General features: G+C 55.3%; 4 protein-coding genes and 1 long non-coding RNA gene across 10 annotated transcripts; 4 read left to right on the forward strand and 1 right to left on the reverse strand.

The window, feature by feature from the left end:
- Positions 1-9,866: 9,866 nt before the first annotated feature.
- On the forward strand, positions 9,867-25,592 carry LOC306813207 (uncharacterized protein; the record flags this gene model as incomplete). The annotated part of the gene is made up of 6 exons (XM_079328415.1): positions 9,867-10,013; positions 10,564-10,789; positions 10,887-11,032; positions 11,473-11,574; positions 11,683-11,832; positions 25,518-25,592. Exons 1-6 carry the CDS (start codon positions 9,933-9,935, stop codon positions 25,590-25,592), a joined length of 780 nt encoding a protein of 259 aa, XP_079184541.1. The 5' UTR covers positions 9,867-9,932.
- A 961-nt stretch (positions 25,593-26,553) lies between these two features.
- LINGO3 (leucine rich repeat and Ig domain containing 3) lies at positions 26,554-54,577 on the forward strand. Of its 5 annotated transcripts, none has more exons than XM_079328568.1 (4): positions 28,854-29,362; positions 35,682-35,750; positions 39,223-39,326; positions 51,283-54,577. In XM_079328568.1, exon 4 carries the CDS (start codon positions 51,316-51,318, stop codon positions 53,128-53,130), a length of 1,815 nt encoding a protein of 604 aa, XP_079184694.1. In that variant the 5' UTR covers positions 28,854-29,362; positions 35,682-35,750; positions 39,223-39,326; positions 51,283-51,315; the 3' UTR covers positions 53,131-54,577. The 5 variants fall into 5 exon arrangements, with proteins under 5 accessions (XP_079184695.1, XP_079184694.1, XP_079184697.1 ...); XM_079328571.1 differs by lacking the exon at positions 35,682-35,750 and adding an exon at positions 44,269-44,382; XM_079328569.1 differs by lacking the exons at positions 28,854-29,362; positions 35,682-35,750 and adding an exon at positions 26,554-28,008.
- Positions 54,578-59,591: 5,014 nt separating this feature from the next.
- PEAK3 (PEAK family member 3) lies at positions 59,592-64,025 on the forward strand. 2 transcript variants are annotated; one of them, XM_079328564.1, is made up of 4 exons: positions 59,592-59,806; positions 60,354-60,481; positions 60,936-61,585; positions 62,030-64,025. In XM_079328564.1, exons 1-4 carry the CDS (start codon positions 59,700-59,702, stop codon positions 63,029-63,031), a joined length of 1,887 nt encoding a protein of 628 aa, XP_079184690.1. In that variant the 5' UTR covers positions 59,592-59,699; the 3' UTR covers positions 63,032-64,025. The 2 variants fall into 2 exon arrangements, with proteins under 2 accessions (XP_079184690.1, XP_079184691.1); XM_079328565.1 differs by lacking the exon at positions 60,354-60,481 and having other exon boundaries at positions 59,708-59,806.
- Positions 64,026-66,064: 2,039 nt separating this feature from the next.
- On the reverse strand, positions 66,065-69,733 carry OAZ1 (ornithine decarboxylase antizyme 1). The gene is given in 6 exon segments (XM_079328309.1): positions 66,065-66,509; positions 66,609-66,694; positions 67,197-67,369; positions 67,486-67,572; positions 67,574-67,631; positions 69,546-69,733. Coding segments are annotated over 6 exon segments (651 nt in total). The 5' UTR covers positions 69,662-69,733; the 3' UTR covers positions 66,065-66,378.
- A 27,730-nt stretch (positions 69,734-97,463) lies between these two features.
- On the forward strand, positions 97,464-101,698 carry LOC306813309. Its single transcript, XR_013776964.1, has 4 exons — positions 97,464-97,563; positions 99,387-99,438; positions 100,956-101,089; positions 101,538-101,698. It is a non-coding gene; the product is annotated as an uncharacterized lncRNA (long non-coding RNA).
- Positions 101,699-104,677: the final 2,979 nt, after the last annotated feature.

Here is a 104,677-nt window from a genome sequence, read left to right on the forward strand (position 1 = left end):
AGAGGGACTGGGGACAAGGGATGGAGGGACAGGACACAGGGAATGGCTGCCAGTGGCCAGAGGGCAGGGCTGGATGGGATATTGGGCTGGAATTTCCCTTTGAGATGGAATTCTCAAAAAAGCTGTGCTGCCCCTGGTCCTGGCAGTGTCCCAGGTTGGACATTGGGCTTGGAGCAGCCTGGGACAGGTGTGAAATGTCCCTGCCATGCTCATCACCTCATGGGATGAGCTTTAAGGTCCCTTCCCACACAAAACCATTCTGGATTCCATTCCACACCTGCACACCCCTCCCAGGGCCTATCAAAACAGGATTAATGGTCCCTCAGCAGAGTGAGGAGCTCATGTGTGTAAACAATCTTATTCCCAGCCCACCCATCCATCCCTGGATGTTCCTGGCAGTGTACCAAAGTGGCAGCTCAGGAATCAGCAGTTCCACCTGGCTGCCCAGGGATCATGAGCTGTCAGCTCCCCTGCCCAGGGCTCCTGGGGACCATTACCCCTGGATTGTTCCCTGGTTATCAATCACACTGCTCCCGCTTGGGCACTCTGCCTGGAAGTAAACAGCAATAAACCCCCAGCACAGGCTCCAGGCTTACAGCACTGAAGGGGCAGGAGTGCCTGCACTGACTCCAGCAGGTTTGTGAACTATGAGGGCCAAATCCTTGAGATGCTGCATTGTCTGGCACAGGATCCAGCAGATAAATAAGCTGCTGTTTCATCTGCTGCCAGTGAATCGCTCCAAATTAAAATCAGCAAGATTAATTTCATTAATTGGGCAGATACAGGACCTACCTCTGGCCTGCCCAGCACAGCCCTTCTGAGATAAAAGGGTGTCCCAGTCTGAGGTTTCTCCTCTGGCCCCAAGATCACCCCACAGGGACATGAGGTGGTTCAAATCCTGGTTTTCCTCTGAGGCAGCCAGTGAGAGATTGCTGGAGATGGTTTTCCCTCTTTTTCCAGGGATTGTTTGTTGTTTCTTATCTCAGGGACTTTTTGCTTGGCCAGCAGGGTCTGCTCAGCCTGGCATCCATGGTGGAATCTGCCTGGTGAAGGCAGGGCTTATTTTATGTAGTCTAGATTACCTGCTACATGTTCACAACAATTTTCCAATACAATACAATCTTGTGAAATGCTCCAGCCCTGACCCCATCCAATCCAAGAGTGCCAACGTGTCACCCAACATGGATGACATGGAGAAGAAGGAGGAAAAGGTGTCCATCCCCCAAATTCTCCATCTTGGCCACATGTCCCTTATCATAAACATTCCAAAAAAACCTATTTATCTACGTTCTGAGGTCTAATTTACACTTTGCTAATTTTGGTAGCTTGTTTCCATTCTCTCTGGGTTGTAATTTCCCCAGGGGTTAGAATTCAGCACCTGTGACACCAGGGTCTCACTCAGGAGTCGTTGAGACCCTCGCCAGGTGGTTTTGAGACTTCCCAAGGAGGCCAGGGGTATGTCCTGGGCTCCCACAAAAGGGCTATGATACACCATAAAACAACCAAAGTATAAGCAAACTTGACTAAAGTCATTCTTCTTTCCACAAATCCAGCTATTGGCAGAGGCAGCTGCAACTCCTGCAGAGGAGGGGAGCAAGAGGAGCTCTGTGCCTCCCAGGAGTACAATCTCCTCAAAGAAGCATTGGCAGGCCCAGAACCCCCCCCTGTCTGGGCATGAGTCCACAGCAGTGTCCAGGGAGGATTCTGTCCCTCTGCTCTGCTGCCTTGGGACCCCCATTGCTGCCCCAGCCTGGGAACAGCAGCGGAGGGATGTGGAGCTGCTGCAGCCGTGCAGAAGAACCAGGAGATGCTGCAAGGGCTGGAGCCCCTCTTGCTCTGGGGACAGGGCTGGCAGAGCTGGGGGTGCTCACCTGAGAAGAGAAGGCTTCATGGAGAGCTCAGAGCCCCTGGCAGGGCCTGAAGGGGCTCCAGGAGAGCTGGAGAGGGACTGGGACAAGGGATGGAGGGACGGACACAGTGAATGGCTGCAGAGAAAGCCTTAGTTAGGTGGGACATTTGTGGTCCTGCAGAACTCTCTTCCTGCTGGGCAGCTCTGGGTGAGTTAAACCTTGTGTGCCTCAGTATTCCCTGGAGTTTTGGCTGTCTCTGCAGAGCTCCGGGGAGTCCAGGTAAAGCCCTCCTTGCCCTGCCCAGGAGCTGCATGGGTGAAGCCTTTTTGAGGCAGAAATTTTGATCTTCCCATGTAAAACCTGTTTGAGGGCAGGAAGCTCCCTCCCTGCCCCATCCCCTCTCTGACATCCCAAAAATCCCAAGCCCCTGGAGCTCCCTGGTCTCTCTCCAGGGGGATGCAGAGGGGAGCTGGGCACAGCAAAGTGCAGGAGGTGTCACTGAGGAGTGTTTTGGGTTATTTCATCTCCAGCAGCTCCAGATCTTCAGAACTTCACAAGGAATTGTTTTGATCAGGGACAGAACAGCTCACACCACCCCTCCTCTGTCCTCCTTTACCCACTAATGAAAACCATCTCTGAGCTAAATTAAATTCTCCTTCATAGCACACCCAGCCCTGATGGCAATTAAAGAAACCTAATGAATCTGTTCCTGTTTATTTTTCTGTTGTTTATTTATTTGTTTAAGGCAATTAACATGAAGCACCTACAAAAGTGAACCGTGTATCTTTTTTAATGACTCATGACTCCAAAATGGCTTTGGTCATTGCTGGGTCAGAAATCCTTGCAGCATTTTCACCTGGAAAATCCTCTCCTGGAGCCCTGGGAAGCTCTGTGGTGCTGCTGGAGCCAGTTCAGCATCCCAGAGTGGGAGATGATTCCCAGGAACAGCTTCACAACACCACAGGTGGCTGCTCAAGGACAGTGGGAAGGAGGAGGATGTGCATTAATTCATGTCAACTCCTCTTTTTCCTGTGTCCAACAAATCAATAAATTCTGGCTGGAAATAAAATCATTACTTGCCTCTTCTCATGATCCTGCTCAGCACAGAGCTGGAGATGCCAAAGGAGGGGGATGTGGATGGTTCCAGCTGGATTTATGGAATGGTTGGAGCTGTGTCAGGCCTTGGCATGGAGCTCAGGGAAAGGGTTCTTCCCCCCGAGGGTGCTGGCACTGCCCCAGGCTCCCCAGGGAATGGTCCCAAGGCTGCCAGAGCTGCAGGAGCCTTTGGACACTCTCAGGGGATGCTCAGGGGGGATTTTGGGGGGTCAGGGATGGATGGGGATGGTGAGACCCCACCTGCAGAGCTGCCCCAGCACAGCACAGCACAGGGAGGAGCTGGAAAGAGTCCAGAGGAGGCAGCAGAATGATCAGGGGGATGGAGCAGCTCTGCTGGGAGGAAAGAGAAGCTTTGGGTGACTTCATTGTGGCCTTCCAGGAGCTAATGGGACCCTGTGAGAAAGATGGAGAGAGACAATTTCCAAGGGCATTGAGGGACAGGAAAAGAGGGAATGGCTGCCCACTGTCAGAGAGTAAGTTTAGATTGGATATTAGGAAAAATTTCTTTCTTGTGAAGGTGGGGAGCCCTGGCACAGGGTGCCCAGAGCAGCTGTGGCTGCCCCTGGATCCCTGGCAGTGCCCAAGGCCAGGCTGGACATTGGGATTGGAGCAGCCTGGGACAGTGGAAAGTGTCCCATGGGATTATATTAAAGTCCCTCCCAGCCCAAACCAGTCTGGGATTCTGTAAAGAGCAACAGATGCTCATAGTGAGGTTTGAACAACCCCAGGGAGGGAGCACAGGCAGGATTTTTCCTGCCACAGTTGAGTCCCTTGGAGCATCTGCAATGAAAAGCACAGACCTGGCTGCACTCCCAGCTGGGGACAGAGGTCCTGCTGCTGAGCCAGGCAGGCTGGAGAAGGGCTTTGTGCCTGTAAGCATGGCTGAGCAGGGAGCAGCTGCTGCCCTGAGCCTGGCAGGGGCTCCCAGTGCTGTGCCCAGCAGGAATGCTGAGCTCTCCCCAGAGCCAGCACAGCCTGGCTGTCAGGTGTTTGCAGTGATGGAAAGAAGCAAACAAAGCTGTTCAGGGTACAAATGAGGATAAATCCAGGCACTTGTACCTGCTCACAAACAGCCTGCCAGCTCAGGAGCTGACATCCAACACCCTGGAGGAGCTGGTGGCCTTGAGCACCCAGGCACTGCTGAAGCTGCAGCCCTGGAGTGGTGCTGGAGGTGCTGGAGGGGAGTCAGGGGGGTCAGAGGGGTGGAAGACAAAATAAACAGGACCAGGGAGGTGCCCATTGAGAAACCAGGTGGGAAACTGCATCCCCAGCTCCCTGGGAATGAAGAACATCCCATTGTCCATCCCTGTGTGCTCCCTGCTGCCCAGGCTGGGACTCCAGCCTGGGTCAGAGCCAGAGCCTGACCTTTGCAGCCCCAATTAGCTGGGAGAGGAGCTGTGCAGCTAATGAGCCTGTGAAGGGATTTATCTCAGCCCCAGGCACCGACAGGGACTGTAAAATTCCTGGCACAGGCAGCAGCTCCATATCGATCCCAGGAAGGCTAAGTGCTCCCCAGCATAAAAATCACAGGGAAATGGGATTTCTCCATGAGGTTTCTTTGCTGTTGCTTGGGTACCTGTGAGAATGAGACCTCCTCATGCCCTGTGGGGCCAAGAGGCATCTGCAGCAGGGGACATTGGTGGCACTGGAGGCTGTTGGCAGCAAGAAATTGTCACCCCTTTGAGGGGGGTATGACCAGTGATAGCAGAAAAATGTTAGGGGGGCACTGGGCTGGCTTGAAGAGAGAAGGGATAGATCCTGATTACCACAGGTTGGGAATTCTGGAGAACAGGGAGGAGAGAACCTGAGGGATACACTGGAGCTCTGAGATCAAAGGGAAGAGCTGTGGATTTTTCCTGATAGAGTTTGCAGGAAGGAGGCACTGGGGAAACTGGGTATCTGCCCAGTTTAACTGGTTTTCTTGAAATAAACTGCTGCCAGAACATTCCAGAAGGGTCACAGGGAGGGAAGAGGGGTCTCAGTCTCACAGCTGGGACAGAGCTCAGCCAGAGGGGCTGGGGGGCTGCAGAGGATTTAGAGCCCTGTCCCCAACCCAGTCCCCCAAAATCAGGAGCTGGGAATTGGTTCCTCCTCTGGTTCCCCCTCCTTGCAGCTTGGTGCTGCTCAGAGCGTGGGATGAGGAGGGGATAATTAGCCCTGAGCTTTCCTCTACCTGCAGGAGGCTGGAAGGAAATTCTGAGTCAGACCAAAACAACATTTAGAAAACGTAGCAGGCACAGGCAGGATGATCAGTGGCTGGTAATGACAATTTATCTTGTCACATCTTGATACCTCCTGTTGTAACGTCCTCCCTGCCTGGTTTGCAGGGAAAGGGCTTCCTGTAAATCACAGGGGCACTGGGAGATATTGTCCTTCTCACTTCACAGGCTGGAGAGGTGCCTTGGGCTGGAACCTGGCAGGCAGAGGCAAAGTTCCACCACAGAGCACCTTTGCTGTGCTGCAGGAAATTTGTTCCCCTCCTCATTAGCCCCAGCTCCACTCCTGCCACAGAACAACTCCCACTGCCAGCAATTCCCACTGCAGCCATTTTAAACAATCCTATAAGCCATCATTCTCTCCAGGCTGATCATCCCCACGCTGGCACAGAGAAAATGAGTCTTGCACCATCCTGCAGGAATATAATATTTGTTCCCTTGGGAATTCCTGGAGATATCCTGGATGAGCAAAACCCTGCAACCCATCTGAGAAGCAAAGTGGATTTTTTCCTATTTTTAGACAAGATAAAGGACATTTTTAAAAGTTCCTGGGAGCTCAGGAAGGTCCCCAAGAAAGGAATAAACGCCAGGAGTGGCAGCTCCCCATGCCCAGGTTTAACTGGTAAATACAGCAGGTTCAGCCAGCTCTGTGGGAGTTGTTTCCATGTTTTCCCCGGGAGATGCTGAGCCAGTTGGACAGAGCCACTGCTGTGCAGCAGCTTGAGCATCAAAGGAGGGAGGAGGGAGGTTTACAGGAGCGTGGTTAATTCCCAGTGGCCTGTCAGCTCAGAGCACGCACATGTTCAGCTCTCACAGCTGAGTAACTGATAAGAGCTCTCTTATTAATTCCTGGTAACTCAATCTGCCCTCCCAGCCTGAGTGCTGAGCAGAGACGATGCCCTCAGGAGCTGCAGATCAATTTAAATTTCCAGAGCCTCGGTCCCTGACTCACTCCATAGTGCCAGTGCTCCTCAGAATAAACTGGCAGTGGATTTTCTGTCACATCCCTGATCCCAGCTCCCCTTCCAGCTGTCACACCCTGTGGGCTGGAGTCGTGGGCAGGGGGACATGTCTGACCAGCTCCCACCCCCTCCACCAGCACTGGGATGGATCCTGGGTGCTGGTTATTCCACACAGCCCATCTGGAGCAGAGCAGGGGCTCCAGGGCTCCTTGTGCTCACCCTGTTGCTCACAGGTGCTGAGAAACTGCAGGAAAAGCTCCCTTGGAAGTGCCAGCTCCACCTGAGAGTTGAACCAGACTGGAGGGATGGGGAAAACAAAGTCACTGACTGTGGCCCAGGTGACCCAGCCATGGAAAGAGTGGGAGGCAAGCCGGGTTAATGAGCTGCCTGTTTAATGACCCGCATGCAAATCCTGCTCGTGCAGGGGCCTCAGCCACTCCCTGCACCCTGGACTGGCTGCAGCCCTCCCAGCTGCACCTCTCAGGGATCTCCTGGAGAATCAGACCCCTGGAAGGGAAACTGGCAGCAGCCCAGCACTGCTGACCCAGGACACTGTGCTTCAGCAGCCCCCAAACTCTGCTGACCATGACCTCTTTAATTCTGGCCCTGCAGGTTCTGCTGCTCAATAAAAGCCAAAAAAAGCCATTTATGAAGGAACAGTCAATAAAGTGAGACTTGCTTATCACAGCTGGTTAGGAGTGGTTGGAAACTGCACCCTCTGGAATGGTGAGGGGTCACTAATTCAGGGCAGCTGCAGTGTCCTGGAGCAGAGATCCCTCCAGCAAGGCTGGGACAGGAACCCTGACACGTTCAAACACCCCAGGATATGGCCACAAAGCTGGAAATTGGATGTGGTCACTTTTTCCTCTTGGTCTGCTGCAGCTCCTGGGGCTCAGTGTCCCCTGCTCTGCACTCCAGCTGTGCCATCAAGAGTCTGTTCTCAGCTCAGGAGCTGCTGAGCCTGGGGGTAAAACAGGAGAGGGTGCTGGGGACACCAAAACACCCTGAGACACCTGAGTGCTGGCACAAGAAAGAAAAAGGAAAGGACAACAGCTGAGATGAAATGTTTGCACTTTTATTCAGGCTCTGAAGAATCACAAAGCCCCTCCCTGCTCCCCACACTGCTGTGTCCCTCCCGGCTGTGGTGCCACCAGCAATGTCAACCCCAGGAATGTGACAGCTCTCCGGCTGCTCAGCGTTCTGAGGCATTGACAGAAATGTCTCTTCCCCAGGTCTTTAGGGAGCCTCAGTTCCTCGGAGCTGCTTTGCAGGATCAGTGGAGAGTGAAACGCGGGTGGACAAGGTGCCTCCTGAGGATCCTCTGGAACAAATTCTTCCTGGCTGTCACTGCAGGGAGCTCCAGCCCAGAGCTGCCCCTCGGAAAATCCATGCCCAGGAGCCTCCTGTCCCTCCTCTCTGCCTCTTGGCTTTCCAGAGCCTCTGTCATTCGGATGTCTCTGGCACATCTGGGCAGGGGAATCCCTGCTGGGGTCTGGCTGCTTCCATCGCTGGCACCGGGACTTGGCTGCTCGTGGTCCCTCTGGCTTCCTCCCATGCCGGAGTCTCCCTCAGCAGCAGGAATCCCGAGATGCCCGCAGCATCCCGGCCCCTCCTGCCAGCTGGGACGTGTCCCGGGAGCCCGAGGGTGGCCTGAGCCCGAGTGAAAAAACGCCTCCTCCCTGGTGACCTGCGGGCTGCGCCCCAGGGTGACAAAGCCGTACGGGGTGGTGACCTTGGGGAGGTGCGGCAGGGACAGAGCTGCCCGGGCAGTGGGGTCTGGGTTGGAGCAGGGTGAGTTAAAAGAGGACGAGTTAAAAGAGGATGAGTTAGAGCCTTGCTCATCCTGCACCGCCGCGTCCCAGCTGCCACTCCACGCCGTCCCCTCCGTCTGTCCCACCCCCTTGCCTGAGCATCTCCGCTTCTTGTGGACGTCCAGGCACGGGATAATAAACTGCGGGATTCTGTCGGGGGTCACCACGTGGCAGAAGATGCCGCTGGAGCTGCTGCCCCGGCAGAGGGACATGGTGGCCTCGAGGGCTCGCTGGCCAGCGCTGGCCATTTATGCTCTGCGGCCACCCCCGGCTGGTGACGCGCGGTGACGACAGCGCCAGGTCGCTGCCAGGGTCCTGCCGGGGCTCGGGCAGGATGGAGGGGACAAGCGGGGACACGGCTGTGGCTGTCACCCACGAGGCAGCGAGAGGGGATGAGTCACCAGCCGTGGGCAGCGGGTGGAAGGGGCAGCCGGCAGCGGCAGAAAAACACTCGAGCTCTGTCTAGCAAAGCTCCCGTCGGGAAACGCTGCGACCCACGCGAGTCCCCGAGCCTCCTCCCACCCTGCCCGCTCCTTCCCCCTGTTGTAAATGAGAAACCAAGTCTCGATATTCAGCAAAATTTAGATTGGTTTATTTTATCTATGAGAGGAATGTTGCATGTCTCTTTACAAACAAGCTGTAGATCTGATGGTAGATAAGGTTAGTAGTGAGAGATAAAGAAACAATGGGAGGGATTACACTGATTGATGAATGGGAAAAGAGATTTGCCTTTACAAACAAACTGCAGGTTTGCTGGTAAATGAAACCGGGTATCGGAAGATGAAAGAAGCAACCGGGGGAAACTATGAATTCTATAAGAATTAAAAATTAAAAGGAAGGGTTGTACATTAGAGGGAAATCTCAGGTGTTCCGGGAAGTCTGTGCCTCTCAATGGGGGAAGAGGGAGGGAAATTGGGATAAAAGGGAGGCTGCGTCCTCCAAAAAATTGAGAGATCCCAGGGGAATGCGCCATGGCCTCTCCCTTTATTCGAATAAAGCAAAGTCTCCTTTTTGCACATAAACCTCTGGTGTTTGTGGATTAATTTTCCTGACATACAGACAGAGCAACGCAGCGCTGGGGAAAATGTGAGAGGTCACCACCCACTCCACACTTCCACCGAACCTGGTTTGCAGCTCCCTTTTTATAGGATGGTTTTCCTTGTAGCAATCAATAATTGTTATTGTTTTGTTGTAGTAATTCTGCAAGGTAAGCAGTGGTGGTTAAAGAAACTTCCAAACTTCTGTGGAACAGCTCTAAGGACATGTAACCATCTGGTCTTGGTGGATAAAAAACAGAAGTGGGAATTCTGATCTTTAGCAGACAGTTTGCAATTGATCTCACAAAGGCAGGAAATCTGATTCTGCAAAAAACCTTTCAAACCATGGAAAACTCTTTTTTTTTTTTTTTTTTTTTTTTTTTTTTTTTTTTTTTCTTTTACAAACTGGTATACACAATATTGATAACAGGGGGATTGAAACAAAGTGGGATCGAGTTTCTCCCATCCCTGGGGGACTCAACAGGGCAGGATCTGGCACCTCATCACCTTCAGCTCTTTGCACCCGCACAGAGCAAGGGGAGAGATCTCAAATCAGAGTCCTGGCAAGCTCCAGGAGGAGGAGACCTCAAACTGGGAGAAAATGACCCCTTAACTGAGAGCCCTTAATGAGTGCTGATAGCTGTGATGATAACAGTGCTAATAACAGTGCTGATAACGATGCTGATAGCCCTTAGCTGAGGGCCCTGGGCTGCCCCAATCAGCAGAGCCAGCAGCTCATCAGGGTAATGAGGAGCAGATGGGGCAGGTCCTATAAGTACCCCAAGGGTCCCAGAGAGGTCTAAGCCAGGTTTGTGTCCAGTCTGGGCTCCATGGAGCAGTGGCTAAAGCAGGTCTGGGCACTGCACAAGAGGTGGCTTCTGCTGGGGGCACTCCCAGAGCTGGCCTGGAGGCTCTGACATTTCTCTTTCTCTCTTTCCAGATGAGACCTCTCACCAGCAGTGATTCCTTCCCCAGAAGGTTCCTGAACCAGATTCTTCAGCTCAGCTTGGTCAAGTACCCGGTGAGTGATGCTGAGGCTGGAGGGAGGGTGGCTGAAGCCTCAACACCAGCAGTTGCTGGGGTTTTCTGTCAGAAAGTCTATGGTTTTTCAGTCTTTTCACATTATTAGACATTAGGAAGAATTTTCTCCCCATGAGGGTGGGCAGGCCCTGGATTCCTGGCAGTGTCCAAGGCCAGGCTGAAAGGGGCTTGGAGCAGTTTGGGATAGTGGGAGGTGTCCCTGCTCATGGTGAGGTGGGCAATATATGGTTCTTAAGATCCCTTCCAACACAAACAGTTCACTTTTTCCTCTTCTTTCCTGTCTATCCCAACTCTTTCTCCTTGGCCTTTCCTTCCTCCCCTTCAGCTGTTGCTGGCTGCAGCATCCCCATTTCTCTCCCTCTCTGGGCCAGTAGAAATGGGAGGGTTTTGAGCATGAACAGCCCAGCAGGTTTTGGCTGAAGTTGGTCATATTTCAGCTCCACCCTGGGACAGAGCAGAGTTTAAGGCATCCCCTGAAGACTTTGAACACCTGGAAATTCTCCCATGTGCTGATTGCCTTCTGTTTGCAGCTGAAGCTCCTTGAGAAAGCATCTGTCTGGATTGGGCTGGTGCTGCCTGTCAGCAGCATCAGGAGCAGGCTGTGCCCTCCATCCCAGTCCCCCAGCAGACCCGGGCTCCTGGCCAGGAAGCGCCGGGGGAAACTCCTGCGCCTCCTGCTCTCCGTGACCCCCACCAGCCTCCAGAGCCTCCTGGGCTACCTCCCCATGGACTGGCCCCAGGGCAACGTGCCCAAGGGTAAGAGCTCTTGGAGGAGAGCACAGCATGGAATTCCTGTAGGGAGCCGGGAAAGTGCTGTGTTTGTTCTGGGGGTGGTGACTGTGAATCCCTGCAGAGATCCGGGAGGCTCCCATCAACCCAGACAGCAAAGGCAGCAAGAGGAAGAGGGATGATGTGGCTCTGGAGAAGCAGGAGTCCTGGTTTGTGGTGCTGGAGAGGGACTGGCCAGAGGATGATGACTCGGAAGACCCCACATATGAGGTGAGGTGTTGTGTCTGCTGAGCAATTCCAGAATGGTTTGTGGGTTTGGGATGCTCGAGGAGCCTGCAGAGGTTTCCTTTCCTATCCCCTGTTTGAGGGTGTCCAAGGAGCACTTGACCATTACCCCAGCACTGTCTGAGAGCTGGGGGTGCCCCACTCATGCTTGGGGGTTCCCTTTGGTATCACCTGTTAATGGGCCATTGTTTAAAACTGGGTGTGACAGTGATCTTTATCTCCTGGCACACATTATCTGCTAATGGGCCACCTTTAAACCAGCTGGGGCAATCATCTTTATCCTCCCTCCAGGAGATATCTCCTGTTAATGGCAATTCAGTCCCAGTGGCTGTGTCTCTGCCACCCTTGGCTGTTGGGACAGGACTGCTGTCTCCTTCCCCACACTGTCCCTTCCTCAGAGCCTCCCTTTGCCTCTTTCCCCCCAGCCCTCAGAGGTGGAGACAGACAGTGAGGAGTACCAGTCCCACAATGACACTGAGCTGGAGGAGCAGGGTGAGGTCACTGTGCTGGAGCCCTCAGATGTCCAGGTGAGTGTTCCTTCTTCATTCCTGGGGACAGCACCAATTCTGGCCTGGGAGGGTTTCCCTCAGCTCCTGTGCTGCTCTGACTGTGTCCCTGTGCCACACCACCCCCAGGGCTCTGTGCTGCCCCCAGAGCCTGCAGCAGAGGATCCAGATGTGGCCAGCAGTGGGGAAGAGGCTCCAGATGTGGCCAGTGATGATGCCCAGAAGCCCCAAGCTGATGGGAGCAGTGAGGATATCAGCAAGTTTACATCCCAGCATGGGGTAAGGATAATCCCACCCTCTGAGTCTGGAGCAGGGGAGGTGACACAAGTCCCCTGATGTCCCCGGGCTCGTCCCAGAGCTCTGCTGCCAAGGGAAGGGTTGGAGGGGCTCCAGTCCTTGTGCAGGGACACAGCCTCAGCCCCAGGTGTTGGGTGTGCCCAGCCTCCAGTGTGTGCCAGCTTGTGGCACCTCTGACCCAGGGCTGCTGCCAGAGGCCCTTTGTGACTCCCTGGCCCAAATTTTTTGCAGTAGAAAATAGGGTTTGCAGGAAATTCTTCACCACAAGTAACTTCCTTGGGGTCTCTCACTGCTCTGGTCCCAAAGCACTGCTGGATGTCCCCTTAACTCAGCTGCTGCTCTGAGTGGCTTGCAGGGAAGTGGAGGGTGAGGAGGGAACTGGGGGATTGGTTTGTGCCAGTGTCAGTGAGGACAGGCAATACTATGGGGAAAAAATCTCTTTTTTTTCCAGGAAAACCCAGAACCTGACCCTTGGAGTCTTCTGGGGATGTAAAGTGCCTGACTGCCTGGGACAGCCCTGTCCCTGAGGATGATGTCCAGTTAAATGCTGTGTTTGTCCTGTTTGTTTAATTTTTTTTTCTAAAGTTTATAATAAAATCACCCTATTTTTTCATGTCAACTGGGCTCTATTGGCTGTCAGTCAGTACCTGGAGCTGGCATTGCAGGAGCATCTTTCACTCAAATCCCTCCTGGGGAGGAGTTCCTCAGGGTGCCTGGGACAGGGATGGCTCTGGAAATGCTGGACTGGGATGGCTGGGGGAGAGCTGGAGGTGCAGAGTGAGCACTGGGGCTTTCCATGGGGCAGTCCCTGAGCTTGGACAGCCAGGCTGCTCTCTGGATAGCCCTGGGCTGCCTGGTGCCTCCAGGGAATCCCCTTCTGGCATCCCCAAAAACTCTGGAATAATCTAAGGAGTTTAATACAGAGGCATTGTTTTTCAGTGAATACTTTGTTTTCAGTTTATTTTTGTGCTTTATTGGGAATTGTGAACAGAACCTTCTCTCTCTACGTGGATCTTGGGAAGGATCCTCTGAGGAAACAGGGGGGTTTTTTGGGTCTGGAAAAGCAGGTTGGGATCAGGAAATGCCTGAATGTGACCCAGAGCTCTGGAGAGATCTGAGGTTGCCCAGTGCTGGAGCTGTTGCCTGGATCGAGTCCCAAAATCTGAGGCTGCAAAGGGCAGCAACTCCTCCAAACGTTGGATCCTTGCTCAGGGTGTGCCTGGAGGTTGTGTCTGACACCAAAGTCTTTGTGTGGGAATCCCCTGGGACTGACAGAGCTCCCAGTGCTGAAATGAACCCTGGCACTCTCCAGAGGGGTGTGGGGCTGAGCCCCACAGTTTGCTTTAATCAGGGTGGGTCAGCCCAGTTTAGGAATGGCTGTGATTGTGTCTCCCCCATGGCAAAAATCTCTGCAGGATAAAGAATGAACCCTCAGGGGCCAGAGGAGCTGAGCTGCCCCAAGGTTGTGCTTGTGGGCTGAAGGAAGGAGTTGGAGTTCAAAATCCCAGGGAGTTTAAAGGCAGGTAAGGGGCACAGAGGGGTCCTGGCTCCCAGACCCTGCTGGGATCAGGGGTCTTAATGTTGGGTTTACTAAGAGTTGTCCTGCCTGTCAAAGCAGCCCTGCTGTGGCTTTTCCTGCTGGGTTACACTGATGCTTCCAAGGCCTTCTCTGACCAGTGAACCACTTAAAGGTGGAAATTCTGGAGTTTTAAACCTGTAGCTGGGTCAGGACACCTCTTCTGGAGCTCCAGCCCTCAGACTCTTCCCTGGCCCTCTAAAATTGTCTTTACAGCTCTGGCCAGAGCACTGGCTGCTCATTCCTCAGCTCCAGCAGGGCATGGCTTGCACCAGGCAGGGCTCTTTTCCTCTCAGGTTGGTTATTTGTGCACCATTAGCAGTCCTGAGTCATGAAGCTCAAGCATTCATAAAACTGCAGTGTCTTGTACCTGGTGTTATCTGCAGCCACAATAGCTCTGCTTTCATTACTGCTGAATAACAGCAAGTTTTTTTTTTTTTTTTTTTTTTTTTGTTAAAGATTGATAAAGAGCTGATCCTGCAGCTCCTGGATATTATTCTGGGCTCAGCATTAATCCAGGTGCTCCTTGTTTGTGTTCAAGAGCTCTCCCCTTCTTTGCTGCAGAAATTAATAAAACATCCTTCACAAAGCTGGGCAAGGGCTCTCTCTCTGGAATCTGGGCTGGCTTTCCCTCTTGCTCCTGAGCTTTAGGAGTCCTGGGTGTGGGGATGAAGGTCAGGCTTGCCTCTTTGCCTGGGGGGGAGGCTGCAGAGTGATGATGTTAAATGGGGTGAGGAAGGAAACAGCCCTAAATCTGCCTCTGAGCTCACCTGAAAATTAATTCTGGGCATACCCAAAGCTCCTCAAGCCCTGATTTAGGAAGAAGAGACCTCCTCAGCTGAGCATGGAGGAAGTAAAGGGCCTGAGGAAGCAGCTGCAGAGCTGTTTGATCCCAAGGTCATGCCGAAATCTGGTACATCCCAGAAATGCAGGTTTGGGGCCATTCATTGGGACTGCAGCCATGGGATGGGGTCTGGGTAATGCCTTGGAGACTTTTGGTCCCTCTCTAAGTCTGAAGCAGGGATGGAGAGTCTGTCCAGCCCAATCCATGAAGTCCCTCTGAGCATCCCTTCCCTCCCTCTTCTTCATGGCCTGTGGGGTTTTCTGCCTGTTTTTCTCTGCAGTGTGAGGAGATGGGGCACAGAGGCACAGGGTGACTGCAGCCCCCTTGGTTTGGTGTTGGAGGGATGCCAGGAGCAGCCTGATGGAGCAGGTTACTGAATTCTGGTGGATGGGGATTCACTGAGCCCTCCTTGGCATCTTCATTTCTAGGAAAAGGCTGTAAGATGTGCCCAGCTGAACCTGCACAGCCCTGGAGGTCATCCAAACCCAAATGTTGTGTAATTTCCCCCTCACCCTTCCCCTCAGTCCCTGATGAGGAGCAGATTCCCTCCTTCCGCCTCTGCACCTACTGGAAATCTCCAGGCCTTGTGACTTGGCTTGAGAGACAGATGTCTGCTAAGAAAGGCAGGAGCCTTCATTTGAAATGGAGAATGTAAACCCCCTCCCTCCAAATTATAATAATTTTTAAATTAAGAATCTCTCAGGCCAACAAATGGGATTAGGAATAACAATTCTTTACTAGGAAAATTAAAATACAAATGCAGTATTACAAAGAACAATCCCAAACCCTGCCAGAGTCAGAATCCAAGCTGACACCCATCAGTCAGGCAGGGTGGTGGCAGCAGTGCCATTCAATGGTGGCTGCATCCTCCTGCAGGGGCAGATGTGGTTCAGCTGGAGCAGTGCTCCTGGAGAAGGTGCAGTTTTCCTCTGAATGTCCAGGGATGATGTGGAAAGCTCTGGCTTTCCTCTGGAATCCAGTGGAAAGATGGATAACTTGCTGTTCAAAATCTCAGTTTTTATCTAGGGAGGAAATGTTTGGCTCCTCCCCTGGCTGGAGCATGTCCCAGTGGGATGATGTAATTTTATCAGTCATGCACTGGGACTCAATGGCCATTAACAGGAGATATCTCCTGGAGGGAGGATGGGCTGTGGAAAGCTGAAGATGATTGCCCAGCTGGTTTAACGATGGCCCATTAGCAGCTAATGTGTGCCAGGAGATAAAGATCACTGCCACACCCAGTTTTAAACAATGGCCCATTAACGGGTGATACCTCCTGGATGAAGGGTGGGTCATGGAAAAGGTAAAGATAATTCCCCAGCTGGTTTAAAGTTGGCCCATTAGCAGATATGTGCCAGGAGATCAGGGTCACTGCCTGACCCAGCTCCAACAGATGGGGACAGAACACAGACTTTAGTTACATTGTGATTCCAACCTAAGACACTTCCCCTCAGTCCCAGCTGAGGAGCAGATTCCCTCCCTCCACCTCTGCATCTCCTGGAAATTTCCAGGGCCTGTTTTGTTTTGTCCCCCCAGGCACCGTTTTTTTTGTTTTTTGTTTTTTTCCAGGTCCTGTTTCCCTGCCCCTCCTGCAGCCCAGAGCTGTTGGGATGGTGTAACTTTGCAGGGTGTGGGTGCTGCCTTGAGCTCTGCACCCTCCCATCTCCAGTTCCTGCTGGGTGGCTCTGAGGGTGACACCAGCCAGCCCCATGTCCTCAGCAAGGGCCAGCACACAGTGAGGCTGTGTGGAAGGATGGGAAGGAGGGGAATGGGGAGAGGGAGGGAATTTGAGGGTTAATGCTGTTTTTGGGGTGAGGAGATGAGTGTGGAGCCTGAGGGATGAGCAAAGGTGACCCTGACAGTCATGGAGGACATGAGGACAAGCAGCCTGCAAAGGGCTCAGACCTGAGCACAGGGAGCTGTGTGGGAATCAAACGGCTTAATTGAGGTGAAAATGATCATAATTAGCTGAACAAATCCAATTAGGAGCCAGGGGTGGGTTACCTTGGGGCTGGCAGGGAGGGCTGGGGGGTGACAGGGCTGGGACAGGGGGTGGCAGGGGGGTCTCCTGGGGCTCCTGAGCATCTTCTCCTCCTTAGGCTGCTGGCTCTGTGCCTGGACAAAGCCTAGTTAGGCTGGAGAGATGGGCTAGGCAGGCTGTGCTCAGCCAGGGGCAGCAGCAATCACTGCTGCTGTCCAGGCTGGTAATTGAGAGGGGCAGGAGCCCCATTCCAACTCTGCCCCAGGGCTGGAAGCAGCATTTTGCTCTTTCCTGTGAGGAGCAGAGGACAAACTGCTCCAGTCTGTCCTTTAAGGTGACTGCTGGGGGAGGCAGGGGGTGGATATGCTCAGCTGCAGCCCCAGCATGCTGGAAATAGTGAGGTTAAATATTAACTGTGAGATCTAATGTTAGAGCAGGAATTTCTTTCCTAGCAAAAAGGGATTTAAAGTGTTTATTTGCAGCAAGATCATCTTTATGGGTCATGAATTTAGTTACAAATTTTTCCCATTTTGGGAAAATGTGAAACAGCAATACTTTTTGCTGGGTTTCTCTTTGCTGTTCAGCCTCCTGCCCCTCCAGGAGTTATTCCTGGAGGAATTAATGCTCAAATTCACCATTCCAGCAGTGAGGGGCAGGTACCGAGCAGCCCCTGAGCCCAGCCTGTTCCAGCCCCACCTTCTGTGCCCAGTGTGCTCCCAGTAAAACCAGTACAGCCCCCAGCAGGAGGAGCAGGGAGGTGCTTCTGCCATTCCTCAAAAAGCTTTGGGAGCTCTCATTTGGGGTCTGTGTGTGTCCTGCTCAGCCCCTGGTGCTGATCCAGCCCCTCCCTGTGCTGTCACCTGTGTGAGGTTCCTGCCTGCAGCTGGTGACAGCTCTCAGTGATAATCCCAGCTTTATCTTCCCTCCTGCCAGCAGCAGGAATGAGGGAGGCTGTGATGTGTCCCAGGGGAGCCCAGAACCAGCCCCAGCCCGTGGGGAGCTCCAGCTGCCCCAAACTCAGCAGATTTTACAGCTGCAGGGATGGGGGCAAACATCTGTCCCCACATCTGTTCATCTGTGACAGGGATTCAGGGTGAGGTGCCCAGACCTGGGGATGACTTTGTGCCTCTCTGGGGACACAGCAGAGGGTGGGCAGGGACAGGGCAGGTGCTGGCTCTGCTCCCCTCAGGGTGTGCAGGAGGGACCAGCCCCGTGTCTCAAATCGCCCTTTGGGGTTTGTAAATTCCAGGGAGGGATTTGCATCAGGCCTGACCCTGCTCCCTGTGGATTATCTGGGAGCCCACAGATGCCTTGGAGAGCTGAGCAGTGTTTTATCCCTGAGGAGGGCTCCAGCCAGGTGTGTGACTGGGAGCAGGAGGTGGCAGCAGTGACAGGGCACTCTGGCCATCATCTCTAGACATGGAACCATCCCCTCAGAGATGCACAATTCCCAGCCCAGATATTTTTGTCCAGTGAGTGCTGTGAATGTTGATGCTTTCCAAAGCCCATATTTGTGCTGCTGCCCTTGTTGGTGTCTCCAAGCTGTTGGTCACAGTTGGGTGGTGGGGAGGAACTGGTGCTGCAGCAGATGCCGTGGCTGGGCTGGCTCATTGTGTCACTCTGTGGTAAAAAGGGATGGAAAAATGAAGGAAAAGTGGCATCCAGCAGTGAGACCCCCCCTGCAAATAATCCTGTGGGAGCTGAGCTGTGCCTGTCCCCCAGTGTCTTTCCAGCTCAAGCCCAGTGGAAGCTCTTGGAAGCTCAGCTGGCAAGGGCAGCATTCATATGCACATGCATGAGGTGTGACTCACCCCACAAAGCAGAGCCATCTTCAGCTCTAATTATCCTCAGCCCTGCACTCCCCAAAACTTGATGGTTTTGTTCATATTTCATTTAAAGATGCTGCAAGATATTGACTTAGAAAAAATGGGAGGTGACAGGGGAGCCTGGGAGCTGTGGATGGTTCCCATGCCCACCCCACAGAGGGAAGGAGGGGTGAGGTCAGTGCCAGTGAGTGGAGCTGGTGCCAATGTGTGACCTCCTGGTACCTGTGCCCTTCAGGTGGGGGCTGCAGAGGAGCCCCCAGGGGTCAGGGATGGGCCAGTCTGGAGAAAAGTTATTTACAGGAGTGTGTAGTGACAGAGAATGGTTTTAAACTGAAAGGGAGGAAGTTTAGGTGGGATATTGGGAAGGAATGGGGTGGGGAGGCCCTGGCAGTGTCCAAGGCCAGGCTGGACAGAGCTTGGAGCAGCCTGGGACAGTGGAAAGTGTCCCTGCCCATGACAAGAGGTGGAACAAGATGGTCTGAAAAGTCCCTTCCCACCCAAACCATTCCATGACTGCACTGAGTTTCTTGGCCCTGGATCTGCCTGCAGGGGAAGAGACACCTGTGGCTGGTTCAGGGCACCAAAAGGGTGGGAGTGTAGATTGTCACCTGTCCCCTCCTTGCTGTGACACCCCAGGGACCTCCCTGAGAGCTGTGGATGCTTCTCTGCCCACAGCAGGTGGCTCCTGCTGTGTCCCCACATGCCAGCCCCGGGAGGGGACACCTAGCAGTGTGCAGAGGCTACAGGTCACTGCCCTGTCCCCAAGGGACCCTGGCTGGCTCAGCATCACCCCCTCGATGCCATTGCTGCTTCCAGGGGCTCCCAAGCACCTCCTCATTCATCACCAGCAAAGAGCAGCTCCTCCCACCTGGTTTCAGGTTTTAATGCAGCAGAGTGTGATCTGACACCAACCCCAGCCCTCCCACGCTCCGGGGGAGGAGGGGGCTCCTCTCCTGCTGCTGAGTTCTGTCCTTGGCTGGGTCTCACTTGGGGAGCAAAGGCCAGCAGCTCTGCACAAAGGACTGAAACAACCCCATTCCTAATGCTGATCAGTCATGGAAGTAGGAAGGGACCCTCAGGAATCATCAGTGCCCAGACCCTCCAAAATCCCACCCTGAGCATCCCTGAGAGCACTGCCCAAATGCAGCCTTGGGGCCAGGACCATTCCCTGTTCATGCCCAACACCCTCTGGGGGTGAGCTCCAGGAAGCCAAGGGCTGTCTCAGGGATGGGGATTTCATCCCAGGCTTGAAGAGCTGAGGTGCACAGGAGGGCTGGAGCAGCCCCCGTGCATTTCCCCCCCATGCAGGCAGCCCAGAGCAGATGTCCTCCCACCAGCCATGCATCATTCATGCAGGAGTGCTCCCTCTCTGATAAATCATGTTGGAGAGACAAGACACAATGGGGCTTTTAATTATAGAAACAATTAGCAAGGATTAATGACAGCAGCGGTGTGATGGTGTTGTTACTCCCAAAGTTTAATGAAGATTTAGCAGTTTTTGTCAGATGTGGGGAGCACTGAGATGTTCCTTGGCTGTTGGATGCCCCTCAGCACCCACCTCTCTTCCTCTCAGTGAGAGATTTGGGGGCTGCCAGTGGATGAAGGCTTGGGGAGGTTTATGGGAAGGGACAGGGCTGTGAGGGGATGTTCATGAGGGGAGCAGAGCCCAGACCTTGTGAGGGGGAGCAGGGACAGCTCAGCTCACTGTCACCAGCCCATATCAGTGTGGATGTGTCCCCCAGGCTCCTGTGATCTGAGCAGAGCTGCTGCTCCCCATAAACACCTTCAAGTGTTGCCCCTGATACAACTCCAGCACCAGCACTGCACCTTTCAGAGCCAAGGACAGATCCCCACTAACCATGGAATGGTTTGGGTTGGAAAGGACATTTGGATCATCCCATTCCAGCCCTGCCATGGCAGAGAACCTCCTGCTACCCCAGGGTGCTCCAAGCTCTGTCCAGCCTGGCCTTGGACACTTGCAGAGTCCAGGAGTAGACACAGCTTCTCTGGGAAACCTCTGCCTCCCCACCCCCAGCATACAAAATCCCCACGTGCTTCCCAGACTCAGAAAAAATCCCCAAAACCCCTTTTCTGCCTCCCAGCAGCTCCATGAGCTGATCTTGGGGCTGGGATCCAAGTTTAATCTGTTTAGAAGACACCACCAGGGCTGAGGGCTTGGGAAAACACAGAAATCAGCAGTAGCTTCCCTTTGCCTGCAGCCCTGGCTGCTCCCCACAGAGGAGGGACACAAACACAGAGTGACAGGAGGACAACTGGCACGTTGGGGTCACCAGGGTGGCCAGAGCTGTCAGCAGAGGTGAGGTGGCACATGCCACAGCAGCCTGGAGCCTCGAGCTGCCCTTCCTCCTCCCTCCTCTGTGGATGCTGGGGTGGGATGCTTGAGTGGAACTCTCAGTGGGATGCTTGGATAGTGCAGGGGAGGCTGGGGGCTGGCAGGGGCTGCTCCTGGGTGGGCTGTTGGGAGGGGAGAGCATTGGCCTGAGGGAGCTGAGTCTGTCTCTGCCCTGCTGAATCCCCCTGCCCAAGGCAGGACCCTCCGGGCCCCTGGGAACACACCAGACAGGCTGGACCACACTCAGTCCCTGACCAGTTCACCCAGCATAGCCTGGAAAACCCATTCCCAGTGTTCCTGCCTGCTGGGGGATGGCTGGTGGGGAAGGTTTCCCCCTCCAAGCTGTCTCCTGCTGGATAAATAATTCACAGAGTGAGGCAGGGCACAGTGACCTCCACCCCTCTCACATATCTGAGGACTCAGGAGCTGCTGCTGGAATGAGGAGCAGGGACAGGATGATGGGGATGGGGATGGTCACAAGGGAGCTGTGGACCCCTGGGCTCTGCTGCCCATCCTGCCAAGGCCATGGGGACAGGGAGATGCAGGAGGAGAGCATCTCTGGATCCCTGTGCCAGGTACAGGTCTTGTTTCCAAACAGTTTTTCCTTCCATGGAGGAGTGGGTGGATTTGTTGCCTGTAGAATGAGACACTAATAATGCTGGCTGGGTGCCAGGCCTGTTCTCACCTCCTGCACTGACAGCTCCCCAAAATCCTCCTGCCAGTCCCATTCCATGCCAGTCCCCTCACTCCAGAGCCCCCCTGGGGATGTGGGAACAGCCAGGAGTGCCCAGAGCCCAGCCCTGAGTGTGTCCTCCAGCCCCTGGGGCTGCAGAGGGACTGGAATTGCCTGGCAGCTGACAGCCTGAGCCAATTCCCACAGGATCAAGCTGGAGAAATTCCTTCATGCCCCAGAGCCATGTGCAGCCACATTCAGCATCAGGGCAGCCAGAGCACTCCAGAACCTGCTCCTGCTCCCTGCAGAGGAATGAGGGGTGTTTTTTTCTGGCAGGCAAAGCACATCCAGCACTGTGGAGCTTCAGAAGTGACTCTCAATATCTGGAAACAGCTGGATTCCCCAGGAGAGAAGCATCATCTTCATCCTGGTGTTGGCCAACACAGGGAGAGAAACCATGGAAAAGATCTGTGAGATCACTGAGTCCAACAATTAATGATGATCCAGCAAATCTGAAGCTGTTTCTTGTGAACACATTTCCTGTTTAAAACCTTTTCCCTAACATGGCAGCCTCCCCATTCGAGCTCTTGGAGGGGCAAGGAAATTAATAATGTGTTCAGCCAGGAAAAGTTTCCCAAGTCTTCCTGGTTACTGAAGGATTCGTCAGCGATCTTCCCTCCCAAATTAGACCTTGTAGACCCCCCCAGCTGATGAATCAGCTCTGCCATCACTGCATCCCAGCATAATTTGTCTTTCAACCTAACAGCTCCCATCCCACTCCAAGGACGTGGAGCAAGAGTAGGCAGCAAAAAAAAAAAAAAAAACAAAAAACAACCCAGGACCCCGTGTGCTGGACTGGGGAGAGCAAGAAAAGATGGGCACAGGGGGAGTTCCTTCCTTTGCTGTTTTAGTTTCTGGACATGATCCACGTGAGGACAGGGAAGAAGGAGAATTTTGGGGATTGGTACCTCCTTGGCTCAGCATAACCCTGAAGCAGAAAAGGGGTTGGGAAGGGCACATCCCCCAAAACAGAGGGCAGAGCAGAGGGGAGGGGAAACCTTGAGAGCCTCCAGCAAGCAAAGGGACAGTGTGTTGTCACCATTGTCACCTGCCAGACACACCTGGGCACAGATGGGAGGTCACTGAGCCCACACTGGGGGTGCTCACAGTTTGGTGCTGTGAGTCCCTTCCTTCCCAGCAAGGGGACAATCCTGGTGGTGATGGGGACGTGGCCCTGAGCCACTCACACCAAGTGACAGCTTTCTTCCTAAGACCACACCCTGAGGAGTGACCGGTGCTCAGACACTCTGCCAGCTGGGAGGGACCCCCCACGAGAGCTGGGAGGATGTCCCAGGCTGTGGCTGCAGTGAAATCCCTCCTGAGCCCAGCGAGACCTGAGTGAGAACCTGGCCAGGGCCATCCCACGGGCAGGGATTTTGGGGGATTTATTGCTGTGCAGATTCCCTGGGGACAAGAGAATTCCACAATGGCCCCATCCCAGAGCTGGGAGCTGATGAGGTCAAGCTGAGCAATGAAGGGGATCAGAACCTGCTCTGTCTGCGGGTCACGGTGACACGGGGACACGGTGACACGGTGACACGGGGACACGGGACATTTCCGTCTAGAAGGTGCAAATGCCGTGTTTGCCATCGGTGGCACCGCAGTGCCTGGAATTCTAATCGCCTGCAGAGCAGCTCTAATGGGTTGAGAAGGAGCTGCTGGAGGGATTCGATGGCAGATAAAGGCAGGAGGAGGGCGGGGGAGACGGGGGCGGCAGCGCGTTCGCTCCGCACGCTGCGGCTCGGGGATCGTGGGCTGCATCCATCAGGAGCGAGTTCCCTGCGGGGAGACACCCCCAGCTCCCCCAGGCTGGGATCCCACCGGGAACGGCAGCACATGGATCCCTGGGCTTGTTCGGGGATGGGGAGGCGGCCTGGGACCTGCTGAGACAGGAATAACCAGGCAAAAAAAAAAAAAAACAAAAAACACCGTTCCACTGGTTCTGAGACTGAGGGGAGATCCTCGGGGGCTGAGCTCTGCTCTGGGACAGGAACAGGAGCCCAGCAAGGGCTGGAGCTGTGTCAGGCCTTGGCATGGAGCTCAGGGAAAGGTTCTTCCCCCCGAGGGTGCTGGCACTGCCCAGGCTCCCCAGGGAATGGTCCCAAGGCTGCCAGAGCTGCAGGAGCGTTTGGACACTCTCAGAGATGCTCAGGGGGGGTTGTGCAGGGCCAGGGGCTGCACTGATGATCCATGAGGGTCCCTCCCAGCTCAGGATATTCTGGGATTTATTCCCCTCGCCCAGTGGGGCCAGCATTGCCCAGCTCATTTACCCATCCTGGCAGCTGTGTGGTTTCTGTTTGCCTTGCTAATCCAGGAAGGGGCTGCAGGTACAGGATACACTGACAGAGCAGCCACTGCCAGCCCCAGTTCCTCCTCCCCACTGTGATCCTTGGCTCCTCACCAGGGTTTTCCCTTTTTGTCTACTTATTATCACCTTATTTTTATCAGGGCTGGGGTTTGTTTGGCACAGTCATGGGGCCGTCCTGGTGTGGATGGGCAGGAAAACCACAGAATCACAGAATAAGACGAGCTGGAAGGGACCCTCAGGGATGATCAGCTTCACCTCAAGCCCTTCCTCATGTTCCTTGCCCTCCTTTGGACACTCTAATGGCTCAGTATCTTTCTTTTGTGGCAGTCAGTGCTCAGCTGTGGGCAGCCCTGGAGGGTGGTACTGTGACTGGCAGTGCCCAGCTCCATGACTATGGCCAGGGGAGGGATCTGGGTGCTGTGCAAAATCCCTGATCCCCAGAAAAGAAGGGATGGCCTTGCAAATGGGAGCAGCAGAAATGCAGACAGTGCTGGGAAAACAGAGATTATTTCCTTTATCCTTCTCTGAGGAGGGAAATGTTAGGCTGGGTTTGAGGCAGCTGAGCCTGCAAAGCTCCTGCTGAAGGCAGCTGGGGCTGGGTGGTTCTGTAAAATTGGGCTTTAAGAAAGGGAGGAAATCCTCCTTTGGTGGAGTTTGTCAGCTTGGGCTGACTCCAGTGCTAAAAGGGACACCTGGAGCCAGATGTGAGGGCTCACTTAGGGGTTGCTGTGGGAGGAAGGGCAGGTGAGGATCTCAGCACTGCTGCCACTTGAAGCTCAGGCAATGAGAGAGGGGAAAGGTCCCTGTCCCTCCTGCCTGCATGAAAAACCTTCACCTGATGGTGCTTCTGCTGGGCACAGCTCAGAACAGCAGGTTCCTGGCCAGAGAAACTTCCATTGTTATTACCAAATATTTATTAAAAGTAACTGGGCTTAGTCACGGGCTCAGGCTGTGTGTGCAGAGCCCACCAGGGCTCTGGCAGGGAACTGAGGTGGGACTGTCCCCCTTCAGGGGTTTGTGCTCAAAATGAACAGATCTAAAGTGCAGACACAGATATGGGGGTCAGGGCAGAGAGAGTTGGAGGAAATGGGAACAGGAGGGGGGAACCAGGGGCACTGGAGAGAGAACCAAGGACACTGGAGAGAGAGCCAGTGGCACTGGAGAGAGAACCAGGGGCACTGGAGAGGGGACCAGGGGCACTGGAGGGGGAACCAGGGGCACTGGAGAGAGCACCAAGGACACTGGAGAGCCAGGGGCACTGGAGGGGGAACCAGGGGCACTGGAGAGAGAACCAAGGACACTGGAGAGCCAGGGGCACTGGAGAGGGGACCAGGGGCACTGGAGGGGGAACCAGGGGCACTGGAGGGGGGACCAGGGGCACTGGAGGGGGGACCAGGGACATTGGAGGGGGGACCAGGGGCACTGGAGGGGGGACCAGGGACATTGGAGGGGGGACCAGGAACACTGGAGGGGGAACCAGGGGCACTGGAGGGGGAACCAGGAGCTTTGGAGAGGAGGGTTTGCAGGGGAACAACCCCAGCTCTGTGCACAGCAGGTCATAGATGTCACTCGTGGTGTGGCAGCCACTCTTCTCTGTGTCCCCCAAACCCCACAGTGGGACTGTGCTCCCTGCTTTCCATGCTGGAGTCCTGCCAGAGTGCACACCTGAGGTGAAGCTGCATTTTGAGCTGTGACCAGGCCAGAGTGAGGCCATGGGATCTCCTGGTCCCACTCTGGCAGGTCCCTGGGAGAGGGTGGATGGAGGGGACAGCACAGGGCAGTGTCCCTAGGGCACAGTGCCCTCCAGCTGTGCAGTGTCACCCTCCAGTGATGTTTGGGGCACTGCAAAGCCTCTGGCCAGCACAGAATAAACCCCCAGCTCAGCCCCAGGGGGTGAGTGCTGTCCCCATTCCCTGTGGGGTGGCTGGCTCTGCTCAGGGACATTTGGGGCTGGGAGATCTGGGCTGCCAAGCCAGGACTGGCTCTCTGACACCCCCAAGCACTAAAGTGGCTCCTGGTGGGCTCCCCAAAACCCAGATTCTGTAGGAGCAGGTGGAGTGGGAGCATCCAGCTGGCTCCTTCGAGGAGTCCATCGAGGTTCCCATTAAAGAAAATGAATGAGCACAGGGAGCCTGTCTCATCACATGGCTCCCACTGCTGCATCCTGAGAGGGGACAAAACCTCCCTGGCTGCCACAGGAGCTGGCACTGCTGGGATGCTGCATTTGGGCTGGCAGGGGACCAGCAGCAGGAGGGGCTGGCAGGGACCCTGCAGGCAGGGAGAGGCTCTGGATCCTGGGATCAGCAGGGAAAGATCCCTCACTTCACCACAGAGGACAAACTGAGGGCAAAAGGGACTTCACTTCTCACTTTGTTGGAATTATTTTTTCCCCTTGGCACGTTTCAGCCAAAAACTCTTTGGGATTTTGAGTGTGTGCCAGAGCAGCTGCGATTTTTTTATTTCTCTCACACTTTTTTTTTTTTTTTTCCCCCTAAATCATTTTGCTGAGTCTGTGTGAAAATGCCCCAGAAAACAGCAAAACTTGTCAAGACACTCCCAGCTCTGGCTTGCTTGGAACAGCATCTCCAAGGGCAGGGACCCTCCCTGGAGCCTTGGAGTCCTGTCACTTCTGTGTGTCCCCCAAACTGGGGACAGTTGGACTGGGTGGTCTTGAAGGTCTCTTCCCACCAGGATGATTCTGATTCTTTGACATTTGTGCTCCCAGTGGCCCCATTTCATCCCAATCCCACTCCTCAGCAAGATTTTGGAGGTTTTTGGTGGTTTATGGGTCCCCATCCTCATCTGTGGGGATGTTATTTTTGTGTAGGGCCAGGCTCTTGGGACAGAGGGGCCAGGTGGGGGTAAAACCCCCTAAGGAGGGGACCAGGTCTCATCTCAGCACCCCAAATGCCACAGCCTGGCCTCCTCCCCAGCCTGTCCCTGGCTCCTGGCCTAAGATCCCTTTGGATTTATGCTCATATTGAAGCCAATTTGAATTAATTAGAGCACTAGACCAAGGGCCCTGTGGGATTCTCCAATGTCCAGTGTCAGGCTGTGGCTTGGGGAAGCAGAACTGGTCACCTCAACCTGGTGCTTTTCCTCCACAGCTTTGTCCTGCTCCTTCCTCAAAGCCCAAAGTGATGCCAGAAGGGCATTGGAGTTAATGGGTGGGAGAGAGAGCCCAGAGGGGGAGCAGGGCTGAGCCAAAACCCACAGCACAGGCTTGAATCATAACCTGCCTGCTCCTGTGCTCTGCCTTGGTTTCCCCCAAAATAAAATAATGGCATGAAGGGGCACGGTAGGACAGAAATAATTTTATTTTCTGGTGAGATGCTTGGGGAGGTGACGAGAACAAAGCAGCCCCCTGCAAGCTGGGGCTCCCTCAGCTCCCCCAGTGCATCTGTCAGAAGTCTGCTCCCCAAAATCACCTCTAACCCTGGCCAGCAGGCAGGAGAGCATCTTCCATCAGGTAAAATCAGCTCAGCCCTTTACTCCCAGCAGTGGGGTGAGGTGCTGTGTGCAAGCAGCAGCAATTCCCCCCATCCCTGATTAAAACAGCACAGCCTGCGGGGCAGGGCGGGGGGGACGCTGTTTAATTGACTCTGTGCTTTTGATACAGCAGCTTAATGACTGTGTTCAAATTAGCCAGAATCACCTTCCCATCCTGGGGAATGGAAATGAGACGTGGATTGCTCCAGCACACCCTCCCCCCACACCGGCCTCTTCAAATCCATCCCCATCTAACCCAGCCTCAATTTTCATGCTTGGATTTTTCATTTTTTCCTAAGCAGATAAGTTGATGTTGTTGAAAACAGCAGTGAAATTCCTTCCCAGCTACATAAATCTCCTGGTTTTAAGGGCAGATCCAGGGCTGAGGCTGGAGATGAAGCTCGAATGGGAAAGCCCGAGCTGCGTGTGCCTGCAATGAAATGATAAATCCACATCCCGGAGCAAGCGAGCAGCAGGAGGCACCAGGAACCTCCAGCAGCAGAAGCGCCGGGCTGCAGCAAGGGATGGGAGTTGGGAGTGGAACCGACAGGGCTGGGAGAGCTGCCGGCGTTTCTTCTGACAAAACCCTGCACAAACGGAGCCAGTCCAGGCGAAATCACAGCGTTGGACCCACCCGGTGCTCAGTGCTGAGCCCCGCTCCTTCCCCCTGAGTTCTGCCCTCGGCTTCCTCAGCTGTGAAGTGAAGAAGATGCTGCCAAACCCTGCTTGACAAGCGCTGTCAGACGCAGCAAATGTCTCCGAATGGCTCAGGTGGTGCTTGGTCAGCTGGCACACAGCATATCAAGGGCACAGGACACTCTGCATCAGCTGCCCACAGCCCCTCAGGCCAGGCAGCAGCAAGGCTAAGAGCAGCCTGGACTGGCCAGTGATGAATAGAGAGGAGCAACAATTCCACCCTGCAAGTCAGAGCCAAGGAGGGAATTGGCCTCTGCCATCCTCAAAGCCCAGTTAACCAAACCAGCACAGCTCAGGAGGCTTCGGCAGCAGCAAAGAGGAGCAAGAGAACTCCAGGGAGGAATGGGCAATGGTGAGTGCTGGCCCCATGTGGGATGGGGGAGCTGCTGGGGGGCTCCAGGCCGTTTTCCCATGAGCCTGGCTTCTCCCTGGCACTGCTGCAAGGGACAGTGGAGCCCAGTGCAGGGGCACAAACGCAGGAGCCCTGCTTGGGCTGGGGGCTGAGCTCATTCCTGGGGTCACAGCTCTGTTTGTGCCCCGATTGCCCCAGTTTCCCACGGGATGAAGGGGAAATGGCTGTGTTCATCCACAATCACCTCCACCTTTAGTGCAGAGGACAGCCCAGGGTGAGGTGGTCCCCAGACCTGGGGCAGGCAGGGTGGCAGGTGGGCACCTGCAGGTGCTGGCACGGAGGGAGCCCAGGCAGGGCGGGTTGGGAGTACCCGGGTGCGAGGAGGGGGAGTGGGGGAGCCCAGACAGGGTGGTCTGGGGTGACATGGAGTGGGGAACCTCAAGGAGGGCACTCCGAGCCTCGGGCACCCCAGGCTGTCCCGGGGGACCCCTCCCCTTTGCTCACGGCTTCGCGGGGAGGAGACCCCCGTGCCCTTCCCTGCGTTTCTATGGGTCTGTGCCCGTTCCCCTCCCGGGGCCTTGCCCGTTCTCTGCCCAGGGCTGTCTCCGCTCTCTTCCCAGGTCTGTGCCCATTTCTCTCTGCCCAGGGCTGTCCCCGTTCTCCTCCCGGGTCTGTCCCCGCTCTCTTTCCAGTTCTGTGCCCATTCTCTGCCCAGGGCTGTTCCCGTTCTCTACCAGGGCCGTGCCCGCTCTCCTTCCAGGTCTGTGCCCGTTCTCTGCCCGGGGCCGTGCCCGCTCACCTCCCAGGTCTGTGCCCATTTCTCTCTGCCCAGGGCTGTCCCCGCTCTCCTCCCGGCTCTGTGCCCATTCTCCTCCCAGGTCTGTCCCCGTTCTCTGCCCAGGGCTGTGCCCGCTCTCTGCCCGAGTCTGTGCCCGTTCTCCTCCCGGGTCTGTGCCCGTTCTCCTCCCGGGTCTGTGCCCGTTCTCTGCCCAGGGCTGTGCCCGCTCTCTGCCCGAGTCTGTCCCCATTCTCCTCCCGGGTCTGTGCCCGTTCTCTGCCCAGGGCTGTGCCCGTTCTCCTCCCGGGTCTGTGCCCGTTCTCCTCCCGGGTCTGTGCCTGTTCTCCTCCCGGGGCCGCGCATCGCCCCCGGCCCCGTCCCTCCCCCGGCCGGGCGGGGGGCGCGGGGGGCGGCTCCGCGCTCGGCCCGCCGCTGCCGGAGAGGCGCTGCCGCCGCCGCGCCGCCCCCGGGGACGGGCCGGGGCCGGGCCGGGGTCCGTCCGGAGCCGCCGCCGCGCCGCCCCCGGGGCTGCGGCTCTGCCCGCGCCGCCGCCGCCGCAACACCGGCAGCCGAGCGGTGAGTGCGGGGTCCCGGGGCCGGGGAGGGTCGCGCCGGGCCGCACACGTGGCGCCGGGGGGCGGCCGCCGAGCCCCCGCCGCCCCTGGGGACTCGCAGCCTCCCTCCATCCCTCCCTCCATCCCTCCCTCCTTCGCCTCCTGCCCGGCTGTGCCCACCGCCCGCGGCCGCCAGGCCCCTCCGCAGTGCCCGGGGAGGGGGCTCGGCACGCCAGGGTCGCCCGGGGGTGCCCAACCCAGCCCAGCCCAGCCCAGCCCAGCCCTGCTCCGCTCATCCCGAGGGTCCGGTACCCGCAGCCCCTTTCCCCGGCACAACCGAGCGGCTCCGAGCATCGCCGGCAGTCGGGAAAGCTTTTTCCCATCTCCTCTCTTTCGTGTTTCCCCCCCGGGCGCTGCTGCAGGTCTTCACTCCTCGCCACCCCAGGGCCCTTCCTGCCTCTTCCCCGAGCATCCCGGGTTTTAGGCGGATTCTCCTGTCGAAAATTCCGAGGGTTGCTTTAGCCGCGGTTGTTAGCGGGTTGTGTTTCTCGGGGAAATGGAGCAGGCAGCAAGCACAGCATTCCTGGCTCCTACTGCCGTGCTGGAATAGCAGCCTTTGCCTCTTCCCACTCTCCCTCCAGAGTACTTTTGTGCCAGTTCCTTAATCCACTTGAGAAGTGGATTTGAGCTAAAACCTGACAAAAGGTGCTCCAATTCCCGCGGCGTTCGCACAGGCAGCAGTTGCAGAGGAGCAGCTGCTTTTTCTGTTCCTGCCCAGCCTTACCCTGAGATGAGGTTTTTGGGAAGGAGAAAAGAGCAACCAGGAAGGGAGAGGATGGCAGCAGAAGGCAAAGTGCCTGTGAAATAGATGGAGAGTGGAGCCGTGCCTGCAGCCTGGCAGCACCCAGAGCACAAACCCACCCTCGGGAGTGAGGAGTGCTGGGACCAGAGCGGCTGGAGCAGGGAGTGACCAGGGTTGGGGATCTTTGGCAACCTGGGGAACACCAGCCTGGCCTAGCAGAGCTCCTGGCTGCTGCTTGGATTTGTGGATTGTCTCTCACCCTGGCTGGGGATGTGAAGCCTGCAGGATGGAGAGCCCAAAACCCAGTGCCAAGCCCATTGACACAGTGGAAAAGCCTCATCCAGGCAGGGAAAGTTCCTACAAACCTCTCAATCAAAACAAGAGGCATTAAAACCAAAAAGCCCTCCAGGAGCAGAGCTGCCCAGCAGTAATATGGTCTTGTGTGGGTTGAAATTCAAAATGCAGGTGTTGAACCCTGCAATAACCCTTTGAGAAGTGCAGGGCCCTTGGGGTTGCTCAGCACCCCAAAGCTCCATCACCCCTTGCAGGATGGAGATGGGATAAAATCCCAGCACCTCGGGGCATGGCAGAGAATGTGGTGCACATCCTTTAAATGGGAGAATAATTGAAGGTGAGCTGGGGAGCTGCCAGTTGGGCAGCCTGGGGTTGATCTGGTTTAATTTTACACTGATGTTTTTATCACCAATGGTTCTGTAGCACTCATAGAGGGGAGGCAGTGGAGCTGCTGCCTCTTGCTGATGGAGGACTGCTGGAGCCAGCTGGGTTTTGGCCAGCTTGGAGAGGTGATTTTTGGTCCACCCAAGATTTCTCATGGTTTTCACACTGCAAAAACCCCACTGGGGTGTCTGCAGCCTTTCCCAAAATGCTTGGGTTGTGGGCTGATCTTGGAGGAGATGCTCTCCAATGCCCAACCTGCAAAACAGCTGGAGGAGCATCCCAAAATGAGCAGGAGGCAAAGCAGCTTCAGAAAGAGTTGGCTTCAAAACCAGTAGATTTTGCTTTGATCCTGTCCTGTTGGAGGAGGGAGCAGGAGGAACAGGGGCTGGGTTGTGTTTCTCCCTTCCAGGGCATCAATGCTGAGGGTGGGACGTGGCTGTGCTGGGCAGAGCTGGGACACACTCCAGGCACAGCTGGGTCCTGCCAGCCTCAGCCTTTCTGGGGAGATGCACTTCTGCTGATCTCCAGCTGAAGATAGCAGGGCCAGGGGCTTTTTTCATGTTTTGTAGTGTTTAGAGCTCAGGAATGTCTGCTTTTATTAGCTCTGCTAATTCTGCCTCACCAGAGGACTCATCCCTGGCTCCAAGGCCCAAACCTAATCCCTGCTCTTCCCTCCTGGGCCCAAATTAAACACTGGACATGCAGCCCAGCAGCACAGACAGACTCAGCACTGGCTGCACTTAGGTTTAGAGGTTTTCAGTCCATGTGTTTGGGATGGATTTTTCCCAGCTCCTGCCAGTCAGATCACTCCTGTTTCCATCCCAGCAGGGAGCAGGTGGCTCCTCTTGTCTCCTTGAGGAGCTGGAGCTGCCATAAGGCAGGAGGAGTTGGGCTGCTCCAGCAGCTCAGAGCTGTGTTCACATCCCTGGGATATGATGGAGGTGTTGGGAGCCCTGGGAATGAGGCTGGGGATGTGCAGCACGTGGCTGGGCTGTGCGTGGGCAGAAGGTGGGACACCTGCCACCAGCAACATCTCTCCACGTCCCCACAGCTCTGAGGGAAGGAGCTGGCAGCCAAGTGAGGCCATCCCTGGGCTTGTCCCCAGTGACACTGATTCGCTCCAAAATGCTGCTGTGTGCACCCTGTGCCTCAGTTTCCCTGGCTGTGGGGGTGGTGGGGCTGGCTGAGCAGGCAGGGGCAGCATCACAGAGCATCCTGCACCATGTCTCTGCTCCATGGGGCTGCAGGGAGGGTGGGAGATGCTGCCTGAACCCAAAGGCCCACGCTGTGAGTGCTGGAAAAGCCCCAAAACGAACAGGCGAGGGCAGAAATGTTCAGAGTGGAGATGTGAGAGGAGATGAAAAGCAATAAATCCCACAAGAACACTTGGAAATGCTGCTGGGAGCCACAGTGGCTGTGGAAGGGAAATGGATTGGGTTCTGGGCACCCTCAGCTGACTCTTCTGTTTGTGAATTTTTTGTAGGATTTGCCTTCAAAGACAAAGCAGCTGCTTCCACCAGCTTTGGCTCAGGGGTTGTGGGACCAGGGATGCAGGAGGGGGACAGGCTGGGCCAGAGCCTTGACAATGGAATGTGCTGGATTCTCCTTCAGATCCCATTGATCCCTGGTGTTTTGGGGCTGGAGCTGGAACCCCACAGGTGTCCCAGCTCTGTGGGGAGCTGAGGCTGGGCAGGATGGGGGTGGCAAAGTGGGGGAATGGCTCTAGTGGTGGGAGAGCAGAGCCATTCCCTGTTTCCCATGTAAAATGGGCAAGCTGGAGACAGCACCAAATTCACCCCAGAACAACCAAACAGCAGAGATCTGAATGGAGAATTTGAGCAAACAGGAACAGCTTTAGCAGGGATGGGTTAAAAGCCAAGCACAGAGGGTCTGGGCTGTGATCCCCAGGTGCCTTGGCATCCCCAGGGGCAGCCAGGGCTGGGATGCAGCAGAGGCAGGATCCATCTCTCTGAGCATCCCCTCCTCCTTCCTCTGCCTCATCCCAGCTCTTCCCTTGCTTCCCTGCTTTCCTCCCCCTGAATTTTTCATGCCACCACAAGCTGGGCTGCCTCTTGCAGCCCCATCCATCAGGAGGGTTTGGTTTTCAAAGCTGTCCCAGCTCTGCCCAGCTCAGATCTGGAGCATTGGAGCTCCTTGTTCAGCTCCCAATGTGCCAACCAAAATAGCAGCGGCCACAGAGTGGAGTGGAGAGGAACAAGTGTTACTGGGAATTAAAATGACAGATCTCAGCATCAAGGTCTCTGAGGGTTTGTGCTTTATTAAGCAACAGTGAGTTCATGGGAAAGGACTTTGACTCAGAGCATCAGTTGTGTCTACAAGAAAAGAGAAGCAGGGACTATATTTAGGCTCAGGCTGTGATGGGGAGACAGGGCCAGGCACTGAGGGAGGGGAGCTGGGCATCCTCAGCTCCTGGGGATGAGCCCTGGCCCTGCAGGGCAGACTGGGCAGCAGGAGGAGGGTACAGCTCAGCTTTGGCATTGTGGAGTCCTCAATGGTTTGGGTTGGGAGGACATTAAAACTCATCCAGTGCCACCCTCTGCCGTGGCAGGGACACCATCCAGCAGCCCAGGCTGCTCCAAGCTCTTCCAACCCAACTTTGGACACTTTCAGCTGCTCTGGGCACCCTGTGCCAGGGCCTGTCCACCCTGCCAGGGAAGGTGCTGCAGAGGAACAACCCCAGTGCTGTGGGGCAGGAGGGCTGGAGGGTTCCCCTGCCTGTCCTGCACCCTCGGCCTCACACCAGCCATGGCCAGGGGTGTGTGGTGTGGCTGGGAGAGCTGCTCTGAGCAGGATTCACCCTGGCTGGGGCTTGCAGAGCATCCACTGGGTTCAGAGAACAGGGACCACGACCCTGCTGTGTGGTCCTCACGTGGCTCCCTCTCCCTTAGATGTGGTTTCCTGCTGCTGGGGGTGATTTAACAGATCAATGTTTTCTCTTCTTGCCTCAGGGTCTGCCTCTTCCCACCGCCCCCTCCTATTAAAAATTCATTGTTTCTCCCAGATACCGTTGCTAGAGGGAGACAGGGAGAAATAAAGCAAGTTCTTGGAAAGGAGAAGAGAAAATATTCAGTGGGAAGGGAATTTAGGAAAATATTAAACCAAATTTCTCCCCTCTCTGCCTCTTGTTTCCCTGGGTGGGTTTGAGCCCAAATTCTGTCACAGCACAGGACACTGATGTTCTCAGCAAGCTCCCCCAAGGCCTTGACTGCTTTTCCTGCTCAGTTTGGCTGTTGTTTCAGTCCAGGAGGATGAGGGGGTTCATGTAGACTGAAACAGGAGGGTGTTGATGGCTGCTCTGTGGGATCAGCCCCCCTGTCTGTGACATGGAGCTGCTGGGCCAGGTCCAGGGGGGATGGAACATGGACTGACGGGGTTCAGGCAGGCTTGGGAAGGTTCTTTTCCATCCTCTGAAGCCTCCTGAGCATGGTCCTCACAGGTTTGCAGGGTAGGGGCTCTCCCTGAGCATCCAAACCCCCTCAGCCACATCTCCAGGGTGGAATACCTCACCTTAGGTGAGCAGGGTTTTTTCCCTCAGGAAGAGTGGAAGGAATAATTTCCAGCCCCTTCTCAGTGGTGCAGCCAGAGGAGCAAACCACGAGGGTGCTTGGTGCTTCTGGCCTCTTTTTGCAGAGGGTCACCTCAGCTGACCTTCCCTGTGCTCAGGACAGCTGGACACCAACCCTTCCACATTGGCACAAGGAGCTGCTTTGTGTTTTTCCATTTAAATCTCATTTGAAGGGAAGTCCATCTGGTTCCTGTTCTGCTGCCAGAGGATAAAGGGCTGTTCTGGGGTCAGTTTTCCACAGGGAGACCCCAGAGAGGTGGTGTGGCCCAGGCCCTGTGCCTGGTGCTGGGCTGGGGCAGGGCCCCTGTAATTGAACCCTAATTAGGGGTGGAAAAGGAGCAGAACCTGCAATTGCAAATGGAAGGTGGAGTGACATGAATGAGAGAGAAACTGTGACCTTTTTCCATAAGCAAGAATATTAACCAAGTGTGACTAATGGAAGGGGGGGATAATCCTGCCTCCTTATTCCTTATTCCTTACTCCTTATTCCTTATTCCTTATTCCTTATTCCTTATTCCTTATTCCTTATTCCTTATTCCTTATTCCTTTATATTGATGAGGAGTGGGAGCCTTGGGCTGCTCCCAGGGAAGTGCTGGGTGGTGCCAACATCCCTCCCAGCCATGCCCAGTGCTCTGGAAGTCATTCCAGGAGTTATAAGGGAGGTTGGACCCTCCACATTTCAGGAATTGGTTTCTCTTCTTACCTTCAGTGTCACTTTTACATCCAGCACCAGCCTTGTGACAGAGCAATTCCCATCAGGAGTGTCCCAGTGGGATTCAGCACTTCCTTCCCCTGCCTTGCTCAGCCTGCACCAACATCTGCAAACCTCTGGAAATCCAGGTCCAGGCTGTTGCTGTTGCATTGACAAATGGGGCTGGGATCTGTTGGGTCAGGCTCATCCAGAACCAGACAATGCTGTTGGGATTTTGGGGTTTTTTCCATGCCCTAAGGTTCTCCCTGGCTCAGGCTGTTGCTGCCCTGAGTTCATGCTGGGCAGAGCTGTCTCTGAACAGGGATCACTCCATGGCCTGGGGCTCTGTCCCTGCTGCCTCAGCCCTGTCTCCACCTCAGTGACTTTCCCAAGAAATAGATCTTCTTTCCTCTGTTTCATTTTTAACATCTCTGCCTCATTTCTCCCTTCATTTCTCTCCCTGGGATAATTTCTGACTGTGCCCCTAAATCTGGGAGATGCTGTGTCCCTGCTGTGCTGCTGTGGAGTTGAATTTTTCCTCCTTCCTTGAGCATTTTTCAAATGTTCCCATTTACTTTTGCAGAAAGAAACTCTTTGGGGCCCTGTCACTGAGAGAGGATTTCAAATGAGCAGCCTGTGATACCTCCCCGTGGTGATGTGTCATTTTTGTTGTTCATATTTCAATAACTAAAGGTCAGCTGCAAGCTCAGCTGGCTGGGAAATCTGACATTAATTACACTAATGAGCAAAAGTCTCTGGCTTAATGCTCCTGGATGGCGAGGCCGTGTGACAACGCCTGGATTTTGGGCACTATCAGAGTCCTGGAGTCCATGGAATGATAAAATCCCAAATATCCTGAGCTGGATCCCTCAGGGATTATCAGTGCAGCCCCTGGCCCTGCCCAGACCCCCAACAACCCCCCCTGAGCATCCCTGAGAGTGTCCAAAGGCTCCTGCAGCTCTGGCAGCCTTGGGACCATTCCCTGGGGAGCCTGGGCAGTGCCAGCACCCTCGGGGGGAAGAACCTTTCCCTGAGCTCCATGCCAAGGCCTGACACAGCTCCAGCCCTTGCTGGGCTCCTGTTCCTGTCCCAGAGCAGAGCTCAGCCCCTGCCCCTCTGCCTCCCCTGGGCAGGAGCTGCAGCCCCCGAGGAGTCTCCCCTCAGTCTCCTCTGCTCCAGCTGAACCAGCCCAGTGCCCTCAGCTGCTCCTCAGCCCTTCCCCAGCTCCCTGTCCCTCCTTTGGACACTCTCCAACAGCTTTGGCTCCTTCCGACCTTGTGGTGCCCAAGGTGCCCCAGCACTGGAGGTGGGGCTGCCCCAGTGCAGAGCAGGGTGGGACAATCCCTCCCTGGCCTGGTGCCCCCAGGACACGGTGGCCCTTTGGGCTGCCAGTGGTGACTCAGATCCAGCCTGGCACCCACCAGGACCCCCAGGTCCCTTTCTGCAGTGCTCTGAGATGAGCCAGATTTGCTGCCATGCATGGAGGAGTTGCTGTGCACATCCCAAGGAATGCTCCTGCCATAGAAGAGCTCAGCCTGGGCACCTTGGTCTGGTTCTCTGGAGGTCTCTGCTGATTTCCAGGGCATCTGGGTTCTGTTTGGCTTTGGTATCTGCTGCTGATTTTTTTTTTTTCAAGGGGATCCCATGTGCAGAACTGGAGCTCCTTGATGGAGAAGCAGATCTCGTGTGCAGGGAGAGAAGAATCTTCTGGCTCCTCCATTGAATAGTCAAGAAAAGAGTTCAGATCCAAGTTTTGAGTAAAACACAAAGCACAGGAGCAGAAGGTGACAATAGTGGCACAAACACACAAAGGGCCAGAGAGCTCTGCTGGTGTCACCATGTGGGACCAAAGGAGGCTTTAGCCACTTCACCCACGTGCTGGTGTGTCCCCTTTCACAAGGATTAAAATGTATTTGCAGACAAAACTCCCGGAGGTAACCTGAGACAGAGGTTGCTACGTGACCCAGGAGCTGCCAAAAGCAAATGCCAAGACATCAGCTGAGCCCCTGCTGCTTCCCAGGGCTGGGAATGGCTGGGCTCACCTGACAAGCCAAGCCCAGGTGGTCTCTGAGTTTAAATTCCATGTTCAGATGTTGGGGCAGGGCTGGGAGAGAAGCAGGGAGGGCAGCAGAGGCTGCTCAGTGCCAGGAGCTGAGCACCTTTGGGCTGGCTGCAGTGAATACATCACTGTCCAGCCTGCTGGAATTGGATTGAAATTTTACCTTCTCCAGCCCTGGAGCCTGGCCTTGGGGAGCAGCATCTGAGCTGTTGTGGTTGGGATTAACCCTTGGATGGTGCTGGCTCTGAGCATTGCCTGCAGCCTCCTCCATCCCTGCTGGAATATTTGAGTGTGTGAGTCCCACACATGGTGCTGCAGGTGAACCAAACCCACTGTGCTCCCAGTTATCAGGACTGGAGCAGCCCAAGGGATCCACAGCAGATCTGTGTGCATCATCCCCAGTCCCTCAAAGCACACACACTGCATCCCCTGGAGGCAAATTCCGTGTGGAATTGCACCAGCTGCAGCAGCTGGGGGTGCCACAGCAGGCCCAGGCCTTTCTGGGTGGTTTCTGCATCTCAGGGCTTGGTTTGGGTCATTCTTGCTGTTATTTCAGGTTCTGGATTGAAGTTGCTCCTCCAGCCCCCTGTGAGGAGATGGATCCTGCAGTGATCCTGAGCTTTTCCAGCCCTGAGCTGTCCCTGTTGTCCAAGCTCTGCCTTCTGGAGGGGCTGGTGCATCCCCTGGCTCCTGCAGGAACCTCTGGCGTGCCCAAGGCAGGGATTTCTGGGGGGTTTAGTGCTGTTCATTTATTGGGGAGCATCTCTGACTGAGTTGCCATATGGGATTTGCATCCTGCCATCCTGGATGGGGTGAAGGGCTCAGTGTATATCCCACTGACACTGGGACCTGCTGGCAGCTGGGAATGTGGGTTCCTGCCGTTCCAGGGCTAAGTGTGGGTCCCTCAGGCAGAGCAGGCAAGGGGAAGGTGTTCTGGAATGAGCTGGGATTTCCAGGCACTGGCTGAAGTCCTGCAGCCTCACAGCCCCCAGGGGCTGGGGGTGAGCAGGAGTGTGGGACCCTCAGCATTGTCCCTGCACGGCTGAGCCCCAACCTGCAGCTTTGACAAGAATCCCTCTGACTTCAGCTTTGGGTAGTGCTGCTTTCCTGGAGGAATTTTAGCTTTTGCAGAGTGCTGAGCACTGTCAGCTCCCCAGGAACCCCAAAAGTGAGGATTTACCCATCCACAGGCAGCATGTGGACACCAGTGGGGTTTGGAGAGCTCCATCCTGCCGGGGTTCCTGGCTCTGGGATGTGCCAGGGGTGTGATCCCTGTGCCCCAGGGCTGGCTGCTGCTGCAGAGCTGGCTCCTCTTCCCCACCAAATCCCTGCCGTGGAAAGCTCCTTTGCCCGAGGCTCCCCAAACCTCTCCCAGCAGGAATTAACCCTCCTGGTTGCTGCTGCTGCCCACCCAAACCTCACCTTCCAGACCTGAGTGAGGTCTGCAGCAGGCACAGAGCAGCTGCAACCTCTGCCCTGACCATTTGAGGGCTGTTAACCAGGATTTCCACACAAAAGGAGCTATTTAAATTCCCTCTTTCTTTGCAACAGGCAAATTAAGCTTGATCCAGAGAGTTCAAAGCAATTCAGTTAAACCACAGCAATTCATTTGTTCAGTATCAGTGCTGGGAGCATCTCCCGACCTCCCAAATCCCCCAAAATGCCCAGGGGGTGGACACAGGGCTGGGAGTCTGTCCAGTGGCACTTGTGCTTGCCTGTTTGGATGGACTCTCCACAGATCCGAGGTCTCTTGGGCTGTGGGTTGTGCACTGGGTTCATTCCCCTCCTGCAGTCCCTGCATGTGATTCCCAAAGGGATTCCTGGTGGGGAGAGGATCCTCCAGGCCACAAAGTGTGATATGATTTATATTTATATATATGTTTATGTAGATAAAACCAGGCAGGCTGTAATGGTCAGCTCACACATCTGGCTGGAGCAGCACTGAGGATGCTCCCCCTCTCTGGGAAGTGCCACATCCCTGGATTTGGAGGAGTTTATTTGGAATTTCTGCAGAGGGCACTGGGGGGAGCTGACTGACAGTGGTCTCCTTGTGCTTTCTGTGCAGAGGAGCCGAGGCTGGCTGTGCTGGACACGTCACCATTTGAACATTCCCAGGCTCCAATGCCTCAGCAGATCCCCATGTCGGGGCAGCCCTGGACCTGCAGAACGGTGAGAACCCCCTGGGCTCCAGTGCCACTGGGGCTGTGCACTGGGACACTCAAATTCCAGCTCTTTATACAGCATGGCCACCCCAGCTTGGTGGCATTAGCCCTCTCATTGTCCCCACCTCCTTGTGCAGATCTCCTGGAAGATCTCCAGCCTGTTGTCACCACCCCAGAATGAGCAAGAAGTCACTCTGGTGGGGCTGGGATGTGAAATTCTGGGGTGCTAAGCTCAGGTTCTTGCTCAGGGCTGGTGGCAGGCAGCAGTGGGACCCCAGCTGTGCCAGGATCCATGTGCAGTATCAGTTTAAGGTGCAGTGGTTTGGGATTTGGATGGATTTATTTCCTGGGATTTGGGAGTTCCTCACTGGGAGAGGAGCTCTGGAGGCTTTGCCCCTGCTCTGCTGTCCAGATGCAGAGATGTCCAGAGAACCCACAAGGCCCTACCATCCCATTTCCCTTCCACCATGGAGATTTCTGATTTTTTGGGATCCTCTTGGGGCTGCACATGGGAAAGGAGCTGCTCTGCTGCTGCCCCAGCCCCAGCTGATGCCCTGCAGCTGCAGAGCTGGGGACTGGAGCCAGCGTGTCTCGCTCCAAATGTCACCACTGCCATCCTCCAGCCCAGAGGAGTTTTTGGGATGGCACAGCTGGACCTCCCCAGGCTCTGCTGGGCCCCTCTGGAATGTGAGCAGTGAGGCCAGGAGGGATCTCAGCAGAGCTGGGGTGAGTCCCCCTGTCCCCTCCCTCTCTGGGATTATTTCAGGAGGTTGTTCCCACTCCTGCCTGGCGTGACAGGGATGGATTGGGATGTCAGCAGCCATTTCACCCCTGTAATGGCATTTTGCTCTTGCTGCTCCCATGATCATAATTGGGATGGCAATAAAATCTCCAATGAAGCAGCAGCTGTAGACAGGTCTTAAAAAATGTGCTCAGCCAGGGACTGATGCTGAGCAGAGCTGGGAGGGGGAGGGAAAGCTGTCACTCCATGCTCCTCCTGGCTGGAATTCCCACTCCAAGCAGGGTGGGGACTCCACCTCTGCCCTGTTTCCCCCTGCCCCTCGCAGAGCTGGGAGCTGGTTCCAGGGCTGAGCAGCCCTGCTGGGACTGGGCTGTTGTCCAGCCACAGCTGCCTGTCCCTGCTGGCCTCAGAACAGGCAGCTGTCCATCAGTCTGGCCTGTCAGTCTGCTGCTCTGCCCACATGTCCAGCAGTCCAGCTGATTACAGGCTGTGCAATGATGGATCTCCCTCCACGCTGCAGAGCCTGGCTGGCAGCAGCCAGGGCTCCAGGCTCTCTCTGAGAGGGGAGCTGGGCTTGGGGGCACCCTCTGCCATGGGTGAGCCCTCAGCAGCAGGGCCCTTGCTGAGGGTCAAGGCTGCAGAGAGCCATTGTTTTATCCAGCAGCTTGGAGGGATGGCTGGGACTGCCCTGACTGTGTCAGCACAGCTCAGGTGAGGGATTAGGAGGAGATTTTGCCATCAGAGGTCCAGCACTGGCAGGCAGTGACAGCGATCAGGGTGTGATTTATGTACCAGCCCCCTGAGGGGCTCAGGCCAGCGGCACTGAAGTGCTGAGCTTAATGAATGAGCTGATCTAACGAGGGCTGGGCCATGTGCTGGGAGGTGCTGGCACTGGAATCACTGGGAAACCAGCATCCAGCAGCAGGGCAGGGCTCTGCTGGGCAGACTGGGCAAACTGGGACCAGTGCTGGCACTGGAATCACTGTGAAATCACTGTACAGCAGCAGGGCAGGGCTCTGCTGGGCAAACTGGGAGCAGTTCTGGTACTGGAATCACTGGGGAATTGGCATCCAGCAGCAGGGCAGGGCTCTGCTGGGCAAACTGGGCAAACTGGGACCTGTGCTGGCACTGGAATCACTGTGAAATCACTGTACAGCAGCAGGGCAGGGCTCTGCTGGGCAAACTGGGAGCAGTTCTGGTACTGGAATCACTGGGGAATCGGCATCCAGCAGCAGGGCAGGGCTCTGCTGGGCAAACTGGGACCAGTGCTGGCACTGGAATCACTGGGAAATCACTGTACAGCAGGACAGGGCTCTGCTGGGCAGACTGGGCAGACTGGGACCTGTGCTGGCACTGGAATCACTGGGAAAACAGCATCCAGCAGCAGGGCAGGGCTGTGCTGGGCAGCCTGGGAGCAGTGCTGGCACTGGAATCCCCATCCAGCAGCAGGGCAGGGCTGTGCTGGGCAGACTGGGCAGCCTGGGAGCAGGGCTGGCTCTGGGGGTGGCTGCACGTCAGCGTCCCCAGCGCTCCGCACGCCCCCGGGCAGCTTCATCCATCAGCGCTCCGAAGGTGCCTCATTACAGCCTCTGCCTTCCTGTTCTCTTATTCATCATCTGCCCCAGCACCTCAGTTCTTACAGAGCTGGAGATGCCTGCCTTGGAGCCCTGGAGGCACAGGGACCCTTCCTGTGACCAGCTCAGAGCCCTGTGGGTGATGTGTCCCCCCAGCAGGAGGGGACACCCCCGGATTGTCCCCAGCATGGCCTGGGATGTCCTGCCTGGCCAGGCTCTGGCCATTCCCTGTGTCCCCTCCCATGTGGCTTCAGCCCTGCTGCCTGTGGTGCTCTGGCTTTGCTCCCAGGCTGTGTTTTGGTGCAGAAGGTGAGGGATGAGCTCAGCTGGGGGAGGCAGCTGCAGAGGAAGGAGCAAATTCCCCTCTCTCGTTTAATGCTCTGTGTTTGTGTCTCTGTGGGGGCAGGAGCCCTTGCCAGGAGCTTTTCTCCTGTGCCTGACTGTTACATCTGTGCTGCTGAGGTCTCGTGTTTTGTACATCCAGCAGCAGCAAATGTCACCTGGACCCTACAAGCAAGGTGCCAGGACAGTTCCAGGGGTTTGGGTTCCTTGTCCCCACTCCCAGGCTGGGGAGAAACCTGAGACCAGGCAAGCCTTGGCCACAGGTTGGTTTGGATGGGCACTTTTGGGCTTGGATGGGCACCTGGGCAAAGCTTTGGTGGGAGAGGACTAAGCTGGACACTGTGGCCAGCACCCAGTCCTGCTGGCAGACTGGGATGGGAAAACACCAGCAAGTCCCAATGCCGTGGGCTGTCACCCTGCATTTGCCTCCCAGCCCCTCCTCATCCTGCCCCTGATGTTGATGGGCTTCTGCAAATTCAAAGTTCTCACTTTAACCCTCCCAAATGGGGGCCCTGCTGCCCACCCAGGCACCACAGCCACTCTGAGCTCCAGGGCTCCTGGTGGCATCAGTGACAATGGGGTGGGCTGGGATGCAGCTGAGGAGGGAGAGTCAAGCTCAGCCTCTGCTCTCGTGTGCTCCAACAGGCTCTGAGGCTGCTGAGGTCCAGGTCAGGTTCACTCTCAGCCACCATTTCCCAGCAGCAGTTGAGATTCAGCTCTGACTGCTGGCTCAGTCAACCCACCTTGGGTGGAAACAAGAGCCCAGCACCCACCTGCCCTGCCCCCCTCCCCTACTTTTAGAAGAGTTATCCACTTTGGTAGAGAAATAAAGATGCTCATGGAATATTAAACACTCCCCAAAGCCCCTGTTGCTGATGAGTGGCTCCTGCTCCTCGTTGCCTGCTGCAGGCAGTGACCTTTCAGAAATGTTGTACATTGTGGTCTTCTCTAAATGTCTCCTCTCCTGGGAGCATCTCGTGGAGATAGAGATTCAGACATGATGTCTGTCAAGAAGAAAAGCAGATTGTGGCCAATCTGGGGCTGCCTGTGCAGTGTTGCCTGGGCCACGTGCTCAGGAATCATAAGGTTGTCTCTAAAAATAAGCAGTGGCTTCTTTGGGGTTGTCTCCTTGGTGCTGTGGCTCAGCAGGGAATCCTCAGATCTGGGGCTTTGCAAGGGCTGGGAGTTCCCAGGTGGGAGAGGGTGGAGAGTGCTGGGGCCACGGATGCTGAGGATGGGATGGATCTGGGGTGGGAAAACAGCTCCTGGTGCACACACCAGGGAGGTTTCAGCTCCTGCTGGAGACACCAGGGAGGTTTTGGCTCCTGGTGCACACACCAGGGAGGTTTTGGCTCCTTATGGAGACACCAGGGAGGTTTCAGCTCCTGCTGGAGACACCAGGGAGGTTTCAACTCCTGATGGAGACACCAGGGAGGTTTTTGGCTCCTGCTGGAGACACCAGGGAGGTTTCAGCTCCTGGTGCACACACCAGGGAGGTTTCAGCTCCTGCTGGAGACACCAGGGAGGTTTTGGCTCCTGGTGCAGACACCAGGGAGCTTTGCTGGGCAGGAAGGGCAGATCCTGCCTCCCTGGGAGCTGCTCCAGCACCCCAGGAGCTGGGGCTGCTATCAGGATTTGCTGGGTGAGAGGCAGCAGGTGCCACTCACCAAAATAAATCCCTCTGAGGGAGCTCTCTATGTCCCCAGCCAGCCCTGAAGTCACCTGGGGATGCTCAGTGGTGACCCAGCCACTGCCTGGCTCCTTTTATGCTCCCCTCCCCATCTCTGCCAGGAAAATCTGCTGATCCTGTTAAAACATAATGCCCCTAAAAAATTAAACCAAACAAGAGAACAACCTTATCAACACCTAAACTAAAAAACATAACATTAAATAAGTGTACCATATCCCCTACCATACACCATCTACAACCAAAATTTTAAAAAATACAATAAACTATTAAAAAACACCTTAAAGACATTAAATAGAAAAAATCTTTCAAAAATTAAAAATGACATCTAACAAAAGCTACCTAATTAAAACCCAAAACTCTACCAACCAAGCAGGCCCTACCCAATCTAAATCCTTACATATAATAAATAAAAACAAAATCCCAATCATACATAGCAAAAATTAACAAATTTTTAACAAAAAAAAATTAACAAAAAAAAAACAGTTTAAATCAATTCTGCCTCAAGTAGAAACAAACCCATTCATAAAATTATCTTCACTCAAAAGACAAATAAATAAATAATACTGTATATGGTTAAATGGTTCTCCCTTTGCTCCTCCAGCCCAGCCCTGACCCAGAAAAACATGCTGAGAGTGGCAGAGCCAGGAGAATTTGCTTCCCAGCCAGCCCCTGATGGGATTAGGAAGAACTCCTGGATAATTCTCCATTAGATCTGGTGATTGATTTCCTTCCTTCTTACCCCCAGCTCTGTCCTGCTCTCCCTGTTTCAGCTGAATTATTTATTCTCATGCTTGGTTTGCTAATTGCCTGATCACCAGAGCTGAGGCTTGGGCACATCCCTGGCCTCCTTTGACCCTCCAGCTTCTGCCTCTGTTTCTGTCTCAGCTCTGATTTAATCCCCTCCACACCCCAGCATAAGCCAGGATCTTTCTGCTGTTCTGTGCAGAGGGAGAAACCTGCTGGTGTCACCCAGGAGCCAGGGAAGGTGCAAGGGATGCTCCTGAAGCTCCTCCCCATCACCTCTATCCTCCCCATGCCCCCCTGTCTTTTTTGGGGTGTTTCCAAACTCAGTGTGGCTCCAACCCCACTGACTTTGCAGACTCAAGGCAAGGGATAAAATAAACCTGCAGGAGCCACAGGTTTGCTTTTGGAGGGTGGCCAGGTCACCTCTGGTCCCCATTTCAGTGCCCCTGGGAACTGTGCTCTGCTCTGAGATTGGATTGGATTCCCTGACTTCCCATTTGGTATCAAAATGTGCTCTGCCAGCTCTGAGCAATGCCAGGACATCCCCCTGGGGATCCCCAGGGGGACCTGGTGCCATGATCAGTGTGGGTGGTGGAACCAGTGGAGCTGAGCATGGAGCAGACCCCAGGGACCCTCATTTTTTGTCTTTTCAGCCTAAAATCACATGGGCTGAGGGGTGTTTTTGGGAGGTGTAGCTCAGGGGTTTCAGCAGGGAAGAAGGAGCAGATATCTGGACAGGCTTTGGCACAGGACTGCTCTCAGCTCTGGAGGAGCTCTGTCCTGGGGCAGCAGTTTTCCCTTCCCCATGGGCAGAGCTTGGAGCCAGAGCACTGTTGGCATCAGCACCCAGAGTGCTCCATCCTCTGCTCCTGCAGTTCAGGGAGCCTCGAGGCCATGGAGCTCCTTGATCCAGGAATTCCTGCTCCTGGGAATTGAGATCTCACCCAGGTCACAGCCCAGGACAGGGAAGCACACGCAGCCTGTCCTGATGGAGAGCCCAGCAGCAACCCTGGCAAGCTGTCAGTGAGCTGGGAAACACCCAGGGATGGCTGGACACCCCAGCCCAGCCCAGCCCAGCCCCGTGCCAGGCTGAGCAGGGTGAGTGTCTGTGAGGAGGCTGGCACAGCCCAGCAGGGTTGGCATTGCCTCCCCTGGCATGGAGCCAGGCTGGGGACACAGCCAGGCAGCGAGGATGGCGTGGGGACACTGGGCTGCCAGGAAGGGCTGGCAGAGCTTGGGGTGTTCCCAACTGCATTTGGCTGCTGGTGGTGCTGGTAGGAGCCCTCTCCTGCCTCGTGCCAAGTTTGGGATTGTCCCGGTTTGAAGGACAGGTGTCTGCCAATAAAGGCAGGAGCTTCTCTTTGAAATGGAGAATGTAAACCCCCTTCCTCCAAATTATTATAATTCTGAAATTAAGGGGCTCTCAGGCAAAGATATGGGAATTACGAATAACAGTTCTTTACTAGGAAAATTAAAATAGAAATACAGTATTACAAAGAACAATCCCAAACCCTGCCAGAGTCAGAATCCAAGCTGACACCTGTCAGTCAGTCAGGGTGGTGGCACAGTCCCATTCAATGGTGGCTGCATCCTCCTGCAGTGGCAGATGAGGTTCAGCTGGAGCAGTGCTCCTGGAGAAGGTGCAGTTTCCTCTGAAGGTCCAGGGATGATGTGGAAAGGTCTGGCTTTCCTCTGGAATCCAGTGGAAAGAAGGTGCCTTGGTGTCCAAAATCTCAGTTTTTCTCTGGGTAGGAAAGGCTTGGCTCCTCCCCCTGGGTGGAGCATCTCCCAGTGGGATGATGTAACTTTATCAGTCATACACTGGGATTAAATGGCCACGAACAGGAGATATCTCCTGGAGGGAGGATGGGCTCTGGAAAGATAAAGATGATTGCCCCAGCTGGTTTAAAGATGGCCCATTAGCAGATAATGTGTGCCAGGAGATAAAGATCACTGCCACACCCAGTTTTAAACAATGGCCCATTAACAGGAGATAATTCCCATAGAGATTAGACACCCAGTTTTTAACAATGGGCCATTAACAGGTGATACCTCCTGAATGAAGGGTGGGTCATGGGAAAGGTAAAGATGATTGCCCAGCTGGTTTAAAGCTGGCCCATTAGCAGATAATGTGTTCCAGGGAGATAAGGAATCACTGCCCCACCCAGCTCCAACAGATGGGGACAGAATCCACATTTCTGGCCACATGAACCCAACACAGGGATACACCAGCATGGGCACAAGGTTCTGGCACCTCCCTGACGCCCATGTGACAGATGCTGGGGTGGGGATTGTGCCCCAGGCTGCTCCAGCCAGCCCAGATAGACATTCCCAATAGGACAGAACCCCTGGCTGCTTCAAGGCAGAAATCAGCTGCAGATGCTCCAATGCAAGCAGGGCCTAGGCTTAGGCCATCATCTCTTTTGTGGTTTCATTCTGCTTGCAGCTCTCTCTTAGCCAGTGAGAGAAGGAAATCTGGGATTGCTGTGCAGAGATTCCCTAGGCAGCTTTATTTCTAGAAGGGGTCCGACAGCAAATCCAAATACACAGAATATCAAAGGGGTTTTGTAGGGTTGAGGTGGATAGAAAGTGACCAAGAGAGTTATAAGTTGAGAGCCATCCAATTACTTTAAGGTTTTAGGTAAAGAAGTGACCAATTACCTAGAAGAGATAAAGACCAATAAAAACTCTAAAAGATAACATGGGGGTCTACAGGGGGGTGAACATTTCTCTAGCATAACTCATCCTAAAAAAGGATTTCTTATCTTAGGGGAGAAAGTTCCAAGGGGGCCCTAAAAGGGTGTCTGAACCATCCACACTGGGGTTATCCCCCCTGTCCCTGTGTTCAGGGTGGGGGTCCCACCATCACTTTCTGCTCCATTTGCTCCCTCCCTGCTTTGGGGTCTCCATCCTCTCCTGCAGATCCCTGCATCCCTGGAAAGATGCAGCAGCATCCCCTGGTTGTCTCTGGCCCCTGCCATGGAGGGGCCTGGCCTGGAGCAGCAGCAACGGGTGCTGGAATGAGAAGAGCTCAGCAGGAGCATTTTCCATCCTGCATGTCAAGGGAAGGATAAAACAAGACCTTGCTCTGGCTGAGGTGTTTGTGCTCATGCTGTGTCTGAGCAGGGGAACCTGGAAATGACAACATGGGCTCGTTTTTCAGTCTTTATTCACAAAAAGGGAGAAATAATGGCAGCTGAGGAGCAGGTGCTCTTGGAGGAGCTGGCAGGGCAAAGCTTGTGCCAGGAGCTGTTTGAAGGGTGGAGAGGGAGCAAAATCCCATCTGCAGGAGTCAAGGAATCCCCGAATGCTTTGGGATGGAAAGGACCTTAGAGACCATCTGGTTCCACTCCTGCCATGGGCAGGGACCCCTTCCTCTGTCCCAGCCTGCTCCAAGCCCTGTCCAGCCTGGCCTGGGAAATTTCCAGGGATCCAGGGGCAGCCACAGCTTCTCTGGATAACCCCAGGCCAGGGTGGCTGGAGAGCTGCAGTTCTTCTGTGCTGCTGGTGGCTGGGACAAAACGAGCCCAGTGGTGACAAAACTTGATGGGGAGGTAGGGAATGAGGCAGGGAAGGCTCCAGGTGCTCACAAAACTGTCCAATTGTCCAACTTGTCCAAAATTGCTCTGCTGTTCTTCCCCCATCACAGCCCCTCAGCCTGGGGCTTTGCTGGCTTTGTCCCCAGCCCTGCGTGCAGCAAGCTTGTTATTTTTAAAAATAAATTAAATGAGGAGAAGAGCCTCTATCTAGGCCTTGCTCTGGATCTTAATTGCCCTGGCTCCCCAGGGGCCGGGCAGCACCACACAATCGCTGTAATGAGCTATTAATGATCAGCCCGGCTCTGCCTGCCTCTGCCCGGGCAGGGAGGGACCCAGGTGTCCCTGCAGGGGACAGGGGTCTGAGCAGCTTCTCTGCCTGTGTCCTGGGCCAGCAGAGCCCATAGGGGCAGAGCCAGCCTTGCTCCAGAGCTGGATCTGCCAGGATTTGCAGGGAATGGCTGATCCCCCTTGACCCCTCTGTGGGGTTTGTGGGGTCCGGGGGCACCCATGGGTGGGTGTGGGGCAGCAGGGCTGGTGATGCTCTGGCTGTGGAGAGGGAAGGTGAGCCCAGGGCTGCGGCTCCCGCTCTCCATCTGCCAGGGAAAACAACTCCAGCAGGGCTGGAGCTTTGCTTAGAGGATCAGGTGGCCAGAGTAGTAACCAAAAGTGGAGTTGGGTTACTCTGAGCTCATCCATAATGAACACGGGGCAGAGCCTCGGGCAGGGAGGGGAAGGGCTGGATCCCCCCAGGGCTGGCAGGGAGGGATGGTGGGCACAGGGACACGGCTCAGTGGGACACCATTAAAGGGACACCATTAGAGAGGCACCAGGGCACCTTTTTGTGGGGTAGAGACACTGAACAGGGCAATGAAGTGTCACAGTAAATGAGGAGGGTTTTGTCCTGTGGGTTTGCAGGTCGTGCTTGGGGCATGTTCCCATGCAGCCCCAGGGCAGAGCAAGAGTGGGGCTTCCAAAACTGGGGAGCCAAGGGCAGCTGACCCCACCTCACCCCAGAGCCAGCTCAGGTTCCTGGGGCCATCAGGCAGGCAGAGCCTTCACAAAGTGAAGCTCCAAGCAGCTCCAGTGCCCAGGTGGCATTTGGGGACCTCCAGTCCTTTGGTGCAAGGGGTGAAGCTGAGCAGTGGGGAGAAAGGGGCAGGGGCAGCAGTGGGGTCAGTGGTCCCACCCCCCTGTGCCCAGCTTAGCTGGTAGTCCTGTGGTTGTGTGAAATGGTGATGCTTCCCTCTTGGTTTGATTTGCTTGAAGAAAAAGGGAAATGTGGCAAAATTAAGATACACACATAAAAAAAAAAAAAAAAAAAAAAAAAAAAAAAAAAAAAAAAGGTGTCATAGACTCAGAATAGAATTGTTGAGGTTGGAAATCCCTCTAAGATCATTGAGTCCAACTGTTACCCCAGCACTGCCAAGGACACTGCTTGTCCCTCAGTGCCACATCCCCACATCTGTAAAAGATCACAGAATCCTGGGATACCCTGAGGGGAAGGGACCCACAGGGATCATCAGTGCAGCCCCTGTTCCTGCCCAGACCCCCCAACAATCCCACCCTGAGCATCCCTGAGAGTGTCCAAACACTCCTTGAAGATCATCTCTCATCCTTTTAAAATTGCGTTGAGCCGTGGGTTTAATCCCAGAGAGTTGCTCCCCTCAGGTAACAGGATCAGGGCAGGAAATTCTCCATGGGGGTTGCATCCTTCCCTGAGACACGAGCACTGAGAGTCAATAACCCCCCCAGCCCCCTGAGGTGCCACCAGCCCACGGGGACAGGAGGGAGGGTGACACCAGCCTTTGGTGTCCTTTGCCAGCACAGTGGGTGTGAGGAGCAGGAGATGCTGTCCCTGCTCCATCAGTGTCACCTCTCTGGGGGATCTGGGGTCCCCATCACTCTCCTTCTGACACCCCCTAAGCCAAGCAGCAGCCACCTCAAGATGGGCCTTTTTGGGACACTTTGGGCACTGAGGACGTGCAGTGGCAGCCACATCTCGATGGCTTTGAGCAGCCACGGATGTCACAACCCCCTCTTCCCTCACCCACATCCTGCTGGGCTCCCACAGACAGGTTTGTGGTCCCTGAGGGGCCCAGAGGGACAGAAGGGAGAGTGTGAGGGGCTCCCTGGAGCCACAGCTTGGGCTCCCTGGAATTCAGAAGGGCTGGAACCAGCACTCGGGGACAGCAGCCCCGTTTGTCCCAGTGGGAGCAGTGGGACAAAGCCCCCCATGCTGGAGGTGTCCCTGCCTACTCCCTCACCTCCACAGGGGTGCCTGGAGGGGCTGGCTCTGCTCTTGGTACCCCCAATATTCTCTTGCCAGGCTCAAAAACACCCCGCAGCTCCCCAGCCAAGCAGATCTGCCACTTAATTAGGTTAATGGCCGTGCTTCATTAGGGAAAGGCGCTGAGGAGTTTGCGTGGCGCTGGGAGCTGCGGCAGATTTGGGGCACGGGCGGGGACAGGGAGCGGGGAAAAGGGAAGCAAAGAAAAGGGAAAGCGGCGGCGAAGTGCTAATCCCTGGAAAGGAGGGCAGCGGGGGCTCCCTGCTAATCCCTCCTCGGCAAAGATTGTGCCGGGGCCGCCTTAATCTGCGCTCCGAGAGGCCGGGACGGGGATGGGGACAGGGACAGGGACGGGGACAGAGCGGGGACAGGACGGGGATGGAGATGGGACGAGGATGGGGACAGGGACAGGGACGGGGATGGAGATGGGGATGGAGATGGGACGGGGACGGGAACAGGGACGGGGACAGAGCGGGGACAGGATGGGGACGGGGACGGGGGGACCGGGCCCCACATGCAGCACCGAGCGTCCCCCCATCCTGCGGGACCCCTCCAACCCGGGGGCCTGTGGAGAGACCTCACACCAGGGGCAGAAGGCGTGGGGCATCCCACCCGTGTCACCAGAGGGAACGAGGCATCCCTCCCTTGTCACGAGTTGGCAACATCTCTGGCAGCATCTCTTTGCACCTGCCCTGCCCTTGTCTGTGTCCTGCATTATCCCAGGGTGCTCACGATCTCCTCCGCCCTGCCTGCACCATCAGGGGCGCAGGGAGGGCTGAGCCCGCAGGAGCGGAGGCTCAGGTGTGTGTCTGCAGCCCTGGCTCCTCTCACAAACCTCTCCCCCGCCTCCGTTTCCCTGTTCCGATGGAGAGTGAGGCTCGTTTATCCCAGCTTTGCACCGGGCAGGATGATGCCGGGGTGGCAGGGCAGGTGAAAGGGATCCAGAGGGTTTCCTGGAGGGACTGCAGCTCGGGGAGCGCTGTAGGTGCTCTGCGGAGCCGGGTCGGGCGTTGTCCCCGCTGACTCCGCTCTCTGTCCGTCACAGGCGCATGGCAGAGCGGCAGTGAGCCCCTAGACCATGCCCCACACCATGAGATGGTGGCTGCCGGCGCTGGCCCTGCCCGTGCTGCTGCTGTCCCCGCGGGCGGGCGCCTGCCCCGCGCGCTGCGAGTGCGCGCCGCAGCTGCGCTCCGTGCTGTGCCACCGCCGCCGCCTCACCGCCATCCCCGAGGGCATCCCCACCGAGACCCGCGTCCTGGAGCTCAACAAGAACCGCATCCGCTGCCTCAACCCCGGGGACCTGGCCCCGTACCCGCTGCTGGAGGAGCTGGATTTCAGCGAGAACATCATCTCCAATGTGGAGCCCGGCGCCTTCAGCAACCTGTTCAACCTGCAGACGCTGCGGCTGCGGGGGAACCAGCTCAAGCTCATCCCACCGGGGGTCTTCACCAAGCTGACCAACCTGACCCTGCTGGACATCAGCGAGAACAAGCTCGTCATCCTGCTGGACTACATGTTCCAGGATCTGCACAACCTGAAGAGCCTGGAGGTGGGTGACAACGACCTGGTGTACATCTCCCAGCGCGCCTTCTCGGGGCTGCTGGGCCTGGAGCAGCTGACCATCGAGAAGTGCAACCTGACCTCCATCTCGGCCGAGTCGCTGTCCTACCTCCAGAACCTGGAGGTGCTGCGGCTCCGGCACCTCAGCATCTCTGCCCTGGAGGACCAGAACTTCAAGAAGCTCTACAATCTCCTGCAGCTGGAGATCGACAACTGGCCGCTGCTGGAGGAGGTGTCCCCCACCAGCTTCCAGGGCCTGAACCTCACCTCGCTCTCCATCACCTACACCAACATCACAGCCGTGCCCGCCGCTGCCTTGAGGAACTTGGTGTACCTGCGGTACCTCAACCTGTCCTACAACCCCATTAGCACTGTGCTCAAGGGCTCCTTTAAAGACCTCATCCGGCTCCAGGAGCTCCACATCGTGGGTGCTCTCCTGGTGTCCGTGGAGCCGCAGGCTTTCTCTGGCCTGAGGCAGATCCGGCTGCTCAACCTCTCCAGCAACTTTCTGTCCACGCTGGAGGAGAGCACCTTCCACTCCGTCAACACGCTGGAGACGCTGCGGGTGGACAGGAACCCCCTGGCCTGCGACTGCCGGCTGCTCTGGATCCTGCAGCGGCGCAAGACACTCAACTTCGACGGGCAGCAGCCCATGTGCTCCTCACCACCCGAAATCCAGGGCAACGCCCTGCGCGACTTCCCGGACTCGGTGCTCTTCGAGTACTTCACCTGCCAGAAGCCCAAGATCCGCGATCGGAAGCTGCAGCACGTGACGGCGCGGGAGGGGCAATCCGTGTCCTTCCTGTGCCGCGCCGACGGCGAGCCCGACCCCTCCATCGCCTGGGTGTCGCCCCAGCACCGCATGATCACCACGCGCAGCAGCGGCCGCGCCACGGTGCTGCCCGGGGGCACCCTGGAGATCCGCTTCGCCCAGGTGCAGGACAGCGGCACCTACATCTGCATCGCCAGCAATGCCGGTGGCAATGACACCTACTTTGCCACGCTGACGGTCAAGGGGCGCCCGGCCGACGGCGCCCACCGCGCCAACCGGACTTTGTACCCCAGCGACTTCAACGACACCTTCCACAACGACACCCAGGTCTTCTTGAAGTTCACTTTGGATCTCAAGACCATCCTGGTCTCCACGGCCATGGGTTGCATCACCTTTCTGGGCGTGGTGTTGTTCTGCTTCCTCCTGCTCTTCGTCTGGAGCCGCGGCCGGGGGCAGCACAAGAACAATTTCTCTGTGGAATATTCCTTCCGCAAGGTGGATGGTCCCACCACCACCACCGGCCAAGGAGGGGCCAGGAAGTTCAACATGAAGATGATCTGAGCCTCTCCCAGAGGAGAATCGTTGTGTTGGGCACAGCCAGGGTGGGACAGGGCTGGGAGGGCTGTGAGAGCACCAGCCGTGTCCTGGAGCTGGCAGTGACCTCACTGTGCTGGGACATGGCTGAGACAGAGGTGTCACAGGCCAGCAGGGTCTGAACCGTGGGGACCTCAGGGTTGGGGAGGGATGACCCCAATGTCCCAACCCTGTGGAGACCCCTCAGGGCTCAGGGGCCGTCCCAGGGGCTCCTGATGTAGCGAGGTTTTTTGCTACCAACTATGCATTTCTTCAGCCAAAAGATCAGCAGTGTTTGGGCCTGGGAGAAAAATGCTTCCTGTTTTCCCCCCACCCTTTCACTTTTTTTGTAAGGGACTCTTCAGAAAACTTTCCTGGTAGTTGTTTGTGGTTCTTTTCTTGGTGAGGGTTTTGGTCCAATTTTTTTTTTTTAATGGATTTCCAAGAGAAATGTCTTCCGGGGCGATGTGGGACTGGGGAGGTTGTGCTGAACTGGGGGGATAAAGACAGACAAATACAAAGACAGACTCCCCCACCCCGGGCACGGATGTGCCTTGAGAGCTTCTCATCTGTGGATTTAAGATCCAGCATCTGCCAGTGTGGGTGCCCAGGGACACCTCTGCACAAGCAATAATAAACCTCCAGGGCCAGGCTCTGAGGAGGTGTCAGCAAGAAGAAAAAGGGGGAAAAAGGCAGAATGAGGCCAAGATCATTAAAATTAGGAATAGCAGCCCCAGGGCAATGCAAGCCTCTCCCCCCCTTCCCCTGTGTGCATCCACCCGAGGGGGGCTGAGATTCCTGCGGGTTCAAAAGGCACTTTGGGTTCATTTTCTTTGAGTTGCAAAGTCAAAATCTGCAGGAGAGCAGGACCTGGCTCATCCTGTGCAGGAGAGAAGAGGAGAGTAAAGCTGGGAGCAAGCAGTCCAGGAGAACGCCCTGGCTGACACCTCCATCCCAGATCCTGCACGCTCCAGGCCTGAGGACCATGGGTCAGTGGCCCTGGGGCTGCTCCCTGCTGCCATGGGGGTGGCTCCTGCCTTCCCATCCCACCCCTTCCCTGCCTCTGCCTCAGGGCGTGGATTTTTGTGTGTGGGAATGAAGCTGGAATGGAAGAGCCTGGATGTGACCTGGAGGATCCAGGGAGTTCATTGCTTCTTTCTCCTCCTGTGTGCACCCTGGGGTTGTGCAGGTCCCACCTCTGTCCCCATTCCTGCAGGGATGTTCCCCACATGGATGTCCCTTCTCCAGCCATGATGGTGAGGCTGGGAGCTGGAGGGGGCAGCTGCCCATCCCCTGACTGGCATCCCAGAGTGGCACCGGAGCATCTGAAGGGTTGGGAGCTTGTGGGGCACAAGTGGCTGCTCAGAACATTCCCCCAACCCTGTTCTGCTCTCACAGGGTGCCTCCAACCCATCATCATCCATCCATCCATCCATCCATCCATCCATCCATCCATCCATCCATCCATCATCCATCCATCATCCATCCATCCATCCGTCCATCCATCCATCCATCATCCATCCATCCGTCCATCCATCCATCCATCCATCCATCCATCCATCATCCATCCATCCATCCATCCATCCATCCATCCATCCATCCATCCATCATCCATCATCCATCCATCATCCATCCATCATCCATCCATCCATCCATCCATCCATCCATCCATCCATCCATCCATCCATCCATCCATCATCCATCCATCATCCATCATCCATCCATCCATCCATCCATCCATCCATCCATCCATCCATCATCCATCCATCCATCCATCCATCCATCCATCCATCCATCCATCCATCCATCCATCCATCATCCATCCATCCCTCCCTCCCCACCATGGCTCTGGCTGTCTCCTGGTTCCACATGCCCGGTGCCCCTCGCCCCTGAGCTGTGCATGCCGTGTCCTACCAGGGTCCTGTTTGGTGTCTGGGGTTTTTTTAACTTTGGGAGGGGGGTTGGGAGGGCAGGGAGGGGGTTGGGCATGGACCCTCACAGTGGGAGCAAAGGGCAGTGCAGACCTGGCACAGTTTTCTATGTAACGAGCATGTGAGATGTATTTGTGAGCAAAACAAAAAAGGGGAAAAAAATTGACTTTTGTGGCTCATTTGGGTTCTTCTCCCCCTTTTCTTCCTTATGTGCCTCGATAAGAAAAGGTAAAATCAGTGGGCAAAGCCTGAGCAGGGCCTGGAAAGGGCAGGAACAGCACAATTCACAGATTTGAGCTCTCCAGACCTGCTGCAACCTGGGAAGCCCCTGGAATTCCAGCAGACCTTTCCTCCTTCCTGGGGCTCTGCTGGGATTTGCAGCCCCTCAGTCTGTCACCACCACTAGTCCCACAAACCACACATAAACAATGTGAAACCACCTCCCAGAGGGTTCCAAAGTCCATATTAATAACTAATAAATGATTAATGCACGTGTGCTAACAAACTGCTGCTGCTATTAATCGATTATTAATTATTAATGCAGTGTTTATAAGGATGTGCCAAAACTGGAGGGTGCACAGTCAGCACCTCAAGTCCTGCTTACAGGAAAATTGGGGTTTGGGGGGGGGGGGTGGTCACATCCACACAAGAGTGCACGGATTTGGCACACACGGAGCCAAATCCCTTGGGTGGGACTGGAAAATCGGGCATTGGGAGCCTGTGCTGGGGAAACTGAGGCACGGGGGGAGGGCAATGCAGGAGCCAGCGGGGAGGGGGAGGCGGTTCCTGCTCCAGAGTGACCCTCCCAGTGCCCTTCCCATCCCCCAGCCCCAGGGCACAGCCTGGCCCCCCAGGGCTCCCCAGAGCTGCCACCGCTGTCCCCACCAGCCAGCCCGGTGTCCCCTTGTCCCGCTGCCCGGGGGCCGCCTGTCCTTGTGTCCTCCCCCGTGTCCCTTTCCTGCCCCCTGCCCCGGCTCTCCCAGCACGGGCTGGGCTGGTACTGGGCTGGTACCGAGCTGGCACTGGGTTGGTACTGGGCTGGTACCGGGCTGGCACTGGGTTGGTACTGGGCTGGCACCGGGCTGGTACCGAGCTGGCACTGGGTTGGTACTGGGCTGGTACCGGGCTGGCACTGGGTTGATACTGAGCTGGTATCGGGCTGGTACTGGGCTGGCATTGGGCTGGCACTGGGGTGGTACTGGGATGGCGCTGGGCTGGCACTGAGCTGGTATCGGGCTGGCACTGGGCTGGTACTGGGGTGGCACTGGGTTGGTACTGGGATGGGACTGAGCTGGTACCGGGCCGGCACTGGGTTGGTACTGGGATGAGACTGGGCTGGCACCGAGCTGGCACTGGGCCGGTACCGAGCTGGCACTGGGTCTGGCACTGGGATGGCACCGGGCCGGTACCGAGCTGGCACTGGGCTGGCACAGGACTGGTACCGGGATGGGACTGGGATGGCACCGGGCTGGTACCGGGCTGGCACTGGGTTGGTACTGGGCCGGTACCGAGCTGGCACTGGGTCTGGCACCGGTCTGGCACCGGCCTGGCACTGGGCCGGTACCGAGCTGGCACTGGGTCTGGCACTGGGTTGGTACTGGGCCGGTACCGGGCTGGCACTGGGTCTGGCACCGGGCTGGCACCGGGCTGGCACTGGGCCGGTACCGAGCTGGCACTGGGTCTGGCACCGGTCTGGCACTGGATTGGTACTGGGCCGATACCGGGCTGGCACTGGGTCTGGCACCGGGCTGGCACTGGATTGGCACTGGGTCTGGCACCGGGCTGGCACTGGGCTGGCACCGGGATGGCACTGGGCCGGTACCGAGCTGGCACTGGGTCTGGCACCGGTCTGGCACTGGATTGGTACTGGGTCTGGCACCGGGCTGGCACTGGGTCTGGCACCGGGCTGGCACTGGATTGGTACTGGGCCGATACCGGGCTGGCACTGGGTCTGGCACTGGGCTGGCACTGGGTTGGTACTGGGCCGGTACCGGGCTGGCACTGGGCTGGCACCGGGCTGGCACCGGGCTGGCACTGGCGTTGCTGCAAGCAAAGCAAAGCAATGCCTCCATCTGCTGGAGAAACGCGCCCTGGGCCACCGCAGCCGGAATCCAGCCCGCACGCACTCCCTGGGGTCCGGAGGGCTCCCAAATCCCACCCAGGACACGAGGGACGGTGGCCCCGGTTGCCAAATCACCGGGAGGCTGCAGCCCCCGCAGGCTGCGCCAGAGCTGCGTGGGAGGAAAGAGGAAATTGGGGTTTTTCTCTCATTTCCTGCTTCAAGATGCGTGGCACGGGGAGGTGAAGGGTTGAGGCTGCAGCTCCTGCCTGTGCTCGGGGTGTGGGGGCTGAACCCGGCTCGTTTTTGGGGTCAGCTGCAGGATGGGGTTGCTGAGAGAGCACCCGGGTGGGTTCAGTGCCCCAGGGATCCCCCCAACCTGCCCTGAGCATCCCCACAGCACCCACGGGCTGCTGAACATGGCATGGAAAAAACCAGCAAGAAATAAAGAAAATTAGAAAACTGCAATTTCCCAGCAGCTGCATTTAAAGATCCTATCTCCCACTGGGAAGAGAAACCAATTTCCTTACAAACCAGAAAGGCTGGCACTAAGAAAAGCTTCCCTGCATCAGTCCCCCAAATCCAGGGGGGAAGGGCTCAGCAGCTCCTGGATCAGAGCCTGCAAATGCCATCAGGGCCGTGTCCTGCAGCTGATTTATCCACCTGGGACAGGCAGCAGAAGCCACCAAAGGATCCAGGGATGCCCCATGGCCTGGAGAATTAAATCAGCATTTTGCACAGTCCTGCAGAGGTTGGCTACAGGAAACGACCATCCTTGTTGAGGGCTTGGTTGGCTTTTAAACTTGGCATTTTCTCCTTGGGTGTAAGAAGACAAATGAGGGATTTCACAGCTAAAAGGCAGCTCCTGGCTGCCTCTCTTTCCCTGGCCACTTCTCACCAGCTTGGCAGGGTCACAGGCATGGCAGGAATTCTGTCATTTTATTCCTAACATTTTCTGGTAATTCTTAACAGTAATTTTTCCATTAGGGAAAAACAGTGATACTTCTAACAAGTTTCTTGTATGTGAGGATGGGGAGCCCTGGCACAGGGTGCCCAGAGCAGCTGTGGCTGCCCCTGGATCCCTGGCAGTGTTCCAGGCCAGGTTGGATATTGGGATTTGACCAGCCTGGGACAGTGAAGGTGTCCCTGCCATGGCAGGGGTGGCACTGGATGAGCTTTGAGGTCCTCCCAACCAAACCAGTCTGGGTTGCTGGCGCAGTGTGGGGTGGATGTCCCCTCTCAGAGCCCTGCACCTCCTCCCTGAGCTGGATCCAAGCGTGACTCAGCCCCAGATGGGTTTTTATCAGCTTTCACACATGGCCTCAGCACCCAGAAACAGCCTCAGCCACAGACAACAGCCACAACCCCCAGCTGGCCTGGAGTGAGCTGGGAAATACAGAAATAAAACATGGGAAGGGAACTGTGGGCTCCTCACAGGGGTGGCTGCAGGCTCACAGCACCCACCCAGTCCCACCCCAGCCCCCAGACCCTGTGTTGGATCCAGGGTTCTGCTCTCCTGCTTGCATGGCTGGGCTCAAGCAAGGACATTTTCCGTTTTCCTCATGGAAATCCATCTCCTAAAGCCTGCCCATCCCAACCTCACTGCTCCCAGGAGAAATCCTGCAGGATTGCTGTGTCTTCCCACAGCACCCACAGTGGCCCCACTGGTGACTCCAGGAGTGAATAGAAAGGAGGAAATATTGAGACATTTGGGGTTCAGACTGTTTAAAAAGTGACTTCATCCTAGAGGGGACAGACACCAATGGGAAGATTTTTTTCAGCAACTAAGTTGGGTCCCTTGATGCTCTTTGGGCATCTGTAAAGCTCTGGGAGAAAAAAAAAAAAAAAAATGGTTTCCAAGGGCTGGGCTCCTCTCATGCAATGGCTGCAGGAAATCCCAGCAAAAAGACAGATCACAGATCAAAGAATATTCTGAGTTGGAAGAGAACCACAGGGATTATCAAGTCCAACTTTTACAGGAACTGAATCCACAACCTCGATTCATGGAAGAGAACAAAAATATTCCTCCTTGCCAACCCACCCAGAGTAACAACCTGGAGGATGGGGGATGAATTGTGTGATGTGAGGGGGGTTCGTGGGGCAATGCCCTGCTCAGAGCAGCTGCCACCCTTAAAGCCATCCCTCTGGGAAGGAGGAGCAGTGTGAGCTCCAGGAGCAGAGCTGGCAGCCCAGCAGAGCAGGATGAGAGGGGCTGCACCACCCCCATGTCCCAGCTCCTGCTCAAAGCCATCCTGGCTCCATTCCTGGGTGCAGAGGGTGCAGGGGAACCCCAGCAGGTCAGAGCAGGGCTGGTGGCCCAGCCCAGGACAAGGCTCTGTCCTTGTCCCTGTCCTGTGTGTCCCTGCACGTCCCCAAGCCGTGCTGCTCCAGCCTGGGCGTGCAGAGCTCGGGGGACACGAACCCACAGGTGCCACTGACGGTGACACGGTGACCCGCGAGGCCAAGCCCCGGCTTCCTCCAGCCGAGCACGGAGTTTTGAAAGGTTTAGAAAGGTTTTGAGAGCACATCCTGCCGCAGCGCCTTGCGCAAGGCGGGTCCCCAGCGCCATGGGCAGCGCCAGGACGGGCTGGGATGGGCGGCGGGAGCTGCTGCGGCTCCGGGATGCGGAGCTGGAGCCCCCCGGGACCCCCGCGCTGCCAGGGGCGGCTCGCAGGTAACGGGGGGCTCTGCAGGAGGGGCAGGAGCTGCTGGGCTGGGCAGGGCAGTGAGCGGGGGTGCAGGGGTCGGGGGGCACACCCGGAGCTGCTCAGCCCGTGGAGCTTCGGGCAAAGGCGCCGCGGTTTCGGTGCCGCTGCCGGCAGCGAAGTGCCAGCGCACGGAAGTGAAACCAGCGGCTCCATCGCAGTGCCCTCCTCCTTCGGGCTCCCTCCCCGTGCCCACAGCCCTGTCCTGCCCGCCAGGCCTGGCTGGGGGGGTCAAAGGCTTTTCCTGCTCTTGTCCGCACCTCTGCCAGCATTGTGTCCTCCTGGGGTCACCTAGCAGGGACCGCGGGTCACACATGGTGTCCCCACGGGTGTGTCCCAGCCCTCGGGGCAGCTCCCACCGCCAGGATTCCCCAGTGCGCCAGCTGGAGTCACTAGGCCACCAAACTCCCCGTGTTTCTCCCCAAAACCGCCCCGCCGAGGTTCCCCAGGCCGCCGCTTCCCCTTTTCTCCGCGTCCTGTCCCTGAGCCGGGCTGACGCTGCTCCCGGCTCGGCAGGGCCAGCTCGGCTCTCGGCAGCGCCAGCCCGGACCGGGCTGCCCCCGGAATGGCCACTCCCATGCCGGACACCCCGGGGGACTGCCCCCGTCGGCCCCCCAACCCAGCCCTCATCTACAGAAACGTGGGTGAGTGACCTGACCCCGCTGTGCCCTTGCCTGCCCGGTGTCACCGCGGGCAGTGGCACAAGGCTCTCTGCTGTCCCTGTCCTCCCCCCGTGTCACCCCTCTGGATGGTGCTGGCTGTGGCCTTGGGGCTGGAAATACGCAGGAGGGTAAAGAACAATGTGCTGTACTGCCATCCCATCCCAAAATCCCATCCCATCCCACCCCATCCCATCCCACCCCACGCCATCCCAAAATCCCATCCCATCCCACCCCACGCCATCCCACCCCACGCCATCCCATCCCAAAATCCCATCCCATCCCATCCCACCCCACGCTATCCCAAAATCCCATCCCATCCCAAAATCCCATCCCATCCCATCCCACCCATCCCAAAATCCCATCCCATCCCATCTCATCCCACTCTTCTCCTCTCTCCTATCTGCCCTGTCACGTCTGTCCCTCCCTCCCTCCCCAGGAGAGCTGCGGGCCCACCTCGTTCCCCCCAAGGCCAGCCGAGGGGAGGGCGCTGGGAGACCCCTCCCTCAGTCCCACCCGGACCCCCAGCCGCCCCCACTGCCCAAAAAGCAGCTGCAGCGAGCCGAGTCCCTCCCGGAGCCGGGATCATCCCACCGCTACCATGGCGACCCTGAGCCACGGGCTGGCAGCATCTTCTACAGCACCCCCCCAGCCCAGCTGCGGCATGGGGAGGGGGCTCCCCCGCGGGACAGACCCTCCTGGGCACCCAGGAAGCCCCTGACCAAGTCCCAAAGCCTTGGGGAGCCGCCTGCCCAAAGCAGCCCCCAGGAAGCTCCATCAGCCAGCCTGAAGGAGCTGACGTTTGGGACAGCAGATGGGGAGCTGGGGCAGCTCCTGGAGAGCCCAGCCGGGGTCTGTGGGGTGGTTTTGGGGTGCCAGGAGGCCTCCCTGGCCCGGCTGTCGGCTCTCATGCAGGAGGAGCTGGTGGGGCCCGAGCTGAGGCAGCAGCTGCTGCAGGCAGAGCTGGCAGGGAAGGGCTGGGCAGAGCTGCGTGTCCTGGACCCCCAGCCCTGCTGCCAGAGTGGGGACGCCTGGTACTTCAGGGTGGGCTTCACCTTCCAGCACAGCCAGCTGCAGTGTGCAGCCAAGGTAAGGGGGTCGGGAAAAGCCCTGGGTGGTGCAGAGGAAGCCAGGAGCATTGGGGACATGTCACTGGGGCCACTTCCCTTTTCTGCACCCACTTCTGCATTTGCTGAATGAGGCAGTGCTGCTGGCGGGGGTGGGTGATGAGGGTGACAGCTCCCCTGGGACCAAGGGACACGTCAGAAACGACCCTGCTGGGGGACATGTCCTGGTAACTCAGCAGAGGAGAGGCTGGAGCAGAGCTGGCTGCCCAGCAGAGCAGGATGAGAGGGGCTGCAGCACCCCTCACTTCCCAGCTCTCACTCAAAGCCAGCCTGGCTCCATTCCTGGGTTCAGAGTGGTTCACGTGTGGGTCAGAGCAGGGCTGCTGGCCCTGAGCTGGCAGGATGGCCCAGCCCAGGACAAGGCTCTGTCCTTGCACAGCTAGGCCTGTCCTGTGTGTCCCTGCAGGTGCCCAAGCCGTGCTGCTCCAGCCTGGGGGTGCAGAGCTCCCTGGGGACTCACTGCAGCATCCAGCGCCTGCTCGGCCGCTTCACCGGCCACCTGCCCCAGGAGCTGGTGCTCCCAGGAATCCCTGGAAAACACACTCAGGGCCCTGACAGAGAGGAATCAGCCTGTCCTGCCCCTCAGCCCGTGCTGCAGGTGCTCCTTTGTGCTGAGGTTCCCCAGCAGACCCTGGCAGACTTTGTGAAGGGCTCCCACGCTTTGCACAGGACCAGCCCCGGGCACTACGAACGCCTGGGCTGCCTCCTGCTGCTGCAGCTCTGCTTGGGGCTGGAGCACCTCCAGGGGCAGAATCTGGCCCAGGGGGACCTCTGCCCAGAGAACCTGCTGCTGGTGCCGTGCCCATGTCCCTCCCAGGGCCAGCAGGGCCAGCAGGAGCTGCCAGGACTGTCCCTTCCACGGCTCCTCATCAGCAGCTTCTTCAAGGTGCAGGAGAAGCAAAGACCCTGTTCCAGCAGCCAGGAGCAGGACTGGAGGCAGGCTCTGGCTGCACCCTCCCCTCCAGCAGCAGCTGAGCTGAACGTGGGCAGGCTGATCTATCAGATCTTGCACGTGGACATCTCCCTGGAGAACATTTTGGGTTTCAGAAGCAAAAGGCTCCCCGACATCCCCTCGCTGTCCATCTACTCGGCGGGGCTGCAGCGCTTGGCCACGCTGCTGCTGCACAGGGATGCTCAGCACAGGGTGACCATCGGGCAGGCCAGGGCCATCCTGCAGGTGCTGCTCTGGGGGCCACGCCAGCAGCTCTTTGCCAGGAGCAGGAGGAGCCTCACACTGCTCCAGGGCTGGCTGCAGGTCAAGAGGGCTCTGCTGCTGCTGAGGTTTGCAGAGAACTCGGCTGGGGCCGGGGCCAGACCCGGTCTGGAGGAGTGGCTGTGCTGCCAGTACTTCCAGGGGGTCACAGAACACACCCTCTACCAAGTCACTCAGCTTCTCTATGCTCCCTGAACCAGCCTCCAGCTCAGCCTACACAAACGTCTCCTCAAAGCCAAGAGCTCACAGGGGTCTGGCCAAACCTGCCCCTGCCCATGGCAGGGAAGTTTAAATTATTTTTATTGTCCTTTTGGCCCAAATCATTCTATGATTCTGTGAAATCCACCAGTTCCTGAGAAATCCAAGCAGGTTCTCGCTGGGAAGCTCTGCAAAACAAATCCACTCCCCCATTCATCACATGAATGATGAAGTTAGGATCAAATTACCAAACACAGGCTGTGGTTTTATACCCTCAAACCGTTTTTGCTAAGTCTGGTTTATCAGAACATCTGAGGAAAGACAACTGGATGGGAGCCCCAAGCACCAGTTTAGTGGCTGGTAATCCCAAGTAAAGTTTATGGGGTTCAGACTTTGCACTAAACCCCCTCAGATCCTTTTTGAGCCATCAGGTTTTTGCTGTTTTAAATAACACTCAAAGCCACCCATCACAGCAAAGGAGAAACAACAGCTCCCTCAGCCTGTGCTTCCCAGAGACAATTTGTGGCACAGTCACAAATAAAAATGACATTTTAAAGGGAAAAACAGAGCTTCAATAAAACCTGGAGCTGAGCCTCTCAAACACTGGTCCTTTATGTGCTCCTCTGCCAGCATTACACACTCCAGGGATGGATCCAGAGGGAAACACAAAGCCAAACTGCCCTGGCCCATGGTGATAACCCAGAATAGCCCCCTTGGGCTCTGGTGAGCAGCTCAGGTGAGTTCATGGGCACCAAGGCAGGGCTGTGGCATCTGCTCCTTGCTGTGAAACAATTGGCAGCACCCAGGCCCCAAATCCAGGGGGATACTGAGGGACCAGCATGGTGAAGACCCTACTCAGGTCATTTAAATAATTCCTCAGCAATTATTAATCTACTCACAGATATCTAGACTGGGATCAGAAAAAAATCCATCACTGAAAGAGGGATCAGGCATCAGCACAGGCTGGTGCTGCAATCATCATCCCTGGAAGTGTCCAAATAATGTGTGGATGTGGCACTTGGGGACCTGGGTTGGTGGTGAGGGGTAATGGGTGATCTTAGGATGATGTTTCCAACCTAAACAATTCCATGATTCAGTGACTCCATCAGCTGCCAGCAGCAGGGCTGTGCACACAGTGGGACAGAGCCTCCCCTCTGCTGTGCCCATGGATGTGGCAGTGTCTCCCCAGAGCCTGGGCATGGCTGGAGTGGGGGAATATTCCTCCTAGAGTCCCTGAGCTCCAAAAAACAAAAAAGAACCAGACTTGGGACCCCTCAAGATGCAGAGAACAGCTCAGTCCCAGCTCCCTAGTTTGCTCCCACCTGGAGCAGCACCCAAATCCCCCCTCCCTGCCCAGGCTGGATCCCACCAACCCTGGCACAAGAAATGGTGCTCAGATCTCCTTCCAGGCTCTCTGGGCAGCACTGGGAGCCCGGGGCAGCCCAGCCCTGCTGGCCCTGTCTCTCCTGCAGTATTTGCCGTGGCTACCAGAGGGCAGTAAAGGCCACAGCACAGCCCCTCATCCCGGGGACACAAAGCCAAACAGCTCCCGGGGCTCCTGCAGCCCAGCCCAGCAGCTCCAAGGACCCACAGCACCCCTGCTCTGCTTTCCAGCATGGGTGATCCCACTCCCCTTCTTTTAGGAGCATCCCAAGTCTGGAAAATGTCCCATGGAGGGAGGACCAGGCACGTTCCACACTCCCATGGAGCAGAACGTGGCACGGGTTATCACATTGCAGAGAACAGGGATTGTTCCAGATAAACCAGCACAGGAAATTCAGCAAAACGAGGACACCCTCCCATGGTCATGCCACCACCATGTAATCCTGGAACATTCTGAGTTAGAAGGGACCCACAGGATCATCAGTGCAGCCCCTGGCCCTGCCCAGACCCCCAAAATCCCCCCTGAGCATCCCTGAGAGTGTCCAAACGCTCCTGCAGCTCTGGCAGCCTTGGGACCATTCCCTGGGGAGCCTGGGCAGTGCCAGCACCCTCGGGGGGAAGAACCTTTCCCTGAGCCCAAACCCTCCTCCAGTTCAGCTTCCTGCAATTTTCCAGAAACTCCAGGATGAGCAGAATTGTGGGGTCACAAGAGAATTGGGAAGAGCCAATTAAAGAGCCCCCACTCTGCACATCACTGCTCACACACCCCCAGATTACTCTGTGCTGCATCTCCGAGGAGTTTCAGGGAATATTTCAGTGTATTCCATAGGATTCCAGCACTGCTGTGGGGGAAACTTTAGGCACTCACTCACATTTTTTACAGCACTCAGAGCCCCACTCAGTCTTCTACTCACACTGGTGAAATAAACCCATCCCAGGGATTCCCTGCTCCATGCTTTTATAGAGGATTCATCATCTCCAATAGTGCCAAACAAACCTACAAATACTAAAAACAGGGAAATACCACACATTAAAGCTCAGCCCCTCTGAAGACTTGTAATTTCAGTTCAAGGTTTAATTCCAGTACCACAAGGATCCCTTTTTCCCCTTGTGCTCACCATCCTGAGCACCCAGGGGTGACTGTGGAGCCCCAGCACAGCCCCTTCCTCACCCCTCAAACACAACCTGCCCAGCCTGTGACATCTCTGGGGTGCAGGAGTGCCACAAACCTTCCCAGCTCACAGCCACAATCCCTGGAGTCACCCAGCACACTGGCAAGGCTGCACTGTTAAGGAACACTAAAATTCCAGGTATTTAAGTTGCATATTTGGTATTTAAAGCAGCCATGGGCTGAGCTGATCATGTTCCACTTGAGACTTCCCAACCAAATCACGCCCTGAATATCCTACAAAACCCTGGCAGAGCAGGGAAGCACTGGTCCCAATTACCACACCTGCTAATTATGCACTAGAAGTCGACTTTTCCAGGATTGCTGGATTATTTCAAGCCCTGTCAGAGCACATCCATGAGTTCCAGTCAAGCAAAGAACGAGCAAAGCCTTTCCACACCTGCAACTTTAATGGTTGGGGCAGTTCCAGAGCCACCTCTTTAAGAGTGCAAGTCTTTTAAACAGCTTAAAACCAGCAATAAAAAGTAAAATATAAATTTTTATTTAGAATTAAAGCAAATACTTCAGTATCACAAACACAATATTAAACTTCAAGAAATATACTGCTAAATTTGGAGGGAGCATTTATTTTTGCACAACCACGACATGCGCACAAAAATCCAGAGAAAGATGTGGAGTCTGAAATTTTCAACATCTCACCACCAAAGCAGCTGGGTCACACAAAAAAATTTCGTACAAGAGTTAAGATAGACTGGAATAAGATGTTGACAAAATTTCTACAGAATCATCTTTATAGACAACAAGAAAGCTCTAAAGAGGCAAACATTGCAATCTAGTCTTCTTCTGCTGAGTCTCTCTCAAACGTGTAGGCCATGAAGCAAGCATCTGGTCTCTTGGGGACAAGGGGATGCCCTGGTCTCACAATCTCAAAGCCCAAAAAGCTGAAAGTACGGAGCAGTGCAGCTAGAAAATAAAGGAGACAGGTTCATTCATGGGATACTCAGAAACAACCATTACATTTTCACCAAAAAGGTATTTTGTGTGTGTGGAGGGAACACCCACCTCTGTCATCTCTGTTCTTGTGGAAACAGATGAACACGTGCTCAACTCGGAGCTGCTCTTCAGCAAACTCGAGAAGAACAGCAAAGCTGCAAGAGAAACAGCAGGGGGTCAGTGCCTGTGAACAGGGAATGTGCAGGGATGGACCCTCAGGGATCATCCAATCCAGCCCCTGGCCCTGCACAGACACCCCAAATCCCACCCTGAGCATTGTCTGAATGCCCCCAGAGCTCTGGCAGCCAAGTGCTCCTTCAGAGAGAGCTGGCAGGGCCCTGAAGCCAATCCACACAGGAGGAGGCACAGGCTGCAGCCTCACACCACCAGATCCCCAAACCCCAGGCAGAACTCAAGGGCAGGACTCCTCAGTGGCACAGAAAATGTGTTTGTGACACAGCTGAAGGAGCTGCAGTGAGAGACTCAAAGCAGCCTGCAATCCCAAACTTTGGGCTGGTTCTGCCTGCAGCCCTGAAACCAGGCTCACAAAAGAGCCTCAAGTACCAAAATTAAACTCAAGCTTTCAAAATGCAAAGTGTTCTCCCACTCCACAGAGAGGCCTTGTGTTAACCCACAGCCAAATTCTGCCTGACCCACCTGTCCTTGCTCCCCTCAGGCAGAGCACCACTGGGAATTTCAATGTAGAGGTTGTTGTTGTTCAGCACTGCTCTCCAACTGATGTGTTTGGCATCTGTAAGCCTTGACTGGACATTGAGAATTCTTGTCCTGTTGTTAGGTGTTAGTTCTTCTGTGACATTCAGCCGATTATCCTGCAGCAAGGAGAAGGACAAAGTCATTTTTTTTTTTTTCCATTCATTTTTGGAGGAGGGATGAAAGTAGGGAATGCTGTCGAGCTCACCACGTGCTGTTTGCTCCTCATACTCACCGAATAAAATAAATTAGCTGAAAGATTGTGATCCCTCTGACTATTCCCTCGCCCACCTGGGATCTTCAGGGGTGGGTGAGGGACATCAGGAGCACCACCGAGGCCCCGGACCCAGGTTACTACAGCAATTGAAGGGAACCCTGGAACTGCAAAGGGACCATGGTTAGACAAAACCCTGGGAATTTCAGGGTTTAAACTGTGTTAAAAAAAAAAACAAACCTAGGCCAAAGGACTTGCAGTGGGAGGACAAAGGAAGATGCACACCATGGGGAGGGATAGGGACAGTGCTCAGGGAGCTGCCACTGCAGAATTTTGAGTGAGACTCACTTGGAAATGAAAATTACTCAGGCTGAGTGAGCCAGGTGTGTTTCTGTGCCAGGGCAGGTCTGATCTCAGCTCATGAGAACCTTCCTGCAGAAATGTGCTGTTTTCTGCCCTGCTTGTTGTCAGGCAGCACAAAGCCCCAGCCCAGCAAAGCAGGGCTCACTTTTCCCTGGGATATTCACCAGAGACATTCCCAGGAAATCATCAACTTTTCATTTTCATCTCGAGCCGAGACCACACCTGAACCTGTGCAAAACCTCCAAAAACACCTCCAAACCTCTTCCCCCTAAATTCCTCAGAGCGATTCCACAACGCTCAGCGCTCCAGGAAAGAAAACACTGGATTATTCCTGAAGGTGTGAGGAAGAATTTTTGGAGTTTCTCCCCATCCTTTCCAAGGCTTGTTTCACTCCTCCCGTGGCAGAGCAGAGCTGGCCCCTCCCTCTGCACCATCCTTCACCCGCAGGCTCCACTCTTGAGTTGCGTCATCTCAGCAGATGCAGCAATCGAGGCCCTTGGGGGAATTTTCACAATCGTCCTGTCTCCGGGTGCCAGCAGCAGCCACTGCAGCCATTTGCAAATCCGAATAAACAGCTACAAAAATAATCCACCATTTTGCACACCTCGCACCCGGGCTCGCGGGGTTTTGGATTGGTTTAAGGATTTTTTTTTTTTTTTTTTAAATGAGCTTGAAAAAACTTGTGATGAATAATCCGTATTAGAAAGGCTGGGAATGGGTAGAGAGATTAAATATTAGGTGCTGGAAGGTAAATTATATTTATATTTTGATGTGAAGCAAGAGCAACAATTGCGAAGTTTTATTAAAAATACAGAATCTGCGCTAACTGAAAGCGCTATTTTAATTAAATGAGTCTCCAATCCATTTTTTTTCCTTTAGTACCAACATTATTTCTTTTTATCTGAGAATGACTGTGACCTATACATCCCTAATTTCCCTTAAAAATAAACCTGTAAAACCTTTTCCAAAGGTGTGCCGTGGCAATCATTAATAACTTCATCTTTTTTGCCCCAAAAAGGTGGTGGAGAAGGAAGCTTTGCAACCATAAATATATTTTTGTGAGGTTTATGTGCACTTAGGGAGGAAAAAAAAAAAACATCTTTAACGCGCAGTTAAATATAAAAACAGCTTAAAAACTCTTTCCACAATCCACACACGAGGTGGAAAGGGCAGATTGATGTTCTGAACATCCACCAGTCCACACCAGGCACTTTAATTCAGATATTTTCTTTATCCCCAGTACCTGTGCGGGGTGTTCAACCTTTCGCTTGTGTTTTTAACCAACAGCTCTCCTAACACTCTTACCCTCGATTAGTTTTGCGGAGTATCCACGGTTACATAAGGGGATAACAGCTTTCAATCCTTCGATATCTTTGCCTAATTGTTGTTTTCCCCTCGCCACCCCCCCATCCCCCCATCCCGGCTCCTGCCCCAGCCCTGCCCGGAGCCTCTCCCAGCCCGGGGGTTCTCTCAGGGGTCCCTCCCAGGGCCGGGACAGCGCTGAGGCCTCAAAATCTCCCCTTTATTTTTGGGGTTTTTCCACCCTCCCCGAGCGCCTTTCCCCGCGCGGCGGGGGCAGAGCCGCCCCTCCCCCGCTGGCCACGCAGCGTCCTCCGCCCCCCTCGGGCCACCAGGGAGGCGACAAAGGAGGGTGAGGAGGAGGAAGGAGGCAGCGAGTGCCCAGCGGTGCGAGGCTGAGGGAGGCCGCGGCGCCTCACCTGCTCTGTCCGGTACTGAGGCTCAGCACAGCGGGCATGATGGTGCTTTTATTCCCCTCTTTCTCTCTAGCGAAGCAGTGGCTGTTGAGTATCCGTTGCAGGGAGGATTTCACCATCCGGCCGCTCTGGTCCGAACCCCGAAACCCTCCGCCGCCTCCGCCCCCCTCTCCCCAGGCGCTGCTACACAAAATGGCACCCGGGCCCCAGTGCCTCCTTATATACCCTCTGTCTGACCCCGCCCCCTAAGAGACCACGCCCCCCAGCGCGTGCCACGCCCTCCCACGAGGAGGCTGCTTCTATTGGACCGTTTAGCCGTCAATCAAACAATCTCACTGTCTATTGGCTAAATGGAGCGCGCGGGGCGGGACATGGGCTGGGGGCGCTGCACGGGAGGCGGGGAGTAGCGGCGCGCGATTGGCTGCGCGCGGCGCGGGTGGGCGGGGCCTGGCGGGGCAGCGGCCGGCGGGCGCCCCGCAACCCCTCACTGCCCTCGGAGCCGCCGGTTCGAGTCCCGCGGCCGCGCCCCGCCCGGCTGAGGTAACCGGGGGGGGCCGGGGGAGGAGCGGGGTGTGAGGGAGCACAGGGAGGGAGAGACGTGAAGAGTCATGGCAAGAGATGGAAAAACACGGACAGAGCCGGAGGGTGCAGCCCTGGCGGTGGAAGCCGCGGAGGGGCGGCAGCAGGACCACCTGTGGGACCCCCGGCGGCATCAGAGCTTCGCATAAAGCTCGGTGCTGAGGGAAACTTATAATTAAAAACTAACGATAAACCCCCCCACAAGGGTCTCTGAAAGGTCTGGCTGGGATTGTGACCTGGTTTTGTGGAGAATGTTTGGGCTAGTCCCCTTTGGCCTGGCTGTGGTTTATGGATTTATAGGGGAATAGGGATGGGGAATAGTTGGTTTGTGGATTTAGAATGGAATAAGGATGGGAAATAGTTGGTTTGTGGATTTATAAGGTGATAGGGATGGGGAATAGTTAGGTCCAGGATTTATAAGGGAATAGGGATGGGTAACAGTTTATGGATTTATAGTGGAAGAGGGATAAGGAATGGATGGTTTATGGATTAATAGGGGAATAGGGATAGGGAATAGTTCATGGATTTATAGAGAAATAGGGATGAGGAATGGTTGGTTTATGGATTTATAAGGGAGTAAAGATGGGAAATTGTTGATTTATAGGGGAATGGAGATGGGGAATGGTTAGATCATGGATTTATTGGGGAATGGTTGGTTCATGGGTTTGTAGTGGAATAGGGATGTGGAAGAGTTGTTTGTGGATCAGTAGGGGGCTAGTGGTGGGGAATGGTTGACAGTGATGATCTTTTAGGCTAAAAAGGCTTTTTTGCTGTGCCTTCATGAAGAAGTGGGTAAATCCTGGTTATTTACCCAGCAGAAATTGTGCTCATCCCTATAACAACCAACCTGTGCCCTCTGCTTTCCACCTCCTGCCAGGGGATTGGAAATCTGAGGCTTGGGGATGTGGTTGGGTCTCTGTGCAGTCCCACAAGAGCAGTCCAGAGGAAAGGATGGGAATTTGGAATCAGGACACCCCCAGTGCTCTTCTGGATGGGATTGCTGGAAACACAGCTTCAGCCCTTGGGGGTGAGGGTCAGCCTTCAAAATCCATCATGAAAACAGCAAATGTGCACAAACAGCTAAATAGGTCATCATCCCCATGGGTTTGGGGAATGGGATCTTTGGCTGAGCTGTTTCTGACAATTTCAGCCTGAAAACCAAAGCAGGGGCACAGCCTGAGCAGTGGATTTTATCCTGTATGGAAAGTCAAAATAATGGTGTGAATGATGGTGTTTGCAGGCAGGGATGCCCTGTGAGTTAAGTGGGGAAAGGTGTTTATAGAAGCAAAGAAAACTGTCAAAGGTACATTGTAATGGTTTTTAAAAATCATGGTTTTCCATTAAAAAAAACTTGTAGATGGCTGAATTTCTTTTTTCTTCATCAACTCGGGCCACAACACACCTGTTTTATTGCCTGCAGCTGCCAGAGCTGCATTTGGCTGTTTCTTAGGGGGTTTCATTACTACCTTATTTTTATTTGCTTGAAAATATCCCCATCCAGGAGCTCTGAGCACAATGGATTGATTGGCTCCACTTTGCAGAGGGATCCTTTCCTAAATCTCCACCCACCTTTTGTGTCCCATAACTCGGGATGGAACAAAGTGTCTGCTCTCCTGCAGCTCAGAGGAGGAGCCAGGAAAAAATCTGGAAGTCCTAAAAGTGAAAGGGATGGGAGGAAAGTCCTTAGATCCCAGAACACAACATAAACTGAGCTTGTGCTCACCTCACCCTCGAGATTTGATTTATGGAGGGGAAACTCTTCTGTTTAATGCATTAGCCAGAGTCCAGCCTGGAACAATGGGATAGCTGCAATTCTGGAATATCCTGAGCACAAAGGGCACATCAGAGGAGATTTAGCAATTCCTGGTTTCTGGGCTGTGTTAGGAAGGTTTTCCTGCTGGAGGTGTCAGGGGGTGGAAGGGCTGCATTAAGTGATAGATTTCATTATCTCCAATAATGGCATTTATTATTCCTGTAGTAATCTGGCTGTAATTCCTTCCAATGGCTCCGTGTGAGGGGAATCAGAGCTGCAGCTGTTTCCTCTTCCCTGTGAACTGGGAGCAGCTTTGCCCTTTGAATGGCTGTCACCTCCATGGTCCATCACTCCATTTCACAGCTGAGTGCCTGGAAAGCTCCAGGAGCCCTGTGCTCACACAAACCTGTGCTGGGTTTGTGTTAAACACCACGGGGGATTAGTTCCAGCTGCAGTTTTGCTGAGATAGCCCAACTTCCACTTTAGCAGGGACAGTGATTCATAAATCCTCACACACAAGCTTCTGACTCACAATTTCAGGATTATGGCTGAGGCATTTGGAGATGTTGCCATCCCCAGCTGGTTTTTCACCCCTGGTTTGCTGTGATTGTCCCTCCTGTGGCAGGGGAGCTCTGTAGCAGGGTTGTTGTTCCAGCTGCATCCCCAGTTTGGCATAGAGTCCCTGGAATTACTGAATTCAGGGGGCAGTGAACCCTGGCAGGCTGAGCAGCCCAGCTCTGCTGAGGCACAGCAGCTTTCACCACACAGGGAAGATTCACAGAATCCTGGAATATCCTGAGCTGGATCCCATAGGGATGATCAGTGCAGCCCCTGGCCCTGCCCAGACCCCCAACAACCCCCCCCCGAGCATCCCTGAGAGTGTCCAAAGGCTCCTGCAGCTCTGGCAGCCTTGGGACCATTCCCTGGGGAGCCTGGGCAGTGCCAGCACCCTCGGGGGGAAGAACCTTTCCCTGAGCTCCATGCCAAGGCCTGACACAGCTCCAGCCCTTGCTGGGCTCCTGTTCCTGTCCCAGACAGTTCAGACCTGTAAGGGACTCATGGATCTCATTGCTGTGGGATGTGGCTGGAGCCAAGTGTTCTGTACTTTGGGAAAGGGTTTAAAACCCAGGATCTGTGCAATCAGACTCTGGAGCCCTAATTAATACCTGAGAGCCCAAATTCAGACTCCAGAGCCCAAAGCTGGGCACGTTGGTCACTTTTCTGCCCAGCCCAGCCTTACCCCTGACTCCCAGACCAGCAAAGGCAGATGATTTACAGGAGCTCTGGAACTGTCTGCAAGGTTAGAATTGGGGCCCAGATCTGCACAGCAAAACAGATTCCCCATAAATGACTCTGTTAAGGCTTTTCATGAAAGTTTCATACAAGGAGGGTTCAAGAAGATCCTGTTTCTGTCCCAGAGCAGAGCTCAGCCCCGAGGAGTCTCCCCTCAGTCTCCTCTGCTCCAGCTGAACCAGCCCAGTGCCCTCAGCTGCTCCTCAGCCCTTCCCCAGCTCCCTGTCCCTCCTTTGGACACTCTCCAACAGCTTTGGGTCCTTCTTTATTTCTTTATTACACTGCATTTTTACAACCATTGCAAACAGAAAATCTCATCTCTCACATTCACCCCAAATCCTGTGCAGGTGTCCTCAAAGTCCTCCCCATTCCAGCTCCCACAGCCTTCCCCTCTCCAACAACTGCATTTCCATTTCCTCCCAGTCCCCCAGCCAGGAGCTTGGGACAGTTCTCAGCTCTTGAGGGAGTTCTCCAGAGCCCCCCCAGCAGATCCCAGTTGCTCTGTGCTCTTACCCCAAGCAGGTCACAGCAACTGGGTTGCCTGAAACCTCCTGGGAAAGAATCTTGTACAGCCTGAGTTACTCAATAACCAGAGCAGTTAATGAGGAAAGAACAGAAGTACCAACAAGCCAATCTCCATCAGGGATCTAAGTTGAAATTGTTTCAGGCTGAGAAAAGCCAAGCAGCTGATTTTCCCAGATTTTCCTTTCTTTGCTTGTTTCCTTCTGTTTTTTACCCTATATTCCCAATGGACAATTCAGTAGTCAAAATCACCAGTCAGTGATTCTTTGCCAAGCTTCTATGGGTTTTACTTTCTGGAAGAAGAGTTTATGGCAGTACAGGAAGAAAATCAGATTGAAAACTGTTGTGAACAAGACATGGGTGTGGGATAAGTAACTGTCTTCCCTCTTCCCTGTGTTTTCAGGTGTGCAAGTGTTTGTGATCAGATAACACAAGATTGGTGCTGAGCAAAATGTTCAGGAGCTGAAACACCCATAAATCTCCTAAGGTTCTGAAATCGTGCACGTTGAAATCACAGCTCTGGAACATCATTTATTCCAAGAAGGAAAGATAAACCCTTCTGTCATTTAGGTGATTAAAGCAGGATTAAATCACACAGCTGTAGAAACTGCTGCTCCTGCCTGGTTTTCTGCCACTGCTGGAGCTGAGGCTGCTCCTGCATGAGTGTTCTAGAGAAGCAGCAAAGCTCCAGGGGAAGGGGAATGGGACAAAAAATCCTTTTTGACAAGTAGCAGAAAGCCCTGTGTGTTTTGTGCTTTGCTGTATCACACTGTCAGGGCTCTCCTGGAAGGTGGAAATGGATGTTTGTGGCATTTAGCAGCATCAGGGGAATTCATCCTGCTCCTGTTTGCTGACGAGGGAAGAATGACAGAGAGAAAAACATGAGCTCCCTTCCAAAGCATGTGCAGTCCATGCATAGCATTGCCCATCTAGAATCTCCCAAAATGGGAATAAAATATATTAATTTATTAATTTATTGAAGCAGGCTTTAAAATCAAGTGGATCTGATTGTCTTTTCTCTCTATTCCACTGCATGAAGACTCTGCTTGTTCTTGCAGTTTTGAGAGGTGTCTAGAGATGCAGACAAGCACCAAAACAGGACAGAAACTGAGGCAGAGTTGTCCATCAGGACATGTTTTCATAGAAATCATTGTCTGTGATGACTTCACCCTGTAATTTAGCTGATTTTAGTCATGGAATGATTTAAATGTTCCTTCAGGGCAGCTGTCTGTGGAGACAAAGGACAACAAAAGCTTGTGAGGCTTTATCAAAACACTGGACAGTGTTATTTCTAAACTTACCAGGTTATTTTATAAGTTTTATAAAAAAATGGCTCTTAAATCTACCCCTCTCCTTCCTTAGTACTTCTGGTTCATCTCACAGGTAGCAGTTAAGTACCAGTTATCTAATTTTAAATACTCCCCCACTAAATTACTCTTTAGTGTGTCAGAATCTATTCTGATCTTTGTGGGACAAGTAATTAGAGCACCTTTTCTAGCTGGAAAACTCTCCTCATTTTCACTGTCATCCTTGTGAGAATGATTTCATTTGAAGGTCAGGTTTGCTGCAGACCCACTTGTGCTGGAAGGAGACTCTGCCAAATGAAACCAGAATTTTTAGATATTTACCAGCATGGGAAAGAATTTATTTTTCCAAGATCTGTGAGAGATACTGAAGTAGAAGAAAACAATCATCAGGCCAACAAAAAAAAAAAAAAAAAAAAAAAAAAAAAAAAGTCTGTACTCTCATCAAAAAAAACTTTGAATCTCTGTTTTTCCACTTCAAAACAGCTGGCATTGAGAGGGATTGAATTTAAAATGCTGTAAATTCACATTTATCTGAATGAGGGGTGGAATCCAACATCACCTGGGAAAGGCTGAGTTGTTCTTAGTCTGCAAGATCAAACTGAGCAGTTTGCACATAAAAATAATGTGGGGGGAAGAGGGGGAAGGTTGAAGTGGGAACAGGAAATCAGCTGGAAAGGGGCTTGGCCAAGGGCAGGAGCCACAAGGAACACTCAGAGGGTGGCACCTGATGATTTCTGGGAAGGAAGTGTGCTGGGGCACTTTGTTTTTGTGGGTCTGTAATTTAGGGATAATGTTCCACAACACTGATTCCTGCATTGATTTTTCTCTGGCTGTTGCTTTCAGTTATGAGCAAATGGCCCTGAGGAATTTGGAGGTGGTTGCAGCACCATCAAGTGAAAGATGTTACAGCAGCCTCCCTTCCCCACCCCATTTTCTGTTTCATTTCTGCTCAGCTCCAGCCTCTCTCCAGAGCTACCCAGAGGTGATGGAGCTCTGGTTCTTGCTGAGAAATCACAGAGGAGAGTTAAATTTGGGGAGGGGATGAATCCCTGTCCCTCATGTTTGCACGGAGAGGGTGTTTGGCTCCTGAGCAAACCCTTTGCAAACCCCTCCCCAATCCATCCCACCATGATTTCAGGCTCCCTGCAATTCCTCCACGAACATTTTCCTCCCCTCACTTGCTGTAGCCTTTTTCTGCTGGATTTAGGAGTTTATTTTTGGTTTCCATTCCCCCCTCCCTCCAGCAGAACCCAGCACCATCCCAGATTTCCCTGCAGGACAAGGGGAATGGCACAGCCTGACTTGTTCTCCTCCAGTTCCTCTCATGCTTGGATCAGGCAGCCTCAGGGATGAGGAAGTGCAGCTCTGCTTTTGTAACCCCTGATTTCGTTTGGAAATGTTATCCAAACAAACAGCTGCCAGCAGCATCAGCGTTAAGACCTGTGCAGAGGCTGTTCTGTCAGAAACCAGCTCAGAGGGAGCTTTGCCTGCTGAAACATTTCACCCAGCAGCTCATTAGCATGGAGATACTCAAAGGAGACTTTCCCCCTCCCCCCCCCCCGATAAGATCCTGCATGATAAGAGCATTAACGAGCATATTTTCCCATAAATAAAATGAGCAAGCCTGGAGGGCAGGGAAGGTTATTTAGCCTGGAATCAGTTCTATCCCACGCTCACCCCTTGGAGATTTTGGGGCTGAGGGAACCAGTTCACCCTGAGAGCAAGCCAGAGACCAGCAGGCAGAGGGGGATTTCTTCCAGTTCTGTGTGCTCCACACTGCTTTATTTTGGGGATAATCCAGGTGGATTCTGTCACTGGCCAAAACTCCCTGTGCTCACAGCCAGAGCAGCCCTTGGGGTGCTGCAGGAGGCACAGGAAGGCCCAAGTTTGGTAAGAAGTTTCTTTTGCCAGGATGATTTTTGAGCTGCAGGAGGGGCAGGAAGGTCCAACTTTGGTTAAAAATTCCTTTTGCAAGGGTGATTTTGGAGCTGCAGGAGGGGCAGGAAGGGGAAAGCTGCTTTGGCCAGGTTGTTTATTGAGCTGCAGGCGGCCTCGTGCTCTCTGCATCCGTGTCTGAACCAATATTTACTCAGGGCTCTGTGTACTGGGATTGTCAGCAATCCCTGCAGTGAGAGCAGGGCTGGAGCCAGCATCAGCCCAGCTTAGCAGCTTCCCTTTGTTTACATCTTTTCAAAAAATACTCCTGATTTCCAGGCTGGGGAGAGGTGGCAGTGTGACAGCTCTGGTGAGCACGAGCCCTCTGTGCAGCAACCTGCCCATCCCAGAGGCTCTGCTGCCAAAATTCCCCTCTGGAAGTGGGTGGGCAGCAGACCCCCAGCCTGGACAGGCCTTGGCATGTCCCCAAGAAGTGACAAACCTGCTCTGGAAGTGACAAACCAAAGTCCTAAAACCTGGTTCTCCCTAAGGGACTGGCAGCAAAGGAGCCCCCAGGCTGACACCACACTCAGGAGACTTTAAAATGAAGGCAGCTCTAGTTCAGTGCCAGAATTTTCCAGTTTTCCCCAAGGGTTTTATTTATGAAGCTGTTCTAGGTACAGATTAACTTCCCCTGCCTCCTGTTGGTCATTAACTCTGGGAGAAGCTGCAGTCTGAAGGGTTCATTGTGGAGGAGAGGGGTGAGCACTGCAGTGTTTCTCCTGTTGTGCCTGTCTGGTGTTTCCAGTGAAACCAGACTTTAGGGAGCTCTTTATTCCAGTGTGTCCTGCTGTGTGTGTCACACACAGACACCCTGACTCCTCTCTGGGAAGGCAAAACCCCATTTCCAACAGGGCCCTGAGCTCTTAATGACACCAGCAGATTTCCTGAGGTGCTGGAAGATAAAGAGGTGGCATAAGGAAGGTAAAGACCCTTGAAATTACTGCTCAGGCTTGGGGCTGTGACCTACTTAGTTTAATTTCCTGCCCAGGGTGACTTTTGCCAACTACTTCAGGTGATGAGCTGAAAACCTCCTGCCTCAGAGGTGTGTGGAAGGCTGGGAGTGGCTGTGACTACTGAAAATAAACTGGACCTGAGATTTACTTCTGAAATCTGTTTTCTGGGCTCTTTAGCACTTTTCAAATGTTTGTCTGCTCTTGGGTCAAGGTTTCCCTGTTGATTGGCCAGTGAGTAAATCCTTGCAGATTCTGGTGATGCTCTGCCTTCCCCAGGCTTTTGTCCTACAGCGTTTTGAGTTCTCAGCTCACAGTTCCTCATTCCCCTTGCCATTCCTGTGTTTGTTTGGCTTCACACACAGCCACAGCCTGGGGCCAGGATCATGGACTGGCCACTCTCAGCCCATCTTCAGCCTCCTTGGGCTCATAAGGGAGGAAAACATCACCTGGAATCCTTGAAGGAAAGGGATGTGACAGGAAGCAATGGGAGCCAGCAGGTCAGGCTGAGCCCTGCTCTGCTAAACACAGGCTTGGGCTTAACATTAAACCTGATCCCTGCAGGGCAGATCCCACAGCATCCCTGGGTGCTCCTGGGACAGGGAACACAGGTCTGTGTTTTGTGTTTAGGTCCCCTGTGACCCCTGCAGCCCCTTTGGAGCTGTGATTCCAGCAGGAGCTTCCCCAGGCTTTTAAAATGTTCATTTTAACCTAAATTAGCTGTCCTAATCTTACATCAATTCCCCTTATTTATTTTTTTAATTGAACTCTTTGTTGCCTTTAAAAGTATGGGAGATCACTTTGGCAGTGATAACCATGTTTAATTCTCTCTTCTATCATATTTGGCTTATTTTCCCATGGTTTCCTCACTGTTTGGCATTGTCAGATTTATGTTCTACAATTTTAAGATTTTGACTGTGATCAGGAATATTCCTGCTTTTCTGCATGTTATGGAGATGGCTGCAGAATATCAGTTTATAGAGAACTGGATTTATTTTGTCATTCTCAGGGTGATGGTGATGGGAGCAACCCCTTCACAGCACCAAAACTCTGATTATTTGTATCAATGCTCTCAGTGTCCCTGGGGCTTAGAAAACTGAATTTTAACAAGCTTTTCCTGAGGCTTCCATGTAAAGCAATGCAAATAAAGTTCATTAATATGATGAAGCCTTTATCATTCTGGGGCAAACTGTGCCACCAAGGCTGGGACCAGGGTGTTCCAGCTGCTTCAGGGAAAGTGTTCCCAGGTCACTGTGGGGTGTGGAGGGTCCTTGGGGGTCCCTGCTGGCAGCCAGCAGCAGTTCAGTGTCCAGCTTTGGCCAGAGAGGATCAGAGAAGCCCATTTTGTGTCACAGGTGTTGTTAAGTTGCCATTGTAGAAGGACAAACAACCCAGGATCCTGCTCTAAAAAAGGAAGGGCTTTTCAGAAACCCTTCCTGACAAACCTGGGCAGAAAACTCTTCATAGAGAGAGAAGCCAACATTCCCTACACAATCCCTTCCAATACTTTGCTGTATTTATTCCTACAGAGTATTTGGGATTTCCCCCTTCAATCCATGGCTGCCATTCATCTCCCACTTCCCACAGGCAGGAACACTTTCTCTCCAGTCTGTCCTCACTGGATTCAGCCAGGACATCTTTTCTTTCATCCAAAACACTGACTAGTTCCAATGAGGCCTTTTTTCCATGACTTTTTTTTTCCTTGACCTCCAGGTATAACAGCTCTGATGCATTGGGAGGAAACTGGGATTTAGGAAAGCAAGCTGTCCTTCATTTTCCTTGGAAATCAGCTGCTGCTGCAGCTCTCCCACATCCCTGCTCATTGGAACACTCCCATTCCCAAGGCATTCCCAATCCTTGGGCTGGATTTCCATCTGGGAAGGTTTCAAGAGCTCTTGGTTCAGCTCTTTGGGGACACTGAGCATTCTTTGCCTGCATGGTTTGGTTTCCCAGTTTGGAGCCCAGGATGTGGAGTGTGTTTGCTGTTGGAGGGACAGGGCAAGGAGGAACCTTCTGAGCCCAATCCTGCTGTCCACGTGTGGTCCAAGGATTCCTAAAGGCACAGAGCTCCCCCTTCAGCCCCTAGAGAGTCCCTTCCACAAGCTGGGAGCTCTCAGATTTACAAAGCTCTTTTTTAATTCCAGTTATATTTATTTTAGCCAATTTTTTTCCCCAGTTGGTTTCATGCCAGCATTGTCTTTATGCTTAAATTGGCATCTTGGCTCCCTCTTGGTGCTTTTGTGTGTAGCAATCCAACCCCTTTGTTTTGGTAGGCAAAGCAAACTGAGACTTTCCTCTGTAAATCTTTCTTTCTCCTTTCCCTGCTTCTTGTCAAGGAAGCCTCTCAGCCATCCAGAATCATTCCCACACAAGTTATTTGTGGAAAGCATCTCTCCACAACCACCTAAGTGCCATCACCTCTTAGGTAAAACCCAAGTGTTTCTAAATTCATTTGCTGGATGTTGGAAAAGGAGCTAAAAAATCACAAACACCCAAGCAGAACAAGGAGAGAAGAGTTTGGCACATCTACATAGATCACAGAATTATTGAATTATGGAATGCTTTGGGTTGGAGTGACATTAAATTCCATCCAGTGCCACCCCTGCCCTGGCAGGGACACCCCCCACTGTCCCAGGCTGCTCCAGCCCCAATGTCCAGCCTGGCCTGGGACACTGCCAGGGATCCAGGGGCAGCCACAGCTGCTCTGGGCACCCTGTGCCAGGGCTCCCCACCCTCCCAGGGAACAATTCCTGCCCAATATCCCATCTGAATGTTGCTGTTGGATCCTCACACTGGATCCTGTGATCCCTGTGGGTCTCTGCTTTGATGTTCTGTTGGAAGCTGCCTCCAGTGGTCTGGCAAAGGGATCCAAACCTGCCCTGCCCAAGCCCCTGGCTCAGAAGGATGGAGGTGGAAGGAATTTGGCAAAACCTCACTCTGCGCCACAAAAATGTTGTTTAGAGATCTCCCAGCAGGAGTCTGGGTCTGTTTAGCTCCTGTGTGCTGATCTTTGATCAGGAGCTAAGAATTGTTGTGGGGTTTTTTGTGGAAACTAAGTGCTTGTCATATTTCTTCACAGCCTGAGCTAAGGGTCCTCTTGACCCCACAAGACCAGTGGTGTTGTCCCTTCAGCCCTGAGTTCTCCCAGGGGGTTTTAACAGGCACATCCCAGAGAAGAGGAGCCAAAAAGGGCTCAGAAATGGTGTCATGACTTGGTGTGCAAGAGCAGCAAAGCTGCCAAACCAAGCTTCCTGCTGTCCTGCAGGCCCTAGAGATGGGCATTTCAAAGTTCTTCTCATTTCCAAAGTCTGAAGCTCTTTTTTGGGGCAGGTCTGGGCTATAAAAGTTGATCTTTTCACGGGTTTGACACATGGGGAGGGGATTTCTGAGGGCCCAAACCTTGTCCCCTTCCTCATAAAGGGGCTGAAGGGGATGCTTAGAGCCAGGGATGAAATTTCTCCCTCTGAAGAGAGACTCTTGACAAGGGCTGGAGGCACACAGGGAATGGTTTTCACTGTCAGAGGGAAGGGTTTGGTGGGATATTGGATGGGTGAGGGTGGGGAGCCCTGGCACAGGGTGCCCAGAGCAGCTGTGGCTGCCCCTGGATCCCTGGCAGTGTCCCAGACCAGGCTGGATGGGGCTGGGAGCAGCCTGGGGTGGTGGAATTTGTCCCTGCAGAAAATGGCACTGGGTGGGCTTTAAGGGCCCTTCCAACACAGACCATTCCAGGATTCTTTGAAAGGACTCAAGATGGGAATCAGGGATCAAGGTGGAAAAGGATCCTGGCAAAACTTTGTTTGACTTGGAGTTCAGCCTGCTGTGCTTCAGGATTTGGATCCCCTCCCCCTGCCCCTGCCCCACCATCCCCCCCAGCCCAGGGCTCCTTGCTCCCCTCTAAAGCCTCTCCCCATGGAGGAGGTGCCATCCTCAGCATGAGCACACAGGAGCAAGCCTTGGATGGGGCAGGGGGTCTCTTGTGTGAGTGGAGGGGCTGGATCCCAGGAGAAACCGGGCACAAGGCTGAATCCACAGTGGCCTCCTTCCTCCCCATGAAAAACGATGGTGCCCCCAAACCCAGGGGTGCCTTCTCTCTGTGCCAAAGCCTCCCTTGGCCCCATCCCGGGCTGGGTGAGGCTGTGCCGGGCTGGGTGAGGCTGACTCAGAGCCGCTGCACCATCCCCTGCCCAGGGAGCCGAGCTGCAGCATCCCCCCCGCTCCTCCCGGCCCCCGCACCTCGCACCGGCGGCTGCAGCAAGACACGACCGGTCCCTGCATGCGCATCGCTGTGTGTGCCGGGGATCAGCACCCATCGCTGTGTGTGCCGGGGATCAGCACCCATCGCTTTGTGTGCCGGGGATCGGCACCCATCGCTGTGTGTGCCGGGGATGGGCACCCATCGCTTTGTGTGCCGGGGATGGGCACCCATCGCTGTGTGTGCCGGGGATGGGCACCCATCGCTGTGTGTGCCGGGGATGGGCACCCATCGCTTTGTGTGCCGGGGATGGGCACCCATCGCTGTGTGTGCCGGGGATGGGCACCCATCGCTGTGTGTGCCGGGGATCGGCACCCATCGCTGTGTGTGCCGGGGATGGGCACCCATCGCTGTGTGTGCCGGGGATGGGCACCCATCGCTGTGTGTGCCGGGGATCGGCACCCATCGCTGTGTGTGCCGGGGATCAGCACCCATCGCTGTGTGTGCCGGGGATGGGCACCCATCGCTGTGTGTGCCGGGGATCAGCACCCATCGCTTTGTGTGCCAGGGATCGGCACCCATCGCTGTGTGTGCCGGGGATCGGCACCCATCGCTTTGTGTGCCGGGGTCAGCACCCATCGCTTTGTGTGCCGGGGATGGGCACCCATCGCTTTGTGTGCCGGGGGTCAGCACCCATCGCTGTGTGTGCCGGGGATCGGCACCCATCGCTGTGTGTGCCGGGAGTCAGCACCCATCGCTTTGTGTGCCAGGGATCGGCACCCATCGCTGTGTGTGCCGGGAGTCAGCACCCATCGCTTTGTGTGCCGGGGATGGGCACCCATCGCTGTGTGTGCCGGGGATCGTCAGCCGCTGCTGCAGGAGCATCGCAACCAGCAAACCGTGCGGGGCTCGATTGTTCCCTGCATCCGTGGAAAATTACCCCTGTTCGCTCTCCGCTTTGCTTCAGCGGCTCCAAAACATGCGGGGAGGGGAGGGGGAGGAGGAGGAGGGAGGTATCTGTGCCTTTGGGGTCGGATCTGCTGCTTTTTTCTCTCGCTTTCTGCCTCTAAATGATTTCTTGTGAGAGGCTCCTGCCTTGGTGTCACTGGGACAAGCACAGCAATCAGAAAGCGTTTGGGGGCCGGCAGCTTAAATGTCGCTGGGAAAAGAATGGGAAGAAATGAGTTCCTGCCACCGCAGCGATGCGGCTCCATCCCCCATCCCTCATCCCTCCCCTGCCCATCCGGCACCAGCAGCAGCAGGCGGGAGGGGTGGCAGGGGCGGAGTGCGCTGGTCCCACTCCCCGGGGGCTGCGCTCCATCCCTGAGCTCCTCTGAGCATAGCGGGCACTCCCTGGGCAGGGAGGGACAGGGACAGGGACAGGGACACGGACAGGGGCACGGGCAGGGACAGGGATAGGGACAGGGACCGGGACAGGGACAGGGACAGGGACAGGGACACGGACACGGACAGGGACAGGGATAGGGACACGGACAGGGATAGGGACAGGGACAGGGACAGGGACAGGGACAGGGACAGGGACAGGGATAGGGACAGGGATAGGGACACGGACAGGGACAGGGACAGGGACAGGGACAGGGACAGGGGCACGGACAGGGACAGGGATAGGGACAGGAACCGGGACAGGGATAGGGATAGGGACAGGGACAGGGATAGGGATAGGGATAGGGACACGGGCAGGGACAGGGATAGGGACAGGGGCAGGGATAGGGATAGACACAGGGACACGGACACAGGGACAGGGACACGGACACTGACACAAGGACAGGGACACGGACACGGACACGGACCGGGACACGGACAGGGACAGGGACACTCAGTCCCCATCCTGCAGGCTGTGTGTCTGTCCCTCATCCTGCCCTCCCGGGCTGCCCGGGCTGTCCCTTCCCCCGGGTTTGCTTTGCTGAGCTGCTCCATTTTCCTTTCATTGCCTTTTTCAGACTTTGCTTTTTTAAGCAGAACTTTTGGCTCATTTACTCACCCACGTCCCTGATTCTTTTCCTTCTTCCTTTCACATTCCCTCCCTGTGCTCCCAGTGCTGCCCAGCTTTTCTCTTTACCTCCTGCTCTCACTCTCATTGTATTTTCTTGGTGGTCCTGCCAGCAACTTTCTGGGATATAAGAAAAGGAAAATCTCAAGGCTACACAGCTTCCCTTAGGAACTGAGGCTGGCTTGGATGACTTTTAAACTCCCTTTTCTTCAATTCTTTTTAAACCATGCCTTCCCTCACCACTGCATTCCCAGCTGGATCTCTGGTGCTGTGGGACACACCCCAGCCCCAGCTGCACTGCAGGGATGGAGGTGGGGAAGCTCAGGGCAGAAACATTCCCAGGAGCTGGCTCTGTGCTGGGCCTGGTTTTGTCCCTAAAAACCAGGGAAAATCAGATATTGAAGTTTGACTGAGCAGTTGCTGCCATAAACAAAACAAATCCAAAGGAGGAAGGGCAGAGGCTTGGCTGGAGTGCTGTGAAAAGGATGGAGATAAAGGAATGGAGTTACAGGCTGGGGGAATCAGGGATGGATCCTGGCTGTGGGAATGTGAAAGTGGATCACAGATAATTCCTGGTTTTGGAAATACAAACACTGGATCAATAATGATTCCTGGCTGTGGGAATGTGAAAGTGGATCACAGATGATTCCTGGGTTTGGGAATATTAAAGTGGATTATACACAGTTGTTCCTGGCTCCTGCAACACTTTTTGCACCTGAGGGACTTGGGTTGGGCTTTTTTCCTTGTACTTTTGCCTTTCTGATTTGTTTTCTTCCCCTTTGAAATCTCTCTTGTGCCCCTGGTATCTCCAAAATTCGGTGAGAGTCTCTTCCCAAGGAGGTGGAACATCCCAGGTGCTCAGCTGGGGCTGCCTGTGGGATGTGACAGGAGCCCCCTGACTGCCTTGGCAATTTCCTTCACTCAAATTCAGCTTTGTTGCAGAATCCTGACTCTGACAGTGACCAAAGGAAGGAAGAATTGTAGAATCATGGAGTGTCCTGAGCTGGGAGAAACCCACAAGGATCATCCAAGGAGCTGGAGGCATCTCCTTGTACAATCAGGGAGCTGCTCATGACATTCCTCTGTATTTATTCACCTTTTTTTCCCAAAACCTTGAGCTTTGAGCTTTCTCTGCAGTGCCCAGGCCTGGTCAGGCCTGCAGGAAGTGGTTAAAAGTGTTTTATCTCAAGTTCTTTAAAGCATTTGTGAAACTGCTGCTGAGCTGGAGGAGTGACCTCCTCTCCTCCTGCCTTTGAGTTTCTCACTTCCTTCTTTTCCCTGTTAGTGGGGAGCTGCTCTGTGTAGTGGCTGGTGAATTCCTCATCAAAGGCATCTCCAGCAGCAGCTTCCTGTGGCTTTTGGGCTCCCAATTCTCTGCTTTGCTCTGGAATGATGGTGTGGGGGGCCAGGCTCAGCTGAGCTCTCTCCAAGCCAATCTCTTCCCCAGCAGCCTCTCACTGCAGCCTCTCCCTCCTCACTTTTGGCAATTCTTCCACTCAGGAATCAAGAATCATGAACTGAGCTCATGGGACCAGTTAGTTCCAGGATTGAAGCAATCCCACTGCATTTTTTCCATGTGAATAACACTGAGAATCCCTTTCTGGGCACACCATGGGCACTGTTACACTGAGAGGGATGAGCAGGGCAGGGAAACCTCAGCAAAACTGGAAAAAGGTTCCCCTGGCAATGGGTGGGGTGGAACTGTGTGAATTCAGTCCTTGTGTCAGTCCCACCAGAGTCAGAGCAGTGTCTGTGTCACCAACACCACAGCCTTGACACTTTTCCATGTGGGACTCCAGCCTGAAGGACACAGGACATGTAAGCAATAGGGAATTTCATGGCAAGAGGCAGAACTCAGGGTGGGAACAAAAGGAGCAACTGGAGGTTGGGTCTAGGCTGGATCCTCCCATCCTGTGCCCAGGAGTTTATTCCCTGTTTTCTTATTGTACCTCCACCTTTGCCTCACTTAGTTTTTAAATCCCCCTCCCTTTGCACATCTTTGTATCCCACATTGGCAGAAGTTCCTCAACTTTCCCATTTATGCCATTTTCTGGCCTGTTTATGTCCCATAAATCAAGTCAGTGATAAGCTTGCCATGGGATTGGGAAGATTTTCAGCATGATCTGTTTCTCCCCTTTAATTCAACTTTACAGGTTCTTCTTGAACCCTCCCCCTGCAAAACTTTCATGAAAAGCCTTAACAGAGTCATTTATGGGGAATCTGTTTTGCTGTGCAGATCTGGGCCCCAATTCTAACCTTGCAGACAGTTCCAGAGCTCCTGTAAATCATCTGCCTTTGCTGCTCTGGGAGTCAGGGGTAAGGCTGGGCTGGGCAGAAAAGTGACCAACGTGCCCAGCTTTGGGCTCTGGAGTCTGAATTTGGGCTCTCAGGTATTAATTAGGGCTCCAGAGTCTGATTGCACAGATCCTGGGTTTTAAACCCTTTCCCAAAGTACAGAACACTTGGCTCCAGCCACATCCAGGTCTGAACTGTCTGGGACAGGAACAGGAGCCCAGGAAGGGCTGGAGCTGTGTCAGGCCTTGGCAGGGAGCTCAGGGAAAGGTTCTTCCCCCCGAGGGTGCTGGCACTGCCCAGGCTCCCCAGGGAATGGTCCCAAGGCTGCCAGAGCTGCAGGAGCGTTTGGACACTCTCAGGGATGCTCAGGGGGGGTTGTTGGGGGTCTGGGCAGGGCCAGGGGCTGCACTGATGATCCCTGAGGGATCCAACTCAGGATATTCCATTAAGAGATTCCATTAAGATATTCCATGAAGAAACCTTTGCTGGATTTCTGTGGCTTCCCAGTTACATCTGGACCCCAATTCCTGTGCTCTGTGGGTTAAAGGGAAGCTGCTCCTTCTCCAGAGCTCCCTGGGCTTGTTGTTTCTCTTTCAAGCTGACATTTCCCTCTCCTCAGCCTTTCCTCCTGGGGAAGCTTTGCCATTTGCACCATTTGCTCCTGTGCCCTTCCCTTTGATTTTCTCTCCCTCTCTGAGGTGGCCAAGAGCTGCAGGCAGAGATGTGGGGGTGCAGGGGGTTCCTGCAAACACAGGATGATCTTTCCAAGCATCATCCCTGCACCACAGCAATTCCCTGCCAAAGCTTTTTGCTGCTTTAAGCCCCGAGCTGACATTTGCACAGTGACATCCTCTGAGGCCTCTGAGCTCCTTTACAGCTCAGTTCTGCAGAAAAGTTATTATTTTTTAAAGAACTAAAATGGTTTTGGTTATAAATTATTCTGTGACCTCACCCCTCCTTCTGATACCTGTAGAAACACCAACCAGCAACAGATAAAGTGGAAAGAGGGATAAACATCCCTGGGAGGGGTTGATGTAGGGTTTGTGCCACATTGGCAAAGCTGTCCCTGCACCCCCTTGTCCCAGCCAGGGCCATGGGAATGGGGGACAGAAATGGGAAAGGAAATTCCTCCAGTTCCCTTGGGCACAGCAGGAGTTGTCCCCTGTGCTGGTGTTTTGAGCAGCCCCAAATTTCACCTCCTGTCCCAGGGACAAATCCCACATTGCTGGGGCAGGGTGGTTCCAGCAGCTCCCAACAGGCACAGGATGCCCTCTGAGGGGTGCCCAAAAGTTGTTTTTTGATAAAACCCCAAAATGCTGACACATGTGTAAGGTCTGTTCAGCAGAGCCAGCCCATGTCCAATCCCACTGTGGGTGTCACATCCTTCCCTGCCCTTTTCCACATCAATTTTTTTTGCCTGTTATTCCCATTGCTCTGCCTACTTCATCCTATTTATAGAGCACATTTCATTGGAGTCTCCAGGCTTTTAACCTTTATTCCTGGAATATTATTCATTTCTTGGACCTGCCATGGAGCAATTACTTACCCAGGCTCCTCCCCAGCCTGAGTGTGAAAGGAATTCCCACGGGGCAGCTCAGGGTGTCAAACTCCCCATGGCCAAAATCCATCTCTTCCTTGTGCCACAGCTTGTCCTGGCATGTCCTGGGTTCCCAGCCTGGCTCTGCTGCTCATTCACCTGCAGAGAGGCTTTGATGCTTCTCTGGTGAGATCATTCACCTCCCAGTGCAGCAGCAAAACACTCCCAGTGGGATTCTGACACCACTTTCTTCCTCATTCTCCAGCTTTCTTCCTCATTCTCTTCTCATCACCTGCTGGGCCACCACAGTGTCTGTGTGGGAGTGCTCCAAAAATGTGGGGATGTGGCACTTGGGCATGTGGCACTTGGGGATGTGGATCAGTGGTGGCTTTATGGTTGGACTTGATTTAAAAATCTTTTCCCACCTTGATGATTCCATGGTTCTCTGGTCCTGCTCACTGTAAGAAGATCCCAATGGTGAAGATCCCAGAAATCTGCAAACCAGACCCCAGCAATTTGGGGGGGCTTTGTTCCCCAGGTGGGGATGGTTTCTATGAGTATGAAAAGGAGGAATTTCCTCTTCCCCTCCAAGAATTCCTACAGCACCTTCCTGGTATTGTGCAGGGTGGGAATAACCAGCAGCCTGTTGGAGATGGGTGTTGAAAAAGGTGTTAAATCTCCCTGGCTTGGGTGGTGTGTGGGATCCACCACAAGGGTGGAGGTGGAGAGGTTCTCATGTCCCAATTCTCTGCAGGGCAGAGATGGGTGAAGGTCTCTCCTCCTCTCCTCTCCTCTCCTCTCCTCTCCTCTCCTCTCCTCTCCTCTCCTCTCCTCTCCTCTCCTCTCCTCTCCTCTCCTCTCCTCTCCTCTCCTCTCCTCGTCCTCTCCTCTCCTCTCCTCTCCTCTCCTCTCCTCTCCTCTCCTCCTCCTCTCCTCTCCTCTCCCTCTCCTCTCCTTCCTCTCCTCTCCTCTCCTCTCCTCTCCTCTCCTCTCCTCGCCTCTCCTCTCCTCTCCTCTCCGCTCCTCCTCTCCTCTCCTCTCCTCTCCTCTCCTCTCCTCTCCTCTCCTCTCCTCTCCTCTCCTCTCCTCTCCTCTCCTCTCCTCTCCTCTCCTCTCCTCTCCTCTCCTCTCCTCTCCTCTCCTCTCCTGATGAAATCCTTGGATATCTAGAGCAGGGAAGCACCTGCAGCACTGCAGGGACCCAAGTTTGGCTCAGGGACTGTGACCTGCAGGACCTGGCTCCTCCCTGAGCCTGGCAGATGTGGGGTGTGGATTTGGGGGGATGCTGATGATGCTCCTGCAGCATTACCTATGGAACAACCTCCTCATGGATTTCAGTGTCTCATTTTGGGCCTGGCTTGGGACACAATGAGGGAATTCTTTCAGGTTGTGGTGGATGTTTCAGTGAAACAGCAAAAGGACTCAGCTGGTTTTGGTTTTGTCCCTGCCCTGAGCTGAGGCAGGCTGGGCACAGGTGGGGAGGTCTGGGTAGTGGTGCTTGAACACTGATCCTGGAGCTGTGTTGGGAACTGAATGTCCCTTAGTGTCCCTTAAAGAGCTTTCCTGGAGCCCAGAGGCAGCACTCCAGGGAAGCTGAGCCAAGGTGGGGCTGGGAGAGGACACAGAGCTCCTGCCACAGCCCTGCCAGGCCCCCTCCAGCTGCTGTGCCTCCATTCCCTCCCCAGGATGGAGCTTGGAGCTGGATCCAGAGCCTTGGGATCTACAAATTCATGGAATCATCACTGGTCACTTGAGGGGTGCCAAGACAAGAGATCACAGGAACCAAAATGCTTTGGGCTGGAAGGGACCTTAAATCCCATCCCATCCCATCCCATCCCATCCCATCCCATCCCATCCCATCCCATCCCATCCCATCCCATCCCACCCCTGTAATGCCCAGGGACACCCCCACTGTCCCAGGCTGCTCCAGCCCCAATGTCCAGCCTGGCCTGGGACACTGCCAGGGATCCAGGGGCAGCCACAGCTGCTCTGGGCACCCTGTGCCAGGGCTCCCCACCCTCCCAGGGAACAATTCCTGCCCAATATCCCATCCAGCCCTGCCCTCTGCCACTGGCAGCCATTCCCTGTGTCCTGTCCCTCCATCCCTTGTCCCCAGTCCCTCTCCAGCTCTCCTGGAGCCCCTTTAGGTGCTGCCAGGGGCTCTGAGCTCTCCCAGGCTGTCCCCAAGGATGTGAGGACACTCTCCTGGCTTCCAGGGACACTGAGCACCTTCCTGCTGGGAGCAGCCTGGGCAGCAGCTCCTCTCCTGCTCCTCTGCCCACTCCTCCACCCGTGTTTTAATAATTCCATCATCACTTTTAGGATTGTTACCACCAGAGCCTGCAGGCTCCTGCCTCAGCTCCTGGGCACTCTGCCCTTCCCCTGCATGTCTCTGCACCTTCCTGCCCCATCCTGGGGCACATTTCATTCCTTTGTGCCTTTTTGCCAACAAATACCAGACTGGTGTCGTATCTGATCATGGGAACCACTTCAGTCTGGGTTGAACTCTGTGATCCCAGGTGTGATCACAGCCCTGCCCAAAGTACAGCACAGGCAGCTGAGAGCAGAGTGGGAGTGAGGGTGTTTGGGCAGGAGGGAGAAGAGAAGGCTCAGTCCTCACATCACCATGTGGTGTTTGTTGGTGAGAGCACAGCCTGAAAAGCAGGGTAGTGCTCCAGGCTGGATGATTCCTGAACTCAGGAGCTGCCTGGGTGCAGGTGCTTGTCCACATCCCCTGGATCACCTTCTCCAGCCAGGTGGGCAGAGCCACTGGGGGCTCATTCCTGAATCCTCTTTGTCAGTCAGTGAAGGATTCCACCTGATCTTATATTAATCACAACAAGGTGGATGCAGCCTGGCTTTTGTAGGACATTTGCTTTCTCCTGGTGCTGGCAGGGAGCTGAGGAGGAACAGCAATCCTAAAGCTGAGCCTTTTTGATGCTGTGAGCTCTGTGATTTCCTTCTAAATCTCCTGTAACCCCATGGAGAGCTGGGGGTGCTCACCTGGAGAAGAGAAGGTTCCAGGAGAGCTCAGAGCCCCTGGCAGGGCCTAAAAGGGCTCCAGGAGAGCTGGAGAGGGACTGGGGACAAGGGATGGAGGGACAGGACACAGGGAATGGCTAGATGGAATATTGGGAAGAAGTTGGGGAAACTTCTGGAAAACCCTGATGCAGAGACTTTTAACCCTGGAAGAGAAGGCCCTGCTGGCCTGTTTCTGGGTCCCTCTGTTTGGTCACTATTGAAAAAAAAAAAGAAAAAAAAAATAAGCAAGCTCAGAACATCCCCCAGCAGGATGAGAGCAGCATTCATCTGCTATGGGAACTCACAAAGTTTCCAACAATTAAATATTACAAGATTTTTCACCTGCTTATCAAACAAAATGACACATTATCTTTAACCAAAGCTATTTCTGGGAGAGTGGGGAGCCCAGAGCAGCTGTGGCTGCCCCTGGATCCCTGGAAATGTCCAAGGCCAGGCTGGACAGGGTTTGGAGCAGCCTGAGATGGTGGAAATTGTCCCTCTCTGTCCATCTCTCCCTTCCCTTCCAGTCATACCCTGATTTTCCACCCTGGCAGGAAGGCTCAAGTTTTATTTTCAACTCAAATCTTGTTGTTTGAGCAGGACATGTCTTAGGAGCAGCTGTCCAGCAAGGACATATTGGGAAGAACTGGAAAACATTAAAGATCCTGAGCTTTGACATCTCCTCATTGCAAAAAATTGCCAGCACTGAACAAAGGCTGGTCTGCAGGGTGGGTCAAGGGTGATGAGCAAAAATGAGAGAAAATTGGTTCATTAAGAATGTGGCTTTGCAAAGGGAGTTTCCTGCTGTTTGAGTCCTTGCTAGTTTGGTTCTTGCTTGTTCCTGTTACATAAAATATTGCATTTGGCATTGCTGTGGGAAAGGAGGAAGAGGGAAGGCTGGAGCAGAAGGGATTTCACTCAAAAAGCTCATCCCCAGGTCCCAGCCCTTTGTGTCTCACTCTAACTCAGAGTTTGGACAGCAGCTTCAAGTTTGGAGAAGTAAAGTCATCATCAAAGTTTCCAGACCTCAGAGAGACAAAACCCTTCCACGAGGAGCCCAGCAAGTGCCTTAGAGGGACAAAGAGCACCAGAGCACAGTCCTGGTTTTGGCAAGGGGATAAGGAAGGGACCCAAACCCCTCCAGCCTTCCCAGACTGTCCCAAAGGAGCTGAGAAATCCCTGGTGTGAGGCAGGGGGGGAGGGCAGATGGGTGTGGCAGGGTGAAACTTCTGCCCTTGGTTTCTGGAGTCTGCTAAGTTTTAATTTGGGAATTTCTGGTCTGATAACAGAGAGAAAAATGGGGAACAGGGTGGGAGGCACAGAGAAACTGGGAAACCCCAGGCAAGGTCTGGGGGTGGGTAGGAAATTCTTGCCATTTCTGCTGTCCCTGCAGGAATTTCTGCTGTACTTTGTGGTGGATTTTGTACTTTTATGACCCTTTTAAGACCTGAAGCCTGCCTGGAACATCTCCCTCCCCACATCCCACAGCCCAGCAGCTCCCAGTGCAAGTCTGGGAGCATCCCCATGGCACAGGGATGTTCCTCTGGATGTGGATTCATTGCTTCAGGACTGGCTGCTCAGTCCTGTGGGGCAAACCTGGAGGCCAGGGAAAGGAGTTCAATCCAGCAGGAGCTGGCACCAGTGGGTGCCACCATCCCAGAGAGGCTGGTGGCTCTGGGGGAGGAGCTGAGAGCAGCTCCTTACTCCCACAGGAGGCAGAGCCCTCTCGTTCCTGCTGCCCTGGGGTGTTTGCAGGTTCCTGTTCAGAGCAGAGGGAAGCAGCTCCTTCACTGGGAATGATTTGGGAAGGGAGGAACAGGTTGGGATCTGCAGCCCCCAGTGCCAGAACCTCCCTGGGTAAATGCACCAACACTCCATCCATCAGGAGAGCTAAAAAAAGGGGAGGATTTGTGATCATTTGGATGTTAAATATTCCCAGGCTGTTCCACCCAAAGCTTCACTTCTCCTAAATCTCCCTTTGCCTCAGTTTCCCATGGCAAGGCTGTTCCAGACTGAGTGTGCCACAGCCCCCAGCCCTGGGTGGGACACATTGTGACCACTTTCCCAATCCCAAGTGGCACTTCCAGGGATAATTCCTTTGAAATGTTCAAAGTGGAGCCACATCCCCCTGTTCTCCTGGGAGTGACAGACAGCTGGAAATCTTTAAAGAGAACAGTGATCAGCCCTGAGGTGCTGAGCTATGAGCAAAGGGATCATGGAATGGTTATGGAAAGGAGCCAAGACTAAAAGTAGGATTTAACAGGATCTGGATCTTCTGTCCCCAGTGCCCTGAATGAGCTCCTTCTGCCAGGGAAAAGGAACAAAACCCCTGAGATTTGTGAATTGGAGTTTTTAGGGCACACGTGGATTCCAGGCTGGAGCTGCTCCTGTGGGTCATCCCAGGGGTGATGGGATGAGGCAGGGAAGGCTCCCCCTGCTCTGTCACTGCAGAGTTCTGCCCTGGCTGCTGGCTCAGGGGTGTCCCTCACCCCTGTGTGGTCCCAGTGACATCCACAAGGTGCAGGAGATCCTGGAGCACAGAAAGGGGACAAGGACACCAGCCCAGGGTGTCTGAGCCAGCTGTGGGAGGGATGGATGGATTATGGATGGATGGATGGATGGATGGATGGATGGATGGATGGATGGATTGATGGATGGATGATGGATGGATGGATGGATGGATGGATGGATGGATGGATGGATGATGGATGGATGGATGGATGGATGGATGGATGGATGGATGGATGGATGGATGGATGGATAATGGATGGATGATGGATGGATGATGGATGATGGATGGATGGATAATGAATGGATGGATGCCTCACCAGTCCCACACCATCTCAAACCTAAAAGAGGAGACACAAGATCCCCTTGGTGTTTTCCAGCTTAAGGAAACCCCTGAAGCTACAAGGAGGGGACGAGGTCTCAGCTCTTGATCAGAACTGGCACCAGAAGTTTTGCACTCAGCCCTCCTGGGCACATGGAGCCCATCCAGGTACCAGCTGTGGGAATCAGCTCATGCAGAGGATGCTCCATCTCCTGCTGGCTCCCTCCAGCCCTGCTGCCACACCCAGGATGTGGAGCCACAGGAACCTCCAGCATCCAAACTGCTGCAGGCCTTCCATTATCCACACCTCTGCAAGGAGATTGCTCAGCTCAGCAGATCTGAAATCTCCCTGCTGACTGATGGGATGTGACAGGAGCAGCACAGCTGGCAGAGAGGAGACATCCCTTCCCTTCCTGAAACCTCCCAAGTGCTCCTCAAGAACCCCAGTGCTCGGAAAGCTCTGTGGTTCCTGCAGGAATCATGTCCCAGGTGGATGTTTGGTTCCTCAGGGGAAGGAGGCAGCAGCTGTGCGTCAGCACAGCCATTGCACAACCCCCCAGGCTGGGAAGAGCTGGTGGATCCAGCTGAAAGAGGAATTTTGGATCACTGGAATATTGCTGCCAGCACTGGGCTGTGGCCAGGTTGCCATGGGGACACCTGTGCCTTTGGGGTTTGGGTCGTGCAGGGAGTCAAGGTGCTCTTTCACCCCATTTCCTGGAGGATTTTGGTGTTTCTGTGATCCTCTCTTCCACCAGCCCCGCTCTGAATGAATCCCCAACCACATCTGAGGGAAGGGTGGGGGGCTGGGACACACCAAGCTGCTCCAACAAGCCTGTGCAGCACCTGGTGAGCTCCACCTGCATCTCCAGCAGCTCTTTGGTGCCAGCAGTGAGGGACCTGCCCTGTGCAGCCCCCAAGGGACAGTGCCAGCCTGGGGGTGACACAGCTGGAGCTGGGCATTACCTGCAGAGCCATGCCCAGGGCACTTGGCTTGGCAGACAGCATCCAAATTCTCATCTCTAAAATCAGGCCAAGAGCCCAACCCTGCCCAGGTTGGAGGTAAAGGTTCCAGAGGCTGGGAAAAGTTTTGGAGTCCCAGGTTTGGGAACATGGTCAGGCAGGTTCTGATGGAGCCAGGGATGAAATCCAAGGGGAAAACTTGCAGCCAACCTGGTGAGGAGTGAGAAAACCACCTGAGCACCCACCTAGAGCATCTGCCACCTCTGAGACCTGTGGCGGGAGGAGACAGAGTCAGGCAGGGGCTGGGAGCTCTGGGGAGAGAGGCAATTGTGCAGAGAGAGGAAAATTCATCCCCAGAACCAACCTGTGCCCAAAATACTCCGTGGCTAATTTTATGCCTTTCTGATTGCCTTTTAACTGAGTTATTAAAAACGGGGAGAAGGGAGATGATGTCCTGGTGGGAGGATCAGTGAGCGTTGCCATGGCAGTGAGGGATGCTGCAGCACAGCCTGGACCACGGTTCTGAGGAGACAAGCTGGTGGGCAGCCCGGGAAGCCAGGGACGAGGGGCTGTGCCATCCAGCCGAATCCAAAATCAGTGTCTGGCTGACGCTGCTCCACTGCCCTCCCCTGCTCTCCCAGCAGGATCAGGTTTCCCCCTCCCTGAGCTCACCCCTTCCCAGAGACACTTTTATCAAGCTCAAGGCAAGGAAGAAGCCGGGATTTGTGGGGGGGTTCAAGAGATTAGGAAAGAATTTGCCTCCGGGAATCTCTTTCCTCCGTCTGCCCGGGATAAATTGTGCGATGGAGGTGGAGGCTTTGCAGCTCCACGGGGCTCCGAGCTGAACGTGTGGAGGCAAAAACGCTGCCGGTCCCTCCCCGCTGCGGGCACGGGGTGTTGAAAGGTCCTGGGAAGGGTGAGGAGAGCTCTCGGTGCTGTGGCTCCATGTAAGGATGAAGTGGGAGGTTGTTTTGCCGGAGCTCTGCGAGTGCAGACGGTGCCGGCTCAGCCGCTGGCATCTTTCCTGGAAGGACCAGCTCACCCACGGGAGGCAGGAACAAGGAACAAACCTGGGGGCAGCATGGGAAACGTGATTAACTGCGAGGAAAAGGGATTTTATTTGGCTTATTTATGATTTTCTTCTTTCATCAGCTCCCTGTAAAGCAAATGCCATGCCAGTGAACAGCCCTGAGCCAGTTGGAGTGGGAATACAGCCAGGAAAGCTCTCCTGAGAGTGTCCCCACCCCTCTGGCCAGCGTGGGGCTGTGTGCAGCCCCATCCCTCCTCCATCCATCCGGCTTCCACGGCACGCTGTTCATCCCTCGTGTGCTCAGTCCTGTCCCTGCCAGAGAGGGTAAATCCCTGCCCTGGAGAGCAGAGGCTGCTCCTGAGCTCGTGGATCCAACCTCACCGGGTGTCCTGGGAAAGGCAGTGCCTGGTTTATTCCTCTTTTAGGTCTTACTAAAGAAAAATGTCAATATTGCAGGTGTGGAATGTTGCAATTTGGGGGGTTTTGAGCCTGTAGCCTCTCCATAAGAGCAATGTCCACAAAGTGGGATGTGCCAGACTGGTGCCAGTCACCGCTGCACCACATCCCTGGCACTGGAGCTTCTGCCTGAGGCTGTTCCTGCCCGTGCTGAGCTGGGGGCTCGGGATAACCCCCAAGGCAGGGCCAGAGCCCAAGGGTCTTTTGCAGCTCCCAGATGGGATTCTTCATCTCCTCCTGGTATCCTGGGGATGGCTGGAATGGGACATCTCCCCTCCCACCTGCCCACGAGGTGCCTGTGGCTGTGACAGGGAACAGGAACAGGGACATCAGAGGGTGGCAGGGCAGTGGATCTCTCCAAACGCTCCAGAACGGGATTTTCACTGGGCTTGTCTGAGCACTGTTGCCCCCAGGGGGATTTCTCATTCTCTCTCCTTACCTGTGCCTGGCAGGTTTGTGCTCTGCCTCTGCACCCCCAACACCCACATCCATCATCCATCCATCCATCCATCCATCCATCCATCATCCATCCATCATCCATCCATCCATCATCCATCCATCATCCATCCATCCATCCATCCATCCATCCATCCATCCATCCATCCATCATCCATCCATCATCCTTCCATCCATCCATCCATCCATCCATCCATCCATCCATCCATCCATCCATCATCCATCCATCATCCATCCATCATCCATCCATCATCCTTCCATCCATCCATCCATCCATCCATCCATCCATCCATCCATCATCCATCCATCCATCCATCCATCCATCCATCCATCCATCCATCCATCCATCCATCATCCATCCATCATCCATCCATCATCCATCCATCCATCCATCCATCCATCCATCCATCCATCCATCCATCCATCCATCATCCATCATCCATCCATCCATCCATCCATCCATCCATCCATCATCCATCCATCCACCATCCATCCATCCATCCATCCATCCATCCATCCATCCCTCCATCATCCATCCATCATCATCCATCCATCCATCCATCCATCCATCCATCATCCATCCATCCATCCATCCATCCATCCCTCCCACAGCTGGCTCAGACACCCATGGCTGGTGTCCCTGTCCCCTCCCTGTGCTCTCTCTCTCACAGAGGCACAAACCCCTCTCAGGTGTCCCCGGGAGCCTCTCCCGGTGCCCGGGGCAGCCCCAGCGCTCGGGGCCGGGGCTGCGCTGCCTTTTGTGGCGCTCGGGCCCCGGTGATTGGGCGCTATTTTGCTCCGGCTCCCTCCGGCAGCTGTTGCTGTTCTTTACCCGGGAGAGCCGGGGCCGCCCGGGGCTGCAGCCGAGGAGGAGGCGGCGGCCGACCCCAGGTAGGGATTTCTGTGGCTTTCAAGCCCTGACGTGGGGCAGCCCCCGGGCAGCTCTCGGCTCAGCCCGGCTCGCTCTGGCCTCAAGGGACCCGGAGCCACGGGGCTCATCCCCGGGCGAGGGTGACAGGGAGAGCGGGGCAGGCGAGGGGACTATTTTTGGAAGTTTCTTTGATGTGAGTCAGCGGTGAAGGCGACCTCGGGAGCCCGTGCAGGAGAAGCCCCGGTGGCAGCGGAGCGGAGCTGATTATTTGTTAAGTGCCGGCGATTTTGAGCGTTTACGGGCGGATCTGGAGAGCGGGGAGTGAGAGCGGGGAGCGGGATGGGCGGGCAGAAGGGAGGGATGGGAGGGATGGGAGAGATGGGAGGGATGGGAGCGCTCCTGGGCAGCGGCGCGGGGCTTGCGGGCTGCGGGTGACCGGCCCTGTCATGGGCAAAGTGTCACTGGCACTGTGTGCATCCCTGGCACTGTGTGCATCCCTGGCATTGGTGGCCACCCCTGGCACTGTGTGCACCCCTGGCACTGTGGCCACCCCTGGTGCTCAGTGCCCTGGGATGTGCTGTGGGCAGTGTTTGTTTAGTGAGGGTCCCTCGAGGTGACAATGGTTCCTGTGCAGTGTTAGAGAAAGGCTTGGGATGCCCTGAGGGCTGTCCAGGTGGGCAGGGAGAGCTCAGAGATGGCCAAGGAAGGACAGGAGAACAGGTTCCTGTCCTCACCATGAGCCACTGGTGAGGTGTGTGAGACTCTGCAGGACACAGCTCAGCCTGGCAGAGATGGTTCTTTGTGGTGGTGTCATTCACAGGGTGACCTCGGGCATTGAGGGACACCTGTGTGGCACCAGCTCCATGGGAACAAGGATCATGGCCAGGGAGAAGAGGAACAGAGGCTTGGGCCCTCCTCCCCCTTCCTGGTGCTCATCTGTGCCCAAAACCAGGGTGAATGATTGAGAAGCTGAAAAACACAGCAACACATGAGGGGGAAACACTTTGAAGAGAAGTTCTCCACCTTTGTATTTCCCCTGGGTCTGGGAACCCCCCACAGCCACCACAGAGTCCTGGGGCAGCTCTGTCCCTTCCCAGCACAGAAAAGACTTACATCACTTCAACAAACCAAAGATTCATTTTATTTCCTCTTGAATGCAAAGACATTTCAGATCATGGCCAAAAGGTTCCTCTTATTTATCTGTTCTGCTTCCAACCCTGAGTAAGACCTGGGAACTGGTATCTTTTCTCAGTGTTCCACGGGGGGAAATAAACTAAATCTGGCTCAAGGGGGCAAAAATTCTTCCTTCTGGGGAGGATGTGGCACCTGGATTGGAGATGCCAGAGGGCTGAGGCTGGTGCTGCTGGGACCTTGTGGTGCCTTCCTGTCATTCCCCTCGAGTCCCTTTTTGAGGTCTGGTTGCTCCATGGTAGCTGCTTCTTCTCCTGCTGTCCAGGCTCTGGCCCTCCAGTGTCCAGCCTTGTGTTTTTGGGGTGTCTGAGCACACCCCAGCCTGTTGGTCCCACCATGTGCCTTGGCAGGGAGGTCACTGTCCCTTTGGCTGCCACTCCCCTGGGACATGCAGGTTGGTGACATTTTGGGGCTCAGAGTCCCAGATCTTCCCAGAGCTCCCCCCTCGATGCCTGGGGGGGGGTTTACCTGACTGGGGACACCTCTCTCCATCCACAGGTGACCCAGCAGCACCAACGGGGGCAGCATGGCCAGATGTCCCCTCTCTGCAGGCTGGGGGGTGTCACCGAGGGGTCCACACCCCCCAGCCCCTGGTGATTCCCACCTCCCCAAATTTGTCACCTGAGGAGCTGTGCTGTGTTGTCTTTGACAGATGCCAAGGCTCTGGTGAGCAGCCACAGCCACGGGGAGAGCGTGGAGCCCATGTGAGTGCCAGGGTCAGGGTGGGGGGCCTGGGGGCTCCGTGTGCCAGGGCAGGGGGTGCCAGGGATGGATCCCTGTGCCGGGGCAGGGGGTGCCAGGGATGGATCCCTGTGCTGGGGGTGCCAGGGATGGATTCCTGTGCTGGGACAGGAGCAGGGGGTGCCAGGGATGGTCCCTGTGCTGAGGGTGCCAGGGATGGATTCCTGTGCCAGGGCAGGGGGTGCCAGGGATGGATCCCTGTGCTGGGGCAGGGTCAGGGTGTGCCAGGGATGGATCCCTGTGCCAGGGCAGGGTCAGGGTGTGCCAGGGATGGATCCCTGTGCCAGGGCAGGGTCAGGGTGTGCCAGGGATGGATCCCTGTGCCGGGGCAGGGTGTGCCAGGGATGGATCCCTGTGCTGGGGCAGGGTCAGGGTGTGCCAGGGATGGATCCCTGTGCCAGGGCAGGGTCAGGGTGTGCCAGGGATGGATCCCTGTGCCGGGGCAGGGTGTGCCAGGGATGGATCCCTGTGCCGGGTCAGGGTCAGGGGGTGCCAGGGATGGATCCCTGTGCCAGGGCAGGGTCAGGGTGTGCCAGGGATGGATCCCTGTGCCGGGTCAGGGTCAGGGTGTGCCAGGGATGGATTCCTGTGCCGGGTCAGGGTCAGGGGGTGCCAGGGATGGATCCCTGTGCCGGGGCAGCACAGGGCAGAGCCGGGGCTGTCCCGCTGTGACATTCCGCCCGGCAGGGTTGCAGCACGTCCATGCCGGGGCAGCCCAGGGTCCCCCAGCTGTCGCTGTCACTGTCACTGCTCCGTGCCGGTGGGCAGCTCTCCCTGGTGGCCCTGACCGACACCCAGCCCGGCCACCAAAGCCACGCTCAGCCCCAGCCCGGAGCTCAGAGCTGCGTGCTGCAGCCCCAGCTGGGCTGCCCCGGGGGTCCCACGCACAGCCTGGGGCCCACCGCTTGTGACGGGGCTCACTCGTGGCTAAATCCAGCTTAAGTTACCTCAAATACCCCCGTGTTTTAAGGCTGTTGAGGTGAACACGCCCCAGGACCCGGTTTGATGTCTCTCGGTGGGGCAGGCTCGCTCAGCCCTGGGACCCTCAAAGCAGAGTGTCCCTGTCCCACAGGGAACAGAGCAGTGTCCCTGTCCCGCAGGGAATAGAGCAGTGTCCCTGTCCCTCAGGGAACAGAGCAGTGTCCCTGTCCCGCAGGGAATAGAGCAGTGTCCCTGTCCCTCAGGGAACAGAGCAGTGTCCCTCTCCCACAGGGAATAGAGCAGTGTCCCTGTCCCGCAGGGAATAGAGCAGTGTCCCTGTCCCGCAGGGAATAGAGCAGAGTGTCCCTGTCCCGCAGGGAATAGAGCAGTGTCCCTGTCCCACAGGGAACAGAGCAGAGTGTCCCTGTCCCACAGGGAATAGAGCAGTGTCCCTGTCCCACAGGGAACAGAGCAGAGTGTCCCTGTCCCGCAGGGAATAGAGCAGTGTCCCTGTCCCGCAGGGAATAGAGCAGATCCCCGGCGCGGTGTCTCCGAGCAGGACCAGGACGAGCCCGAGGCAGAGCCAGGAGCCGGACATGCCGGAGCCAGCCCCGCTCAGTGGGGACAGGAAAGCGGCGGAGAAGAAGCGGGTGGAGAAGGTGGGAGCCAAGGGCAGCGCTGCCGGGCCTCCAGGTGGGTGTGTGGGAAGCCCCTCGCTGCCCCAGAGCGGCCACCCCGGCAATCCCGGCCAGCCCGGGGGCGCTGGAGCAGGGACAGGAGGAGCTGTGCCCTCCACAGTGACACGGGGATGGAGATGCGGCTCCTCAGCCGCCTGCCAGACCCTCCACTCCTCCTCCTCCTCTCCACCCTGCCCAGATTTGCTGCTGGAGGAGGAGCACGGGCAGAGCTTTTCCCAGCTTGACTCCCAGGATACTCTGATAACGCCACCATGGCCAAAGCCCTCGGTCTCAGCCCCCAGGATACTCTTGTCCCCACTCCAGCAGTGCAAACACGTCCTGTCCCTGTCCCTGCCCTGAGTGGGTTCTGCAGGAGGATGTTAAGAGCTCTTCCCACTCCCCAGCTCAGAGCCCTTTGCCTCTTCCCAGTTCCCTCCAGTAACATTTTTCCGCGTGGTCCGCAGTCCCCAGGAGCCTCCCGGTGCAGAGCAAGGCGGAGCCGCCCAGCCTGGACCCTGCGGAGGAGCCGCTGCTCTGGGAAGGGCCACCTCAACAAGTGCATCCTGGTGTGCCTCCGTGGTCGCCCTGCTCAGCGTCACCTTCCAGGTGCCCAAGGTGAGTCGGAGCCGCACGGAGGCGGGAAGGGTGGCCGGACGTGTGCTGCAACCTCCCGGCTCCTGTCCCCTCTCTCTTCCAGCTCCATGCTCCAAGGAGGACTCGCCCGCGGCCGGCAGGAGCCTCCGCCCCCGCCCGTTCCGGGTGGGTCCAGCTCCCAGTCACCCCCGGATCAGCCACATCCCAGCGTGGGGTGGCCCTGGGGAGCCCCTGTCCCCCCCCAAACAGCCTCATCCTCAGCTGACAGCGGCCTGTCCCTCTCCCCCCCCAGAGCTGCTGACGCCCCAAGGCGGAGGAGACCCCAGAGGTGGTGACTGCCCAGCCCCCGCCGCCACCGAGGAGAGCAGCGTGATGGAGGATGACGGTGATGACGAATGGTGACGATGACGATGACAGCGAAGCTGACAGCAACCTGGTACGGGTCAGGGTGGCACCTCCCGGCAGGGAGTGCCTTGTCCCAGCGGAGGATGGAGAGGGTCCCGGGGCTGCATCATCAGCTCCTGGTCCCCTTTGATCCCACAGGCAGAACCCTGGATCTTCAAGAAGTGGTTTGGCCGTGCAACACCAGAGGATGAGGACAAGGATGGGGACAAGGATGAGGATGAGGACAAAGATGAAGACAAGGATAAGGATGAGGATGAGGACAAGGACGAAGAACCTGAAGATGTCCCCGAGGTGCCAATGGCTGTGATGGAGGGGAAGAAGAGCCAGGAGAAGCATGAGAAGAAGGTAGAGGAGGAGGAGAAGGAGGAGAAGGAGGAGGAGGAGAAGAAGAAGAGGAGAAGGAGGAGGAGAAGAAGAAGAGGAGAGGAAGGAGAGGAGGAAGGAGAGGAAGGAGGAGAGAGAAGAAGGAGGAGGAGAAGGAGAGAAGAAAGAAGGAGAAGAAGGAGAAATCCCGGGAAGGCCGTGCTGTCCATGCGGAGCGGAGCAGCCGGAGGGCGGCACGAGCCAAGGACAGGACAGCGGGGGACAAAGCTGGCAGAGCCCCCAGGGCCCCCAGGGAAGCCGAGCAGCAGCCCCCGAAGAAGCGGGACCGGGAGAGGAAAGAGAGGAAGGAGAGACGGCGGGAGCGGGATCCCGGCGGGAGGGGTGGAAGGGCCGGGCCGGCAGGGCCAGGGCGGCCGGGAGAGCCCGAGGCGGGACTGGAAGCAGCAGAAGGGCAGGAAGCCCTGGGAGCCGGGCAGGGAGGGCAAGAGGCGCGACTGAGGCCGGGGCGGGCGCGGGTCCGGGGGGATCCGATCCCACCACTGCCCCCGGCAAGGGACCCCCGCCCCTGCCTGTCCTCCAGAGACACTCCCCGGGCACGGGCAGCGCCCCAGGACCCCCGAGCAGCAGCAGAGCAGCCCAGGAGCCTGGAACGAGCCTCCCCGGGGACTTGGGGCTCCCCTGGATCGACCTGAAACTGGGACTCGGGAAGGAGCTTCTTGGGGCGTCGTTGCTTCTCCTCCCACCCCAAAAAACCTCCCTCCGCCGTTCATCTCCACTCGTGGTTTCCAGAGAACAGAGCTGTGTCCAACTGTGCAGCTCTTGGGTTAATGGTTTTATTGAAAGCAAATCAAGAGAGAAGAATTTCTGGGTTACAGAACCAGGCTGCCGCCGTCCTCAGAGGGACACAGGGGACAGACCCGCGACGTCCCCGAGCCGTCACTGCGGGGGTGGCCCAGACCGTGCTGGTGACAGACGGGCTGGAGCCCTTCACCCTGCGCCCCGCCCCGCCTTCTCCGAGTCGTTTTTTAGGGAAGGAACACAAGAGCAATAATATCACACAGCCAGAGGCGTCCGCAGCCCTGACCCATGCAGGTTTCAGCATTTGCTAAATCAACAGTGGTTAAAATAAACTATTTCATTTTTAATAAGGTATTCAACTGAATTTTTAAAAAAATAGGTGGGGGAAAAAGGAAAACGAGAAAAGCCCTTGTCCCTGGTTATGTGTTTTGTCCCTGGTCATGTGTTTTGTCCCTGGATGTGTGTGAGTGTTTTCTGTGCCCCCCCCGAACCCGAGGGGCTCAGGGCTAATCCTGCAGGGCTGTGAGATGGGACTGGTTGGTTCCAACCTCCGGCTGTGCCTCTCCGTGGGGACACTGCAAAAGCCAAGGAGGTGCAGCCAGGACAAGCCCAGGAGCTGTTTCCAAGGTTTGGATCCCCGGCTGAGGGCAGGGCTCAGCTGGAAGATGATCTGGGGCTGGCGCCGGGGGGACGCGGAGCAGGTGCTCTGGCAGCCGCTTGCTCGCGCTGCCATGAATGGTGTGAGCAGCCCGGGGGTGTAACGGGATCGCTCCGTCCCTCCTCCCCCGCCCCGGCAGCGGGGTCAGCTGGGTCAGTGACGCAGATGTGACCTGGCCCGGAGCCCCAAGCCACCGCCAGCGGCTCCTCACGGCCCCGGCTCACGCAGAGACGGGCAGGGCAGGGCTGGGCTCTGCCGGCGGATTTGGCCTCTCGCTCTGCTGGCACAAGCGGAGCCGTGTGGCCACGGGGGTCCCGTGGGCTGGGGAATGGCCCAGAGGATGCTGCAAGGCTTGGGGAAGCAGAATCTGCCCTTCCCAGCCACGACAGGAGCAGAGTGTGGGGATAAATAAAAATGGTCCTGCCTGGATCTGCCAAGCTTTGCCCTCCCGGCACAGCCCAAACTGCCCCGCGGGCACCTCGGGCATCCTCAGCAGCGGGAGCGGGGACAGCCCAGGGAACAGGAGCAGCCCCAGGGACAGGCATGGGCGAACCCAGAACCAGAGCGACGCTAACGAGCCAAACCATGGGGAAAGGACACACGGGAGCTCCCGTCTCGGCGAGAAGCACCAGATCCCGAGCCGGGAGGGCGAACCGGGAGAGAGGGGCCGGGGTGGGCGAGCGGGAGCCTCACGGCAGCCGCACTCCTCTGCCACCATGTTGGGGAACTTGCGGATTCCAGCCCGTCCGAGGAGAGGCTGATGATGAGCTGGTCCGAGTAGCGCACGGGCACGCAGCAGGGAGCCCTGCGCAGCGGCGAGCCGCG

The sequence above is a fragment of the Erithacus rubecula genome (genome assembly GCF_903797595.1).
Source record: "Erithacus rubecula genome assembly, chromosome: 28".
Lineage (NCBI taxonomy): Eukaryota > Metazoa > Chordata > Aves > Passeriformes > Muscicapidae > Erithacus > Erithacus rubecula.

Bases quoted from the DNA above. Each gene is read 5' to 3' on its own strand.
- LINGO3 (XM_079328569.1), top strand. From the start codon at position 51,316: ATGCCCCACACCATGAGATGGTGGCTGCCGGCGCTGGCCCTGCCCGTG.
- PEAK3 (XM_079328564.1), top strand. From the start codon at position 59,700: ATGGGCAGCGCCAGGACGGGCTGGGATGGGCGGCGGGAGCTGCTGCGG. The intron at 59,807-60,353 runs GTAACGGGGGGC...CCGGCTCGGCAG, and splicing joins CTGCCAGGGGCGGCTCGCAG to GGCCAGCTCGGCTCTCGGCA. The intron at 61,586-62,029 runs GTAAGGGGGTCG...GTGTCCCTGCAG, and splicing joins AGCTGCAGTGTGCAGCCAAG to GTGCCCAAGCCGTGCTGCTC.